Consider the following 121,896-nt stretch of genomic DNA (forward strand, 5'->3'; position numbering starts at 1 on the left):
ATTGGCCTTGGAAGACAACTTGTGTAGGATCTGAAGGCCCCAACACAGAGGAGGGACTCGGAAGGAGGATCTCATGTTGGCTGCCAAGCCTTATGGAGTAGAGGAAGACAAACCAAGCACGTGATACAAAGCCACAATGGATTAGACACACTGAAATTAAAAAAAAAAAAAAAAAATGTGTTCAAAAACCACATTCCCTTAAAAGTAAATGTGTGTTTCTGGTAGGTACCCAGAAGAATGGAAGTGAAGCCAGGCGTGGTGGTTCGCTCCTATAACACCAGCACTCAGCAGGCTGAGGCCGGAAGATCCAGAGTTTACAGGGCAGCCTAGATACATCCTGTTTCAATAAATAGATAAATAAATAAATAAATATTGATCAGTGAGTGTATAAAATGTAATATATAAATACAATGGAATAGTATTCAACCTTAAAAGAGAAAGATCCCAACACAGTAGAAATACACATTAGTACTCAGAAGGTTGGCATGGGAGGGCCATTTGTGTATAGACATTGACACCTAACCTGGGTACAATGAGAACTTGTCTCAGAAAGGAAGAAACAAAGAAAGAAAAAAGAAGGAGAAGGAGAAAAAAGAAGAAGAAAAGAGGCTGGAGAGGTGGCTCAGCAGGTGGTTAAGAGCACTGACTGCTCTTCCAGAGGTCCTGAGTTCAATTCCCAGCAACCACACAGTGGCTCACAACCATCTGTAATGGGATCTGATGTCCTCTTCCGGTGTGTCTTAAGACAGATAAAGTGTGCACATATAATAAAATAAATAAGTCTTTTTTTTTTAAGAAGGAGAAAGAAAGAAGAAAGAGAGAGAGAAAGAGAGAGAAAGAGAGAGAGAGAGAGAGAGAGAGAGAGAGAATACAGATGCATGCTAAGATGAGTTTAAAACATGTGAGTTACCAGCCAGCTGGTGATGGCTCACACTTTTAATACCAGAACTCAGAGTCAGATGCAGGCAAATCTCTGAGTTTGAGTCCAGCCTGGTCTATAGAGTGAGTTCCAGGATAGCCAGGACTACATGGAGAAACCGTCTTGGGGAAGGAAAAAAAAAAAAAAAAAAGATGTGAGTTACCTTGATTGATACAATCAGCTTCAGACACATCTCATAAAATGAACCTTAAAAGCATGTGATGCTAAGCAAAAAATGCCCATCACAGGAGGACAGCCCTTACCAGGTCACCTGGATTTCCTAGAACAGGCAAATTCAGAGACTGAAAGTAAAACAGAGGTAACCGGGGACTGAAGTGTTGGGGGTGGGGCGGTTAGTTCAATTGGTTCAGAGTTTCAGTTCCAGGACAATGAGAAAGGTCTAGGCTACAGACACTAGTGTTGACTGTGGCACAACACTGACTCTGCTCTTGGAACCATCAGACTGAGCTGAGTGTGGTGAAACTCTAGTTCCAACCACTTGGGAGGCTTCAGGAAGAAAATCCCTGAGCCCCAGGACTTTGAAACCAGTCTGCCTACACAACAAATTAAAAAACAAAAGCAACAACAACAAAAACAGTCCCTGGGTGTGGCATCATGTATCTTTAATTCCAGCACTTAGGAGGCAGAAGCAGGCAAATCTCCATGAATGTGAGGCCAGCCTGGTCTACATATCGAGTTTCACGACTGCCAGGGCTACACAGAGACACACTGTCTCCGAAAACAACCCAAAGCATGAGTGCTTGTTAACAAATTCAGTTTGACTCCTGTTACCGGCATGGTGGGAGGAGAGAACTGATTTCCGCAAGGTCTTTTCTTACTACACATCAGCTGTGACAGTTGTGCAAAACACACACACACACACACACACACACACACACACACACACACACAAGTAAATGTAAATAAAGAAAAATGAGAAAAGAGGGAGAACCAGCAAGATGTCTCCTCATGGGGAAAAGCATTTGCCCAAAGTTCAACAATCTGTTTGGATCCCTGAATCCCACAGTGGAAGAGAACCAACTCCCAAAATATGTTCTCTGGCCTCCACGTGTTCATCATGGTATACAGGCACCCACACTCACACACAGGCTCATATACACATTAATAACACATACGTGTACAATAAGAATACCAAATTTAATGTTTTACAAATTTAGACAGGGTCTCACTGTGTTAGCCTGACTAACCTGGAACTCACTATGTAGACCAGGCCAGCCCGAACCTTGGGCCTCTGCCTCCTGAGTGCTGGGACAAAAGGCGTGCCCTACCACACCTGACTTTTTTTTTTTTTTTAGAAAAAAAGGGAAGAAAAAAATTTCCAGTCTCACAGGATGAAAAGTGACAGAAAATCACCAGGCAAACACTTTTTAGAAATCCCCAAGGGGTCTTCTTTTGGAAGTAAGGAAGTTTGAGCTCCGAGTAACAGCAGATGGGTCAGCAGCTGGACAAGGACAGGAATTCTGTCTCATGACAAGTGGAGAAGTCGGCTTCTTTGTGGTTCATTAGCTCAGGGGCGGCGCAGTCATCAGGATCCACAGTCCTGTTTTTCTCCCTAAAGTCTTTTTATTTTATTTTACTTTATTTTTGAGAGAGGGAGGGAGAGAGAGAGAGAGAGAGAAAGAGAGAGAGAGAGAGAGAGAGAGAGGATAGTTTCCCTATATAGCCTTGGCTTCCAACTTGGTATTATGCAGACCAGGCTAGCTTCAAAGTCAAAGGAAATCTGTCCTGTCTCTGCCTCCCGAGTACTGGGGCTAAAGGCATATGCCACCATGCCAGGCTTCTCTTGGAGTCTTACAAACAAGCCTCTGGTTTCATATCTATTGTGCTTTAGCAAATCTCTCCAAAGCTGAAGTCTTAGATGCCAGCAGTCATGTACTCTGTCCCAGGATTCATCCGGTAGGGTAGATGGTGGCCGTGAGTGGGAGTGTGTCACTGCAGTGAGGGCTCACTCACGTGACTGAAAAGTGGGTGCTGCTGTTTGTTTTCCTCTCCATAGGGACCCTGCACAGGATTGCTTACACGTCCTCCTCGTGCGGAGGCTGGCTTCCTCAGAGGCAACCAACTAGACCAAAAGCAGTTAGGATTCCAGTGATATTCCATCAGTCACAAAGACTGTCCTTAACCCACGGTGGTGGCTGGGAACCAGTGACAAGAATAGCAGGACTTGAAGCTAGTTTGAGCTGGTTACACAGCCACATCCTAAGGCTTCTCATCAAACATTGGAGAGGAGAGCACAGTGATTCTGACGTGTGTCCATGTGTATTCATCAGGGGGAAAGTGCCCAAGATCTTCGCTAGAAATCTTTCCAAGTGGCTCTCTCTCAGGTACAAGCCAATGCTCCGGCAGCAAGAGAAGCCGGGAAAGTGGACACCACAGGAGGCTACCTCTGTCCTTGAGGAAGAAAACAGTTATTGGGTAAATCAGATGTGGTGACACATGTCTATGATCCTGATCCTGGAGAGTTGGAGGTTGGACGATCAGAAATTCAAGGTCATTCTCAAACACATAGCAAGATCAAGGCTAAGACCGTGTTTCAGAAAAGGGAAGCTGAGGGGCTGGAGAGATGCTCAACTCAACAGTTACAAGTGTCTGCTGCCTTTCACAGAACAGGAGTTATATCCCCAGAATCTCCATGAGGAGATTCACATCTACCTGGTAATCCCAGACCCATGGAATCCGACACCCACTTTTGGTCTCTAGGACACTGAACTCACACAAGCCCATACTCGCAGGGAGCTGGAGAGATGGTTCAGTGGCTGAGAGCACTGGTTGCTCTTCCAGAGGACCCAAGTTCTATTTTCTGCTTGCACACAGCATCCTCAGTTCCAGGAGGATTGACGGCTTCTTCTGGCCTCTTCATATACTGCATGTATGGTACACAGACATACATGCATGCAAAATACAATACACATAAAATAAAAATACATAAATTTTAAATAAAAATAGGAATGTGGGATGTCTCGGTCAGGAAAGGCGCTTGCTGTGCAAGCCTCGTAAGTCTGAGCTCGGTGCCTGGAACACATGTAAATGTGGGAGAAGAGAGCGATTCACAGACTTATTCTACTGGCCTTCATATGCACTCTTAGCATCATAGTATTCTTGTACACATATATTATGTATACATACACAATAGCAGTAAATAATTTTTAATTAGTAATAAAAAATAAAAAATAAAATCTCTCTAGATGGTTTTGACACAAGCCCTTACTTTATCCCAGTACTCAGGAGGTAGAGGCCAACTTGGTTTACAGAGTGAGTTCCAGGATAGCCTTGTCTACAGAGTGAGTCCCAGGACAGTCAGGGCTACATAGAGAGACCCTATCTTGGGGGGAAAAAAAACAATAAAATAAAATCTCTAGGCAGATTCATATATATACATATATGGCAGATGTGGTGACACTTGTTTATAACCCCATCACTTAGCAGAAAGATCAAGAGTTCAAGGCCAGACTCAGCTACATTCAAGAGTATCCTGGGCTTCTAGAAAAAAGAGGAGGATAGAGAATAAGAATTGAATATACATCTGTGGGTAAGGAAACATCTTCCTTAGGTGGAGCCCACAGAAGCCTGAGAAAGTCCCTTGCCTATAAGGAACGAACAGCAATATTCCCAGGAAAAGGAGATGTGCTCTCAACCTTCTAACTCCTTTAACCCTAGCACTTGGAAGGCAGAGGCTAGCCTGGTCTATGTAGTAAGTTCTAGGCTAGTCAAACCATGTAATGAGATCCTATATCAGAAGGAAAAAACAAAACAAAACGTATGGTGTGGAGTCCCAGGAAAGAGATCTGAGGTGGCAGAAAACCGTTGTGGTTTTAACCAGGGGTCCCGGAGCCAGGGTCCTAACCAGGGCTCCTGGTGGCATACAGGGTGCAACAGAAGCAGCTGTTGAACGCTGAGGGTCACAGCATCCTGTGCCCGGGATCCCCCTAGCTGACTGAGGGAGTCCTGTAGACTAGTTAATTCCAGGTTTCAATAGCGAGCGACATCCTGTGGTCGTTAAAAGCAATGTCAGCCACCACCTATTCTAGGAACGGTAAAATGTGAGAAAATTTCCTGGTAAACTCAGAGCGGGTCTCAAGATGCTGGCCCTCTTGCCATGTAAGAGGAAGCTGTTAATTAGGAAAATAAGAGCAACACCATGTTGCCTACACAGTTGTGTATCTGACCATATTTCTTTTCTCCCCCCCCCCCCCGCAATATTTATTTTGAGTTTTTTTTTAATTAATCATTCCATTAGTTTACATCTCAAATGATATCCCACTTCCCGGTTACCTTCCACAAGACCCCCATTCCACATCCACCCTCTCCTCCTTCCCCTTTGCCTCTATGAGAGTGCTCCTTCACCACCCATCCTCTCCTGCTCCACTGCCCCATCATCTCCCTACACTGGGGCATCAAACCTCCACAGGTTTGACTCCCATTAACATCAAACAAGGCCGTGCTCTGCTACATATGTATCTGGAGCCACGGATCCCTTCCTGTACACTCCTTGGTTGGTGGTCTAGTCCCTGGGAGCCCTGGGTGGTCCAGCCAGCCAATGCTGTTCTTTCTGTGGGGCTGCAATCGCCCTCTGCTCCTCCAGTCCTTCTACCAGCTTTCCCTGACCATATTTCTATAATGGATGTGCGTGAGAAAAACTTGATAAGATCTGTCCCTAAGTATTCACAGAATCTAAACCAGGCACAGGTGAGCAGGGATTGCTGTTTCCTTGTTCTTTCTTTTCTTTTCTTTTTCCTTTCAACAACAAAAATAGTAAAAACAATAACAACAGGTAAGGTAGTGCTTACTCTTAATCCCAGCACTCAGAACACAGACAAGTGGATTTCTGAGTTCAAGGCCAGCCTGTCTGCATAGTTCCAGGACATCCAGGGCTACTACATCACAGAGTGACCCCATCTCAAAAAGGAAAGAAAAGGATAGGATAGGAAAGGGAAGGGAAGGGAGGGGAGGGGAAGGGAGGGAAGGGAGGGGAGGGGAAGGGAGGGGAGAGGAAGGGAGGGGAGGGGAGGGTAAGGGAAGGGAGGGGAGGGGAGAGGAGGGAAGGGAAAACCTTTAAAATCTAGCATTCTTTCCTGATAGGTGGAGAGGTGTCAGTTAGAAGTGCTCGTTGTTCTTGCACAGGACTCACACTCAGTGCCCAGAACCCCCATGATGGTTCACAACATCCACAAGTCCAGTTCTAGCAGATGCAATGCCCTCTTTTGACCTCTACAGGCACCAGGTATGCACGTGCTAAACACGCACACATGCAGATAAAACACTTACACATAAAATAAATTTTTAAAAAAGATTTATTTATTTTATGTATATGAGCACACTGTAGCTGTCTTCAGACACACCAGAAGAGGGCATCAGATTCCATTACAGATGGTTGTGAGCTACCATGTGGTTGCTGGGATTTGAACTCAGGACCTCTGGAAGAACAGTCAGTGCTCTTAACCTCTGAGCCATCTCTCCAGCCCTAAAATAAAAAAATTGAAAGTCTAAAAACAAAGAAACAGGATTGGCAGTGCGGCTCAGTAATACCCAGTGAGACCCTGTATTTAAAAAAAAAAAAAAAAAAAAAAAAAAAAAACCTAGGTGTAGTGTTTATACTTTAACCCCAGCATTTTGCAGGCAGATACTGGAAAATGTCTAGACTCAGGATCACAGAGACAAAAGTTCCCACTCACCTCTCTCCAGCACAGCGCCTCCTGAAACGTGCTAGAGGCGGAGGGATTTGAGAACTTTACCTTTTAGCTCAGAGGTATCAGCAATTTACTCCATAAATGCGTGCCGCTCTCAGCCTTGGTCAGAGGGCAGTGGCTAACTCGAAGACTCATAATTGTTCCAAGTGCTGAGAAACAACTGAACTCAGCCCTAAATGGTTGTATCGACCCCTACCCCATTTCCAAGGCTCGGGGGAAACTCCAGAAGAGAGGTTGTGAAGAATGTAAGAGCAGAGGGATGGGAGCAAGGCCGTGCAATGCTGTCTTTTGGACACAACACGCTGCTGTAATCATAGATTCACAGAAACAAGATTTAGCCCATCAAATTCTAACACAGATGGGGCAGGGCTCACAAGGCCCCACCCCTGGTTGGAGAGCTGTTGGAAGTTGATGGTTACTAGGAGAGAGTCATTTTTCTTTCAGAGTATGGCTGCTGATAGATTACAAGTGTCCCAGTGAATGTCCCAAAGCCAAGAACGCAACAGGCACTCCGTGACTTATTAAAAAGAGGAGACGTGGGATTGGGAGGCAGTTCGGGAGAATCGGGGGCAGGGAGCAAGGAATGAATATGATCGGTAAAAATATGTGAAGTTTTCAAAGAAATTTTAAAATTATATTAGTTAAATACATCCCTCTGTAATTTCTATGATATTCACAGCAACCCACTCAGCCATACAGTTTTCCTCTCTGGATCCCTTGTCATGATCTCTGTGAGTTTCCTAGTCATCCCTAATTCTCCTGGGACTTGGATATTAGTCTCTTTCTGTCTTCCCTGTTTCTGTCACCATTCAGATGATATCACCAGTCACAGAGATGGCTCTTCCACCATCTGGACCTCTGGGCCCTCTTGTAATTAATCAAATCATGTTACCCTAACAATCTCATGAGTATCACCCACATCAGCACCACCTTTAGACTCATGACTTAAAGAACATCCCCCCTTGGATCAAAACTGCCCCCATTCTCCTCCCTACGCTGTGACATTCTCCTTAACCCCACTACAGTCCATGGGAACCTCGAACCCCCTAGTCATCAGGACCTGTGTTCTCACCCCCTCCTTTGCCAATTCATGAGCCTTCCCTATCATCACCCAGAGCTCCTCCCTCACATTTCTCCTCCTTTGACTGATCTGCAAAAGCCCCCACCCCAGCCCTCCATTTCACACCTGCACCCACACAGTTAGATGGAACGGAAGAGGAAGAACATCCCGTGCTTGCAGGGAACTCATTGTGAACTCATCCCACGAAGCTCCAGCAGGTGTAAGGCAGTGCCCAGAAAACTCCCTCCCTCCCCTGGGAGGCTTGCCTTCCCATCCTCCAGAAGGACTGCTGCAAGTTACCAGCCCTGTCCTCAAAGCCCCTCCACTGTTGTCCTGCATTCTGTGGGGGAAGGAAGTAGGAAAAGCACAGACAGATGTCTTCACCTTCCACCACCTCATTTTAGCTCCCTCTGGGATCCACCTCAACTCCCACTCTTCTCTCCACAGCTACTTCCCACATCACTGCTCCATTGCTCCACTCTGTTGGTCTCCCTCTTCCCACGTGTCAACCTTCCTTCAAGTTTCCAAATCACCAGGCTTTGGCAGTCACTCCTCTGCATCACCTTAAAATCCCCTTCTGTGGGGCCAGAGACTCAGCTGAGTTGGTAGAATGCTCTCCTGGAGTACGCTAAGCCTTGGATCCAATGGAGAGTCCCACGGACAAATATTAGGCAGAGCTCTAAGAGGTTCTGCAGAAGAAGGGGAGGAAGAAAGGGACAAGGACACCACAAGAGCACGGCCAACAGAACTAACTGACTGGGGCAAGTAGGCTCAGAGAGATCAGGGAGCCTGTATGGGTCTGAACATATCCTCTGCATATATGTTATTGGTTGTGTGGCTTTGTGTTCTTGTGGGCTTTCTAACCATGGGAGTGGAAGCTGTCTTTGACTCTTTTGCCTGCCTCTGGGACCCTTTTCCTCCTACTGGGTTTCCTCTTCCAGCCTTGACGTGAGAGTATGTGTCTGGTCTTATTGTGATGTGCTTGGTTGATGCCCCTGGGAGACCTGTTCTATTCTGAGGGGAGGGGAGGTGGAGGTAGGGTGGCTGTAGGGGAAAGGGGGAGGAGAAGGAGAGGAAACTGCAGTTGGGATTTAATATGCAAGAGATAAACAAACACACAAACACTCGATGTTCATCCAAAGGCCCAGCACCCACGTAGTAGATCACAATTGGCTAATTCTAGTTCCAAAATATCCATGGCCTCCGTGGGTACCACACGCATGTGGTGCAAAAGGCCCATAGAAAAAAATTAAAAGTTAAATGTCATTCTTGGCTACATGGAAAGTTCAAAGCCAGCCTGGGTTATATGAGACCTTGTCTCAAAATACAAAAATTAGGGCTGGGGAGATGGTTCAGCGGTTAAGAATGCTGACTGCTCTTCCAAAGGTCCTGAGTTCAATTCCCAGGAACCACATGGTGACTCACAACCATCTGTAATGGGATCTGATGCATTCTTCTGGCCTGCAGGTGTACATGTAGATAGAGTTACTCATGCATAAAATAAATAGCAAAAAAAAAAAAAATTGTGAGCTGATACTACTCCCTTAGAGTTCCTTACATACTCAGGAACTCATTTTCATAGCTAAATACATGTTCTTCTCTCTGATTAAATCAGCTTTGTTAGTTTTCATTCTTAGTCCATGTTCTGTGGCTGTGAAGAGACACCATGACCATAGCAACTCTTACGAAGGAAAGTGTTTAACTGGGGATCGCTTACACTTTCCGAGGTTTCGTCTGTTATCAGCATGGCGGGAGGCACGGCGGCAGAGAGCTCTACATCTGACAATGCAGGCAGCGGGAAGGAGAGACACTAGTTCTGGCTTGAGGATTTGAAACCCGAAAGTCCATTCCAGGGAAACATTTCCTCCAACAAGGCCACACGTCCTAAACCTTTCAAATATTCCTGCTTCCTGATATATGAGCCTATGGCTGAGCCACCTTTCCAGCCCCCAGTCCCTTTTTCCACCCACTTCAGATCCTGCCTTTAAGCACACTTTGAGTCTATTCTTCTCCTCCTCCATCCCCACTAGCCTAGTCCAGACCACCATCATCCCTCACCTGGACCACTACCACAGGATGCCAATAGGCCCCTCCGCTTTCCCTGTCCTTGTAGAGGGACCCGTACAAAGGGGTGTTGGGTGGTCGCTTGCCTGTTTCACACACTTGCAAGAGGGCTTTCTATCAGAAAGAGAGTAACATTGAAATCCTTCCCCTAACTTCAGGACCTAGAAATTGACCCCACATCCCAGCCCTGCTGCAACTCTGACCCCTCCCACCACTACGCCAGATTGCTCTGCTTCCAACCGTGAAGCTCATCCTTGCTTAAAGGATTTCTGCCCTGGAACACCACCTCCAAGAAGTCCTCCCTGACCATCTGGTTAAGAGAGGTGACTCTGTCCCAGGTTTAGAGTTCCCATCACTCTTTGGTATTTTCATATTTGCCTGCTTTTCTATTTTCCTTCTTCCCTGTTCAACTGTCTTGATACCTCACTGTGTTACCAGCACCACGGTGTCTCTCACTCAGCCTGTCACTCATGTTTTCGAGAATGAAGGGAACAGGGGAGGGAAAGTGGGTGGACAGATGGCTCTGCAGCGGAGAGCACCAGCTTCTCTTTCAGAGGAGCCAGGTTCAAGTCCCAGCACCCCCATGACAGCTCTCAACTGTCTATAACTCCAGTTCCGAGTGATTCATCACCCTCTTCTAGTCTCAGCAGGCAAAAGGCATGTAGGTGGTTCACAGGCACACATGCAGGCAAAATATCCACACACACACACACACGAAATAAATGTTGTGTTTGTTTTTAGATGTAACTCATTTTTATACATATGAGTGATTTGCTTGACTGGATTATGGCACCTCCCATGTGCCTGGTGCCCACAGAGATTGAAAAAAAAAAAAACGTTAGATACCCTGAAACTGGAGTTGTAGATGGTTGTCAGCTGCCACGTGGGTGTAAGAGCAACAAGTAGGCTTTACTGATGAGCCATGTCTTCAGCCCCACCCGTTTGGGCTGATGCTAAAGAAATAGCACACTGGCTGCTCCTTCAAATGGTAGAGGTTCTCAGCACCTATGGTGGCCCACAATTTCCTGTAACTCCAACATTACAAACGATCTGACACCCTCTTTTTGGCCTCTGCAGGCCTCAAGCACCAGGTGAACACATATGGCTCACAGACATATAAGCCGGCCAAACACTCATACACATAAAAATAATTATTTTCAAAGAATAAAGGACCAGGCATGGTTGTGCATACTTCTGACTCCAGCATTCAAGAGGCAGAAGACAGAAATATCAGAAACTCAAAGGCATTCCCTTCAACAAAGAGAGCACAAGGTCAGTCTGGGCTACAGGACTCGGTCCTTTTTTCATGAAAAAATGTTTATTTTGAAATTATTTTAATTTAGAAATAGAAAACCTCATAGGAAGGTGGAAAGAAACGGAAAACACAAAGCATCCAGGCAACGTTTTACTTCCTGAGCTTGTCAGCCCCTCTTTGGTTCACTAGTCCCAGGATGTAAAAGGACTCAGCCATCCTCAGTAATGTTATTAACAGGAATGTGGATCAGTTTCATAAAGAAGCCAGTGAATCCCATGACAGCAAATCCTATAACTGTGGCCATGGCGATCTTCAGGAATTCTTTTCTATTGGGTTTGGTACATCTTTTAACCAGCCGAATTGAGTCCTTTATAAACTGCTGACTTGACTCAACAACTACAACTGCATTACCTGATCCGTGTTTGTGGGATGGCGGTTTGAGAGGCTAGAGACACATAGCTTAAGCGGGACTCAGTCTCTTTGATTAATTAATTAATTTATTTATTTAATGTCTATGAGTACACTGTGGCTGTCTTTAGACACACCAGAAGAGGGCATCGGATCTCATTACAGTTGTGAGTCACTATGTGGTTGCTGGGATTTGAACTCAGGACCTCTGGAAGAGCAGTCAGTGCTCTTAACCATGGAGCCATCTCTCCAGCCCCAGGACTCAGTCTTTTAAAAACTGAAAAAAAAAAAAAAGAAAGAAAGAAAAGAAAAGAAAAGGAATAGCTGGGCATGGTAGCAAATGGTCTTTAATCCCAGGAGGCAGAGGCAAGAGGATCTCTGTGAGTTTGAGGCCAGCCTTGTCCATATCGTGATTTCTAAGACATCCAGGATTATGAAGAGAGATCTTGAAAAACAAAAACAGACAAAACAAAAGAACAAGGGCTAGTGAGGAAGGTAGAAGCCTCTGCTGCCAAGCCTTACAACCCTTGGTCCTGGCCTCAGCTGCCAAGCCTTACAACCCCAGGTACCAATAGAGAATCCACTCCTAAAAGAATGTGACCTCCATGTGACCACCATGTCACACTCCACCACCACCACCTCTCACCAAATAAACAAAAGGATGAAAGAGAGAAAGCCTGGACCAGAAAGACAGCACAGGTTAAAGCACCTCTCATACAAACCTAACAACCAGGTCCCATCCCCAAATTCACATAAAGATGGAAAGCAGAAGCCCAGAGAGATGGCTCAGAGGTTGTTCTTGCATAGTACTGAAGAATCCAACTTGGACAGCTCACAACTGGTTATAACTTCAGCTCAGGAGATCCAATGGCCTTTGCTGACCTCTGTGGGCATCTTCATACATGTCTGCATGCACATACTCTCTCTCTCTCTCTCTCTCTCTCTCTCTCTCACACACACACACACACACACACACACACACACACACTTTTAAAAGAAGAAATGGTTTTCTTTGTTGCTTTGTTTTGTATAGTTGGGTTTTTGTTTGGGAAAGGGTCTCTATGTGGTCCTGGAGGGATGTCTTGGAATTCAATATATCGACCAGGCTAGCCTTGAACTCCCAGAAATTCTCCAGCTCCTGAGTGCTGGAGTTAAGGTGAGTTCTCTGACTCCTTAAAGACTTTGGGGTGGGGGGAAGAGGGAGAGGGATGGGAGGGGGAGAGAAGGGGAAGGGGAGGAAGATCCTATCTCAGAAACAAAAAAGAAAGAAAAAGAAAACAAGGCTGAAGTTGTAGACTATGGGCTTAGCCCATCTCAGCGCTACATCCCTCAGACCATAAGGAGGGGGGTGTGGCTTCAGGAAGGCTAGTAACGCCTTCTGAGTCTCCCAAACAAAATGAGAAGATGACAAATGAAAAGACTGCTTAGATGCATTGTTTGACAGAAGCCTTTGAAACAAAACAGGGTGCTATAATGAACCATGGCCACCAGGTGGCACCAAAATCTAAGCAGAAAACACAAGCCTGCTAAGTCAGGACATACTCCAGCAATTGGAAGGCCCAGTGCTTGCAATGACCACTCTCCCCAGGTGCTGAAATAGAACTTGGACCCAGGCTAGACGCTGTACCCCAGTCTTTCCATCTATCCATTGGGCCCATGTAGCCTTGGTACCAAAGCTCAGAACCCTCCTTTATATCAGGATGAATTTGGAACTAAGGATGCTGGAAAAGGGGAAGAGACCCTTTCCTCAACCCCCGCTTCCAGCTGTGCGGCATGTATCTGTTCCTAGATCGGCTGCTGATGCTCACACACATGAGCCTTGTGAAACAGGACCCAGCATCAATACTGTGAAGTCAATGATGAGGAAGAAGCAATCCTCCTATGATTCACCTAGAAGAGGGAATGTGTTTTTCTTAAACCAAAAAGCTACTATCAACTCAGATGCCAAGAGGCCATGGGCCAGGCTGCAAACCAGCAGAGTTCACATGCTCAACCATGAAGGGAAAACCATATGATCAACCACTTGGGGGGGGGGGTTGCCTCAAGTTTGAGGTTTTTCTTTAGTGTGTTGTTGTTGTTTTTTTTGTTATTTTAAATGTAAATTTTTTTCATGTGTGCGCACACGAACTCATGAGTGTGTATGTGTGTGTGTGTGTGAGAGAGTGCATGTGTGTTCCACGTTCCACAGTGTATGCATGCAAGGAGTTGGTTCTGTGGTCCCTAAGCAGTTTGCTACAAAAGCAGTCAAATCAGTAGCCACTTCCTCCTTCTGCTCCAGCCTACAGCCACCATAGTTGTTCCCACAGGAGCTGTCAAGATGGCAGCTCCTGTCAAAATGGTGACACCTTGTTCCCTCCTCAGTCTGCAGCCATCACAGGAGCTGTCCACAGTGTCAACGCCTTCTCTCCATCCTCCCCAAGAAGCTCCACAGAGTTGGTGCCTCAGCCAAAGCCTCTGGAGGCTGGGAAGAACTTCCCATCCTAACCCATGGGCCCAAGTAAAGAAAAGGGTGGAGGATGAAAAAAAAAGCTACCAATCCCTGAGCTTCCTTCCTACAAAAACCCACCAGTCCCTAATCTTCCCACAAAAAACAAAAAAAAAAAAAAAAAAAAAAAAAAAAAAAAAACCACCAATCCCTGAACATGAAAATACACCCTATCCCAGAGCTCCCAAGCTCAGGACTTGAAATCCCATTAATCCTCAGTCTGGAACTCTCTGCCCTGAAAAGCTCCACCCACTAAAAAATCCTATATACACCCTGCCCCATTGTCCAACTCCCGGCTGTCCTAAGAGCAGAGGACCCTGGACCCTCCAATAAATCTGTTTTATGAGATTTGCTGCCTGGTGTAACTCTCTGGTTGGGAGAAGCCAAGAAGCAATGAAGAGAAGAGAGAAGAAGCAAAGAGAAGGAGAGGGTCTGAGGCTCCTGAGCTCCTCAGCTCAGCTGGGGAGACCCTCCCCCTGGGAGCTGCAATGCCTCTGCTGACAAGGCTTTCTCTCAGGGACGTGTGGTTCCTGGGCTCCCATGTCTCAGGATGCCCATCCCTTAGGACAATGTCCCACTTCAGAGCTGTGTGGTTGATGGCCTTCCGAGCTTCAGGATAGCCTTACATCTGAACAGAAACACAAGTTCTCTCCTTCCTCCACAAGATCAAACTCAGTCCTGAGGTATATAGGCAGCAACAACTTCTTCCCACAAGTCATCTTCCCAGGCCTTAAGTTTTATTTCAGAAAGAAGACCTGGGGCAGTGTGTGGTGACACACCTCTTTAACCTCTGCACTCAGGAAGCAGAGGCAGGTGGATCTCTGAGTTCAAGGTCACCTTGGTCTACACAGCAGAGTTTCAAGACAACTAGGGCTATAGAGAGAGACTGTCTCAAAAAACAACAAACAAAAACAAAGAAAGGAGATTCAAGGAAGCCACTGAGCTGCTAAAATTAGTCTCTTCCTTCAGACATGACACCATACACTTGTGAATGTGCATGCACACACACACTTAGGGGGCCATCAGTCAAGATGCTATTAGTCAGTGTTAGGGAAACTAAGGCTGAAAGTGAGTGTTTGCCCAGAAAGCTTCTAGGGCCAACTGACACAGAGCTTATGGATTTTGGTTTTTGTTCTTAATTTTGCTAGTATATATTAATTATAAAACAATGGTATGGTTATGATACTATGACATTTTATGTGTATATAATGCATTTTATCATATTTATGGTCTGTTACCATCTCTTATCTCTAGTTCCCTTCTTCCCATCTAATCTTGGGACTACTCTTGAGTTTGAGCAAGAAGATGGGCTTTTGTTTTGTTTTGTTTGAGACGGGGTTTCTCTGTGTATCCCTGAATGTCCCAGGGATACTCACTCTGTAGATCAAGCTGGCTTGTTTTCAATCACAAAGATCCACCTGCCTCTGTCTCCAGAGTGCTGGGGTTATAGGTGTGTTCCAGAAGATAGACTTTTAAGTGGTGAATTTTATAAATTTGATGCTCTAATAAAAGTATGTATATAGTAATTATGCACACAGTTTTGCCCAAAGATGTTGGTCATAAATTGCTTTTTCTCTGACTTCAGTCTTCTAAACACCTTCCCAACAACCTCCAGCCCCATAGGCACAGGGAGTTCTGTTGGTAGCCTAAGTGTCCCTGTTCCTTATGTTTGCCATAAAGTCAAAGACAAACCTAGTTACCCATTCCTAGTGGTGGGCTAGGCCAGGTAGTTCAAAGAATGCAACCACCCAAGGAGAGACTCATATTGATGGTCAACAGCTCATGCAGTAAATACAGAGCCCTAGATGCAGAGGGGGTGGGGACAGTTAAGGCCACTAGAAGGCCTAGCTCCACTCAACCTATACCCTGTGTCCTGGTTGGTATTTTTATCACTTGACACAAGCTCACATCATCTGGGAAGAGTGAAAAGGCTTTAAAACATTTGCTTCCGGCTGGTAGGCAAGCCTGTGGGACAGTTTCTTGATTGATGTGGGAGGGCCCAATCCGATGTGGACAGTGCCACCCCTGGGTAGCTGGTCTAGGGCTGTTCACTAAAGCAGGCTGATAAAGCCAGGAAGGGAAGGCCATGAGCAGAGTTCCTCCACCGCCTCTGCTCTGCTCCAATTCCTGCCTCCAGGTTCATGCTTTCTGTTTCTGCCACCATTTCCTCTAAAGATGGACTATATGCAAACCAAATAAACCCTTTCTTCCCATGGTGTTTCATCACAACAACAGAAACCCTAACAAACACAGCCAGCTCTAAAACCAAAGGAACAGGAACTCACTAAGGCAGAGTCTCTTGACAGAAACATTCACTGGGCCCCACCTTCCAGCACTGTTGCTCTGTACTAAATTTTAAACACATAAGTTTTGGTTGTCAAGGCTAAGGATTCAGTTTAGTTGGTAAAGCGTGTTAGGTACTTCCTGGGTTCAATCCCTAACACCACATAAATGGGGCATAATGGCACAAACCTGTGATACCAGCACAAGGAGAGATGGTCAGGAGGGTTAGCAGGTCCTGCTGTGTAGCCTCAGCTACCCAGAAAAGTCAAGGCCAACTTGTGCTGCATGATACCCTGACACACACACACACACACACACGATTGCATCCCCAAAATTAAACTAAAATTAAATAGCGGGTATTAAAATAGTTTAGTGAATAAGACATATCAAATATGAGTCATTTTTATTAAATACTAGAGAACTTGTGTTCAGAACAAGAAAGTCAAAGCATTATATCTCCCCCACTTTGTAAGACTCTCAAGCAGAGGTTATATATCCCTCCCCACCTCCCCTCTTCTATCCCTCACCCCTGCTAGTAAAACCTTTGTTAACAGAGAGGGCTTCTGTTGTGTTTCCGGAATGTGATGGCCTGGAGAAATGACCCATTTCTTCAAAGAGCAGTGACCTTTTTCCTGTTCCTCCTTCATTTCCTGCATGTGCGCCAATTCTTCTCAAACTACCCAAATGAATAAGGCTGTGAGGTCTGCACAGACCAAGTCACAACCTGCGTTAGAATAGAAACCAAGGGCACGTCCTGCCTCTGTGTGTTCACTCTTCCCAGCACACCCTCTTGACCGCTGGAGTGGTGGTCTCTTTCTTTGCAACCATGAGCTTACTTCCACCAACAGATAAAGGCATTTGCCTCCAAGTCTGATGACCTGAGACCCGCACAGCAGAGAACTGACTCTCCTAAGTTGTCTTCTGATCTCTACACACATGCACATGCTTGAGCGTGCACATACAATACACTCAATACATAAACGTGATTTGAAAATGGTAAGTAATGATAAGTTGTGTTGGGTCTCAACTCAGGTTAAATGGCAGCCGGAAGTGTCTATTAACATACTAGAGCTGCTGGCCGGCCTTCCCAGCATCACTAGGTATCCGTGGCTCGACCCAGCACTTCTTGCCCACCTGTCCCCTACCTTAAACCTCTCCCTAGGGGGGAAGCAGTGGGGGGGCATAGCTTCTGCTTCCCTTTCCCTAGCCTGATCCTTTATAACAGCCTTTTGGCTACTCCAATCTGTTAGCAGCTCCTCTCTCGCTCACCCCTTCCTCTCTCCTCTCATGGTCTAGTTTAGTTGGCTAACCACATTCAGTCTGGTCTCTTCCCTCTGCCTGCTTTTCCCCTTATATCTACAATGAAAAATCTTCTTGGGCTGGAGAAATGGCTCAGTGGTTAAGAGCACTGACTGCTCTTCCAGAGGTCCCGAGTCCAAATCCCAGTGACCACATGGTGGCTAATGACCATCTATCTATAAGAAGACCTGAATGCCCTCTTCTGGTGTGTCTGAAGACAGCTACAGTATACTCATATATAATAAAAAAAAAATCTTCTCTATACTTTAGTAGTCGTAGTGTTCTCTGTTTTTTTTTTTTTTTTCATGCAGTTAGGTAACATATTTAAAGAATACAGTTTATTTATTCTCCTAGTTCCAGTTTGAAGGCACTAAATAAAACTGCTGTGTTCATTCTTGCCTTGCTCATCCTCTCATTCTCTCTCCCCCTCTCCATCCTTCTCTGTCTCTGTCTCTCTGTCTCCCTCCCTCCCTCCCTCTCGTTCTCTCAAATCTTCCTGTACAGCCCAGGCTGGCCCAGAACTTTCCATCATCCTGCCTCTGCCCCCTCACTACTGTGTATCAGACACGGTGCCATCATGCAAAGCTATGGAAGGATTTTCTTTCTTTTTTTTTTTTTTTTTGTTTTTTTTTTTTGTTTTTTGTTTTGTTTTTCAAGACATGGTTTCTCTGTGTAGCCCTGGCTGCCCTAGAACTTGCTCTGTAGACCAGGCTGGCACATTGAAAATAGATAGGACAGCTGGGTGGTGACGGCTCATGCCTTTAATCCGAGAGGTAGGTGGATCTGTGTTTAAGCCAGAGAGAGTTCCAGGGCGGCCAGGGCTACATGGAGAAAACTCCATCTCTCAAATGGAAAGAAAGAAGGGGGGAGTAAGGAAAGAAAGAGGAATAAGGAAGGAAAGAAAGAAAGAAAGAAAGAAAGAAAGAAAGAAAGAAAGAAAGAAATCAGGTAGAACGAGGCAGAAACAAATGTGTAGTCCATCTTTAGCAGAATAGGAGAGAAGCACCAATACCCTAAAAGCCACCACATGCAGGCAAACACTCATACACATAAAATAAAAATAACTACATTGAGAAAAATAGCAATGCACCTCTTGCAAGCTGATGAGGCTACAGCAGTCTTAGAGTAAGGGCAAGGTAGTGCTGGGTAAAGTCCGTGTGGCACAAGGTAGTCATCTGAGAGGAAGGAATGGCAACGAAGAGAATGCCTCCACTAGGTGGGGCTGTAGGCCAGCCAATAGTGCATTTTCTTAGGGACTGATGGGGGGTGGGGGGTGTACAGACCATTGTGGGTGGTGCCATCTCCAGGCCAGTGGTTCTGGGTTCTATAAGAAAGTGGGCTGAGAAACGAGTGTCCTGCCCATAGCTTTAATCCCAGCACATGAAAGACAAAGATAGGCAGATTCCTGAGTTTTAGTGAGTTCTAGGACAGCTGGGGCTACATAGAGAAACCACGGCACAAAAACCAGAAAGGCAAAGAAGGAAGTACAAACAGCTGACTGGGCTAGCCAGTAAGCAGCACCCCTCCATGGCCTCTGCCTCAGCTCCTGCCTCCAAGTTCCTGCCCTGTTTGAGTTCCTGTCCTGACTTCCTTCAATGGTGAACAGTGATATGAAGTATGAGCCAAACAAACCCTTTCCTCCCCAGGTTGCTTTTTTGGTCAAGTGGATTTTGGTTTATCAAAGCAATAACAGGACAGTTTAATACTGTCCTAACTAGGACAGTGGAGAGGTCAGCATTGTGTGTGGGATATGGTATTGTAACAGATCCGACAGAAATGAGGATATTCTAAAGAGATGTTGATGTCCTTCCATCTATCAGAATATTGAAACAACAGTTCCCCGAGAAATAGGACTTCCCCAGGAATCTCACTCTGGCAGAAGAAGGTGCCAGCCGGAGCATTCGGGGAGCTTGTCATACCCCATTCGGTGGTGTGGCTGAGGTCCTGACAATGATGGGTGGTGGGTACTGCACAGCTTTGGTTCTGAATTTTAACTTGGGGCTGGAGAGACGAGTCATGGTGAAGAGCACTTGCCTTACAGAGGACCCAGGTTCTGTCCCCAACCACCACACGGTGGCTGACAAGCACCCGTTATTCCAATTTCAGGGGAATCCATGCTCTTTTCTGGCCTCTGCAGGCATCAGGTACACATGCAGTGCACAGACTTACATGCAGGAAAAACAATCATGAAACACATAAAAGGAAAAATAAAATCTGTAACAGCAACAACCATAGTAGCAATAATAAATAAACTTTAATTTCATCTCAGAACCCAAAGATAGATGGGGGGGGGGGCGGGTCCTTGGATCTCTTTGCTTTTCCCCCAGTTTACCTATATTGAATAAGTCTCCTTTGGCTACTTTTTACTGTGACGTTGGCTCTTGGCTTGACTTCTTAGGGAAGGGTAGCCAGACTTGACTTCAAGGCCTGTGACCTCAAGTTTGATTACAGGAGTGAAAGCTAAGAGAAAATGCCCACTGCTCCCCATTCCCCCAGTGGGCATTTAGGCTAGGGTATCCCTGCCTTGGCTGTTGTCCTGTGGCGTGAGGACATGGAGTGCAAGGGAGAAGCAGAGAACAGCCTGCCACAGACTGCCTTCCAGTCATCCCCCATCCCTACAGGCTTCCCGTTGCTCCTGCCCTCCAGACTGCCTTAGAGATCAGGTCTCAGGGTTGGAACCCACCTGAAGGGACCACGCTATGTGAAAGCTCACGTGCACCATCAGGGGGACTTTTTGCCACTATAATCCCTTAATCTTCCAATAAGTGACATCCTCATAAAATATGTGGGTAGTCTTGAGTAAATTTTTTTTTTGTTTTGAGATAGAGTTTTATACATGATACAACAACAAAAAAGAAAAGTCTAGTCTGATAATGATGTTCCTTTTGCTTTTTTTTTTTTTTCAAGATATGGTTTTGAGATCTGCCTGCCTCTGCCTCTTGAGTGCTGTGATTAAAAGCATGTATCACCACTTCCTGCTGATGTTCTCATATTTTATGTACATGCATGTGTGTACATGCATGCGGTGTGTGTATGTGTGCGTTTGTGCAACATTTCTAACAAAAAGATTTGAGGGGCATTTGGGAGCCTTGTTTTCTACTGGGCTAGAGACGGGCCTCATGTATGCTTGCTACCAGTACACTCTATTACTGAAATTACAAACAAAGGAAATGCTTGTCAGGTCACATCTGTTTGTCTTCTCACACCCTTTCTCCTCCTCATCTTTTTCTTTTGCTGTTGTTATTTGGGAGAGTTTGTTTTTTTTTTTTTTTTTTTTGTCATGGCTGTCCTTGAACTCCCTGTGTAGACTAGACAGACTGAGAACTCACAGAGATCCACCTGCCTCTGCCTCCTGAGTGCTGGGAAGAAAGGCAAGTGCCACCACACCTGGCTAGGTTTTGTTCATTTGTTTGTTTGGTTTTTTGTTTTATTTATTAGATACTCTGTATTTACATTTGAGATGTTATACCTTTACCCCACCCGCCCGCCCCCTCCCCCTCCATTTGTCTTCACAAAGGTGCACTCCCTCCTGATCCCCCTCTCCACCCCATTGCCTTGGCGTTCCCCTACATTGGGAAAACATACCCTCTCTGGAACAAAAGCCTCTTCTCACATTGATGCCAGACACTGCCATCTTCAGCTACATGTGCAACTGGATCAATAGGTCTCTCAAAGTGTGCACAAAGGTTGGTGATTTAGTCCATGGGAGTTTTGGAGGGTTTGGTTGGTTGATAATGTTGTTATCTTCCCATGAGGCTGCAACCCCTTTCAGCTCCTTAGGTCCTTTCTTTAGCAACCTCATTGGGAGTCTGTTTTTTGAAGCAAGATCTCTCTTCTATCCATGATGACAAGAACATAATCCTCTTCCCTCAGCCTTTCTCCCAAGTACCTTGATTACATGCATGAGCCAATATGCCTGGCTTTTCTCATCATCTTTTAGAAAGATTACCAGAGGATTTGTTGGCTCACAACTACTTATAACTCCATTGCCTGGATATTCTTGGCACACACACACACACACACAAATAAATAAAATTAAAGAAAAAATATTTGATAATTATATATATATATATATATATATATATATATATATATATATATATATATATATAGCCTGCAGGTAGGTCTCTACACTCAAGAGAGGCCTTCTAGTCCCTAGAACTGGAGTTACTGATGGCTGTGAGTTGCCATGTGGGTGAGAGTACTGGACCCTGGTTTTCTAGAAGAGCAGCCAGTGTTCTTAAATGCTGTCTCTTCATTCCCTAGGGGAAAATATTTTTAAAGTAAATTAAACACACACACACACACACACACACACACACACACACAAACCCCACAATTTAACTAAAGTATCATTCTAAGGCCTGACCTAGTGACCCACATCTGTGATCCCAGCACTCAGGACACTAAGACTGATAAATTGTGTGTTTTGGGCCAACTTGGGCTACTTATCGAGACCCTGATTTTTTAGTTCTTGTTTTGTTTAAAATAATAAATAAAATGTATTTTTGCATGTTTGAGGGGGAGGGGTTCATACCTACTATGGTACCTGGAGGTCAAAAGACAGTTTGCATTCATCCTTGTCGTCTTTCACCATTTGAGTCCTGGGGATGGAATTCAAGGGGCCCGGTTTGGCAGCAAGTGCCTTTATCTGGTGAGCCACTTCACCAGTTAGAACTAATTATCATTATGTAAACCACTACCCACCCCTCCCCCCAGTACAGAGGCCCGAACCTATGGCGTCATGTGCAGGAGGAAAAGCACTCTAGCCAGAGCTCCAGCTCAAAGTTCTCCAAGACCCTGATGTTAAGAGGAGTGGGGTCAAGGGAATATTCAAATTCTCACCACTGCTGTTTTGTTACTTTAGATTTTTTTCTAAAAGATTCCCTAAAGTTCCTTTTAGAGAGCTTCGGCTTCGTGGCTGGCGCTCCTTAAATTCTGAAGGCACAAGGACCACCCAGCTCCCGACACCACCGTACCCCCAGTACAAAAAGAGGAAGGAAAACTCTCAACCCACGTACGGGGGGCGGGGCTTTTGCTGACTGACATGAGAACCTGAGGAGTGGGGCCTGAAATGGAACATCTGGTGAAAATGATTCATTTTGATCGCATTCTCTCCAACGTCTGGGTCCCTGGCAGGTATCCCGAGCCCCACCCCTCCAGCTGTCCCCAAACCACCTTACGGGCTCTGGGTATTTCCCTTTTACCAAACTCTAATTCCTCACCATTCAGGCCCTGGCCGAATTCAAACCGGTCCCACCACGGGGAATTCCGTCCGGCAGCAAGTATGGGGACTGTAAACCAGTCGCACCTGCTGACCCACTAGGGTACATTCCAGGCGGAGGTGGAACCACGCTGCGTGCTCAGCGTAGATTCGGCGCCCAGCCAGTAGGTCGAGCTCTCCACCTATAGGTTCCTGGAAGTTGGCCCGTGCACAGTCAGTCCAATATCCACTTATGAAATGAGAAAGCCCCGGAAGCTTCCCAGGACTACTAGAAGGCTTCAGGGGCGGCCATCTGCTTTCTTTATCATTCTAATTAACTGCCTGGGACACCCTTTGTCCAGATTGTGACGTTATGCAAATGACTGAGGTTGGTTTTATTATTACTAAGAGTCTCTTGTTTGCAAAATTGTTTTGACTATTCTAGTATCATATCCTGTCCACTCTGCACAGAGAGGGGAGCCTCTCTGCTTCCCCCCGCCCCCATCCCACCCCATTTGAAAAATCTATTGTGGGGAGGCCCAGTAGTCCTAGTGTGCAGAGAGGGAACTCAATTAGCTAAGGCTGAGATTCTTCCCTGTGCCTTGTTTTAGGCCTAACCTTCCAGAAATCACTTGCTTCTAGGCAACTCAGTTTATCTAGCCTGGAAGAGGTGAAGAGAGCACCAAACCTGGAGCCAATATAGTTTTAAGAAAAACCCTTAGTGCCATAAAAAATAAAGTCTAAGGCAGGCCCATCACCAGGAGAGAAATGACAAAAGGGAGGGAGGGAGAGAAGGAAGAAGATGGAGGAGAGGGGGAGAGGAGGAGGAAGAGGAAGAAGAAGCAAAAGCATTATGAATGGTTAACTTGAACTTTGCAGTGAGCAACTTTTTCTTTCAGTGTTGTTGACTGTGGGACTTCATGTGTGCTAAGCATGAGCTCTGTGGTTGATTGTACCCTCAACCCCAACAACTAAACTATTTTAGCATATATATATATATATATATATATATATATATATATATATATATATATATATATATCACAAGTGGATAGTGTAAAAGTTTATTATTCAACATTCAAAGTCACAGAACTCTAATAAGTCTTTAATGTCTTGAGCATTTTTAAAATGTTTATTCTGCACGGTGCTGGGGCAAATACAGGTTTTTATGTATGCTAGTCAGATGCTTTCATCTAGGTACGCCCTTGCTCCAGTTTAGTAACCGGTGCTTTTGTGGGGAGGGGAGACAGAATCTCACTTTGTAGTCCTGGCATCCAGCCCTGGCCTGCAACTCAAGAAAGAGATCTGCCTGCCACTGCCTCCAGACTGCCGGATCAAAGGTGTGTGCCGCAAGGATTGGCTACATGATCGCTCGTTGTATCTGGGCTTGCACAAGGCTTTGCCCGAGCGCGGGAGCCTGAGTGTGAACAGGAGGTCAAGTTGTCAGCTTCATCATCCATTGTCTTCTACCTTGTTTTCTTAAAACAGAGCCTCTCGCTGTACCTGGTGCTAGAGATTAGAACTCAAGTCTGGATGCTAGCCACTAAGTCCTACAACGGGTGTTCCTGCTGCCACTTGAAACACAAATCTTTGGAGACTGGAAACTCTGGAAAAGACAAGGCAATAGAGAAAAAATGGGTAGGAAGAAAGGGATTTAGAGCTCAGAAGCCTTACGGGCCCCCGGGCCTGGTCTTCCGGGTCCCCAGGCTCTGTATGCACCAGGCCAGCAGCCAGTTTTCACCCACTTGTCCTGCATAGAGAACAAAACATCAGGGTATAGAAGGAGACCAACGTGGTAAGTCCTGTTAAGTCAGAGAGCTCTGAATTAACTTTCCAATGAGGCAGGTTGTTGTCACTGTGAAAGCCAGGGGCAGGACACACCCCAAAGGTGGTTTAACCTGATGTGGCCAGACTAGCAATATTTACAACCCTCCTTTGGACTCGTGGCCACTCCAATCCAATGGCCGCTGGGAGAAGAATAATCTAAAACCATTTCTCGGTGATCCATCCTGAAGGCAAGTTCCAACTCAATTCCCGTCTTTCCTCTGAGGAACCCTAAGGGCTTTTACAGTCCCGCGCCCTCCTTACAGCTTCCCCCTCCCACTGAGGGTCTGACAGCTCTCCTCTCCCACTAAGGGCTTTTTTGGTCCCACACCCTTCAGGAAGGAGTGCTTCAACCTTATCTGGGCAGCCCCGTGGAAGGTAGAGGAAAGCCGAGGCAGACGCTGAGCAGTGCTGCTTCCTGGGGAGCAGTGTCTTATCTGGGCAGCCCCGGAATGCAGGGCATAGGTCCCAAGATGCAAACCACTCTGGTTGGCAGCAGCCAATCGACTTAAAAGTCAACTAAACGCACCACTGCTTGCATGCCTAGTCACCATTGCTATAGCCCACCCGTTACTAAGTGTATTAAAAACTATAGTGACAGAGGGCTCGGGGTCTCCTCTCCTCTAGATGTAGGCCACCCCAGTGCACTGGACTAATACACCTCTTGCTTTTGCATCGATCCCCGATCTCTCGTCTCATTCATGGGAGCCTCAAATAGATAAGACTCAATTTGGGTCTTATACCTCCTAACCTCCCCTTGTCGCAGGGTCACTCCCTGGCCTGCCGGTCTTCAAGCTAACCATTCATCCCCAGGGGCCATTTCTGATGTAGCCCGCAGTCTCCTCTCTACCTCGAATTTCCCAGCTCTCCTTCTAATAAAAGCAGGTCTCATCTTGCCACTCCCCAGATGCAGATCCTCCCATTATTGCATCTGAGGCTTAGCTTCAGCCCTGAGAAGCAGAAAAGCAGGACAAACCAGGGCAGCCAAGTAAGACAAACCTCTTCCAGTCAGGAGAAACTGTTACTCACCCCATGAGTAGATGAGAGCTGAGGACCGGGGCTCCTGAGTAGGGGGCTCTGTGACTCACCCTAGGGCAACAGCCAAGCTTTACTCAGTTACAAACAGATCTTGGGGTTTTATTTTAAGTTTTATTTATTAATTTTTATGAATACACTGTAGCTGTCTTCAAACACACCAGAAGAAAGCATCAAATCCTATTACAGATGGTTGTGAGCCACCATGTGGTTGCTGGGAATTGAACTCAGGACCTCTGGAAGAGCAGCCATTTCTCCAGCCCTGGAGATTATATATATAATGTATATGTATATAAAGTGAATCAAATCTATGAGACTAGCCAGGCAGTGGTGGCACACACCTTTAATCCCAACACTCAGGAAGCAGAGACAAGTGGATCTTTGAGTTTGAGGCCAGCCTTGTCTACAAGCGAGTTCCAGGTCAGTCATGGCTACACAGAGAAACCCTGTCTCAAAATCAAACCAAACCAAAGCACCTATGAGAGGCCATTTTCACCTGTCATCAAAGGGTACAACAAATAATAAAAATGACCCAAGTAGGTCCCTGAACAGACTCTGCCTTACACTGTTGGGCAGACTGGTTATTAGGGACATCTACCAGAACTCTGAATAGACAAAGAGCAGGTCTGAGAGAGATGGACGAATTGTGTACATGTGAGTATCTTCTGCAGCCTTGTCTTCATAGCTAAATGTAGAATCTAAGGGAGGCGGAGTTTTTGCCACAAATGTCTCATGAAATGGTTTTCTTGTTTGTTATTGTACTCCTTCCTGTTTTGTAGCTCTGGGGATTATGCCCAGAGATTTGAGCGTGTTAAGCACATTTTCTATCATTGGGCTGTGCTCCCAGCCCAAGGATATATCACATTTTATCAAAAAGAATAAGAGGCTGGAAAGAGGACTTAGTAAAGTGCATATTAGGTAAGAATGAGGTCCTGAGTTCAAACCCCCAGTACCCAGTGCTAAGATTAAAGGCATGTACCATCATGCTTGGCTTTTTGGTACTTAAAATATACATATACATATATGTATATGTATATGTATAAAACAAAAGCAGCTTTTCAGCCCTATCTGGGCCAAGCCCTATCCCCTGCTCAGTTTTCCATCTATATAATAGGAGTTTGGAAGGAGAATACACTTTTAAGTCTTCCAGCTAACCAACCAACCTGTACTTTAGCAGTGGCCATGAGTTAGCATTTGATGGCATTGAGGGGTGGGGCAAAAAGGAAATGTCAAAGGTGAAATCAGAATGTAGTTGGAGTCACTTGTCACCTAAGAGGCAGAATCTCTTCTCTGGCTCTGAACAAATAACTGGGGGGTTAAGTTGTTTCAAAATATAAACAAACAAGACCCCTTTTTAAAAATGTCTGAAGAGATGACTCAGTAGTTAAGAGTGCTATGCACTCACTCATAAGAGGATACTAGCCCCCAAACCTCGGAATTCCCAAGAAACAATTCACAGACCGTATGAAGCCCCTGAAGAGGTTCTGCCAGAGTCTTACAGATACAGTTGAGGATGCCTGCAGCTAACATGGAGACACCAATGAAGGAGGTAGAGAAAGGTCTGAAGGAGCTGAAAGGGTTGCAACCCCATGGGAAGAACATCATTATCAACCAACCAAACCCTCCAGAGCTCCCAGGAGCTAAAATACTAACCAATGAGCACACATGGAGAGACTCATGGCTCCAGTTGCATGTGTAGCAGAGGACAGCATTGTCTGGCATCAAAGGGAGAAGAGGTCTTTTGGTCCAGTGAAGGTGCATCCCCCCCCTCCCGTTTTTTTTCCCCCAAGTAGGAGAACGAAGCGCTGAGGTAGGGAGGGTGGCTGGGAGAGGGAGTGCCTTCATGGAAGCAAGGGGGGGGGGAGGGGATAACATTTGAAATGTAAATACAGAATATATCCAATTAAAAAAAGAATTCATGTTTTCCCATACCTCCAAAAGCAGTTGGTGCCTTCAGCACCCACAGTGCTTTCCAGGCTCCGCCCCCAATCAAGCTGCTGATTTGCCCCCCTCCCTCTCCCCCCCTGCTGTCAGTTAGGATCAGGCTCTTTTAAGATGGCTAAGTCAGTTGATGACCTCCTGATTTTTTTGATTATTTTGATTTTTCTCAATTTATTAACTTTATGAATGGTTTTCTCAGTCTTCTTTATTATACATTTCCTTTCATATTTTTGTATTGTTGTTTATAAAAGGTTTTTCTAAGGAGTGGAGATGTGTTGTCTTCAAGCCGCCATACTCGGTGCCTTTAGCTGAGACAGCAAATATACTGATGGATGACTGACTTAGGATCCTTCTCTCTTTATTGGCCACCTGACTTTGGAAAGACATGAACAGAGAAAGAAAGCTTTTCAGATCACACATTCTACTCTCTAAGGAACTGAATACTAACTGCTTTTTCTCAGTAGGCAATTCTAACACAGGTTCCACAGACAGTTGGGAAGGACTGATACAGAGGCTGGGAAGATGGCTCCGGAGGTAAAAGTACCCGACAATAAGCCCAAATACCAAGTTCCATCTCCAGGTCCATGTGGTGGAAGGGGGAGAACCCACCCCCTCCAGCAATCCTCTGGCCTCCCCGAACATACAACACAATGAAACAAAAATTAAAAGTCCCATCCAATATTAAAAAAAAAAAAAGAGTATGTACTGCTCTATTTTCCAGAGGACCCAAGTGAGTTCTTCCAGTATCACATCAAGCCCATTTCCGCTTCCTGCAACTGTAGTTCCAGGGCATTCAAGGCCTCTGGGCAATATGGGCACCTATACTCGTGGGCACAAACCCACCCACACATATATACATAATTTTAAAATGAAAGTAAATCACTAAAAATAAACAAATGAAAATGTGACTAGAACCATGAGTCCCTGACTTCCTTGGGTGGGGGAGGGGTGGGGGTTGTAGGAGAAGAGAGGGGTAAGCCTTCTGGCCTCACTTTGGCTTCCTCTCTCTTCTCTGCTAGGCTCTAACATACGTGCCTGCTGTACCACTGTGCATTCAAAGGAGGTAGCTCCCATGCCATGCGAGAGCCATGATCCTACCCATCAACTTTTCTGAGTCAGGTCTCCTTTTAGAGGATGTCTATGTGGCCATGTGGCTGGCAGTCTTGAGATACCAGCTCCCAAGTCTCACTGGGAAGTAAGGGACAGTAATGGACACTCTCAGAGAGGCCTGACCTCAGCTGGAGGCTGCCTCCTTACAAAGGTTTCAGTAATAGGCACCTCGTTCCCTCAGCTTCTTACGTCTTAGAAGCAGAGGACTTAATTGATTTTATTTCATTTTTCATGCCATGCTAAGAAACTCTAGTGATACAGGAGCCTTGGCTACCTGACCAAGTCACTCCCCTGCCCCCGGCCTCATTGGCAGGAACAGAGGCTTGGCTCACAAGGCTGCCTGTGATCAGGTGTCCCCCAGGTGGCTCTTGTGCAAGAGGCCAGGCAGGCAGACAGGCTTTAAGAGGTGGCCTACTGCCACATCTGCGGGGGGGGGGGGAGGGGGGGGGGACACGACTTGTTTTCCATGCTCCTTGAGAATTCCAGGAGCTGAGGGCTGAACCAAGCAAGCTGGAACTTCTGGGAGCAGTGCTCTTCTGGGTGGACTTTCACTCTTAAAGCTGACACTGTTCCGTCTCTGTCTGAAGCTGAGAGAGAAGCCAACAACAGAACAGGGCCAACAGGGACCAGAACTGCCAAGGCCAGGGACATCAGGAGCCTGGATAAAGTTAGCCATGCCTGCCTTAGCCTGAGGTCAGGAAACCTAATACTTCTCCTTGCTGTAGGAAAGGTGAAATTCGGTGTGATTTAACCAAAGAAGTAATGGACACGTGGTTCTATCCACATCTTAAAATAAGTTTTTAAAATAACATTTATTTATGTAGATTTTCTGTTGTTATTTGTTTGGTCAAGCTTTCTCACTTCCCTTTCCTTTTGTTTTTGTTTTGTTTTGTTTTGTTTTGTTTTTTGAGACGGGGGTCTCACTGTGTACCCTGACTGGCCTAGAAAGCCTAGAGATCCACTTGCCTCCGTCTCCCGAGTGAGTGCTGGGATTAAAGACATGGGCCACCATTCCAACTGTTTATTTATCTTGATGGGGTGGTACCCATGAGCTAAGGTGCACATGTGGAGGTCAGAGGGCAACCTGTAGGAACTGATTCTCTCTACTCTGTGGGTCCTAGAGATCAAATGCAGGTTGTCAGGCTTGGTAGGAAGTACCTTTACTCACTGAGCCATCTTGCCAGCCCCATTCATATTTTACTAAGAGGGTGACAGTGCAGAGTAATATCAGAGTAGAGAGAGTTCATAAATTCCCATCAGAATAACTCAGGCAGGGGCTGGAGAGATGGCTCAGTGGCTGGGGTATTGACTGCTCTTCCAGCACAGTTCAGTCGCATGCAAACACATGAAACTGCAGCTCCGGGGAATCCAATGCCATCTTCTGACCTCTGGGCCACCCAAATGCTATTCAGGTGTATACACACTCTTTAAAATAGATCTTGAGCAAACAACAACAACAACCCTCAAAAGAGCAATTTGCCCAAGCCTGAGCTTAGCTGCTAGAAGAGGTAGGAGGGTGAAAGATCCAAGGTCAGCACCGGCCATGATTGAACTCAAGGTGAACTAGGAAAACCATCTGAGACCTGGTCTCAGACTAAAAAACAGGCCTCGAGCGCCAGTCCCTCGGGCTCAGTCTGTGAGCTCTGGTTCTGTTGTTTGTTTGTTTTAAAGTAAAGTGTAAAGCTGGTGGTGGTGACACATGCCTTTAATCCTAGCACTCCCCAGGTGATCCCTAAGAATTAGAGGCCAGCCTGGTCTAGAGTGAGCTTCAGGACAGCCAGGGCTACACAGGGAAACCCTGTCTCAGGAAAAAAAGAGAGAGAGGGAGAGAGGGACCAATGAATTAGTAATGTATAGAGGGGCTGAAGAGATGGTTCAAGGGTTTAGAGCACTTGTTCTTGCAGAGGATCTGGGTTTAACTCTCAGAACCCATAATGAGACTCACAACCATTCATAATTCCAGCTCCATGGAATCTGACACCGTCTTATGACCTCCATGGGTATCAGGCACACACGTGGTGCACAGACATACATGTAACAAAACACCCACACACTAAAATAAATTGAAATAAATGACTAAGGTGTAGGGCTGGAGAGCTGAGTCAGTGGTTAAAAGCACTCGATGTTCTTAGAGGAGACCCATGTTCAGTCCCAGAACTCATGTCAAGACACCACTGCCTGTAACTCATCTCAGAGTTTGACACCCCTTTCTAACCTCCACAGACACCCACACAGATATGGCATATAAGCACACAAATACACAAACAATAATAGTGAATCTATTATAAAAACTTTTAAACATAAAGCAACAAAAACTGTTGTCCTAGCTCCCGTACTCACATGTGCACGTGCCCCTCCTGTATGTGAACACACACACAAAGAATGTATATACTGCACGTTTCCACTAACAAACACTAAAATAAGTAAATACAAAGTGATTAGACTGGGCATAGTGGCACATAGTGTAAGCACAGCCCCAAGGAAACTGAGGCAGAATGATGAGTTCTAGGCCAGCATGGGCTTCATCGTGAGACCAGATCTAAAAATGGAGCAAATGCCTCAAGGAAAATATATTAATACCAAATATGTATTTGGAAAATATATTTGAAATTAATCAAAGTAAGGGGCATTACTATAAAGTCAAATTTAAATGCCTATCATTAGAATGGCTAAAAATGTCTACATTTCTTTATGGGGTGTCTTCTGGTGCTACTACCCCCAGAGTGTTGGGATTATAGGTATATACCATTATAGGTATATTCCTAAAGTTACTATTTATAGCATGAACTTATCATTCTTTTGTATTTTACACAAGGAAAATAGGGGTGTATATTAACACAAGGACGGTATGTGAGTGCTCACAGAAAGCTTATTATTAATAAGCCCCAACCAGAAACAACAGCAGAAACAGCTGCTGATGACAGGGTTTTAATCCTGTCATACAATGAAGCAGCCATCAGCCATCAGAAGAACAGACACTTCACAGAACAAACGCTTTAATATTCTAATTATTTTAAGTGAAAGACCAAATCCTACATTCTTTTTTTTTCCCCCTGCCTTTTTGAGACAGAGTCTCAAAAGCCCTGGCTGTGTAGCCCTGGCTGTCCTGGAACTCACTGAGATCCCACTGCCTCTGCCTCCTCTGGAATTAAGGGTGTTGCACCACCGTCCCCCAAAGCCTATATTCTATTTCATTTCATTTATTAAAAAAATACAGAAAGGATTAGTGATTTTCTGGTGCTGGTATGGAAGAAAAGAGGGAGAGATTATAAGACACACAAAAATATCTGAAGATAATGGAGGAATTCATGGTCTTAATTTGAGTGACATACATTTATGTCAAAATTCATAACATTAAACTTATACTTTAAATATATGTGCTTTATTATATATCAATTATATTATACCAACTGTAGGTGTGATGTATTAAGCACATCTTTGGTGTTTGCAGGCACTGAAAGTATATAAAGAAACTGAGGGCTAGAGAGGCGGCTCAGTGGTTAAGAGCACTGACTGCTCTTTCAAATCCCAGCAACCACATGGTGGCTCACAACCATCTGTAATGAGATCTGATGCCCTCTTCTGGTGTGTCTGAAGACAGCGACAGTGTACTTACATATAATAAATAAATACATCTTTAAACAAAAAAGAAACCAGTTCTCATGCATTTAAGCACAGGGAGTTGGAAGTTTCAGCAGGAATGCCAGAAACAATAAGGAACTGTATTATCTCATCTACTTGGAAGGCCAGAGGCAACAGGTACAGTCTGATTGACTGTATTTATCTACAATTATGGAAACTCTCAAGGAATTTAACTCCAAATAACAGAATCTACTTTTACTGGTTTTTAAAGGCATAGGTGACTCCTGTAGTCTCTGACCCGGGGTGGGGGTGTTGGAAAACTGGATTTGGAAGTCATATAGCCAGAAACAATATATAAATTGTATCAACAGAAAGCCTGAATTTATTTTGTTTATTTACACTGACTAAGTAACTAATTTAGTGCTGTGCTTGGGATCAAAGCCAGGGTTCTGAATGTGTGGGGCGAATACTCTACAGAAAGCTTGTGCTTTGCTCCCATGCACACTGCAGCTCACACTGGAAAGGAGAGTCTGCCCTCAGGACACAGTCAAGACCATTGTTTCCCCAAATGCTTCTTGCCACCCTGTTCTTTACAGCATCCCCTTTCTCCTGTAGCTGCCCTCTAAGTCAAAGACAGCCACGTGTGACTGAAGAGCCTCCACCACCTGTGCTGGGCTCTCAGCAGAGGGGAAGGTGGAGGAAAACTCCCCTGTCCTGGAAAAGCAGAATTGCCATAGAGTTTCCGAGCTGGGTGATCACACCCCAGTGAAGACTCACACTCTGGGAGAGAAGATTGTTTATTGCCACTTTGCAGTTAAGGAAACTGACACTCAAACCTGAAACTACTTATATGTTATTAAACAGTGGAGCCTTCATAAAAGGCAAGCCACCATTCTAATTGTCCCCAAACAGGGTAAAACCCACAGCTCAAGATAAAAACCAGAATACCAAGCCTGGTGACATACACCATTAATCCAGCACTTGGAAAACAGGAACAAGTGATCTCTGAGTCTGAGGCCAGCCTGTTCTACAGATCAAGTTCCAGGTCAGCCAGTGCAGTGCAAAGGAACCCTGTCTCAAAAAAAAAAAAAAAAAAAAAAAAAAACAAAAAAAAAAAACCAAAAAAAACAAAAAAACAAAAGCAAAGACAAACAGAAACCTAGAATGCAAAGAAACATAAATAATTTATTTTTCCTGGTAACAATTTTTCTTTATTTTTAATGCATGTAAGTATTCTTTAATTTTTTAAGGATTTAGTTTATTATTTTACATATACAAGTGTTTTGCCTGCATGTATGTATCACATGTGCCTAGCATGTGGGTATCAGATCCCCTGCAACTGGAGTTATAGACAGTTATGAGCCACCATACAGGTCTTCTGCAGGAGCAGTGAGTGGTCTTAACCTAAGCAGGCAGCACACCTCCGCGTGCAGAGAATGGCATGTCCAGCAGGCTAGGCCTTCTCCTCACTCCCTCTTACAAGTCTGTCTCTGCCTCAAAGAGTTAAGAGTCAGTAGAAGTGGTAGAGATAGCAAGCATCCAAGTTGGTTGAATGGTCTCGGTGATCTGTCTGTCTGTTTGCTTGGGTTTTTTTTTTTTTTTTTTTTTTTTTTTTTTTTTGTTATTCTGTTTCTTTTTAAACAGAGTCTCACTGGGTCTGACTGACCTGGAACTCACTCCCTGGACAAGGCTGGCCAGGAACTTGCAGAGATCGGCTTCTCTGCTGACAGCTTTGTCAGTTTGCCACAACCTAGGATCATCCTGGATCTCGGAGATTGTGGTGTGGGCACACGTGTGGGGAGATTCTCTTCTCGTGTTAATCCCGGTGGGAAGACCGTTCCCTAGGCAGGGGTTCCCAGCCTGTAGAATAGGGAGAAAGCACCTCGTGCGAGTACACAAGGATTTCTTCACTCTTCTCTGCCCTTGACAGTACACTGCTGCTTCGGGCTCCAGCTCGCTTCCCCACCGTGATGGACTGTGGCCGGGGATCGTGAGTCAAACTTTCTGTCAGGATGTCCTGTACAGCAATCAGAGGCTGACAGAGTCTCCTTGCCTCTGAGAGGTAGGGGATGAGTGAGCAGAAACCTCCTGAGTCAACCACAAAGCTAAAATGTGAGGCGAGAACACGGCTTGGGATAGAATGAAGATCGGGAGAGACCTTTGCTTTCCCCTGCACTCCCGCTTTACCTTGGGTTGTCACAGATACAGTTCCTGAAGATGCGGACCTGAAGATGAATGCGAGAGGCTTCTTCGGAAGGTGGGGCCTGGTACACCCGTGGAGGGATGGAAACCTTCCCTCCTTAAGTACAATGAGCCCAGGTAAGTGGTAAGCACACAGAACATCTGGGGGCCAGAAGGACAAGTTCATTCCGCTTTGCTGGCAGAGTTCACTCCAGCCTGGGAAAATTCTTTGTAAAGACACAGTGTGGCAGTAGCTGTGCTACTGATATGCCCAGGGATCTTACAGTACTTCCTGCAGTTCTCTTAGAAAAGTTACTGTGAAAAAACTTAAAAAAAAAAAAAAAAGTCGCTAGGAGGGTATGGGGGTGTGGGTGGGTTTTATCAGAGTCTCACCCTATTTGTCAGACTGGCCTAGAATTTACAAATGTAGCCCAGGCTGGCCTCAATAGCATGGCAAACCTGTTTCAGCCTCCCGAGTGCCGGGATTACAAACATGAGCTACTGTACCTGGTTCTGTGTGTGTGTTTGTTTGTTTGTTTGAGACAAAGTCTCCTTATAGATCACTGGCTGGCCTGGTACTCACTATGTAGCCCAGGATAGCTTCAAACTTCCAGCAATGCACTCCTTAGCCTGGAATTATAAGCACGACAACACATCAGGCTGAAGTGCTTATTTGGACAACAGGGTTATAGTAGCTCTATCAGCTAACAGGAAAACAGGTGCGGCTGTAATGGTGGTAGTGGTGGGGGTTACACGGAGTGTTTTGGAGGGACCTTGTTAAATGGAGAAGAGAGAGGGCCTACTCTTTTGAGCAATTCTACATGTACTTTCCAGACTATGGTGCTATGCCGGGGAACACCACTCTTCCAGGGGAGTCCTGCTAAAGAGCAGAGGTGCAAATTCTCTGTCATTCAGAACCTCTATGGCACTGGATTCAATGCCCTTGATTTTCTTCAGCAATAAAATCCACCGATAGCAAGTTTTATCTCTGAATGTCGAAGCAGAAACTAGGTCCTGAATGTTCCAAGATTGCTGTTTACTCCCCACCTGGTCTCATCTGCACACACCTGCTGAACGCGTCTGTGAAGTATGCACGTACTGAAGGAATAAGGAAATGACTGAAGTTTCAGCCTTCAGGAACGAAACAGTCATCAGTTCTGAGCTGTCTTTGATCTCCCTGAAGGAAATGGGTCAAAGGAAATAGGATCTGTTGTTGAGAAATATTAGCTTCCACAGCCACTGCTCTCAGGATTTGAGCCTCTAAGGAATCACATACTTTTTTTAGAGTTAGCTGGTAATGAGTGTCTCCCATCGGTGTGTTTGCATAGGCAGGTGCTATGGTTAAAAAGAAAACAGGTAGAGTAGGGTATGGTGCTGCGAATCTGTAGTCCCAGCATTTGAGAGGTAGGACCTGGAGGCCTAGAGGTATCAACTTTGAAGCCAACCTGGTCTATATATTGAGTTCTGAGTCAGTGAAGACCCAGGCATTAAAACAAAACAAAGCAAACAAAAAACAAAAAAGCTGGCATGTCCCTGTAATCTCAGCATGCAAGAGGTTAAGGCAAAAGGATCAGGAGTTTAAGGTCAGCCTTGTCTACAGGAGACTCAAAAAATAAAATGAAGAATGGGGCCTGGGGAGGTGGCTCATAAATGTTTGCTGTGTAGACATATGAACTCAGGTTCAGATCCCTAGCAACCCCATAAAAAGGATGCTTGAAGATTTGTATCTGTAACCCTAGAATCCGGGACTATGGTAACAAAACAGGTGGATTCTAGAACTAGCCTAAATAGCAAGCTTCAGGCTCAGTGAGACCCTGTGTCAAAAAATAAAAAAAAAATAAAATAAAATAAAGGTGGAAAACAAAGCAATTGAGGAAAACATCCAACATCCCTCCTGGACCTTGACATAAGCCCATGGGAACACTGGAGCACAACACACACACACACACACACACACACATGAAAACACAGACTCCAAGTCACACCACACCCTAGCACTGACTTACATAAAATTAGCAGCAACTCCTTTTTTTTTTGCTAAGACTGGCAAATATCTGTAAAGGAGTGAAGTGACCAGACCTTAGAGATGAGGAGCACCTGGGATAAAACAAAACAAACCCCAAAACCTAAAACTAAAAGAAATAAAATGTGTTTAGATGGCAGAAACAAGATCTCAAGGGTCAGAGCTGCAAGTGAGCATTTAAGGTGACCACAGGCATCTATGTACATATTACTTCCCACGTTCCTAAGAGGATCCAGGCTTGGTGCTGTAGGCCTGTGGTCCCAGCTACTAGGAGGCAGAAATAGAAGCAGAGAGTTCAAGACTAGCATGGGCAACTTACAAAGATCCTCCCTACCTGGAAAAACAGATAGGAGGAGAAGGAGGAAGAAGAGGAAGAGGAGAGGGATGGCAAAAAGGAAAGACTAGTTTGCTTAGACATGTGCTAAGGCCCTCTTTATAGTCAAAGTTACCCAAAGAGAGGAGAAACTCTTCCCTAGTCTCTACATGACTTCATATACAACTAGTCTGGAATCTACTCTTCACCACAGTGTAGAACGCCTATTAGGTTCACCGCGGTCTGGAAACGGTACTGGCCATAATCTACTAATGCAGGAATTTGATTCTCTAGAGATAAACTAATCTTAGATTCTGGGACATATCCAATTCAGATACAATGCTTTCTTTTTTTTTTTTTTTTTTGCATACTTTTGGATTCAGTCACTTGTCTTTTTCTTTAGGCTAGGGGAACTGGGGGATGGGGAATAGGCTGATATAGGGATGTTGAATGAATGAATGAACGAAAAAGAAAAGGATTATGGGAACCAGAGATATAGCTCAGTAGTTAAGAGCACTTTCTGTTCTTACTGAAGACCTGATTTCAGTTTTCAATCATGTGGTTCACAACCACCTGTAATTCCAGCTCTTGGGGTACACTATGCTTCTGGCCTCTGTAGACATCTGCACTTCTGTACCATGTATATACTCACATACACACTCTCTCTCTTTAAACTATAAAAATTAAAACATAACTCACTAGTTTTTAGAAACTAATTCATTTTTTATTCCTTAATTGTATTGACTTGAGATAGTGTCTCACTCTGTAGCCAAGGCTAGCCTGGCTTGGAACTTGTTATATAGCCCAGCTCATTTGTTATTTTTGTTGCTGTGACAAAATACCTGAAGTAAGCAACTTAGGAAGGCTTTAATCAGACTCACAGTTTGAGGATTCAGGGTATCCTGGTGGAAGAGTGCTAAGGGGTCATTGGAGGCAGCTCTGTACAAATCATCTACCGTCAGGAAGCAGGGAGAGACAAAAGCTGTATTTGATTTCTCCTTTTATTTATTAATTTTTAAGGAAATTTAGCTGGTCGTGGTGCACTCGTCTGTTTGTTTATTTAGTTGTATGAGTATTTTGCCTCACTCTGTGTCTGTGCACCAGGTGTCTGCGTGGTGCCTATGGAGGCCAGTAGAGGCGGATGGATCACCTGACATTGGAGTTACAGGTGGCTGTGGACTATAATGAGGATGCTGGGAACTGGTCCCTCTTAATCACCATCCCATCTCTTCAACAGCACACACACTTTACCCAGCACTTTTTTTTTTTTTTTTTTTTTTTTTTACTCAGCCCAGGAACCCAGGCTTTGGGACAGTACTGCCCACTTAAGGTGTGTCTTCCCACCTCAGTGAACTCAATGTAAAAACTCCTTCTTGAACATGACCTGAGATTTGTCACCTAGATTATTCCAGATCTTGTCAAGTTGACAACATCAACCATCACATCTAGGCAGGCTTCAAACCTTCGATCTTGATGTCTCTGACTCTCAAGGGCTAGAGCTATGTAGACATCACATTTATTTAAAGTTAAAAAAAATTCTTTTGGTGTGTGTATGTATGTGGCATGCTAACTGTGTGGAAGTTTCTATGTTCTTCCAAAGCACCAAAAAGGAGAAGATACTGAATACTTCACAAATTAAACCTTTATTATAAAGTTAGGAAACCGCTAGCAGATGAGCCTTAGTGCACAGCGCTGGCATGTCTAGATGCTCACATACTAAACAGTAAAGCTAGACCCACTTCATAGTATATATGAACAGTAACTCAAAAGGGATTGGGCACAGATGTAAGTGCCAAATAACAACTACATCCCTAAAAACAGCTTTTCTTCTTTTGCAATATAAGATTGAAATTTATATATCTTCAGACATTTTTCACTTCAAAATTATTTGAGATGAGGGTCTCACTCTGTGTAGCTTAGGCTGATCTGTCTGGAATACATAATACAGCCCTGATTGGCCTTGGCTTGAATTCATGACAATTCTCCTTTCTTGGTCTCCTAAATGCCAGGATTACAGGTGTGATGATGGTTCACCTGCATATATTCTACCTTTTGATTTTTAAAATATTAAAATTAAGCATGGGAGATATGGCTTCAAGAGCTCACTGCCAGGTATATCTACTGCCCTCCATCACACCTACAAACCTGAATTTACCACAAGTCTATAGTGATCTTATGACTTATAAATTCATAATCAGATTATCCTGCTATTAACTTTATAAGACTGGCATGGCAGGCAGAGGCAGGAAGATCTCTGTGATTCCAGGACAGCCTGTCTATCTACATAGTGAGTTTCTGGGTAGCCAGAGAGAGCTACATGGTGAAATTCTGTCTCAAAAAAAAACTTTATAAAATTGACTTATTAATATTAGAGATATTTGGGGTTTTATGCTGGTCTGTTTGTTTGTTTTTGAGACTGGGTATCAGTCTGACACCCAGACTGGCTCTGTAACCCTGGCTGGCCTCAAATTTTCTTTTTTCTGTCTCAGTCCCCTGAATGTTAGCATCTCAGGTATAAGTCACCAAATATGGTTTAATGGATATTTATTGACTATCTAGTCTGTAACATTATATTAAGAGCTGAGAACAGAGAAATGTTATAAAATTTTGCCAGCACATACTTATAAACTGTTTCAAAGGAAAAGAACACAAAACAAACAACCACAACTGCAACACTGATTAAAATGTAGAAACAGAAGGCATCGGGAATCAGGTAAGTTTTGCAACTAAGAAAAGCATTCAAGGGGATGGAGAGATGGCTCAGCGGTTAAGAGTATGCACTGCAGCTGCAGAGGACCTGAGTTTTCAGCACCAAGTTAGGTGCCTCACAACTTCCTATAAGTAATTCCAGCTCCAGGAAGATCCTGTGCTTTGACTTCCAAGGTGGTCTGGAAGTCCAGTGAGTGTGAGCCTGCACCACAGACACACACACACAGACACACACACACAGACACACACACACACACACACACACACACACACACACACACACACACTTCTTATTCAGGGGCACTCGGGAGGCAGAGGCAGGTCGATCTTTGAGTTTGAGGCCAACCTGGTCTACAGAGGGAGTTCCAGGGCAGCCAGGGCTACATAGTTTGTCTCAAAAACCAAAACCAAAACCACCAAAAATCTTATTCAGAAATTAAAAAACAAATGAGGCTGAGGCGGTAGTAACTCATTCTTTTAATCCCAGCACTTGGGAGAAGTTCCAGCACATGCTGGGCTATACAGAGAGAAATCCTATCTTGGGAAAACCAACCAACCAAAAAACAAACAAACAAACAAACCAAAAACCCCAAATAAACAATAAAACCAAGAAGAGGGGCTGGAGAGACGGATCAGAGGTTAAGGCTGCTCTTTCGGAGAACCAGGGTTCAATTTCCAGCACATGGCAGCTCACAACTGTCTGTAATTCCAGCTCCAGGAGTTCCAAGAGCTTCACAGGAGATACACACAAGGCAAAACACCAATGCACATAGATAAAAATAATTAACAAACCAAAACAAAAAGAATAAGGGCATTCTAGAGGAAGTTGTTTCCTTACAGATGAGTAAGCTAGGACACTGGAGCAGCACAGGGACATACTCCCAGGGAAGGGAAGATGTGTATCAGGAGGGAGTAGAGTGTGAGGACAAGGTCCTTAGCAAGTCAGGATGGAGATGGAAGTTTGGAATACCTGATGGTGAAAATGCTATTGAACTATAATGGGGAACTTGCATTTTGACGCAAAATGGGGGTTAGAGGAAAAGGGAAGATATGGGTGTGGTGAGGAAGGGATACCCTGTTTTAAGCTGGAGAGAGACCATATTAGATTTGCATTTGAATAGGTATGCTGTGTCTATAGAGGCTAGAGAGAGGGAGCCCTGGGCAAAGCCCAAGCCAGCGACCAGCATACTCTTCCTAAGGTTGTGGAGGCCATTCAGGTTCGGATTAAGGAGCATCCTTGGACATTTAGGTTTTGGTGGTGGAATGGATGTGGTTGGGAGGGAGAAAAGTCGAGGACAGTGTTCCTGCTTGTGACCTGGTGAGGGGTGCAGTTTTAGAGGTTCACAGGCCTCTCTCCACCTGGCCTCATCTAGTGCCTCCTGAAGGCAGCTTCCTCACACCTCCTGGGGAAGGCCGTCTTTCCTTCATGGACTATGGATCTCAGCACCAGCGCATTTCAATATTCTTCATCTCCACGATTCCCATCTTCTCCCTCTTTCTTCTTCTCCTTCTAACTCTAGCTCTTTTATCTGTACCCAATGTAGCCCAGGCTAGCTTTGAACTCCCTATGTATCCCAAGCTGACCTTGAAGTCTCTGTGAGCCAAGGATAACCTCGAGCTTCTGATTTCCTGAGAAGTGGCCTCCATGCCCAGTTTTATGAGGTGCCAGGACTCTGTGCATGCTAGGCAAGCACTGTACCAACGGAACCACATTCCCAGCCCTAACTACTGTTTCTTTGTGCTGTAATCTGAAAACACATTTTTCAATGACACTGCCTCTTGGTTCCTGGCACTTATCTTTATTCTACTTAAACCCTGATCCTTTAGGGGACTTAATGACCCATGGGGATGACCCAGCCAGTACTCTGCTAACACCAGCCCGACTTCCTCTCTTCCTCATGCAACCAATCAGCTTCCTCACAAGAGCAGCTCATTAGCCATAACCATAGCACACCCTAACTCTTGGTTTCAAGTCACCCACTCTAAGTACCATTTTCCATCCTTCCAGCTCACTTGTGTGTCACCCATAGGTCCTCCACCTCAAGTCCCTGCTATCTGCGCCAGCTTTCACTGCCCACACGCTTCCTCTTCTTTTGCTTTCTTCTCTCTCTAGCTTAGTTCACTACTATAATCACTCTGTCCCCCAAATCCACAACACATTTGCTCCATCCCCCATTTTACTTGTCTGGCTGACCCTCAGTCTGGAATGAACCTGTCATCTGTGACTGTCCTGTGCAGTCAGGTACGGAGCATTGCTTGTAAAAACTTGTACCCTAGAAACTTGCACTAGTTCTATTGTTTGCATTTTCAGTTCAGGACACAAGCCCCAAATAAGCAGCCATCACTGAGATCTATCTCCACTTCCTGTCTTGTCTTCAGCCTAGACCACTCTTCTCAACTTTAGATGCTTAGGGGCTATTCAGACTCTTCTATTACGGCAAATGACAGTAACTTCTCCGTTTCTAAACTCAGTACAGACTTTGAAAGCTCCTTTCCCCCACATCTCAGTGGCATGTGCAGATCACCATTCTTTCTTCCTGGGAGCACTTTCCTATCTTGACTTTTGTGAAATCTACTACACACTGGGCTTTCTTCTATCTTACTGAGTTTTCTTAGGCACCACTCTGGCTCCTTCTCAACTGTCTGATCTTTGGATGTCTGCTTGTTTCATAGCTTCAGCTTGGTTTTCCTTCCTTCCTCTTCCTTTTTTAATAAACAAAACCAGGGTATTGCGTATATACCTTTAAACCTAGCACTCAATAGGCAGAGGCAGCAATGTCTTTTGAGTTTGAGGCCACTCTGGTCTATATAGTGAGCTCAAGACCAGCCAGAGTTACACCAGTAGGACTTGTCTCAAAAAACAAAAGCCAAAATTATATATATATATATATATATATATATATATATAGTATATATTATATAGGTTGGTGTGGCTCTGGCTAATGAGACTGTCTTGTGGGGACGCTGGTTGGTGGCATGAGGAAGTCAAGCAGGTGTTAGGCTGGGTACTGGATGTGTCATTACCATGGCTGATCAGGTCCCCTAAAGGACCAGAAGTGAAGTAGAATATATAATATATACCATTATATTATATATTTCATCACATATATTATATACTACATACTGTATATTATATATAAATGCACTACATGTATACATACTTTATATAATTTACATAATCTATGTAAAAATGTGTGTGTGTATATATTATATATATATATGTATATATATATGTATATATATATATATATGTATATATATATATACATATATATATATATATACATATATATATATACATACCATGGAATGTCATCACTAAACTCTTCCAGTGTTACTTCTTGTTTATAATTTAAGCCCAGGTATAATGTCGTCAGAGTGCCCAGAAAGACCCCTTTTCTTTCTTTCCTTTTTTCTTTGTTTTTCAGAGAAAGGGTTTCTCTGTGTAGCCCTGGCTGTCCTGAAACTTGCGCAATAGACCAGGCTGGCCCTGAACTCACAGAGATCTATCTGCTTCTGCCTTATGAGTACTGGGATTAAAGTTGTGTACCACCACCTCCTGGCAAAGAGACCCCTTTCTGATGGGCACTTGTCCTATTCTTGTCCATTGTATCAGTTCAGATAATTTAAAGGGATACATTAATCGTTTGTTTTGTTTTCTTTGAGACAGGGTCTTGCTATGTATCCCTGGCTGGCCTGGAACTTGCTATGTAGACCAGGCTAGCTTTCCACTCAGAGATCTGCCTGCCTCTGTTGGCCAAATGCTGGAACTAAAGGTATGTGCCATCACCACTGGCGCTGCCACTGCCATCTAACACTTACTGCTGTGCTGAGTAATCCCTCCCCTGCCATCTGTCTAGTTCATACCTGGGCCTCAGATTCTGGGAGTCATTTCCAGCTGAAAGGAGGCATGTATTCAGTGTTTCTGAAGCAAAAGAATACAGGGTTACATAGCTGCACATGCAGAGAAGCCTGTGGCAGGACATCGGGGATAGAAGTATGGATTTAGAAATACTATAAAAACATATTTGAAGTCCAGGTGTGCTGGCACACATCTGTAACCCCAGTGTTGGGGAGTAAGGGGCAAAAGGATCCACCAGAATGTAGTGAACTTTTACCTTAAAACCAAACCCAAAACAGTAAGATGTCAGTTGATTCCAATGATTATATGACTATATGATTATATGACTCACATGGTAGAAAGAGAGAACAGATTTCCATTAGTTTCTATCTGATCTCCACACCCAAATAAATAAATAATGTAATGGGAAGAAATAATTCTTCCCAAGATATGTGAACTGAATAGCCACTGGGGTGACTTATAGGAACATGGGTGATTTGTGGGTGGCTAGACCACTGAAAACTTTCCTTAAAGAGGGAGGGGCTTTATGGGCCACCCCATGTATCTTGATGTATCTTGGAAGCTCTCACCAGATTCCATGAGAAAATCAATCCTCTGAGGGTCTCATGCAGTGAATTCACAGTTGGTCTGATTTGAAAATGGTGACCAGCCATGTTTTCCCTATAGGACAAACTTCCACACAGTGTATTTGAGTCCAGGAATGGGGAAAGACAAGGATGTCCATGGTTACCTCCTTCATGCAATTCTGACCCAAATCCTAGTTTGTAGTGAGGCCAAGTGGGAAAACTTCAGAAGTATATATGCTATTAACATGTCATATTAATAATGATATATTATGTATGAAACAAATATATTTTTAAAATAAGTAGTTTAATGAGCTTGTATGATTAATATATAAAGATATATTGATTTTTATTATATTTTAAAACAGTTTTACTATGCAACATTAACAGCCAAATCTAGCTATGTAGACTAGGTGACTGTGGGGGACTCAGTCACCCCCCTGCCTATGTGTCCCAAGGGCTGGTATTTAAAGGCATATATGACCATGATGTTTTTAAAATTATTTATTACTTTGTGTGTGAATGTGTGTGTGTGTGTGTATGTGAGAGAGAGAGAGAGAGAGAGAGAGAGAGAGAGAGAGAGAGAGAGAGAGAAGAGAGAGAGAGAGAGAGAGAGAGAGAGAGAGAGAGAGAGAGAGAGAGAGAGAGAGAGGTGTATCTGTGCCATGGCATGGGTCACAGGATAACTGTGGAATTGTTCTTATACCTTTACATGAGATCCAGGGATTTAAGTCACTCTGCCAGGTGTTTGTAGCAAGCATCTTTACCCTAGCTATCTTGCCAGTCCCTCTAGCTTCTTTCCTTTTCTTAACATTTATTTATTTATTTGACACAAGATCTCTGTAGTTCTGGCTACCCTGGAGCTATGTACATCAAGCTAGCTTTGAACTCAGAGATACATGTGCCTCTGCATCCCTGCCTCCCAGGAGCTCAGACTACAGGCATGAACTCATAGTTGACTCAAATGTCAGTTTTCCACTGGGTGTTGGGAGAGTAAATCCAGGGCTTTGCTATGCTAAACATTTGCTATAACACGGAACCCTGTTCCCAGGGGGCACACAATTCATGCTGAGCACAAGCACATGAATGTAAAAACAAAAAAGTATACACCAAGGTATATTACTAATTTTAAAATATCAAAAATAAATATTTTTGACTGGTTGTGGTGGCACACATGTTGAATTTCCAGCATCCAAGAGACAGAAGCAGTCAGATTGCTATTTAAAATAAATGGTTTAGTGAGTTTGTAGGACCAATAAGCTTGAGGCCAGCCAAGTCTACATAGAGAGTTCTAGGTCAGCCAAGGCTATATAGTGAGACAATGTCTCAAAATAAAGAATAAAGATGGCTAAGTGCACTTGTTGTGGTTGCAGATGACTGAGATCCAGTTCCCAGCACCCACAGGACAGCTCAGAATTGTTCATAACTTCAGTTCTAGGGGATCTGATGTCTTCATCTGACGCCCATGGGCTCTCACACTCACGTGGTGCACATAAGTGCAAGTACTCACCTGTACACAAAGTCACTAGTTGAAAAAGACGTGTGTGTGAGTGCCTACAGTACGTATGTGCCTTCCAAATGTTGGGCTAAAAGTGTGTGCCAGTACACCTGCCTTATTTTCAAATTTTTAATATTTATTTATATTTTATGTATATGGATGTTTGTTCTTTATGTGTCTGTGCACCCGGTGCTCTTGGAGACCAGAAGGTGTCATATCCCTTGGAATTGGAGTTACAGGCAGTTGTGAGCCTTCATGTGGGCTGGGACTTGAACTTAGGTCCTTTGGAAGAACAGCTAGTGCTTTTAACTGCTGAGCCATCTCTCCAGCTCTAAACTTAAACTCTTATTCATAGTTAAGTAGGTATAAGGTGCTTAAAGACAGGAACCTGGGTATAGTCCTGAGTTAGAATACTTGTCTATCATAGGTAAGGCCCTGGATTCAAATTATACTACAAATAAAAAAAATCATAAAAACATTTCCACATTTAAATACTTAAAATTTGCCTGTACACTCTCATCAGAATTTATATGCTAATGTGCTCCAGCAAAATAAAGGCATAACAAAAAGATTTAAACTTCATATACAGGATGTAGTAGTTTCTGGAAGTGAGAAGCAGCCAAGGAAAATCCTAGGCCCTGACCATGTAGTAAGCATGGCCCTATCAATCAGCCCAGACCAGAGAGATAATGTAGTGGGTTCCAGGAGGAAGATTTCCAAGAAAAAGGTAGCTTAATAGGATCAAGCAGTACTCTGAGCAGCATAGGGAGGTGAAAGAGATCAGTTTTACTTACGGTCCTGCCAGAAAAAAAATATAATTAGAAACTCTAAGCCAAAGACAAATTCGTATAAGGAATAAATGTAATTACAGTACATTACAGAATTTGGCTCTCCTACTCCACATTTATAAAGTCAAAATAGTATAGAAAGAATTTAGTGAAATAATTAAATACCATAATTGAATGTAGGGAAATAAAGGATGGAAGGTAGTATAAGACATTTAAATCACTACTGGTTGCAGCAAAAATAAACATATAAGGTCTAAAATGAATACACAAGAAAATCATCATAGGACTATGTTCTATCTATCTATCTATCTATCTATCTATCTATCTATCCATCCATCCATCCATCCATCCATCCATCCATCCATCCATCCACCCACCCACCCATCCATCCATCCACCCATCTATCTATGTGTATGTGGGAGGGAGATATGAATTCAGGTGCTTATCAGAGGACAACCTGCAAATATTGTTTCATTCCTTGTATAATATAGTTCCTAGGGATCAAACTCAGGTCACCTGACTTGGTGGCAGAGCCCCTTGACCTACTGAGCAATTCAATGGCAGTCAGGCATATGCTCTGCAGAAATGAGGTAATCACCACAAGAATTAAATCCATGGGATTGGGAAAGGGCTGTCTTTTGGCAAAGACCTAGGAATGGGAATGGGTTACTACACAGCATTTTTTTCTCACTATAAGCCACCACACCTTATTTGATTATGAATTATGACTATACGCTGCTTCAGTAAAATGTAAAATAGGATTGGGGATATAGCTCAATTGTTAGAACACTTGTCTAGCAGACAGGAAATCCTGGGTTAAATCCTCAATGTTGCATTAAAAAGAAAAAGAGAATTAAATACTTTTGTTTTTGTTTTGTTTTTGTTTTTGGAGGTAGGGTTTCTGTGTAGCCCTGGCTGTCAAGGGACTTGTTCTGTAGACCAGGCTGGCTTCAAACTCACAGAGATCCATCTGCTCCTGCCTTCCAAGTACTGGGATTAAAGATGTGTATCATCGTCGTCTGGCAAGATACTCAAAATTTAAAAAAAGGTTTATTTTTTTTTTCCTTTTTGAGACAGGATTTCTCTGTGTAGCCCTAAAAAAGGTTTATTAGCCAGGTGGTGTTGGCCACACAGGCTTTTAATTCCAACACTTGGGAGGCTTAGGCAGGTGGATTTCTTGAGTTCAAGGACAGTCTGGGCTACATAGAGCAGCTCTGTCTTAAAAAAAAAAAAAAAGATTTACTTAGGTACATGAGTGTTTTGCCTGCCTGTATGTATGTGTACCATGTGTTTGCCTGGCATAGAAGTCAGCAGAAGTCAGATCCCAATGAACTGGAGCTACAATTCTGAGCTGTCATTTGGGTAATGGGAATGAAACTTGGGTTCACTGAAAGAGCAACAAGAGTTCTTAACCACTGAGTCATCTTTCCAGCTCTGCCTTGGCAAACAAAAGGTATTTTAAAGGGAATATTTTAATCCAGGAAGAATTTTTATTAGAAAAAAATTTTTTTGAGATAGGCTTTCAGATAGTCCAGTCTGGCCTCTAACTCACTTTTTATGTTACTGAGGATGACTTTGGGCTAACTGATACCCCTGCCTCCACCTCCTAAGTGCTGGGATCACAGGTATGTACCACTATACTCAATTGAGGAGGAGTGCCTTCTGGAATAAACTTATGAAAAACTAGTAGGTCTCCTAGGACCTCTTGCCTCTTTCTGTACGCAAACTTGTTTTCAGTGAGAGAAGACAATTGCAACAGGCATTCCTGATGAGTCTAGAGAATTCTCAGAGAAAGAGGTCTATTTTCCAAGCCTACCGTTATTTGTACTGATTTTCTCATTCTCAATAAATACTGACCTTTAGAAAATTATTTATTGCCAGAAGGTGGTAATGTATTCCTCTCATCCTGCACTCAGGAGGCAGAGGTAGGTGGATCTCTTAAATCCAAGGCCAGTCTGATCTACATAGTGAGTTCCAGAGCAGCCAGAGTTACACAAAAAGCCCTGTTTCGAAAAACCAGTAATAAGTAAAATTGTTATGTGTATCAATATTCTGCCTATACGTCTGTATGTCTGTATGTATATCACATGTGTCACACGTGTGCCTTGTACCCAAAGAGGCCAGAAAAGAGTGTTAGATTGATTCCCTGGAACTGGAGTTACAGTTGTGAGCCTGTATGTGGGTACTGGGACTCAAATATGGGTCTTTTGGAAAACAGCCAGTGATCTTAACAACTGAACCATCTTTTCAGTCCTAAAACATAAAATTTTACATCCAGCTAAGTTGGTATTATTTCTGGGTGCTTTAAAATAGGAACTGGGATAGAGTCCTGAGGTAAAGTACTTCCTAGGAGTGAGGCCCTGGGCTCAGAGTTCATATGCTAATGTGCTTTAGCAAAATAAAGGAGGAAGAATGTGTAAACAAAAAATAGAAATGCAGAGGGTGGAATAGAATAGAGGACCTAGAAATCAATCCACACAGATATAGATACCCAACTTTAGACAAAAGTATCAAAATTAACATTAGAGAAAAGACAGGCTCTGGGAAAACAGTGTTGTTGGGAAAACGGGCTATCCATAGGTAGACCAACGGAACCAGAACTCTTTCACTTTGTACTAAAGTATATTCAAAATAGATTAAAGACTTTGATTTAAAAATCATTATTTCTTTCTGAAAGAGGTTCTCACTAGTCCTGGCTGACCTGTAACTCACAGAGATGCATCCAGCTTTACCTTCTGAATGCTGGAAGTAAGGGCATGTACTACTATGCCGGGCCCTTTACTTTATTTATGTATTTTCAAAGACCTAAATGTAAGGCCCGAGACTCTGAAAATATTTTGAGATACAGGGATAGGCAATGGCTTTCTGAAAGGATTCCAACACACCAGGAAATAGCACAAATTGACAAATGGTGTTACGTGAAATTAAAACAGCAGAGGAAACAACTACCAAGGGAAGACACAACCTGTGGAGTCTGAAAATCATTTCAGGAGCTACATCTCATAGATAATTAATAGCTAGAATCTATAACACAGAAGAAGAGGAAGAGGAGGAAGAATAAGAGAAAGTGGAAGAAGAGGAGGAGGAGGAGGAGGAAGAAGAAGAACAACAATAATAATAACAACAACAACTGAAACCCAAAACCAAGAAAATACATCTAATCAATAAATGGGCAAAATAAGACAATTTTCAAAAGGAGTACAAATGGCCAAATACAAATGGCCAAGAAATATATGAAAAGTTGTTTAAATATCTTTAGCTGTCAGGGAGATACAAATCTAAACTTGAGAGTCCATCTTTCCCTAGTAAAGTAACTATTATTAAGGAAGCAACAAATGGGGTAAGATGGCTCAGTGGGTAAAGGGACTTGTCAATGCATCTGATTATTTGAGTTTCATCTCTGAAAGCTATAAGGTGGAAAGAATTGACTCCTCCCAGTTGTTCTCTGACCTTTACAAATCCATGGTGGCGTACATGCAAGAGCATGATACACAAAGAGAAAACAAATGCTAAAGATGGGTAGATGGTTAGAAACCCTTATCCTGTTAGAATATAAATTAGTGTAGTCACCGTGGAAGTCAGCCGGAAAGTTTCTAAAACAAAAACAAACCTAGAGCACATGCCTTTTAACACCAGCACTCAGGAGGCAGAGGCTGGTGGGTCTCGGAAAATTTAAGGCCAGTCTGGTCTACACAGTGAGTACAAAAACAGCCAAGGTTAAAGACCTTGTCTCAAAACAAACAAATACACAAACCAAAAATAAACCTAAAAATAAAGAGGAGAAAGACAGCTCAGTGGTCAAGAACACTTGTAGTTCTAGCAAAGGACCTGGGTTGTGGTTAACAGAATCTATAAGGCAGCTCACAATTGTCTGTACCTCTATTTCTAAGGGTTCTTTTTTTCTGACCTCCAGAGACAGAGCACATACATAGTGTACACATATCCATAATTTAAAAGTAAACAAACCATTAGAAAAGTAAGTTATTTGAAAGGAAATGGATGGACCTTGACAGCCTCATACTAAGTGAAATAAGCCAGACGCAATCAGACAAATGAGTGTTTTCTTTCTCAATGTTTCAATAAAATTAAGAACTGAAAGTAGAATGGAATTATTTTGGAAAAGGAAGGGAACCAGTGGGAAAGGGATGTGGGACAAGAAGGTAATCAAGAATATGTCTGAACATTAGCAAAGTACATGTACCAAAATGTTACAATGAAGCTCATTGCTCTGCATTATGAATATATTTGCAAACAGAAATATAGTTGCTGGAGAAATGGCCAAGGATTAAGAATTTTTACTGCTCTTTCAGAGGACACAGAGGACAGGATGGTTTTCAGCAATTGCATAGTAGCATGAGACCCTCGGCAAGTTCAATTCCAGGGCATCGGATGCCTTTTTCTGGATTTTGGGTACCAGGCATACACATGGTACACATAAATTCACCCAAGTTCATACACATACCCATTAAAACTAGTAAACAAAATCCTTAAAAAAACAAACCCACAGAGGGATATGGTAGTGCATGCCTTTAGTCCTAATCTACGCAGAGGCAGGCAGATCTCTTGAGTTCGAGGCAACTTGGTCTGCAGAGGGGTTCCTATAGCCCTGTCTCAAAAAAACCAAAAACCAACCAACCAAAACAAACAAAACAACCACAAAAAACCAACCCCCCCCCCAACCACAAAACTGGCTTACTTAGTCCCTAGGTGGGTGGTATTTCAAAATGGCAGTATTTGTTTCTTTGGTCTGTTGGGACAGTGTTAGGGAGGTAACCCAGGGCCTTGTGTCTGCGTGTGTAGTAATTTTTATTACATGGCAGCTGGAATCTGCTTCTCTTGTTCACTTGGAGCTCACAGAAGCTTCAGGCTTTTGTGGGTACCTGATTTCCTATGCAGTTTTCGTTTTCAGTCCAGGTACAGGGAACTAAGGATTGAATAAACAAAACTGACAGTCATTGTTACTTTTTTTCTTCCCCTTTCTGTTTCTTTATTGTTACAGTGTTGACAAAGCATAAAATTGGGAAATGGGCAAGAAGGTTTGATAGACTGACTTTTCCTAATCTTGGATTTCACACTTGGACTTTACATAGTAGGTGCCTTTCTGGATCAGGAGTCTGATCTATTGTGGATCCCTACTCACAGACAGAGATTGGTATCATTATGCAGCGAAGGAGGTCTGGGGTCTTTTTCCAGTCCTCCTGCCTTAGCCTTAGTGTTGGGATTACAGGCGAATACCACCTGAAACTGAACCATGTATTAGGTTGTGCTAATCACAACTCTGCACTTTACTCAGTTTTACTATTTTTTTAAACGTTTTCTGCTATGAGATTCATAACATTTTATTTCAAGGACCATTCTGTGCACTCTTTATGAATTATCACCATGCACTCTATTTTGCGGCTCCTTAAAATGGGGCACACTAGTACTAAATTCGGCTTTGTAACAATGACTAATTCGCACACCTCGGATGTAGTGTTGGACGGCTGCTGTGTTCTCGCCAGCATCTACCACTTCTGGCCCCATCACGCTCAGACCTCCTGCTTATATCGGGAGGCAGCGTCCTGACCCTCCGCGACCTCTTTGTCACGGCGTCCGCGGGGCGTCTACCAGCCGACGCTTTCGCAGCTGGGCGGGCGTGGACCTTCCCAAGATGGCCGGGCTGAGCCCACTGCGCGCGGTGGGCGGGGTTCTGCCGCCGGAGGCGGGGCAGCAGGGCTGAGGGGCCGGGCTAGCAGGCGAGCCGCTTCTGAAGTAGGCAGGCTCAGCGCGCTTGCGCGGAGCGGCCCTGCGCGCAGTGAGGCAGTGGCGGGGGAAGGCACCGGTGGGGCCGACGGGCGGGCTAAGGAGGGAAGCGGGCGAGCGAAGTCCCAGTGCGCGCCGCGGCAGCCCCGGTACCCTCCCCTTCCGGGCGTGAGGCGCTGAGAGGAGAGCCGAGCGGAGCGGGCTCACAAAGGCTGCGAGGTGCTTCTCCGGTCTCCCAAGAACGGCCTCCCGCAGCTTCGGCGCTCCAGTCGCGGGGCCCGGGTTCCTCAACACACCTAGCTCCAGCCACCGTCAGAGCTTGTCCCCAGTCCGTCGAAGTCCCGGCGGCAGCCCGGGCTCTTGGTGGGGAGGATGACGGAGCTGCAGTCGGCGCTGCTACTGCGAAGACAGCTGGCAGGTGAGCGGCGGGGCGCCGGGCCGCGATCGCGGACTGACGAGCCACTCGCCTCCTCTCGCCCGCTCCGAGGCTGGGTGGTGGCGGGCCGCGAGGGTGGGAAGCCCGCGGGTCACGGCCGGCCGGCGACACTGCTGGCCCGGCTGTGGACCGGGTTGGGGGCGGGGACGCGCCCCAGCCTCGCCCTCGGACGGGCCGGACGCCCAGGGCGGCTGCCCCCTCCCCCACGGCACTGGGGCGTTGCGGGGGAGGGGCGTGGGTCCCGGCCGGGCCGACCCTCCCTGAGGGGCGGATCCCGAGCTCAGGTGCGGCGGATGCCGGGGGACCTCGGGGACCCCGGGAGCTTGCGGGCCCGGCGCGGCTGCGAGTCCGAGCCGTGTCGGGGGCCGGCTAGGGGAGGCGCGCCAAACTTCTGGCTCGGCAGTGCGGGGTCCGCGGAGTTAGGGCAGACAACAAAAGCGACGGCGGGGCCGGCCTGGGTGCTGGCGCGGGGCACCGAGGGCTCGGCCGGGAGCGCGACTCTGCTTCGCCTGCCTCCGCCTGGCACGAGCTCGGGCTGCGCCGCCAGTCTGGGGGAGGGTGGGCGCGGGCGCTGAGGAGAGCCTCTCGCTGGCCGGCCCGGGCTTTGTGCTCGGCGCGGCTCCGGCTCCTTCGCGCAGGCCCGCAGTCACCGGGCTGTGGGCTGCTTTAGGCTCTGCCAGGGGCGGCGGCTAAGTGCCTCCCCCGTGGAGTCTGTGTCCCCCTCCCCCATTGTCCCGGCCTCCGGCCGTTTGCGGCTTCCAGGTTGACTTTTTAGGGGGTTGGCTCCTACTCTGCTAGGACTGTGTGAGCTGAGCATGCGTGCTGGAGGCGTACGTGTGCGGAGTGGAGGGGGGGGAGGGAGGAGGCGGGTTGGTGCCTTCACAATGCCGCCCCACGTGCTGCCAGATTTAAAGAGAAATGAACCGGTAGTTACCCCTGCTGTCTTACGCCAAGCGTGTGCCTTGCTTGGTTCAGGCGATTTTACCCCTCCTCAACCTGTAGCCCAGCCACGCCACCACCCCCCCATCCCCGCTCTCTTTTAAACTTGGTGCTGAAAGCTAGACTGTTGATAAACGAAATAGGTTTCTATGAGTTTGGGTGTCAGTTAAGTCACTTTTATGGCTTCTGAAGGAAAAGGTCGACAAGGGTGTTACAGATTGTATAATTAGGTTTATTATTAGACCATGAGCTAGCAGGTTTGGACAAGTATTAAAATTCTAGGTGGGGCAGCGATTTGAAGTGGAAAAGTTAGGATACCCATCAGAAATACTTTCGGAAGAAGTGAAATAATTTATTGCATCTTATTTTAAAACATCCTTTTTTTTTATTGTAGTCATTTTCTCCTTTTATCTTGTTTTGGAGGGAGGAATTAAGATTTTTGTCTTCATAGTATTCTTTATCGAAGCCTGCCTGGTCTACAGTTATGGATTCTGGGACTGCCAGGGCTATGTAGAGAAACCCTGACTCAGAAAATAAAAATAAAAACCAACAATAAAACTGAGTTTATCTGAATTAGTTTTTATTATGTGGCAAATTATTAACATAGACGGTAAGCACTGAATATTAAAACAATAACCTTACATAATGGATATGACATTTTAAAAGGTGCAAAAGATTTTACACTTTAACAGTACCACTATGTTAGAACAAGACCCATCGTGAGCATGCTTTTTTGGGGGGCTGGGGGGCAGTTCTTCTTTGGAGTCCTTGGCTGTCGCCTGTGGAAGCTTGCCTTTCTCTGTCTCTCTCCTCCCTCCTCCTCCCTCCTCCCTCCTCCCCCCTCCCTCTTTCTTTTAAAGGTTCTCTCTTGTTGTATAACCCTGACTGTTCTGGAACTGGAGATGTAGACCAGGTTGGCCTTGAATTTGCACAGATCTGTCTTCTGCCTTCCAAGTGTCTGCCTCCACCTTCTTGTCCTCTGAATGCTTGGGTTTGAATCCTGTACCACCACACTAGACTTGCTTATTTTTTGTTTTTTTTCCCACAGAAATAATAGTTCAAGCCATTTTTTTAAGGATACTTAACTTGCTCAAAATGTATGGAACAAAGTTTGTTAATTGAAATAGGAAAATATTAAATTTATTTGGGAAGACTGGATAAGCACCTAAAAATAAAGGCTTTTTTTTTCACTTTAGCATTTTTTTTAAAAATGAATGTTCTTATCACTTGAAAATAGTAAAGAATGGTAAACTGTAGTTTTAATTAAATTAGTTTGAAATTAGTTTGTATAAATGCCTTAAAAATACTAAGATGAGCTGAGTATGTAATATAATCTGGTAAAGTGTTCTCACTGCTAGAGTTTCAGAAATGTACAGCAGTGGCTGCATTTATTGAGCTAGTAGTGTGCCAGTGATATAAGGTTTGATCATTACCTAGGAGAATTTATCCTGCAGTGAAGAGCTTTGTTACTTCAGTTTGAGCAGAATGGTGCCATGCCATTTAGGGCAGTTATTGCTGTGGAGGGTTTACTTGGGCAGTACAGGTTACAGTATTCCTCTCTGTACCCACTAGATACCAGTACATCCCCTCATTTGTGACAGTGAAAATAAATTTATTGCCAAAGTCCCCTGAGATGAAGTCATTGGATTATGATGTGTCACCATTGTGGCTATTGGGAAGCCAGTAAGAACACCTTACACACACACATGAAATCAGATAGCTTGTGTATTTCTCTGTGATATTATTAGGTTATGATTTACTCCTTTACAGGCTTAGTGGTAGTTTTGTTGTTTTGTGATGCATTACATTAAACACCAAGAGGTCCCTTGGTACAATAGATCAGTTAAAAAACATTTTAAAGGTATTATAAACACAGGTTAAAATAGAATACATATCTGGACATGGTGGCACATGGCTTTGATCTCATCATTTGGGAGTGTATTTGAGGCCAGCCTGGTCTACATAGATCTAGGACAGCCAGGGCTACATAGACACTATCTCAAAAGGAAGATTATTTTCCTCCTGACCAAAAGTCCTCTTTGAGGGACCTTGTCTTTACAGAGATTATTTTTTATATTTTATTTTAATTGTAACATTATCTTGCTTTGTAGTTCAAGGTGGGTTTATTTGGACTGCCTACCTCTACCCCCCTTGTCTGGGTTACAGGCCCCTACTCCAGCTGAAGAGGTGATGCACTTAATAGCTTCTTGGCTGAAGACTGACATGTACCAGCCACTGTTATTTTACACACTATCTCATTTAATCCTCATGAAAGAAAACAGAGGCTTAATGAGGTCAAATAAATGCTGAAGGTCAAATGAATGCTGCTAATGGAGTTGTTAGAGCCAGGACCTTCTTATTTTATACACTTCTTGTATACAAGTGGGTAAATTGCTCCTTAGGGAGCAGTACTTGACACAGTCAATTTGCTTGTATGTATGTCTGTAGCACATGGGTGCCTGGTGCATGTTTGGTACTAGAAGAGGGCACCAGACCTGCTAGAACTGGAGTTGCAGATGGTTGTGAGATGCCATGTGGGTACTGAGTATCTGTCTGGGTTCTCTGGAAGAGCAGTCAGTGTTCTTAACTGTTGAGCCATCTATCAGTTCCCATGAAGTAGAATTTAAAAATCAAATACCATATGTGATAGTATACTCCTTTGGTCCCAGCACTTGTAAGGCAGATGCAGATGAATCTCCTGAGTTCAAGGAACTCTTTAGCTACATAGTAAGACCCTGTCTGGGTCAATAGGGGTGAGGGTGGAGAGTCTCAAATACTCAAAATTAGTTTACTCATTAAATACTATTTTAGTATTTTTTTCATCTTAGTAAAACTTACTGTATAAAATAAAGTCTTAGGTAAGGGCTGGAGAAATGGCTCAGGGTTTAAGAATATTGATCTAAGGGATATAATATTCTCTTTTGGCTTCTGTGGGCACTATACACATGTACACAAACATTCATGAAGGCAAAATGTTCATACGCATAAAATAAAAATAAATCTTAAAAAATGATCTTAAATAAGTAAGCTAGGTAGTGGTTCAAGCCTGTAAATCCCAGATAAGGGAGAGAGGTTGAGGCGGACAATCAGAGTTTGTTGGCAGCCTGCCTCAAAACAAACAAACAACAAAATAAGTAAAAATAAAATACAAAACCAATATTTATTTTGAATTAATATCCAATGATGACCTAAACTTTTGATCCTATAGCCTTCATCATCATGTGAATGCTTGAATTAAGATATGTGTCACCATGCCTGGTTTTATGTTGTCCTAGGTATTGAATACAGAACTGCATGCTAGGCAAGTACTCCACCAACTGAGCTAGCTACATCTTTTTTTTTTTTTTTTTTTTTTAGATTTATTTATTCCATGTATGTGGATACACTGTCACTGTCTTTAGACACATGAGAAGAGGGCATCAGTCAGATCCCATTACAGATGGTTGTGAACCACCAAATGGGTTGTTGGTAATTGAACTCAGTACCTTTGGAAGAGCATTCAGTGCTGTTAACCACTGAGCCATCTCTCCAGCCCTGAGCTACATCTTTACATTCTACTTTTTCTTTCCTTTATTCCCTCTCATTATTTTATAGTCATTCTAAAATAGGAGAATACCTTTATGCAATAACAAAGTATTTGGGCTTTTATAGTAGAAACTTTGATTGTGTATATTAGAAGTAAATTTAAAAATTTAACTTGTATTTCTTGGCTACCTGTCTTAAGTAGACTGTTAAGATGTACGTGTCAGACTGTAAAAATAGAGATTTCTGGCCTCCTTCAAAGAGGATTAGTTTGTTATTCGTTGATATGGCTAGGAATCCAATGGATTTAGGAATCCAGTGGACTTCTTTACTTTTTTTCTTTATTTTGTGGTGTTAGAGATTGAAGTTGGGTGAATGCTAAGTGTAAGCATTCTACTACTGAGTTACTCTCAGTTTAACAATTTAATAGTGCTTAGTGTCCTTTTAGAATATATTGGCCTTCTGATAATCCCAGTAGAAATCACAGAGGAGAAAAAATAGAGTAAGTGATAATTCTTCTAGTATGTGAATGAAAAATTCAGAGTTATAAACAATTATTAAGAATTGTTGAGGGACTGGAGAGATGGCACAATGGTTAATGCTCTTGCAGAGGCCCAGGGTTTGATTCTTAGTGTCCACGTGGTGACTTAACAGCTATCTAATTTCTTTTTCCAGCGATCTTACACTCAATTCTGGCTTTTATAGGCACTAGACATGCAGGTAGGTGGTAAAGATATAAATACCTATATACCTTATAAAACAAAACAACAAAAATTAAATTTTAAGTGAAAAAAATTGTTGAAATGAGAAGTGTGGCTCAGTGATACACTTCGCATAGGATGTGTAAGTCTAAGTTTGATCCCCAATCATTGCTCAAACCAAAAGGAAACACCCTACATGTTTAGAAATTAAAGAAAAACTTACAAGTAAATTTATATAAAATACTAATTATTCAAGTGCTAGGGGAATTTGCTTTTATATTGTTTTTTGGGGGGAGGGTAGTTCTAAGTGTACTTACTGTCTTAACTTTCTAACTGCCAGGTTTACAGATAATTGGTTTTATTCAGTGTGAGGGATCCTACTCAGGATTTTGTATATGTTAGACAAACACTGCCAAATGAGCTATATTCCACCGAAACTTGGGAGTTTCATTTTGTTTGTTTGTTTTTGAGAAAGGTTTTTTATATGTAGTCCTAGTTCTCCTAGAGTTCACTATGCAGCTTCAAGACAAGGCTGGCCTTGTCTCTGCCTCTCAAGCAGTTAAGTTAAATATGTGCTTAACTACACCTGGGAATTTTTAATATCCAGAAACCATGTATTATTAAAGAAATAATATGACAAGTGTTTATTGTATTGAATGTTTTGCTATACACATACCTCTGCTAGGGCTGGTATGGGCTGGTAATTTTTAAAGATTGACTTTGTTTGTGTGTATGTGTGTGTGTGTGTGTGTGTGCGCGCGCGTGCCTAGTAAGTCATACGTGTTCATGCCTAAAGAGGCCAGAAGAGGGCATTCCATATTCTGCAGCTCAAGTTACAGGCAGCTATAAAAAGCCTGACATCTGTGCTAGGAATTGAACTTGACTCTTATAGAAAAGCAGCAAACACTTTGCTGAGCCATCTCTACACTCCCTATTAAAAATACCAAATTAACATTAATGAAGCAACCATGGTTTGGAGAGGTATTGTAAGGCTTAGGAAACATCCAAGAATTATTTTACTTGATGTAATATGGAATCTGAAGAAAGTCTTAACTTTTGGTGAATAAGCAAACTTTTAAAAAAAAGATTTATTTATTTATTATATATAAGTACACTGTAGCTGTCTTCAGACACACCAGAATGGGGCATCAGATTTCATTACAAATGGTTGTGAACCACCATGTGGTTGCTGGGATTTGAACTCAGGACCTCTGGATGAGCAGTCAGTGAGTGCTCTTAACCACTGAGCCATCTCCAGCCCGTGAACTCTCTTAATGTTAAGGACTAAAACAGTTTTAAAGCAATAGTTATTTAGTGAATAGTTTCAATAATAAGAAATTTAGGTATATAACTTAGAAATTTTATGCTAATTTGATTTTTAAAAATATAAATAAAATACTTCAGAATGAAATATACTTTCTGCGTTATATTTGGATACCTCACTTCTACTCCTATTTGGTTCTTGAGGACAGGGTCTCATTATGTAGCTTTGGCTAGCTTGATACTTGTTGTATATAGACCAGGTTAGCCTCAGACTTACAGAGGAACACTTGCCTTTGTCTCTAGAGTGCTGGATTTAAAGGCATATGCCACCATACTTATATAACCTGTTTTAAATCTAAAATACTGGTTGATATGTTTAAGTATTGAACTAAACTGTGGCTTTTAGATATTTATCAGCACATTAATAAATTTTTATAAAACAGTACCAGTAGTTCTATGTATAGATTATTTAAAATAAGACATACTATATTTTGTAATATTTTCACATGCTTATGAATTAAGAATCCCTTGATTATTGCTAGAATAAAAGCATAATCCATAAAAGAAAATATTGATACATTAGACATTATCAAAACTAAAACCTTTGGGTGTATGAAAACTTTTAGGGAGATGAGAAGATAGACTACAGGGTTGAAAAAGATGGCTCTCAGTAAGAATGAGTTTAAGTTCCTAGCACCCATGCAAGAGCCTATGGCTGCAGATGTCTGTAACACCAGCATAGATGAGGTTGGAGACAGGCTTATATCTGTTTCCCTGGAGTTCGTTGGCTAGCCCCCTTTAGCCAAATAAAAACAGAGAGCATTAGTTCAGGTTCAGTGAGAGAGACCCTGTCTCAAGAGAATAGAGAAAGGTTCTTGGCATCCTTTTGTCCTAAGCATGTAAAGGTATGAATCCACAAACCCTATATGTTTGATTCATATAACCACCACCTACAGATACTTTACACATACATGCTACATACACAAACACTAGTTATGAATTGGAATGACAGTTTTTGAATTATGTATGATGTGTGTTTGTGGGTTTGTGCATGCCACATCATGCATATACGGGTTCAAGGTTGGATTCAGATATCACACTTAGGTCATCAGGTTTGTATGGGAAATGCTTTTACCTAGTGATCCTCTCTAGTCCTAGAGTATCAGTTCTCAACCTTTGGGGCTTGGGTGGCTTAAGCTACCCTTTCACAGGGTCACTGAAGATCATTAGAAAACATAGATATTTATGATTTATTACAGTAGCAAAATTACAGTTATGAAGTGGCAATGAAAATAAATTTATGGTTGGAGGTTACAAAAGGAGGAACTGTATGTATTCAAGGGTCACAGCATTAAGAAGGTTAAGAACCACTGTTTTAGCAAGATATAATTGGCAAAAGCCCATGTGTAAGAAACTGAACTATACAATAAAAACCATCACTTAGGAAACAAGCAAAAAACAGACATTTCACTAAAGAAGGATGGATACACAGATGGCAAATAAGCAAGTGAAAAGATGTTTGGTATCAGACATTAGGGAAATGCAAATTGAGAGCACAGTAAGATATTACTGCATAACTATTAGAATAGTTAAGATTAAGATGTGTGTAGACATAGTCACCAAATGTTGGCAAAGATATTAAGAAAATCTTTTAAATATTACTGGTGGGAATATAGAGTGGTGCAATCATAGACTCCCCTCCCCCTCCTTTCTAGCCTATGGTAGCCAAGGATGACCTTGAACCTCTGATTCTCCTGTCTCCATTTCCCATGTGCTGGGGTTATAGTTTTGTGCCACTTCACAAGATATTTTTGTTTCTTTGATTGGCAGAACATTCTTGTAGCCATTTTAGATTTATTTTATGTTTACAACTACACTGTCCCTGTCTTCAGAAACACCAGAAGAGGGCAGGCATGGGATACCATTTACAGATGGTTGTGAGCCATCATGTGGTTGCTGGGAATTGAACTCAGGATCTCTGGAAGAGCAGGTCAGGTCTTTTAACCTTTAAAAAATTTCTCCAGTCCCCTCTTGTAGCCATTTCAAACCTTTAATTTGAAATTACATTTGTATTTGGGCACATGTGCCATGGAGTTTCTTCTCCTACTGTGCAGATCTCTAGCATCAAACTGATGACCATTATCTTGCTGGCTTCTAGTTTACTTTTTCTCTTAGTTTTTGATCTTTTCCAAACTGGGTTTCTCTGTGTAGCCTTGGCTGTTTTGGAACTCACTCTGAAATCAGGCTGGCCTTGAACTTAGAGTCACCTGCCTCTGCTTCCTGAGTGCTGGGATTAAAGATGTATACCACATCAATGAGTCCTGTCTTAATTTTTATTAACTTTATTTATTTTTTGAAGAATTTAAGTTTTTAGTTAAGCTGAGCAGTAGATACTATTTTCAGCATGCTTCCTTTCTTAGGAATAAACAGGTTCTTCCATGATCTATTATCATCTAGTAGAATGTAGTTAAACATTTGTTATTAAGAATAGCTTACAGTGAGATATGGCGGCAAGATGGCAGACTAAGAGAAAAAGAAGAAGAAAGAAAGCATCTTGGAAAGGCCATTTGAGTAAAGTTCCAGGGTGGCCTGGAAGCCAGTGGTATCCTAAAAGGGTTTGACTCACTGCTCAACCTGGTGCTGGATGGAACCATTGAGTACATTCGAGACCCCGATGACTAGTACAATCTGACGGAGGACACTCAACAGCTGGGGCTTGTAGGGTGTCATGGCACCTCGGTGGTGCTCAACTGCCCGCAGGATGGCATGGAGGCCATCCCTAAACTCTTCAGAATACCTAGGATTGTAGAGATCATGGAAAGAAATTGATGCTTCACACTGTGTGTCAAGGTTAGAGTTCTGAATAAAAACCCTAGAAGAGGGTATTGGTGAAGGTGCATCACAGTTGCAGTAGATGTGCCAGCATTTTGGAGATGCCTGTACTGTGAGATGAGCAGGATAGCAGCAGCTATGGAGTGGAGCCTGTCTGAGCCTACAAGAAAGGCTGCATGTGCTGTGGATGACAGAGCTGGATAAATGCTGCTGCCTGGGACCTTTGAAGCTCAGTGGATCCTGAGTGGGTCCCAGACGGTAAGCAGTGATTCTTTACACTGTTGGACTTTGATTTGATTTGTAACTGCCCTGATTCTGACCTCTTAAAGTATGTAAGTTATTTTTTATTTTTATGTGAATCTACAGTTGAGATATTTTGAAGTTTTAGAGGGACTTTGGATTTTGGATATTTTAAAGAGGCCGAATTTAAAGATTGAATGTTTGTTTTGTTTTTGTGATCAAGTGTCTGTGTAGCCCTGGCTTTTCTGGAACTTGCCCTATAGATCAGGCTGGCCTTGAGCTTAGAGATCAGCTTGCCTCTGCCTCCTAAGTGCTGCTATTAAAGGTGTGTGTGCCACCACCATGTTCCCTTATTTGATTTTTGAAATGGATCTGTCTATTTAGGCTATCCTGATCTGGGACTTGTTTATATTTCATGTTGCTTTCAAATTTGTGCTCTATCTGCCTCAGCCATCCAACTGCTGGGTCTACAGATATGTATTACCTTGCCTCACTCAGTTTTCTCTGTATTCGCATACTATAAATAAGATGAAACCCCACCTGGGAAGAGGGATATCTGCTAACTCCCAGCTATAAGGAAGATTTTTATCTTTTCTTTCACTTAGTTGTTTATGTACTTATATATATATATTTTTTTTCCATGACAGGGTTTGTTTGTGTAGACTTGACTGTCCAGGAGCTAGCTCTGTACACCAGACTGGCTTGGAAATCACAGAACTCCACCTGACTCTGCAGTGCTACCACCCCCTGGCTCAGCTATTATTTTTATTTATTTTTATGTGTTAATGTATTTATGTATTTTCATGTATATGTGCCAGAAGAGGGTGTCTGATCTTCTTTAGGTGGAATTACCACCTTACAAGGTTTCTGGGAACTAAACACAGGTTCTGGAAGAGTAGCATGTGATCTTAATCATTGAACCTTACTTAACCAGCCTACTTTTAGGTAAAATTTAACTCCATTGAGAGTTTTCTAAATTAGTTATCTTAACAATGCTACAGTGATCTTCTACTTGCCTATCTGTCCTTTATTACTAGAATGACAATTAGAAAATTGTCCTAAGAATTAGTTATTTATTGAAGTAGTTTCCTTTTTTGAATTGTCTTTAAATATTGGGTTTATGAGACACTGGTAAAAATGCTTTTGCTTAGTACAGAAGACAGTCAGCCTTTGTAATTGTTATAAAATAGTATAGTAGAGAGAGTTGAGTAAAACATTGCTATCAAATCAGAGGTGGGACAAAACTGTAAAAGTTGAAATGGCTCATAGCACTTGAGTGTTGCAGGACATTTGATCACACTGTGAACCCCCAAGACTGTGTTAAAGTCTTACTGAAAAGACCTTGTGGTGTCTCAGCCCTAGCACACACCTTTACTCCAAGAGCTAAATAAAGTCAAACCTAGGTCAAGAGGCAGGGAGCAAGTAATCAGCCCACAGTGAGTGAACGTAAGTAAGCTGGAAGGGAGGGTCTTTGAATTAAAGAGTCTTTATGACAGCCTGGAGAAGAAGAAAGTTTTTTCTAATGGGATGCTGGTTGAAGAGGAACATTAGCTGGGTGTTTCCTCTGCTTCTCTGAGCTACACACAGACACACACACACACACACACACACACACACACACACACACACACACACACACACACACACACACACACACAGGTTGGGCAGGGTTTTCTTTTTATCCTTCCAGGAGAATAAAAAAAGCAAAACCCTATATGGTCCAGTACACTTGGGTGATAGAGACAGAGCACGAATTCTTGAAAGTATCCATTTTAATTCTAAGATTTCATTAGGGCTTTCAAGAAGATGTTTACCATACCTTTACTTTAAGTAGGTCACTTAGATTATATATAACTGCTTTATAGATCCTTGGCAGTGAATACAATTTGAGCTTTCTTGCTGTCATATTCAGCTTTGCCAAGATAAATTTAGTTTTTTTTTCCTTTTTATCCCTCCATCTCTTCTTCCTTTTTTTCTCTTTTTTCTTAAAAGGATTGGCTAAAGGCTTTAACTAATAAATATTTTTGTAAATCAAGATTTTTTTTGTAGTCTAGAGATCTGTGGATATGTTTGGAAAGAGATTACAGACTGAAAATCATTTAATTATTTTCATCAGTATTGTCCATGTGTTTAAGAAAGTATTACTTAAAAAGGATGGGAGAAATGGCTCAATAGTTAAGGGTACTTATATTACATAGAGGACCCCACATTTACAGTACCCATGTCGGGAGGGAGGCTCACAACTGTCTGTAACTCCAGTTCAAGGAGACCTGATGCTCTCTTCTGGCCTCCACTGGCACCAATATAATCTGTGACATACTATTTTAAAAGTATTAATTAAAAAATTAGCTTTTGTGCTGGAGAGGTGGATCAGAGGTTAAGAGCACTGATTGCTCTTCCAGAGGTCCTGAGTTCAATTCCCAGCAACCACATGGTGGCTCACAACCATCTGTAATGAGATCTAATGCCCTCTTCTGGTGTGTCTGATGATAGCTACAATGTACTTTAAAAAAAAAAGATTTTAAAAAATTAACTCTCAAAGTAATAGGTTTCCTTACAGTATTTTTAATACACACTTAGTTCTGGCTGATTTTCCCCCATATCTCTACTAACCTGTCTTAACTCCTATCAGTTCGTCTGCTTTGATATCTTACGTGTCCTATTGCCTTTTATCTTGCTTTCATTTAAATACATATATTTAACAATTAGAAACTAAGATCTTCATATGGGAGAAAATGCACTATTTGTCTTTCTGTGTCTGGGTTAACTCAATATACTTTCATTTTCTCTATTTTTCTGTGAAATCTATAATTTCATTTTTCTTTACAGCTGAATATAAAAATATGGAAAGCTTTGTGAATTTCTATCATTCTAACATAAATATCTGTTCGAAACAATCATAGTCTACATGCTTTTGGTGGAGAGACAAAAGGATAGTTTTTGAAAACCACTTGCTTATTGCTTTCCTGTTATTTCTCTCTTGTGGCAACAATTTAAGTATCATGTTTTGGATTCTCTTAAACCCTCCCCAGCCAACAGAAAGCTGTATACCTAACCTGCCATAGGATACCTGTATACATTGTGAGGTAGTGGCACATGCCCTTTACTTCTTTCACTCAGAAGGCAGAGTTCGAAGCCAGCTTGTTCTACAGCAAGTTTTAGGAAAGCCAGGGCTATACAGAGACAATCTGTCAAAACAAAACAAAAGGTGTTGTTAACAAAATTATGCTCTGGTATGTGGGCACCTGCATGTGTATGAACCACAGGCATGTCTGGTGCTGCTGGGGCCTGAAGAGGGCATCAGATCTTCTGGGATTGAAGGTGGTTGTGAGCTGTCAAGTGGGTGCTGGCAATCAAACCTGGATCCTCAGGAGGAACAGCCAGTACTCCTAATTGATGAACTACCTTTCCAGCCCCAAAACTCTTTAAAATATTTACTTGATGTTTACAAGTATTTTGTCTGCATGCATGCATACTACTTGCATGCTCTGGAACCTGAGGAGGTCAGAAGAGCATATTAAATAACTTGGAACTGGAATTAGAATGATTTGTGTACAACCTGTGTGGGTGGTAGGAACATAACCTAGGTCCTCTGCAAGAGCAACTGAGCCAAATTTCCCACTCATAAAAGTGACCTTTAGAAACACTATGTAGCCTAGGCTGTTCTTGAAGTCTTTCCTATCTTCCCACCTGTCTTACCCTCCCCAGTTCTAGGATTTCAGACATGAGTCACTCCCAACTTAGTATCATGTATATTTTTTATTATATGTATATGATCATGCATATATCATAGTTTATATGATTATTAGAAAGGATTATAAATGAACATTGTGATCTTGACAGAATGATTCATGATGTCCATATGGAAAAGCTGGATGGATGCTTATATATTTGAAGTTATTACCAGAGTGGTATTTGATAAGTATATGCTAACTGGGGCTAAGGTTGTATTTATAGCTTTGTATTTGTGTTTCTGAACTTGGGTTTATTTAATTTCAAAGTACTTGGAATTACTATTAAGACATTGAGACATTGCTGTATATATATAAGGTTGTACCAAGAACAGGAAGGGAATAATCAATCATTAAGTTATTGAGCAGAATTTAAGAAGTTTTCTGTGGGTTTGAATGATTATTTTCTAAAAATTAATAAAATGATGTATTAGGGTAATGTCTTACTAGCCCAGAGTCAGATACCTAGTCATAGGTAGCCTAGTAACTTACAAATAGCTTTGTATTGAATCCTTTTAAAATTAATTAATTAATTGACACTAGGTGTATCCCTGGCTGTCCTGAAACTTGCTCTGTAGACCAGGCTGTCTGCAAACTAAAGAGATCTACCTGCATTGAGTTTTTCCTGCATATATGTCTGTATGGGGGTTTTGGGTGCCCTGGAACTGAAGTTACATACAGTTGTGAGGTGCCACAGGAGTTCTAGGTATTGAACCTTGATCCTCAGGAAGAGCAGCCAGCATTCTTAACTGCTGAGTCAGCTCTTCGGCACCCTTTATTGATTGTATGTACGTGTGTGTGTGTGTGTGTGTGTGTGTGTGTGTGTGTGTATAAATACCAATGAGCTTTGCGTTACAGGAGCATAGGCCTCTTACCAGTGGCTACACCACTGAAGAAAAGAAAATAGATCTCCATTTTCCATTTTCCAGCAACCTATGAATCCTCAGAGAGAGGTGGAGCTTCATGAAGCCCTCCTAGCAATGGTAACTGCTTATAAATGCTCAAGAAAGGGTGAGGGAGAACTCACAGTCTTAATAAAAAGGCTGAAAAACCTGAAGTAACCTTAAGATCTTAATTGCTTAAAACACAGGAGATTATTTCTTATTTGTTAAGGTTGGCAAGCATTCTAATCCATGATATTACTTAGTAATAATAGAGCAACCACCATCTGAAATGTTAGTAGAACCTTCTGGGAGCTCCTGCCCAAGTAATTTAAATAATCTTGCTACAAATGATTTGGATGCATTGTGAGTTTTAAGGTATTGATTGCATCTAGCCACAGTGTTAATTTAGCCACATACTAGTCACAACCATGTTGAGCCCAGTAAGATAACCATAGCTGTTAACAGCAGCATTAATAACTACTGTATTATATTACAACATATTTGTAGAACTTGGCATATAGTAGGTACTAAGTAAATATTTGCTAAATGAATTGTAGTGATAAGAATCTGCTTAATTTTAATCCCCATTGGGGATTTTAGAAAAGGAATACCTGGATTACTGGCACATTATATTGGAAATCAGTTGTTTTATCAGTTCTTGGAGGCCATCCTCAGATTTATATAGCTGGTTATGGGTACTGGGAATTGAATTGTGTCTATTTGGAAGGACAGCCAGTTCTATTAACACTGAGCCATCTCTCCAGCGCCTAAGGAATCTTTAATAATAGAATTTCTACAGTCACATTTGCATTCTCAGTGTCTCCCCCCCCAAACATTTTTATTCCTCCTCCTTCACCTCTGCTTCCTTATCCTCCTCACTGAATTCAATTTGGTTCTTGTTAAAACTGTAAGCTTACATATGGAAACTTAATGTAGCAACTCATCTATGATAATGAACAGTGGGACTTGAGCATGGTTGGCTGTCTAATGCATGTATTTAGTATATATACTTACTATGAACTAGCATTATTAATATTTAGTGTTTATTGAATTAGTATAAAAACATTCCTGTAGAGCCTTTGAGAAAGTAGAAAGCATCCATGAGAGTTAAAATCAGTCTTCAGATTAATGGTATAAAATCAGTTTATAAAAAAATAAGTTGTGTTGGGCTAATGAGATGGTTTAGCTGGTAAAGGCACTTGAAACCAAGTCTGATAATTTGAGTTTGATCTTCGAACCCACTTGGTGATAGGAGAAGAGACTGTATTCCTGCAAGTTGACTTCTGACTATGGTATGCTGCACATGCACAAGCACACATAAAAATAATGTAATTAAAAATAAAATAAAAGGTTGTATTGACAAGCAATTCTGAATAATTTATTGTTGTAATATCAGTAACAGGTGTTAGAACTCTTCTAGTTAAACTTGTCCAAAAAGTACAGTTAGAGTTATTTAGCAAATTTTAATGCAAATTATATAAAGAATCATCTCCATTTTGTGGTTTTGTTATATTTTTTCTCTGACTTTTTTCATTTTGAGTCTCTGAAATCTGTTCTATTTTTACTTGTGTGTCTACATACTGAAACCATCTCTCATTTCATGCTTTGAAGATCAGCTAGTGATACTCCCCTGTAAGATGAGAGTTAAACAATAGGTGACTATTAGAGGCATAAACAAGTCTTAGTAAATCATGTTTAATAGTAAATGATGTTAGTAACACCATTCCCCCTCTCCCAGGAATAGCAGTGTAATTCCAAGTGCTTGTTGGTGCTATGACTGAAGAAACTTTTACTTACTGTTTTTTTTTTTTTTAATTGTGCATTGTTGTAGATTAAGTAAGACTTTGTGCTTCCTAGGCAAGTGCTCTGTCACTGACCTATATTCCCAGGCCTGCCTACTTAATTCTTTAATTCATTTTTTTAAGAGTTAAAGAGAGGGCCAGGTATGGCGGCACATGCCTTTCTTTAATTGTGGCACTTTACAGGCAGAAGGATCTCTGTGAGTTTGAGGCCAGCCTAATTCACATAGGGAGTACCACAACAGCTGGGGCTACATAAAGAGACCCTATCTAAAAACCAAAAAAAAAAAAAAAAAAAAAAAAAAAAGAACCCTACAATATCTCCATTTTTATTATAAAATGACAGTTGAATAGAATTAAAATCTAAGTTAAGCAACCCTTAAACTTATTAGGCCACTGATCAAGGTTTAGATTGAAAAATGTTCATAGAGTGAAAACATTCTCTGTTTAAATCTCATCTTTACTAAATATTATGGAGTATATCTAATGATATTCCCAATTAGATTTTAGTTTTATGATTTTGTTATATGATTTTATCATAAAAATGCTGCAAAAATTTTAAAACAATATTAACCAGACACAACATTTGCATAATTCAGTGAACTGTACAGTTTAATTTAAAAGAAAATAAATAAAGGAATGGACATACTTCCATAGCAGGCCTGTATGCTGCCACTTGTGCCGCTGCCATGTCCCTAGGGATCCCTGAGAATTTCCAGCACATCTTGCGAGTACTCAACACCAACATTGATGGGTGGTGAAAAATAGCCTTTGCCATCACTGCCATTAAGGCTGTGGGGCAGAGATATGCTCATGTGGTTTGGGAAAAGCAGACATTGACCTCACGGAGAGGGCTGGAGAACTCGGGGAGGATGAGGTGGAGCGTGTGATCACCATCATGCAGAACCCATGACAGTGCAAGATCCCAGGCTGGTTCTGAACAGACAGAAGAATGGGAAGGATGGGAAATACAGCCAGGTTCTGGCCAATGGTCTGGACAATAAGCTGTGTGAGGACCTGGAGTGCCTGAAGAAAATTCGAGCCTATAGGGGGCTGGCCACTTCTGGGACCTTTGTGTCTGCGGTCACCACACCAAAACCACTGGCCACAGGGGCTGTACTGTGGGGTGTATCTGAAAGACTTAAAATTTTAAGCTAGCCCCACTAACCCTTCCTTGAGGACAAGTATGTCTCAAGGCTGAGAACAAAAACCGCAGACCACCTGGTTTCAATAAGGTCTGGCTCTGCAGTCCTGAGAAAAACTAGTATGAAGGTCAGTGTGCCCCAAAACAGAGTGGGCTAGAGTTGAATCATATCCAAAAGCAGACAGAGAATGCCAATTTGGATAAACCAATGAAATTGCTACGTGCCTGTTGCTAACTGCTTATGTAATTTTCTCTATAAATATGTCCCCTTAATTGAGTTCGGGGTCGACTCCTCTATCTTCTGCGTGAGATATGTGTCATCCTCAGAGCTCTGCCCCCCCCCCCCCCAATAAACCTCTTGCCTGATTGCAGCAAGATAGGCTCTCTGTGAGTACTTGGGTTCGAGTTCTCCTGGTACTACAGTGAAGGGCTTCCCCAATTCAGGGGTCTGTCATATCCAAGAAGAAATGAATTTCTGAGCCGTTGCTGTTAAAAAATAGTTTATATACCTTAAACAAAAAAGAATGGACACTCTTGGGGGCCAGGACTTAATTTTTTTCCTTTTTTTTTTTTTTTTAAATTTAAGACAGGGTCTAGCTATATATGCATATAACAAAGCATATCTGAGCTTTCAATTGTGGTAATTTTTGGCTCTTTCTTAGTCTGAGTGGCATGATGGCTGCAGAAAGAAAAGAAGTTTTACCATGTTTTTCCAGATTAAAGTATTTTCCTCTGAGTTTTGCCTGGTTTCTACCCCCTTAATCTGGGATAGTCATATTAGAATGGGGTAGATTAGCTTTATGCAAACCGGTCTTATTAATTAGCTGGATGTTTTATGTTGACTGGAATAAAGAGGAAAACTTGCTGGAGAAATGGCTTAGTAGTTAAGAACACTTGTTACTCACGCAGAGCACCCGGTTTTGGTTCCCAGCATCCACACAGGAGAAAACAATTGTGTAACTCCAGTTTCAGAGGATCTGATGTTCTCTTCTGGCCTCTGTGGACAATGTAGGCATTTGGTGAACAGACATAAAAGCAGGCCATACACCAACATATCCCTCCTCCCTCTCTCTTTCTCCCCAATCCCCTCAAAAAACAAAGACAAAACAAAACAATTCCAAGAGAATGGGTTACAAGGTACAAGAATACATTGTTTTTGTTTTATTTTCCACCGAAAGAAACAGTACTACTTGTAGCAATGATGCTAAGTCCAAGACTGCAAATATTTAGAACACCTTGCAATAATAAAAGCAAGCAAATTAACGATCACTGTACTGGCAGTTTGAAAGACTTCATATGGACAGATTATACAGAGACAGTATGGGCAAGTAAAAGAATAATTTCTAAGGTTTGAAGCACAGTGATCTTTAGAATTATTAACATAATAACAATAAAGTTAATACCAGTACAATACCCTTAAACATTTTAAGATGTTTTAGAATCAAGTTATTTGAGGGCATAGGAAAAAAACCAAAGGTTTTAGTGTATGTAGGTTCATGTGTTATGTAGCAGAATTCAGCGTCAGGTTAGTTATCTTCATCTGTCACTTAACATTTTATTTAGCACACATATTTAGCACACACCCCACCCCACTTTAAACAAAAAAGACAACATCTCACTTAGTAGTCCTAGCTGTCCTGAACTCAGTATGTTCAAGTACAGTTTGGCTTTGAAATCATGAAGGTTGGCATTAAAGGTGTGATCCACTATGCCTAGTTCATTTACTTTTTAATTAATTACTTTTATTCTGTATGTGTGAGTGTTTTGCCTGCTTGCATGCCTCTATGAACCACTCCTGTGCCTTGTGCCTAGGAGTCCAGAAAAAAGGTGTTGTATTGCTTCATGATTATGATTAGCTAGAAAAGTTGGCTAGCAACTACAGGGATTCTACTGTTTCCATTTGTGCAGGGATTACAGGATTCCACTGCCAATCCGAGGTTTAACATTAAGTGCTGGGATTCTGAACTAAGAGAATCATTTAATAATAGTCTGAAACATCACATTAAATCAGCTCACAAGCATTCTATTTTTCCAAGACTTGGATAACCAGGTACAGTAGCCTCTCATCAGAAGCTTTGCTTTCAGATGTTAGCATTTATCTGAAATAAATCTCAATGTGTGAAAGTTAATGGAAAATTCCAAAGTAGATTATTTTTGAGTTTTAAATTGTACACCATTCTGAATATTAGGATAAACTCCCAACTTGACCTGTTCTATTTCTGCTGATAATACAAACCATCCTTTTATTTGATGTATTCATACTGTAACCTGGAGTGCTTCCCTTTCCCTGTGTTTAAATAACTCTTAACCTAATAATGATAGAAAACAAGAGCTGTGATGCTGGCAACTCATAAAGATGGTCTGCCAAGTACTTCATTTGAGCAAAGTTTGTATGTTTGTTTTTATTTATGAGTACACTGTAGCTATCTTTAGACATACTAGAAGAGGGCATTGGATCCCATTACAAGTGATTGTGAGCCACAATAGTTGCTTGGAATTGAACTTAGGGTCTTTGAAAGAGCAGTCAGTGGGTCTTAACCTCCGGGCCATCCCTCCAGCCCTGTTTTTTTTTTTTTTTTTTTTTTTCTTTTTCTTTTTTGGGTGGTGGTGGCAGCAGCACAGGACTAATCCCAGCACTTAAGGCAGAAACAGGCAGATTTCTAGTTCAAGGACAGCCTGGGATAAACAGAGTAGCCCTATCTTGAAAACCCAAACCCAAACTAACAAAAAGCTTTTGCCTTAATTAGGAAAGGAAAATAAAATGCTTGGGTTATTTAGATGTATGGTTAGGAACTAACAATTACTCGATTTGTGAGATTGTGAAAAAGGAAAAGAACTCATGTTGATTTGTACTTTCCACTGCAAAAATTCCTTTCCTAGTGGCATTCACATGCATCACAAATACACACTAATTTTCATTTAAGGAATTAAGAAAACATTTCTTATATTACTCCTTGATTGGGTTTCTTGTTATACTTGTTATTTCTTATTAATTCCTCACATTAACAAATCTACTTTACTTTTGAATAGTAAATTGTCATTGTCTTAAAGCATTAGTGTTGTTTTAGAAACCCACTGGAGTTCTAACATTTATTTTCTTTAGTTTTGTTTTAATCCTAATAATCATTGCTATTTTTTTTTCAGGACCATTGTTAACAACACACACACACACACACACACACACACACACACACACACGCACGCGCGCATGCAAACCACACTTTACACTATTCTCTCTCCTTGAGGTTGTATGGTTCAATAAGGAAATAAGTAGTTAATACAAAGAACATAAATCTTTGTGCACTAGCTTTTTAAGAGTCACAGAAACTGATGGGGGATAGGAAATAGTGAGGAAAACAGAAAGCAAAATTAAATTTGGTTGGTCTGTAAGTCAAGCAAAGAAAGTTTCACGTAAAGATCAGGTAAAGTAGGGATGAAGTTGCCACTGGAGATAAATGTTACTTTGAGGGAGGCAGTTTCAGTGAAGTGGGCCAAAGCTTGGTCTGAGCTTAAAGGAATGAGAAGAAAGTTAAGTATAGGAAATGAAAACAACTCTTTAAATTTTATCTCAAAGAGAAAATGGAAGCACCTGAGGTTAGGTTGCTTCATTTTCATTTTGGTAAAATTGTAGAATTATTAGTATATTTAATATTGAGATTGAATTTAGTGGAGAAGGAATGATTGACACAGGAAGGAGCTAGAAGTTTTGAAGCAGTATCTTTGAGAAAATAAGACAGGAATCTAATCACTGCCTGCGTTGGAAGCTTTATTTAGTTTGAAGTATGATCAGTTCATCTGAAGCAACAAGAAAGATGGTGGTATAGTTAGTATATGAGAGTCAGGAAGATTAAATATATAGAATATGGAAACAGTTTAGGACATGAATAGAGACTGTTCATGAGTATTAGTCAATATTTGTTTTTATGGGGATAGAGAGATGGCTTAGTAGTTAAGAGGACTTGCTTCTTTTGCACTCCAGCACCAGGGCCAGGCAGTTTAGAACTGCCTGTTACTCAGTCCCAAGAGATCTGGTACCCCTCTTCTCCTTGGATACCTGTATACACACGATGAAGTCATGCACATTAATACAAATGATACAAATACATTTTAAAATATTTATATTATTTTGTGTGTGTGTGCCCTCCCACAGGGGTCAGAATAAGGCACTTGCTGCTCTTTACTGCTGAGCCATTCTTCTTTGTTAATCAATATTTGTAAAGTCATTATTATTGAACACAAGAATTAATTACTTAGAGAATTCTTCAGTTACTACAGCTATCATTTGGAGAGATAACTGTAAGAATTGATGTTTGAAATTGTGAAAGTTTCTATATATTGCTTATGAAATTACAATGTGATTACTATAGCTAGTTTATTTTATTCACCTTCTGGAAATACTGGGTATTCATTCAAGTCTGGTGAATGAGTTCAGAACTTCTGGGTAAGTCAACTTTTCCAATGTGTTAGCCTCCCTAGGTGCTACCTACCTAGACTATTAAAGTATATCCCAGAAAGACAATAGTTTTAATCTGAAACAAGATGATTTTTAAGACCTTGAAGGTTGCTTAGTTCTCTTCAGTATCTAGATAAAGGTTCTATAGTGAAATTGTAACTGTAATAGAGAGTTGAATTCCTTATCAGTATTGGATAGAAGTAGCAGAGAAATTACATATAAGTTGAGGTAATTATAGTTGTAGGACTGATTGTAAAGCTGGAGTAGATCACATAAGTTTTGTAGAGTTGAAAACAGGAAATACTTGGGAAGTCTATCTAGAGTCTCACTGACTTTGAAAATGTACATTCATTCCTATTTTAAAATAAGATACAGAAAATTAGGGACTGGAGACTTGGCTCAGCAATTATGAGTTCTTACTATTCTTTCAGAGGACTGGAATTCAGTTTGCCAACACCCACATAAGATGGCTTAAAACTGCCTGTAAGTTTAGGTCAAGGGGATTTGATACTTTCTTCTAGACTCTCCAGGGATTTGCACTTAAACCCCTCACCTCCATTTCCACAATTTAACATCATACAAATAAGTTTTTAGGAGACTGGAAAGATGGCTCATTTGTTCAGAGCACTGGCTGTTCTTCCAGATCACCCAGCCTCATCCCCAGTACCACCTACAGAACAGCTCATAACTGTAAGTCTAGTCCCAGGGTAATCCGATATCCTCTTTTGGTCTTTTCTGGCACCAGACGTGCATACAGTATTTCGACATACATACAGTATTTCAACATACATGTAGGCAAAACACTCTTACACATAAAATAAATATTTTAAATGTCTTTTAAAGTAGAAAATTAAACTCAGTATCAGTTTAGCGCATGAGCTCAGAAAATATTTTAGAGAGATAGTGGTTAATGGAGAATCAGATCTTAGTGAGCTTTCTGTTGGTTATTGGGAAAGAAGTGACAGATCTAAGGTAAATTTGTAAAGAATATCTAGGGTCAAAAACTCTTAGTTTAGGAAGTTGGAAACTAAAAGAGGATGATTAGAGAAGAATTGGATTTGAATCAAAGGCCAATAACTTAAAAGTATTTAAATATGTTTGAAATGCTATTTGAATGACAGTGAATGGATCAGTAGATACTGGTACTTGTCACCAAGCCTTGTGGGGATGGGGGTGGGGTTGAATCATAGCTTGGAACTCTCGTGGTGGAAGGAGGAAATTAACTTCCTCAAATTGTCCTCTGACCTCCATACTCTCCAAGTGGCATGTTCACAGGTGGACAGGTGTAGGTGTGTGTGTGTTTGTATGTGTGTGTGTGTGTGTGTGTGTGTGTGTGTGTAATTTAAACAAACAATCCTTAATAAAATACAGTATTTTAAGTATACCCATGGAATTGAACTATTTTAATGAATTATGCTTTCCAAAAATACCTCATTTGCTAATGAAATAGCCAGCATTTGAAAAACAGTAATTATTATAAATGAGTTAAATGGATCCTGTAGTCTACAAAAACATTAATATACAAGAAAGGCTATAAGGAAGATAAAAAATTACAATGCCAATATTAATGAGAAGACTACATCTGTAGAAGATATTTCAGGTAACAGTGTACTCTTTTGGGTGGGAAAGAGTAGTATCTAACTGTACAGGATATAAATAGTTCAAGTTAAAATTAAATACAAATAAAAGAAAAAATTCAAAGCAGGTTATATACCTCAATCCCCCAGTGAGCTCTTAGAAGTTTGTAGGTTAGCCAGCACTTGAGAGGCAGAAGGAAATAGATCTCTTAGTTTGAGGCTAGCCTGGTCTACATTTCAAGTTTCAAGCTAGCCAGGAATGTGTAGTAACTTTGTCTCAAAAATTTTTATGGTTTATATAAAGGAAAAAGGTGAGGGTGAAACACAAACGTATAAAACGTACTTTAATAAAATTATGGAAGAGAACATGCTTGAAAAGCTCAGGAACATAGAAATGTAAGAAGTTTCAAGTATAGAAGAAAATATTGTGAATGAAATTTTATGTCTCTGTTTTATTTCCTGACTGTGGTAGATACTATATCGCCAGCTGCCTCAGATTCTTGCCACCGTATCTTCCTCACCTTAGATTCTTGCAACTAATTTCTTTTTAATGGATGCTATTTCCTTAAACTGTGGGAATCAAAGCAAATATTTTCTCAAAAAATTTTTTTTTACTGCTACAAGGGTAGCCAAACTTTAAGACAGTCCTTAAAATAGTTTTAAAATAATAAAAAAACAAAAAACAAAAAAACCTAAATGAGCCAAAGGACCATATAGCAAAGTGAAAATGGAACATAGGCATTAAGAGTTGCTTTTTTTGTTTGTTTGTTTTTGTTTATTTGTTTTTAAAGAGGGGACGGGAGGGGACAGGTTCTTATCATGTAGCCCTTGTTTAACTGAAACTTTCTGTGCAGACCAGGTTGGTCTAGAATTTATAAATAGCTAGCTGCCTGCTTTTGCTGTGTTGCAGTTAAATATATGTGCTACCCTGCCCAACAAACTTGTAGTTTTGCCTAGGCTATCTGGCCAGCTTGCTTCTTGGACCCATCTGTCTCCATTTCACACTCAGGTTTCAGGTACACTTGGGGCCCTTGCCTGGCTTTTTTGTTGGTGCTGGGGACTTAAACACAGGTTCTCATGTTTGTACACCAGATGTTCTTGCACACTGAACTGTTTCCCCATTCTACTCACAGAATTTTTAAAGAGGAGTGTGTGTGTGTGTGTGTGTGTGTCTGTCTGTCTGTCTGTCTGTCTGTCTGTCTGTCTCTGTCAGTTTTATGTTGCTGTGAAGAAATATTACGACCATAGCAATTCTTTATAAAGAAAATCATTTAATTAGAGCTTGTCTAGTATATTGTTGTCATGGTGGGAAGCATGTCTGCAGGCAGGCAGGTAGACATAGTGTTGGAAAAGTTGTTGAAAGTTCTATATGTGGATTGACAGGCAGCAGAAAGACCTGGTTTGGTGTGAGCATTTGAAACTTCAAAGCCCACTCCCCAGTGGCACACTTCCTCTAACAAGACCACACTTATTCTTATGCTATGAACTTAGGGTTCATGTTTTCTTAGCCAGGGTGGAAGTTAGCAAACTCCAATGATTCTTTTGAAGCGGCGGGGTGGGGGGGGCTAAGTTACATGTGTGTGCAGATACCTGGCTTGTTATGTATGTGGCTGTGATCTGAACTGGCTCTTATGATTCAGTAAACAGCCTCAAACACTCCACCCTTATCAAATGGTTAGAACAATAAGTTGATATTTGTATTTTCTACTTATTAATTTATGAACCAGGGTCTCATTTGGCTCAGATTGGCTTTTAACTCACAATGTAGCTAATGATGAAATTTAACTTTAAAAATAAAACAAAAACACTTATTGTTTTGAGACAGGGTTTCTCTGAGTTGCTCTGGGTGTCCTGTAATTCACTCTGTAGACCAGGCTGGCCTCTAACTTAAGAGTGGTGGAATCAAAGGTGTGCCCCACCCCACCTAGATTTTTTTTTTCCCTTTCATGTTTTGGTGTTTGCTTGTATATCTGTGTGAGGGTGTTAGATTCTCTGGAAACTGGAGCTATAGACAGCCATGTGTGTGCTGGGAACAAACCTGAGTCCTCTGGGAAAGTAACCAGTGCTCTAGAATATTGAACCATCTCTCCAGTCCCTTTATTGTTTTTAAACACTGGGTCTTACTATGTAGACTTGTCTGGCCTGGGACTCTTGTTAGATCAAGATGGCCTCAAAGAGATCAGCCTACTTATATGTCTCCTGAGCACTGTAATTAAAGGTGTGTGCCATGACACTTTGCTTTTAATTACATACTTATTTTGTGCAGGTTTGTGTGTTTGTGAGTTATGTGTACCATGGGCACATATTGTGGAAATCAGTTCTTCTACCATGTGGGTTCTTTGATTTTGAACTCAGGTTCCAAGGTTTAGTAACAAAACACCTTTACATTTACTTGAATGCTCAATACTTAATTTTAATTCACCATCAGTTGAAAGTACTTAAGATTTTTGGCTTTTAAGAATGTTGCTAGAAGTTTTGCCATGTTGTATACTCGGCTGGCCTTGAACTATGGATCTACTTGGTTCTACCTATAGAAGTCTGGGATAAGAGTAGTGTAGGCCACCAGCCATGTCTGGCTAGAGTTTGATCACTAGAAAAAGTGACTCTGTCTTTTGGCTCTTAATGTTGTTTCATATTTAATTTAATGAGTTTTGAAAGTGTTTATATCTCCCTGATACATTTTTTTCTAGCTTTTAACTTCTCAAAGTCCCCTTTTTAGGTTTGTCTCATAGTTGAATCAAGGTTAGTTTTTTTGGACCCAATTTAAGATGCTTTTACTTGTTCACATAATGTGAATGTGGGTTTACTTCTGTAACATTAGTCATTTGTTGTTGTTGCCTGTGTTTCTGCTTGGTTTTCATCATCTTTTTTTTTTTTTTTTGTAAGATTTAATTATTTTATGTATGTGAGTACACCGTAGCTGTCTTCAGACACTCCAGAAGAGGGCATGGGATCCCATTACAGATGGTTGTGAGCCACCATGTGGTTGCTGGGATTTGAACTCAGGACCTCTGGAAGAGCAGTCAGTGCTCTTAACCACTGAGCCATCTCTCCATCCCCTCATCATCTTTTAAAATTACTTTTTAATTTGCTCTCATCATTCTCATCTTACAAAAATACTTTATTCTATTTTGTTTAGATACCATCGATTTTTAAATGTTTTATCTTGTAATAAAGCCAACATATAATAAACTGCTAACATGGATAGGTGCTGTCAAACCATGACATCATCGGTTGTAGTATGGAGGCTGATTTCAAATAAGCTAAAATGTGGAGTGCATTTTAGAATTGATGAATCTTGGTAGCTTGTAGTTGACCCGTGGTTGTTCTTGTAAAGCCAAAGCCTTAATACACTTCAGTCTATTATATTTTATCAAGTGTCTTTTCTGAGAATGGTTGTTTGAAGGTAGTATTCTCAGCATTCTTATGTTTGAAAATACTATTTATGGCTTTCAAAGTGAAAGGATGTTTTGTCTGGTTACAGAATTTGGAGCTACATTTCCTTTCCCTTAATACCCAACAGAATGTTCCCCTATCTTTTGGCATATAGGGTTACTGTAGAGACGTCTGGGGCCAGCCTGACACTTTTTCCCTTTGTAGGTGACCTACTTCTGCTTGGGTATTGGCAGATTTCTTTCTTTATCCTTGAAGTTCAGTAACTTCATCAGAATGTATCTCGGTCCTGGTGTGATTCTCTATTACATTTCCTGTTAATGGTAAGCCATTTCAATCTGTGGGTTCAGGAAAGTTTCTTAGATTATCTTTTAATATACTTTACTTTTTGGATTTCTTTCTTAAGCAATAGTGATATAATTGTTCATATTCATTTCTTGTTTCATTTCATTATTTACTAAATGCTTCCTTTGTTCTGTTCTGATATGTTATTTTTTTGATAATCTTTCCTAAGTTCTCTTCAGTATCAGGACTGCTACTTACTTAAAATGTGGGTTTGTTTGTTTCAGTTTGTCAGTGGCTTCACTACTTCTTTTTTTGTTATATGTGTCTGTGAGCAGGCTTTTCAACTTTTTGTTTTCAAATGCTTTTACTACTTGTAAAGACAAAAGGTGAAGCTATATTGGTTTTGAGAAGATGGATTCAAAACAGTTGCAGAATCACCACATTAAAATCTGTTCTCTATGAACACAAAAAATAAATGATTTTGATCAAGTCTTTGTGTCAGATATTGTGTTTTGTTAATAATGTGAGATTTGGAAAAAGCTTAATCACAATTCTTTCTGAAGACGTATAAACTGCTTGCACATAGTAGAATTCTGTTTACTGTGTATGTTTCTGTATATCAGTAAAGGATGATTAATTCCTTTTACTTATGATTAATTACTTTTTACTTATAGTCAGTGAAAGTCAATAAAGGTTATTTTTTATTTAGTAAGTTACCATGTAGCATAGATGAAATTCTTTGAAGTTATGATTGATGTATTCTCTGACATTCGTGTGTACTACAATGAAAAGTTCTTTTGTAAGAATTTCTCCACAGTACCAATTTGTTCTGTGTGTTTATTCTGGGGGTAGAGGGTGGATGAAGATGGTGAACAATGTGCTCCTGATCTTCAATTTGAAGGCAATAGTGGACATTGGGACTGTGATTAGTTGTTGGTGTGTTAGATTATTGTTCTGACCTTGAATAAAAAAGGTCATCTCACTTGTCAATGGAACAGGTCCTCCCATGCCAGTTTGCATTAATTTTCTCTGTTTCTGTCTTCTCTCTGAGGTGCAAATATGCTTAGAATTTCTTAAGGATTCTAAACTATTTTACTTAATTATCAATATTGTGGCTGCTTCCTGTGATGTTACTATTTTCTTTTTTAACCAACTCTTAGTTTGTCAAACACTTATTGTCATAGATAATAGATCCGGGAGCTTTAGTAAATAAAAATTCATGATCCTTTAGAACTAACATTCTAGGGCTGGAGAGGTTAAGAGCACTGACTGCTCTTCCAGAGGTCCTGAGTTCAATTCCCAGCAACCACATGGTGGCTCACAACCATCTGTAATGGGATTTGATGCCCTCTTCTGGTGTGTCTGAAGAACTAGCATTCTAGGTGAAGTAAAGGAGTTAAACATAATTAATAAAATGTAGTAGAATACTTAGTGGAAAGTAAGTTTATATTTCCCAAGAACATGGGAGTTATAATTAAAATTAGGGTTATACTTGATTTAAGAATACTCAGAGAGGGAGTGACTGTATGAAGGGTACCACAAGTGCAGCATATGCAAAGTGGATATAGATGTGAGCATTGCAGGAAAATGAGAGAGTGAGTAGCTGAATCCAGGGCAGAAGGTTGGAGTGAGATCCTGATAAATTCTGAAGGACTTTTTTTAGGCCCTCACCCAGTTAGTTTATGCCACCATACGAGTAGCAACATGATTTAGATTTAGGGGTTTCTCTGGCTGCCAGATTGATCATAGAAACAGTAAGGCAGGCTAGGTGGTTGTGGAAGTCTTTAATCCCAGCACTTGGGAAAGCAGAGGTTGGCAGATCTCTGTGAGTTTAAGGCTAGCATGGTCTACAGAACAAGTTCTAGAACAGCCAGAGTTACACTCAGAAACCCTGTCTCAAAAAATAAACAAAACAAGACAAAATAACAGGAAGGTATTTTCACTAGCATCTTGATTTAAGCAAATGTTTTATGACAAAAATGATACTTTTGTTAACAATGTTCCTATTTTTTTCTGTTAGGAGAAATGAATTCTGGTCAGCTTATGGTAGATTTGTTTGATGATTCCAACTTTATAGGTGGCTAATACTGCCAAAATAAGTTATAGCCCTGACTTAGGATGTACAATTATGGTTGCATATTCAAACAAAATGAACAAAATGTAAAATTACTAAGAATAAAAGCTTAAAAATTAAATACCTAAAGTTCTACTAATAAACTGTTACTAAAGAGTTGTTGCTGCTCCCTAGGAACAACTGCTTTCATAAAACATTTTTGATACAGATTTCCTGGGGGTTTAACTCCATGCTTCTAAATAATATGTTTATAGTGTCTATTTTTTGGTTTATCAACTTTAGACATTCTTTCTTGACTTCTTACTATGACAGATGTTTTCAGTCCCACTTCTCACTACTGACCTTCCTCGTTCATCGGTCACTGACTTGACGCCTCTCTGGGGTTCTGCCCAGAAGATTTAGCCTTCCTCCTTCGCCTCAGCCCCTCTGTGAGTATTTTGCTCCCTCCACTTTGCTGACCAGTTCATGTTCTTCCATCTGTCTTCATCCTTCAGAACCATGGGCAAGCTGTGTAGTTTTTGAAAAAAATTTAAGAATTTTTATTGGCTTAGGTTCATATTGGCACTTTGGAACTTTTGAATAATAGACTAGAATATTAAGCCAAAGTTTTTATTGTTGTTTTATAATGTACACTTTTAAAATTTTAATTTTTGTTTTGCTATTAAAATGTTTTGAAGATTTATTATTTTATGTACATGAGTGTTTTGTCTGGATGTATGTCTGTGTACCTTCTATGTGCTTGGAGTTCAAGGAAATCAGAAGAGGCTGTCAGATGACTTGGAATTGAAGTTACATACAGATGATTGTTAGCCACTGTGTCAATGCTGGGAACTGAACCCAAGTTCTCTGCAAGAGTGACAAGTGATCTTGGCAACTGAGCCATCTCTGTAACCCTACTTTGTTTTTTAAAAAGAGATAGATATATTTGCAGTATATTATCTTTCAAACAACTAAAGTTTCTGATGTTATTATCATCTACTCTTTCAAAGTATACTAAATGGCTATGTAAGGTTTATATCATGTCATGGTACTATGATATTTCTTTCATTTTGAGTTTTTAAGTTGTAATTAAAATTACTTGAATTATTACTGAATTTTTCCAGTAAAAATATTTTTATGTTATTTGGTTATTTCTCTTCTAGAAATAGCCATTGTTAAGTCAAGAAGATAGCCTTTAAATGTTTTGATTGCTTTTTAGAGAAGTTTTTACAGAACAGCTTCCTTTACTTCTGTTTTCTCATCCGGTATCTTTTATGATCAGGGAACAAGACAATGAATTTAGAAAAAGATCTTAGACCTTGCTGTATCTTTTTGTTAGTTAATATTTGTTAATTTACTGGACACTTAATATTAATGAAAACTCAGTTCAGAGAAGGCTTTTAAAAAGAACACAAAGTATTAAAGTGCTTTTTATAGATAGCCCATTATCTTTAGAGATTATTCTATAATTTACTTGTTTACTTAAAATATATTTATTTACCTTTACTTAAAAATTAATTTATAAAATGTGTTTTTAAGTTTGCTTAGCGTTGGTATGCTCTAGCTTTGTTTCTTATCAGGGCAGCCAGAGTAGCAACCATTATTCTAAAGGAGGCCTGGAGTTCCTCACTCTATAAAAGAATGGCTTACAAGTTAGGGGAATTTAATGTTTGGATCCATGTGAAGTTATTTTTGCTTTCAATGTCTTTAACAATGAGATTAAAATGAACCTTTCATGTAGGGAGAAATTCCTCAGAAGCCACAGGAAGAATTTACATAGACATATCCACATTAATAAAAAGAAAGTCTTTGCTCAGGCTGGCTCAAAAATAACTTTGTAGCTCAGCTTTGTCTAGAGATCAGCCTCCTGAGTGCTGAGATTACAGGCATGAACCACCAACCTAGCTTTTAAAAATCATTTTATGGGGGTTGGAGAGATGTAAGAGCACTGGCTGCTCTTCCAGTTTGCAGAAAACTAGAGGCAGAGACAGGTAGATCTCTGTGAGTTCAAGGCCAGCTTGGTCTATATAGGTAGTTCCTCGTTAGTGATTGCTCTTAACCACTGAGGTATCTCTCTAGCCCTGCATTTTAATTTATTATTTGTGTATGTGTGTACATATGAAGAGGCCAGAGGACAATTTGGAGTAAGATCTCTCTTGCCATGTGGGTTCCAGGGATTTAACTTAAATAATAAGGGTTGGCAGTAAAAACACCTTTACTTGAGCCTTTTAACATCCATTAGTGTGAAGTGAGAAAACTCAGGAATGACGAGTGAGTCTTCAAGTTCTGAGTGAGGAGGTGTGGTTTGGGTGAAACCCCAGTACATACTCAGGTGTTACATGACACTTATTACTAGACAGGCATTAACACATGTCTGCATATTCCAGATAGAGATGGAACTGATGATAGATCAAAGGACAGATACCAACCAATAAAGTCTAACTTGAAGTTACCTACAGGAAATGTGGGTGAGGAATTATTTACAGGAGCAAAAATGACTCTGAAGACTCTATATCAGCAAAGCCTACCCAGAAGTGTGACAGCTTGTGAAAACTGTAAACCTGGGTTTTACTGTACAACCTAATAGCAGTTCAGCATTTTGGAGAGTCCTTTCTATCTCCCCCCCCCCCCCCCCCCCCGCAGTTTAGCTGGTTTCTGCCTCTTCTAGGTAACTCAGAATGTGAGTGTAACTCTCAGCAGTTTTTACTTTACTTCATATATATGCTTGGGAAAAGAGGGGCCTGGTGAATCTAATCAGTTTCAGGGACTTCTTGAAGGTGTGTTGAGTAGTTTACTCCCAGAATTTAAGGAGCTTCTCTGCTGAATACATGTAAATGTTCTGTGTTTTACTTTCTTTTTTTTCTCATTCCATGTCTTGAAGAGTTTCCCTCCAATTTGGAAGGTTTTAATGTAGGAGGAAACTTGACAATGTGAGAATGTCAGGAGTCCAGATCAGTAGAGGATGAATAGGATTGAGATACAGTAAAATCTTAGAGAATGGGTTTTGTCAAAGAAATTTGGTTACACCCCATGAGAGAATAGAGACTCAGAAAGGCCTTTTTTTTTTTTTTTTTTTTTTTTTTAAATGAAGTTGTAGTCAAAGTTTTTCCTTTCTTATTCTAACTTATATGGTGGCCTGTTCAAAATTTTGAACTATGTTTATTTCCCACTAGAAGACTTTGTAAACTTCTTGTTGAGATTGTAAATTCATTTTTAAGTTTTTTGCTATATTCATCTATGCATTAGTTTTCTTTTGCCTTGATAAAATATCTTGGCCAAAAGCAACTTAGAGAAAGAAGAATTTATTTTGACTATGGTTCCAGAAAGAGTATATGTCAAAAGTATATGGCAGCACATGGCCAAAACAGGAATCACCACCCCTTAGTGATGTGCTTCAAGGTCAAATCTCATAAAGTTTTCATAACATCTTCAAAACAGCAACATTAGCTGGTGACCAAGTGTTCAAATACACGAATCTGTGGGTGACTTTTTAGTTTAAAACACTCCAAATGTGTTTATTGTGTATCTGTATGTGCAAATTGGTACTCTGCTTCTGCCATGTAATGGTTTGAGGGCCTGAATTCAGATCATTAGGTTTGGTGGCAGCCCACTGAGCTATCTCACCACACCAAATTCACTGTTTAAAAAAAAAGATGAGATTTATTTATGTATAGGAGCACATTGTAGCTGTCTTCAGACACATCAGAAGAAGGCATCAGATTCCATTACAGATGGTTGTGAACCACCATGTGGTTGCTGAGAATTGAACTCAGGACCTCTGGAAGAGCAGTCAGTTCTCTTAATCACTGAGCCATCTCTCTAGCCTCCCCATTCACTTTTTAATATTTTCATGTTTAATATGCTTTCTGTAGTTAACTGAGGGAAATCTATTGCAGTCTTGCTAGCTGTATAAACTGCTTTATCACTGACTTTTAACTTATATATTCTTGTAGGTTTGCTTGCTTTTTGGTACCAGGGATTGAACCTTGAACATGCTAGACAAGTTTGGAAGAGATAGAGTGGTACTGTCTTTCCCCTTTGGTTTATTTTTCTTTTTTTTCCTCTTTTTTACTTATTATTTTATTTTATTTTTGTTTTTCAACTTTATTTTAAAAAAAGATACATGTACAGATTTTTAAAAGCATTTTTTGCATAAAACTATATGAATATATTTTTGTCAGTACTTGATTTTTTTTCTCTTTTCTTATTTTCATCTTATTTTTCTTTTAAGGCAAGGTCTCAATAAAATTACCAAGGCTGGCTTTGAATTCATTCTAGATAGGATTTGAACCTAGGTAGTCTAGATAGGATTTGAACCTAGGTATTCTCCTTCGGCCCTTGCTAGTTGCTGGAATTATAGGTCTTCTTATGCTACAATGTTTACCTATAGGTTCTAAAAGTTAATAATATGTTAAGAATTATTTATTATTAATAATGAGGATTTGCCTCCACAGATTATGCATGTAAATGTATACCATGTGTAGGCCTAGTGTCTAAGGAAGCCAGAAAAGAGCACTGGGTTCCTTGGGATTAGAGTTACAGATGATTGTGAGCTTCCATGTGTGTTTTGTGTACTGTGCAGGAGTGGCAAGAACCAATGTGCCACCTGTACAGTCCCCCTTATGTATTATTTTTAAAATATCTTAAGTAAGGCTGGGGGATGATGTTATAATCCCTTAATCCCAGCATTTCAGAGGCAGGGGCTGATAGATCTCCTGAGGTCAAGGCCAGTCAGGGACCTTGTCTCAAAAAAAATCTTTAAAAAATGTGTATACGTGTATGTATACATATACATACCAGTGCATATGTGTGCATGTGAAAGCAGAGAACAACCTCATGTGTTGTCTTCAGGATCTATTTTCTTTGAGATAGGTGACCAGAGAGGCACAGGGATCCTCTAGTTTTGGCCACTTCAAGGCTGGGATTACAACCCTGTGCCATTTTTTTTAACCCTGGGGATCAAATTTAGGCTATGGTGCTTATAAGTCAAGTGTGGAACCATCCTTTTAGCCTTCAGGTATAGTTTTTAATTTTATCAAATAATTCATGGCTTGCTTTGCAACTTATCTTTTATTTTATCTTCTATAATTATCAATATACTGGACAACTATTCTTCACCCAGAGCTCAGCAATGTCTGTGTTGATTGTGGCTGTAAATCTGTGGGACAAAATACCACTTGTTTTCAGAAAATATGCCCTGTGTAAATCATTTTCTCCTTCACCTTTTTCTTGCACAGGAACAATCTTCTTTTCCCTACCCGAAAGACAGTTTCTTTGTGTAGACCTGGTTGTCCTGGAGCTCCCTCTGTAGACCAGGCTGACCTTGAACTCTAGAGATAGGTCTGTTTTTGCCTCCCAAGTACTGCAAATAAAGGTATGCATTAATTACTGCCTTCCAACTGAGTTTTTTTTTTTTTTTTTTAACTTAAATTTATGTGTATGGGTATTTTGCTTTTATGTATGTCTGTGCACCATGTGTATGTTAGCATGGGCCTAGGAAGCTAACATAGTAACAATCTTAATGTGTGTTTATTTAGGACATTGTTGATTGTTAAGCTGTTTTGGTTTTCGCACTTGTATGTCATAGTGCACTATGATCTCTTCTATTGTCCTCTTTCCTCTCCCCTACTGCTTGTTCCCTTCCATTTCTCAAATAGTGTCCCTTCTATAGTCACAGCACACAAACACATAACACATGCAAATGTGTTTGTGCACATATACATAAATGACAAATCATTAAACATTTATTTTATTTTAGTTTATTTCACTCAACATGAGTTCTGTTTCTATTTATTTTCTTGCAATCTACATATCTCACTCCTTTTTAAAAATGCTAAAATTATTACTTTTTTGAAAATGTTAAATTATTATGAATGAATGTTTGCACATATGTATTACAGAGTTTCTGTGGAAGTCAGAGAACAACTTTGTTAAGTTGGCTTTCTTTCCCCACATTCATATTGATTCTGCTTATTAAAGGCTTGTATGACAAATATTTTACTCCTTAAGCCATTTTCTCCTTTATAGCTGAATAAAATTCCATTTTGTAAACATAATTATATTTTATTTGTCTTCATCTATTGATGGACATTTAATCTGACTTGCAACTTTCATAGTGAATAGAACTACAGTAAGTATTGTGTATGTGGGTACTTTTGTGGTGTGCTGTTTTGGATTTCATTGTGTATATGCATAGGCTTGATGTAGCTGGGTTGTATATAGGGTAGTCCTATTTTTGAGCTTATGAAGAACCTCCATATTTCATCCATAATGGCCACATTAATTTTTATTCCCACATTCCCTTGTCTTAAACTTTATTTTTGCTCTTTTACTTTGTTTCATGTGCTTTCCTAGGCCTTCTGCCTGTACTCATTCTTTTTACAAGATGTCTTATTTTCTTCCAAGTTTCTTAATGGTGAGAGGGCCCAAAATACCTTTCAGTAAAGATTATATTGATTGCATGTGTAACATTTCTGAACAGGCAGAATTCTCCTTTTATTACTAGAAACTAAATGAGGGATAAAGTAAGTCATGATTAGAATCACAGAAGTATATTACTACCATTACCTTAGGTCAAGATTTGAAAATGACTTTAAAACATGATAGAAGGATATACCAGAAAGTGAATCAGTATTACTTTCCTTGTAGCTGTGACCAATAACCTAACAGAAGGAGCTTAGGGAAAAGTTCACTTTGTTTGGATCATGGTTCTTTTTCTTTTTTTCCCCTTTCCCTGAAGATTATACCCCCAAACCCTACCACCCACCCAATTGCTCAAGGTTTTAGAGAGTACAGTTCTTTATGGTCAAGAAGGTATAGTGTTAATGGCTGGAAGAGAGATCACACTTCTGAAGCTTCTCATAGCCTAATGGATCAGGCAGGATTCAGAGCATTTATTTGGTCCAGAACCAGAAATTACTATCACCTTTAAAGCCCCGTCTCACCAGCCCACTTCTGCTAGTTAGACCTCAGTCCTCAGGTTTCCTCAACTTCTCAAAACAGCAGCTGGTGGCCAAATGCTCAGACACATGAGCATATATGACATTTCATAATTTTAAACCATAATAGATTGTATCATAGCTGGTTCCATACTGTCTTGCTTGGTATGCCTTGTATTGGAGCTGGTATTGCCCCATGCTTAGCTTATATTATTTTCTCCCATATGCCTAGGTCTAAGAAGTAGTGGACAATTTGTTTTATTTTGTTTTATTTGGTGGAGGGGGGTTGAAACAGTGTTTCTCTCTGTAGCCCTGTCTATCTTGGAACTTGTTCTGTAGAACAGCTAGCTTTGAACTCAGAGATCTGCCTGCCTCTGCCTTAAAGGCTTGTACCACCACACTCAGCTTGATTTTTTTTTTTTAAATAGCTTTATTTTATGTGTATGATTGTATTGCCTGAATATATGTATGATTACCACCTTTGGCCAGAAAAGTTTGTTGGATCCCTTAGAGCTTTAGTTATAGATGACTGTGAGCTGCCACATGGATGCTAGAACTGAACCCGGGGCCTTTGCAGGAATAGCAAGTGTACATCTTATGTGTTAAACCATCTCTCCAGCTCCCAATGCTGTTTCTTGCTCTCTTTTTTAAAAGAATAATTTTACATCATATGTATGAGTGTTTAGCTTACTAAATCATTGCTCCAACTCCCTCAAGAGTGCATTAAAATATGTATATTTATATTTTTTGTTTGCTCTGTATACTGTCTTTTTGTATTTTTATGAATATCCTATAGTTACATGGAAACAGGTTACTACTTTACCATAAATATTTTTACTTTATTATTTAAGGTGATATATTTCTGTATAGGTGACTGTTATTCTGACCTATATGACTTAAGTTTTTATGTCATGCTTATCCCAACCAAAAAATCCAGCCAAATTAATTTGGTACTCATTGATTTAATTTTTAGATAATAGAAATATTTTGCTACTTTACCAATCATCAGTCCATGCAGTTATGAAGATTGAACCAATCCATATGCACACATACATATACATATATATATAAATACACACACATACACATACAAATACATATATATGAATTTATCTCTCAAATTTTTTATTTGTATGAATTGTTTGCTTGCATATATTTTTGTACATTGTGTGCTTGCCTGATGCCCAGAGTCTTGAAGAGGGCATCAGATCTCTGAAATTTGCAGTTACAGTGGCTGTGAGCCACGAATTTGCTTTCTAGAACCAAACCTAGGTACCTTCATAAGCAATAAATATTTTTAACTGCTGAGCAATCATGTATATTTTCAGGCTTGTGATAATATATTTAGTTTTGGGTGTTTGTGTGGACTCAATAATTATCAGTTGTGTTTCCTATTACAAGATTCATTTTCAGCAGTACAAGAAACAGGCCAGAGAGATGGCTCACTGGGTGAGGGTTCCTGTCCCCAAGCCTGACCACCTGAATTCAATCCATATGGTAAAAAGAGAGAACCAAATCCTGCAAGCTGTCCTGTAACTTTCACATGTACAGTGTGGTGCAGTGTACACGCACACACTATAAGTACAAGTCTTAAGGTTCATTCACAATTCTTGTTCCACTCTACTTTGATTTCTTTGGCTTCCTCATTCTTTGTTTTGTCACTATCTGAATTGTTATGGAGAAATCAGAAGCTAACTTGATTCTTTTTTCCACATATTTTTTTTAACTTGATTTCCTTTTCTTTCCTGGATGCCCATGTTATGCTTTAAGTCTAATACTTCTTATTTATTTTATATTTTTATTCTCTTGTGGATTCGTTTAGACATTATTATGGGAAACTTGTATATGACTTTTAGCCACCGAAACATCTCTCTAGCTTCAACTTTTATAATTATATGCTTTTCTTTTTAAAGCTGCATTTTAAAAGTAACCTTACACAAAGTTGTATTGTCAGCATTTTGAGATACAGGTAAAGGAGGCAGTTTCACACTGTCAGCCTCAGCACCTAACATGTTTCTAAAGAGTTGAAGGAAAATTGACTCAGGTCAGACCAGAACTTATGGATTTGACATTGAAAAGAATCAGGACTGGACAGCTTATTGTGAAGCAGAGTTTAGTAAGCATTTTAATACAGGTTTACGCATCTTTAATAGCTGCCTTTGTAGGTTCACAAATGGTAAGGAAAGGAGTCTTCCCTCAGGAATATTGAAGTTACGATATTTTTACTGTAAACAGGGAGTGGGAAGTTGGATGATGTTTGGAGCTGGCTAGTATTTTTCTTGAAAGGTGGTAGAGAAGGCATAGGCTTGTTGTTGAGATTCTAAAGAACATTGTATTCCTTAGACTGTAGGAAGACAATGGATAATTAACATTTTCTGTATCCTAAGATGGGACAGTATTTTGTGTCTTCTTTCAGTGATGAGGAAACAGCTAAGTCAGTAAATTGCCTGTTACAAAGCATGGGAGGACCCCAGTTTGGATTTTCTGCAGGAACTTAAAGACTGGATGCATGTCTTTAAGTCTATACTGGAAGGGCCAGGTTGAGCCCTAGAGCTCATTGGTTAGCCAGCTTAGCCAAATTAGTGAGCTCAGTGTTCAGTGAGAGACCCTTTTTCAAAGCTGAAACCACCAGCTGTTGGCCTCTATCTTCCATATTCAAGTACTTTTACACACATCTTATTTTTTCTGTTTCACAATACTACAATGGGGTTTATCCTACTTTATGGAAAATGAAAACTTGGGAAAAATGAGCTAACTTAATTTGACAAGGCTAAGGATAATTGAAATGCAAACCCAGTCCTGACAGACAGACAGACACCCCCCTCCCCCACATACAACCCATATACTGCAAATGTCTTATCCAAAAGATACTGGGGTGGGATTGGGGGTGGGGGGATTGTTGCTGGAGAGATGGCACAGCAGTTAAGATCGCTGGCTGTTCTTCCAGATATTCTGAGTTTGATTCCCAGCAACCACATGGTAGCTCACAACAACCGTTTATACTGAGATCTGATCTCCTCTTCTGGTATGCAGGTGAACATGCAGATAAAGCACTCATATACATAATCTAAATAAAGAAATCTTTAAATCAGTGGGCTCATCTTTATGTAAGATTATAGTGTTAGCAGTTTTCAGTTCCCAGGAATTCCTACTGCATCAAATCTCAGCAGAGAAGTGTGCTGATGCTGTTGCATTTAAGCATAAGCTACAACATACAAAGGGTATCAGGATATGTCCAGACAAACTCATTGGTATATATTTAAAGTATAAGAGTCATTTAAATTTGTAGGGAGAGACAAAGAATGAGAATTTAGATGACTTCAACAACAGAACAGCTTTATTTAACCTGAGAATGATATATCAGAGTCTGGTACACTATGGTCAGATGTAATATTATACATGGTAGAATGTCATTGTTAATTTTAAGGAAGAAAATACATCTGGCAGATATGGCATAACTGTTTTTTGCCTGTCCACAACATGTTCCAAATATTTTTTGGTTAGAAAGTCAGTTTGCTGTAGCCTGTGACTCAGTGTAAAGAAAAATAGTCTAATTATAAGCAGTTTTAATGTTGATTAGAAATCTATAAAGATAATTAGATTGGTGGATCTTTAAAAAACTATAGTAGAAATGTAATAAAATCTTTACTGTTGTTTATTGGTATATCACTTTATTAGCCTCTTTCCTATTGCTGTGTTAAAACACCATGACTAAGGCAATTTATAAAAGAAAGTGTTTAATTGGGCTTACAGTTCCAGCGGATTAGAATTCATGATGGTTGAGTAAAGGCATGGTGCCAGAAACACCTGAGAATTTAAATCTTAAAACAGCAAACAGGAGACACAATGCTCATGTCCTCCATTAAGGTCACATCTCCCAGTCCTTTTGAAACAGTCACAAACTGGGAACCAAGTATTCAAACATGAGCCTATGAGGGCCATTCTCATTCAAACCACCACTGGTATTTTTTCCAATATTGATTTATTAGTGAAGGTTGAGGAAATGATTGCTTTTGAAGTTACAGTAATTACAAAACATACCTTTTTTCTCAACACCACTATAGTAGATGTGTAACAGTTCTTGTGTTAGAGTGGTGAAATTATTTTGATAAATCATATTTTACTTAAGAGAATCTATAATATTTAGATAAAATATTTTTACCTCTTACCTTAACAGTTTAAAGAATAAGGCATGATGGTACACTTCTGTAATTTCAACTCTAAGTTGAGGCAGGATCATAAAATCAAGGCTGACCTGGACTACATAGTGAGACTCTCCCTTAGAAAAGTAGAAACATGCAAAAATGGAAAGAAAAGAGATTTAAAGAGGAACTGCTATAAAGATTGGACTCTGACTTTGGGGTCATAATGCATGCCTTTAACCCTAGTGTTCTGGGACACTAGGGAGGCAGAGGCAGACTAGCCAGGGACATACAGTGAGACCTTATCTTAAAAAAATAAGATGTTTATTTCTATTATTATTATTACCATCATCATTGTTATTTTGTTTGTTTACTTGTTTATGGAGACAGGGTTTTTCTGCCTTGGTCTCAGAGATTCGCTCCCTTACCTCTGCTTCCTGAGCTCTGAGATTAAAGGCATATTCCACAGTTGCCTGGCAAATATTTATTTCTTATTTGTTATCTAGTCAGATTTTATATATTCACTTGAGTCATAAATATCTTTCACCTCTTTAAGTTTTAGATTTTACTTCTTTCTATTGTCTATAGAAAATTGGCTTACAATTCCAGGTCTTGTAATTTCTTATAATTTCCTTATAATTCCTCACATGTAGCTTCTGCCAAGTACATTTATTACAGAGATTCTCTTAACATGTTTCTCTATGTGTTTTATATTTGACTATTACTATGAGCTTCAACAGGTTCAGTTTTGCTAGGTGAGATTATCTCAAAAGTAGTGACTTTTAAAAACTTTTAAAGAATTGTTTGGCTTATTCATTTCTCATGGAGACTTTTAAGAATGTAGGTAAAGTGACATTTCTGAAAAATTTATATATATAGATATATAAAATCAGAAGACAATCTTACTTAAAAAGAAAATAAAAACAAAACAAAACCCAGAGAAAGCAACCTTTAAATTTTTGCAGCTTCATAAAGTAGGAAGAGAGAGAAAAAGCCATGCCTTTTGAGTTAGGAAAAGTTAAATTTGTTTGAGTAATTCAGAAAATTGGGCTCCCTCAACCTAGCCACATGGGCTCCATAAACAATTGCCTAACTGGGATTTTTTAAGAAAGAGATGTTATTTGATAACATAATTATTATTTCAGTATTGGTAATAATGCAAGGAAAATCAAATATTGGTTCTTTTACCTTTTTTTTTTCCAAAATAATGTATTGCTTATACAGAGTGGGCAAAGAATGGGGTTATAAGATGGCTCTGCAGAAAAGAGTTGTTACCAAGCCTGCTGACCTGAGATTGATACTTTTCACAGTGGAAGAAGTATATTTTACCCCACCCCATACTCCCCAACCCCATTTCTCTGTAGCTTTGGCTGTTCTGGAACTCACTCCATTGACCAGGCTAACCTTGATCTCACAGATATCTGTCTGCCTGAGCCTCTTAAGTGCTAGGATTAAAGGCTGTGGAGTAAAACTCAAATCAAAATGACAAAATGGTTTACTAGTATCTAATAATAACAACTAGGTTTGGCTGTTTTTTGTTTGTTTGTTTGTTTTCCTTAATATTACTCATGTATTCAAACACATTTGCCTAACCTTTATGGTTATGATTTATACTAATATTTAACTCCTAACATTTTTAGCCAATGGGGCCTCTGTTAAGTTGGCTGTTGAGTTCTTTAAACAAGACCACAGTACCATCTCATACCTTTTGCTTTATTGAGAAAAGCTTAACACATTTTTTTTTTATGCCTTAGACTTAGAATTTGTCGTTTCTTCACAAAGCCCTGCTTCCCTATTAGCTGTAAATTTCTATTAGAAAACTATGTTTGGATACTAGAAATGCTTATCATACTTAGTGAGGTGGCTGTTTCTCTGAACCTTTTCAGTATACAAGCCTAGTTTTTAAAAAGTATTTTATGAATTTATATTGATCCTAATAATTGATGTTTGTTCACTTTTCCTATGTTCTCATTTTTTGGGTCAGTCTTACAGGTTTGCCTGGAACTCTTGGATCTTCTTGTTACACCCTCCAAATGCAGGCATCAGGGTGTATATACTATTTTACTCTCTTTTAGTTTTTGTGGGTTCATGCCTCTGTTCCTGCCCCAAATTAAGTGATTATTTCTCAGAAGGAGTTCTGACTCTATAGCCTGGAATACAAGAGAAGATCCTATTTAAAATAACAGCAGCAGTAGCCACAACCATTAATTATAGTGCCATATGTCTATAGTCTTAGCAAAGAGTCTAGAGGGTAAGATCAGGCAGTCTACATACAAGTTTCAGGCCAACTAAGACAAGATCATGTCTTAAAAAACTGAAGAATCAACCAAATAAAACTACTTGCTTGCATTTCATTTGTCTGTGGCTATGGCTACTGTATCTACTGCAACTTTAGAGAAACAATTTCCACTTGTACTTTTCCACCTTATTTTTCTCTTAACTCATTTAGCGTTGTTCATGTAGACTTATCTTTACTGTTATGCTGAGGACAATTTTGGCTTTCTTTTTTTGAACTTAATGGCCTTAATTTAGATAGCTTTTCCATTCTGTAGAAGTGGGAACTTACCATCATTGGCTCTCTTTACTCTGTTACAAATATTTGCTTGTTTTTCTGCTTTCCTCCTTGGCAAAAACCCTGATCTATTCTCTCAGCGGTAGAATACTGACTAGCATATGCAAGGTCCAGAGTACAGTTTATAATCTGCAAAGACAGCCCCTTTCCCAACATATATGTGCTACAGCACAACATATATGTGCTGTAGAAATTTAAAATTAAATAATTTTCCTCTTGCCTTTCAAACAGGTATCTCTTCTTGTGTTTCCTATTTTATGACATTTGTGTCATTTTTAGAACTAAGATGAGATATGCTAAGTTCAAATGTAATAAACAATTTATATATACATGATAGTATATAAACATATCTATGTTCACATCTTTATACAACCACTAACCTTTTCTAGTTTCAGAACCATTTTACCACCTCATCAAATATCTTATATACCCACTAAATCTTCATACCTACTTTAGATATAGCAGGGTCTTGATATTATAGCCAAGAGCTGGTCTCATACTTACTTGTCTTGCTATGGCCTATTGAGTGCTAGTGTTATTATAATTATGCACCAACATGTATAACATGGTTTTAAAGCGTGATTTTTTTATTTTTTTTTAACTGTATACATTTGTGTGTCTTTGTATGGGTTTGTGTACTTGAGGCCAGAAGATGGCATTGACTCCCCAGAGCTGGAGTTAACACCTGATGTGGGTGTTGGAAATCGACCTCAAGTCTTCTGCAACTGTTATATCATCTTTTAAAAAAAGATTTATTTATTTTATGTGAATACACTGTTGCTGTCTTCAGACACACCAGAAGAGGCATCAGATGGTTGTGAGCCACCATGTGGTTGCTGGGAATTGAACTCAGGACCTCTGGAAGAGCAGTCCGTTTTCTTAATCGCTGAGTCATCTCTCCAGCCCCCCTGCTATATCATCTTTTAAGTACTGAGCCATCTATCCAACTTCTGGTTTCTGAACATTTAAATCTCCCAAGCGCACCCTATTTTCTTGAAAATGTATTAAGAACAAACACTTTTCAGTTCTTCCAAGGGTTATTACTGCCCCATGTATGAAGGTGATACTTAATATGGCTAACAAGGAGCCTTTACTGTATAGTTTTTGCCATATGTCTTGTTTCATTTGTGCCTCTTTGTTCAGTCATAGGCCCAGTTCTTAATTGTAGATATTCTATAAGACTTTTCTTTCTTCCCCATTTTCTTTCCTCCCTCCAAGGCAGGGTCTCACTATTAGCCATGGTCATTTTGCAACTCCAATACCCACCTCTGCTTCACATGTTCTGGGATAAAATGTGTATGCCCCTTTGTGCTGCCTCCCCACACCCCTTAAACTTTTGAGACTAGGTGTCATAATATAGACTTGGCTGGTGGCAGAGTGGTGCCCTTCCTGCATCTTTAAAGTCTTAATGATTGTTATATGCCATTCTTTCGTACTTACCCCCATTCTTGTACTACTTTTAGAATAACCATTACACATTGTACTTACCTATGTATTTTTCTGGAGCAAGAACCCACGAGAACTAAACGCTAAGTAATACAATATAGCCTTGCAACTATAATGAATAGTATTTTTAATGAAATCAAGGATTATTTAGTAAATCATTTAAGAAAGGTCTCAGAGACGGGAAGGTAGTTTTTGAGGTAGACCTCAAAGGAATCATTTATGAAAATATGATGATCTTAAAACTGCTGTACGTATTCATGCATGTAGCCCTAACAATCCACACACCAAGGGCAAATCCTGTGAAACGTGAGATGGTGGTCATTTTTCCAACTTGCTTTTACATCATTTACATGAAATAAGCAATAGACACAATGCAATATTATGCTAGCTGAAGAAAAGCATGAAAGCATGTGCAGATGTTTCAGAACTTAGGGTACATTTTAAAAAGTCAGAAGCAGTGCTATACTTTTAAGGATCATTTTGTACCTATATGTTAATTTCTGAGTTTACCTACTTATCAAAATTTAGCTCAACTTCTACTGAAAAATGCAACAATGAAATAATTCGGATGGCTCAGTAAAGTGCTCAAGGTGGAAGCTTAAGACCTAAGTATAGAGCCTTACACTCATAAAAATTGGGTACAGAAGCACATTTATAGCCCCCAGGATTGGAGGGCACAGGTTGATACTAGTGGTCTACTACTCATACAGTGTAACTGAAGAGGTTAAAAATGAGATAACTCTTGTAATTACCTATTATCCATAATTTTGCCTTCATTAGACCAAATTTCCATACACACTAAAGTGTATATGTTTATTCTTTTCCAGTAGTCAGCAACATAGTTGGAAATCAGTGAAAGACGTGTATAAACATAATAAGATTCAAATACAAATCATATTTTAATGGTATCTTGAAAATCCATTCTAAAGAAAAACAAGCCTGATATTTTAAAATGTAGTACTGATTTTATGTTTGCTTTGCCTATTATATTTATATAATCTGTGTTCAAGATCCAATTTAATTCTTTATTTTTACATTTTTACATTTTTTGTTCTTGGCATGTTGGGGTGTACAGTAATTATTTTTGTTACTTTGACAAAATAGTTGATCAAAAAAAACTTAAGTGTTTATTTTAGTTTATGATTCATCAACTATGTAGTTCATCATGCCTGAAAAGGCATGACAGCCATAAAACGATGGGAGGAGATGTGAATCCTGGTATTCTGCTTCACAATTCTCATAGAATGGTTCCAACCACATTCCAAATTAAACTGTTTTGGAAATACCCTCAGAGGTGCACAGGAAGTGTGTCTCCCAAGTAATTTCAAATCAAGTGGGTTGACAAATGAAGATGTATCTGATAGCAATATGAAGTTGTAGTGGTTGAACTAAAACTACCATTGATTGCTTAGAGTTAATGCTTCCACAGTTACCAGCACACTTCATTCAGCATTTTATAGTACTCTGTGTTGAATTTCATTTGTTTTCATGATTAGATGGTCTCTCTTGAGGATAATGGCAAGTACAGTATGAGAATCATGTACTCATTTAGATTTCTGGCAAGTACTTTCTGAACTGCTCTTAAATATGTTTTATCCTCACTAACTGACCAATTTGAACTGGTCAGTCATCAGCTCTCTTGACAAATAAAATAATTGATAGTTTTTCTGGTGACTGTTTTGTATACTCACTATCATGATTCTTATGCTGACTTCAAAGGTGATAGTATATTAAAATTATCAAATTATATAGTATACATAGACACCTCTAATGTCAGTTATATTTCCTTAAAGCTATTTGAAAAACTCTGTCCATTAGAAAACATCTGTTTTTAATTAAGCCCATCTCTGTAAACTCTTTTATATGTAATTTATTTATTTTATGTTCATTGGTGTTTTGCATGTGTGAGGGTGTCAAAAGCCCTGGAACTGGAGTTATAGACAGTTGTGAGCTGCTATATGGGTGCTGGGAATCAAACCTGGGTACTCTGGAAGAGCAGCCAGTGCTCTTAACTGCTGAGCCATCTCTACAGTCTCCCTGTAAACTCTTAAGGCTATATACTCTTCCTAACCTGTTGTTTGATGATCCTGTGTTGGCCTTTGTTTCCCTACCTTACTGGTTCCCTGTCTCTATTCTTATTTTCTGCCCTTATCATCCATTTTTCATGGCAGAACACTGTTTAGAAGAAAAAAAATGTATGATACCGTAACTATTTCTGTAGCCGCCAGCTATTTTTAGAAAGCTATTCCTGTTGAAAACAAGGGTCAACACACATAGGAAAAAGAGATGGAGCCTCTTCTCTCTTCCTTCTCAGAGACTTATGGTCCACACACAACTGTACCTGGATATGTTTATATCTCAAGGCATCATGGCAAATAGACAGATGTTAGTGCAAGTAAGAGTTGATAAAACTTAGCAATTCCAATTTAAAAGTGTTTTTGATTGTTTATAAAAGAATGTCCTAAAAAAAAGACTTACCGTTTCTGATATGATTTGGCTTTTGGTTTTCTTTCAGCTAAAATCTCTTGTGAAAATCGGCCTTATTTGCATTTTGATAGCCTCTCATAAAACCTACCCAGAATGCTAAGAGCTTGGTTGGATCCCAGGGTAGATAGTGGAAGACAGGAAAATTCCATCTGGATAGGTTGTGTACTATAGCTTCCTTGTTGTATGGAAATTTTGTTGTAATGAGATATTAATAGTTTTCATACTTTATGACTTATATATAGTCATTCTGTAATTTACCTATTGGAGAAAAACTTAAATTTTTAATTTAAATTTCTTTTTCCACAGAACTCAACAAAAATCCAGTGGAAGGCTTTTCAGCAGGTTTAATAGACGACAATGATCTCTATCGTTGGGAAGTTCTTATTATTGGTCCTCCAGATACACTTTAGTAAGTATATTGGAATTGACATCTTCAAATAGTTACTCCTTCAACTAAAGTTAAAACTTTTTAAAAAACTTTTTTAAAAATTTTGAAAATTAAAAAAACATTTAAAGGAGCAAGCAAATTATTATTTATTTCAATTTGATCATGTGTAGATTCTTTGTGTTATGCTTGAAGCTCTAATGTCTAAAACCTGTTCTTAAAAAGATAGCTTCAGAAATTTAGACAATCTTGCTACTGGAAAAAATCTGGTATCAAAAAGATAATTCTAGTGAGGTTATATGTAAATAACTCCCCTGTCAGGGTTTTCCTGTGTAGCCCTGGCTGTCCTGGAACTCTCTCTATAGTCCAGGCAGGCCTCAAACTCAGATCTGCCTGCTTTTGCCCCGAGACCTGGGATTAAAGATATTTGCTACTACTGCCTGGCTTTAAATAATTTACACATACACACACACACATACACACACACACACACACACACACACACACACACACACACACACACACACACACACACACACACGGAATTAGGATGTTAATGCTTGCAAGCTTGTCGGAGATCGTCTCTGATTATATATGTCTTATGTGTGCTTTTGTGGGATTATGTTCATATGAATGAAGGTGCTCTAGGAAGCCATAGGTGTTGGATTCCTTAGAGCTGGAGTAACACCTGATTAGAAGCCATTTGATAGGAACACTAACAACCAAATTCAAGACCTTTAGAGGCTCTTAACCGGTGAGCCATTACTCCAGCCAAAAAGGAAAAAAAAATCCTATGAAATTTAGAGAGTGACCTCACTTGTTAAAGAGTACTGGCTGTCTTCCAGAGGCCCTAGGTTCAATTTCCTATAGAAATAATTTTTCTTCTTATGTTTACCATGCCTTGATCCCAAAGGAAACATCATAATGAAGGAAGAAAGTTTTACTTTTTTTAACACTCATTTTTAAAAAGTAATTTATTTTTATTTTATGTTTATTAGTGTTTCAACCTCATGTAGGTCTATTCAAGGGAGTTTGAGCTCCTGAAACTAGAGTTACAGACAGGTGTGAGCTGCATTCTGGGAATTGAACCTAGGTCCCCTGGAAGAGCAGCCAGTGCTTAGCCACTTCTCCAGCCCCAGTTTTACTGTTCTTAATGCCTTATTATTTATTAAAGAACAAGACTGCAAGTTTTTTCTTTTTTAAAAGTTCTTGTTTATTTAATTAGACCTATTAATGTCTCTGTGTGGGTGATTTGCATATATGCAGATACACTGTGTTTGCCTGGTACCTGAGGAAGTGGATAGCATGAAACCACTAGAACTAGAGTTACAGATGGCTGTGACCCATCCATCATGTGGCTGCTAGGAATTGAACCTAGGGCCTCTGAAAGAACAGCCAGTACTCTTAACTGCTGAGAGATCTCTCTAGCCCTGAGATTTTTTTTTACATAGAACGTATTCTGTATATCTGTGTCTTAAGACTTAAGGGAACTTTCAAGGTCTATATTAATGATTTTATAACCTGGTCTCCACAAAATACAGTTTATAATAGTTTATAAGACTTAGTGTTAGGACATAAAATAATTTATTAACTGACTGCTAGTTGTTGAAAATGAAGCAAATGAGTCTTGAGAGTGATAAGGACAAGCCTAGATCTGCAGTTTTTTGGGATTGCACTTCTTGATGTAAGTTCCCCAACCTCCCAGTAGTAGTTGTTTTTCACCTACCTCAAACAGCTGTAAAAGGTCTATTTAAAAAAGGAAGGGCTGGTGAAAGTGACACAATTGGTAAATGTTTGCTATAGAAATGCGATGACAATGACAATGTTCAGAGCCCATGGTAAAAAAGTTAATGTAGTAGCCTGTTTGTAATTCTACCATTTCTATTTCAAGATGGGAGATAGAGACAGGAGAATTAACCCACTTAGCTTGAAGCAGTAGTAGGCCTCAAAAACACGGTGGAAAAAGATGAAAAAGTTAAAACAAAGCAGTGTTGGAGTTGATGTTATACATAGTGGGAAAAAGGTGGTTTGTGTTTTATTATAGTTTTTAGCAATCTTAATTGTTGCTCAGATGTTTCTTTGAAGTATATTTGCATTCATCAGTTTTGCTAGTTGACTCAGGTGAATTTGGTCATGTCATGGAATCAGGATTCTTTGGTAGCTGCTGATAGCCACTGGAAACCAGTTTAGAATACTCCCTCACTCTCATGTTATTTGAGATAAATTTCTTAAATTTTGCAAACTGTACTATGTATTTACCTTTAGTGTAGCTATAAAATAATGAGATTTATTCTCCTAAACCAAGTTCTTACGGAGTATTGTTTAGGAATCCAGGCTTAAGCTTCAACTCACCGAATTTTTTATTCTTGCATGCATTTGTGTCAAGTTGATCAATGAACAACACATCACAAAACTTCCAGGTTTTTTTTTTTTTTTTTTTTTTTTTTTAAAGCAGCATGTGGTGAAAACTTTTAATCCCAGTACCAGGCAGCAGTGCTACATAATGAGACCCTGTCTTAAAATTAAGTCCATTTTGTAAGACCATTTTAGTTAACAGGTCAATTCTTTTTACTAACCGAATTTTACTGTTGGGTCACCCCCACCCCCCACCCCCCACCCCCTGGCACCTCATGTCCTAACCTCAGCTGTTCTGTTGTTTCTTTTTTAAGGATATTTATTTGTTTGATTATCTATTTAGGTTTTTGAGTGTATGTGTGTTTGTGTGTGTGCGCGTGTGCGCACATGTTGCTTCGGCTGTCCTGGGCTCACTCTGTAGACCAGGCTGGCCTCAAACTCAGAAATTTGCCTGCTTCTGCCTCCTGAGTGCTGGAATTAGAGGCATGTGTCACCACTGCCCAGCTTGTTTTTATTATCTTTAATTATGTATACATGTTGTAGAAATTTTAAATATTTATCTTTTCTATTTCCCAGCTAATAGTCCCATTATATAATTTGCATTATTTTGTCTGGGTTGCTCTTAACTCCAGCTGGCCAACCAACATGGCCATTATTTCATGACTCATCTAGTCTATAGAACCTTCTCTTTCATTTGTGTCCTCTTCCTTTCTTGGGGTTCTCCTTTGACCTCCAGCCCAGGAATCCTAATCCCTGCCTATGTCTCTTTGCTGTGGACATCTTTATTTAGCAATCAGAAATAACTTGGGGGCAAGGTCACATAGCATCAGTTGAGTCCACTTTAGGACTCTATGGTCTTTGGGGCAACCAGATCTTGAGGAACCAGTATTAGCATTAGAATACAAGCAACATCAGGTCAACCCACTACACATACAGGCCTGTGTGTAGGTATGTGTATGTGAATGTGAATGGAGTGGCTTCTCATAGGCTGTCGGCTGGGGATGAGGGGAGGGGTTAGGAGGGAAGCTTAGTTAAAAAAAGTAAGAAAACACAAAATGATGGTAGAAGGGGCCAATATGTTAAGGCAGTGGTGCTCAACCTTTGGTGTACAACCCCTTGGGGTTGTTGAATTACCCTTTCATAAAAGTCATTTATAAGATATTCTGAATATCATATTTACAATTATGATTAATAACAGTAGTGAAATTACAGTTATGAAGTAGCAGCAAAAAATAATTTTATGGTTGGAGATCTCCACAACATGAAGATTGCAACATTAGGAAGGTTGAGAACTACTGTGTAAAGGAAAGCATGCTTAGAAAAGAAAGATAAGACAAGGAAAAGCAGACAGACTTAAATGACGTTTACAAGGCTGATAATTCTGATTAAGTGCTTTATAGAATGTTTTATTTGGTTCTTGAGAAACACTGATTTAAGTGCAAGGAAGTGATCTTGTAGCTGTTTCAACAGTGTCAAAAGGATAGGGGGATTGAGAATAAGTTAGCATGGATTTGAGTGATATTTAAATCTCAGTGATCAGTTCATTACCATATAATGGCTGAGGTGTTAGCTCAGAGAAAGTATTATGCCAGAATTCTGTAAAAATATGGTATACTGTTTTCTGATAGTATCACTAACCTTCACTTACTACTAAAGGACATGTCACACTATTTACAGTCTATGTAACCCGTGCCTAATACATTTAAGTGTTACTTTAAGACTGATATTTGCCAGGGCTATTGTTACACAGAAACATTTTGAAAAACAAAATAAAAAGACTGATAGTTACTGAGTATTTATGTAGTTATTTTACCCATCTTCACCTAGCATCATTTTTTAAAATATTAATCCTGTATCCAATATTGGATTTTTCTAGTGCTGCTAAGAATAGATTTTCTTAGCCAGGTATGGTGGTGCATGGTTTTAATCTCAGCATTTGGGAGGCAGAGACAAGCTGATCTCTGAATTTGAGGTCAGCCTGGTCTGTAGAGAGAATTCTAGGACAGCAGTACTACATAGAGAAACCTCATCTTGACCCAAACTCCTTCCTCCAAGTAACTTTTCTTGTGCATTTAATGTTTGAAAAGAAAACAGGACCAAAATCTCTAGGCAAGTGCTAGACCACTGACAGACTCCCACAATAGAGGTTTTTGGTTTGTTTGTTTGTTTTTAAATTGAAAGGGGGTCTTGATACGTAATTTGGGGTACATTAAATTCAATAGGCCTCCTGCCTCACACTTTCCAGTGCTAGATAATAGGTGTGTGTCATACCCAGTTTTGTGATTTAATTTAAAAAATAGTAAAAGGAGGTTTTGTGGCAAAAATATGACCTTGGTTTTTTCAAATGTTCAGCACTTGCTTATATAACTATTAAACATCATGTTAATTGTTCTAATACTTTCTGTATCTAGAACTATTTTTGTTTCACTGCTACTTTAATGGTTTTTACTCCCCATAGCCACACCTTTTTATGTTTGAACAATTGATACATTTTATCTACTTTATTTTTACCCTATGAGTTTTTTTACTTCCTCTGTGCTAACTTGACTCCCAAAGTATGTATACTCACAGATTGGCTGTCACTAAGCAAAGTTGTTTGTTTGTTTGTTTCTTTAGGGTGTGTGTGTGTGTAAAATGGGGTGGGAGAGGAACAGGTAGACAATCCTTATAAGTGAATCCATTAAAAAAAATTGAGAACTACCATAGTTGTTTTGGGAACTTTTAGAAAAATAGAAAAAACATTGCTTTAAGATTTTAGGGTAACACTACTAAGTAAATTTGGCAATTACTTACAAATAATTTAGAGAGGTAGTGGCAACTTTTTAACATGAGAATTCCAGTTAGATATTGTGAAGCTTTTGAATGAATTAATCATAATGAAGTGACCTGGAAGAAATAAGGTGCAGGGATTTTGTGGAGGCTGTTCTGATGCCCCTTTACATGTATTCTTGGCTCTTCCTGTTCTGGATTTGTAGCTTTCGCAGATTTTCTGTCTGTCTGTCCGTCCACTTATTTTCTACTCTAATTATAAAATGCTTATCTTAATACTTTCTTTTTAATCTTTGATATTTGTGCTACATTTTATGTTTATTCCTCCATTGGAAAGAAAAGACAGCTTTAAAAAAGACTTTTAAAAAATTGTGTTCATGTGTCTGAATGAGTTATATGAACATCATATGGGTGCAGGTGCCCCTGGAGGCTAGAAGAAGGCATTGGATCCCCTGAAATTGGAGGAACAGGCAGCTGTGAGCTGCCACATGCGGATGCTGAGAACTGAACCTTTGCAAGAGCAGTAAGTGCTCTTAACCTCTGTGTCATTTCTTCAGCCTTACATCATTCTTTTTTCATGGTTATGCTTTCTACCAGCTTTATTTTTTCACTTCTAGATAATTTCTGATGACTTATTATTTGGAGGCAGGGTCTCATGTATCCCAGGCTAGCCTTCAATACCATACTACTATGGATTAGAGGAGGACCTCTATTCCTAGTTATTTTTCTGTTAGTATCCTCTCATTGCCGCAAAAACTAGTTTTCTTACCCTTTTAAAGCCCTTAATTTGTATTATGTACGACCCTCCTTTAATCTCTCAAACCCCTAAAAACAAGAGAAAAGATCTATTTGTCACTGGCTGATATGGTCTTTATTATGTGGCTTAGGCTGGCCTTGAACTTGAATCACCTTGACCTGACAGGCATGCATAGCCACACAGACTTCATATTTAAACGTTAATTTTCTTATACAAATTTTGTTCATTGTGAGCTTTCGTTACCATTTTTCTACTTATGGACTTATTCCTTACTGTTTTTATCAAGCATGGTTTTCTTTTTGCACTATGATCCTATTTACTATTTGAAAATATTTGATATTAATATTTGATATTAATAGCATGCCCTGATAATAGCCTCCCCTCCCTTAATGTATTTATAGACCCTGTGCATGCAGTACCTATAGAGTCCAGAAGAGGGTGTCTGATAGCTGGGAACTAGAGTTACAAATGCTTGTTAGTCTCCATGTGGGTGCTGGGAATTGAAGCCTGGTCTTCTGGAATATCAGCCAGTCCTCCTCAACTGCTGAGTAATCTCAAACATTTTTAAACAGGAAAAAAAAAAGCAATGAAAAACAATACTAAATTTTCAACTTGTACTGAAATGTGCAAAGCACAAATTTAAAAGGGCCGTATGTCTTATATCTTACAGTTAATCATTGTTATATGTAATGTGTTGTTCCTGTTGTTGTTATTGTTATCATCATCATCATTTGATTTTCTTTTTTTAGAGACAGGGTTTCAATATGTAGCTCTGGCTGTCCTGGAACTCATTCTGGAAACCAGGTTGGCCTCCAACTCACAACCTGGCTTTTTTTCTTTTGAGATAGGGTCTCTGTCATTATAAATATATATACTTTTTAAAGATTTATTTTCTTTTATGTTTATGAGTACACTGTAGCAGTCTTCATACATATCAGAGGGCATTGGATACTATTACAAATGATTATGAACCACCACCATGTGGTTTCTGGGAATTAAACTCAGAACCTCTGGAAGAACAGTCAGTGTTCTTAACCTTTGAGCCATCTCTCCAGTCCCTTTTTTTTTTTTTTTAATACCTCCACTCATAATACAACGTCTAAGCTTATAATCACAGTGACTAGAGACTTCCCAGACTTGAGGAATGAAGAGCAGCATTCTGTTGTGAGTGTTAACATTATGCATAGGCTTAAACAGACAGCACCTAGTTGGCAGGATTCAAACCTGTGCATGGAGAAAAGGATTTTTAGTCCATTGCCTTAACCACCTGACTGTGACCACAGCTGTATTTCTGTTTTTATGTCAGTGCACCAACATCTGTCCCCATCCTTTAAAAATTACTTGTTAGTGTGAATGTGCATAAGTGTATGTGGGTATATGCTCCACAGCATAAATAAAGATGTCAGAAGACAAAGTTGTACAATTCGTTCTTTCATTCAACTTTATAAGTGGGTTTTGGTGCTAGAGCTCAGGTGTCAGGCTTGTGTCTCAAGTGCCTTTATTTCCTGAACCATCTTGTCAGTCTTAGCACACACCTTTTTGAGATTGGGTCTTGCTGTGTATTCCAGGATGACCTTGAGCTAGATAGATATCAAGTGCTAGAATTCCTCATGAATATCACCATTTAACCATTTTTGCTTCCTCAGGCTAACTTGGTGTCGTCTTTTAGCTGTATGGACAATTGTAAGCTGCCATTTGGGTGCTGGGAATCAAACCTACATCCTCTGCAAGAATAAGTGCTCTTAACAACTGAACATTCTCTGTAGTCTTCAGCTAGCATTTGTATATTCATCTGCTTAGAGATTGTGATCCTCAGTGGACTAGGTCCTCCCATGTCAATTGTCAGTTACAACAATCTTTTACAGACATTATCACAGGCAAATATGATCCAGAAAATTGTTTAATTGAAGTGTTCTTCTTTTAGGTGGTTCTAGGATCAAGTAGATAATAAAAACTAGCCAGGACACAAGCCATTTTCAGAATGTTACTGGGTAGTATATTTAGTATATTAGACAGTACAGACAGAACATCAATGTTGCAATATTTCTACTCTGAAAAGTCAGTAGTATAAAACCTCTTTGGGAGACCTTTTTATTTACTGCTGCCCTTCTAATGCAGTTTTAATATATGATGAAATGAACAAACAAGTAGATTAATGGAAGTGTGGCAGTCTATCCCAAATAGAGAAACCACAAAATAGATGCCTAAATTTTAAGATGAAGAAGAGGTTGGTGGGTATGGCCTGAGCAGAGAAGAATGATTATTTGAAACCAATATAGAAAATTTAGCAACTTGAATCATGTAGACAAGATTAAACTTCCTGAATTTCATTTGCAGACATATACTGAAAAGACTTGTAGCATATCACCAGTGATCTGACCTGGACACCTCTGTTTACAAGTGTTCCTTTATTTTTACTAACTACCTAAGAGTTTAACAAAGCAGCAGTATTTGTAGTTTATTAAACTGTGTATTTGTATTCAGAAAACTAATTTTTTTTGGTCTAGCTCTTTGTTTTATCTTCTGTACCCTTTTATTTGACTGATTGACATGAGTATTTATAAAGAATAACTTAAATGCATGAACTTGGTTTTTCTTATTTTTTTCAGTGAAGGCGGTGTTTTTAAGGCTCATCTCACTTTCCCTAAAGATTATCCCCTCCGGCCTCCTAAGATGAAATTCATTACAGAGATTTGGCACCCAAATGGTAAGTTTTCTAATTTTATATTTTTGCATTTGCAAATATAATGATTTGTCACAACTACCTAAGTAAAAATGCTCAATGATTTTATGGTTTTTGTTTCTTGTTTTTGGAGCATATGGTCTCATAATTGACTCCAAATACAAAGGTTTCTCTCCCTCCCTCCCTCCCTCCCTCCCTTCCATAGTTTTCTGCTTTTTTGGAGATAAGGAATAGCAGGGTTGAGTTCCAGGTCAGCCTGGACCTAACTCTAGCTAATGCTGGCCTTGAACTTTCTTTATATTTTAGGTTGCTGATTGGTCAGCTTTCAGTCAAGAGCCACTACCACACTGTTTGTTGTTGTTGTTGTTGTTTTTTAAATACCTTTTTAAGACATGGTCTCTGGGTTGGGAATGTAGTTCAGTTGGTCGAGTGCTTATCTAGCATGCACAAAACCTTGGATTTGGTCTCCAACATTGCATAAAATGTGTTTGATGATGCAAACATGTAATCTAGCTACATAGCAAAGGAAATTGTAAAGGTGTATCCCAAAATCTTACAGGTAGCAGCATTATTCATGTTATTTAAAAAGTAGCAAAAATAGTGCCTATCAGTTGATGAATGTAAAAGCAAAATATTACATACATGTATAATGAGACGTGATTTGATTAGAAAAGTATTTGGTATGATTTAGTAACAAAAGTGAAACCTGCTGTCAGTGTCTGTCCTTGCATGCCTAGTCACACACAGGCGTATATTCATACATGGGAAAGAGATAATTTTTTTCAAAGAAACAAACAGATGGAGGCAATCATTTAATAATTCCACTTATGAAATGTCTTAAATATGCAACTCTGAAGACTAAAAGTATATTTGTGGTGTCTTAGTTTGAAGGGGAGACCAGTCAATACAGATTTTACAAAAATATTTTTGGGGGATGGTGATGAAAGTTTCTAAAAATGTCTATGCTTTGGTTGTACAACTGAGAAGTGTACTATATAGAAACAGTTGGATCATAGCTTCAAATAGTTGAATAATGTGGGTGTTAAAGTTATTATGGGGAAATCTGGTAAAATTGTTTGGTAAGTAAAATTTCTTGCCATGTAAACATAGCAATCTGAGTTTGATTCCTGGAACCCATAGAGAGGTCGAGATCATATTCCACTAAGTTATGCTTTGGCTTTTACACATGGGCTGTGGCATATATGTTCATAGATTAAGATTAAAATAATTTCAAAAGATACTACACAACAAATAATGTGTCACTTAGATGTATTTTATAATACTTTTCCATTTTTTTATTGTAGGCTTTCTTGAGACAGGTTGTCACTATGTAGCCTTAGCTGGCCTGAAATTATGTATGTAGATCAGGCTGGCATTAAACTCAGAAATTATTCTGCCTTTGCCTTTCATATGCTGGAATTAAAGATGTGTACTACCATGCCTAGCCTTCATACAGGGCTTTCAAGTGGTTTTAGTATTAGGAATAAAGCCATTTGTAAAGAACATTGAAATGAAAGGGGAAAAAAATAGACAAAACATCATATGGGGAAATAGAGCATTTTGGCCAAATAAGTGTAAATATTAAGTATATAGTTAGCTATAGAGTTAACAGTAAATGTCTCACAGAGAGCATAGTTGTCATCCAACATACTTTTGGAAAACTTACTTAAGTCAGAGATTACTAGAATTTAAACAGTATCAGTATAAAAGAACTTTAGTCTTTAGTAAGACAGCCATGATGGCATCCATGCGTATTTCTGATAGCTATATAAATGACATATTTCTTTAAAAGTGTGATTTGGCATGATTCTAATTTTGGTCATTCAACCTGGAATGTATTCTGTCAACTTTAATGATGAACCTTTAAGACAGGTTAATTGAAATATGACAAATTCAAAAGAACAAAGCTGTGATTATGTTAGTCTGCTTCTATGAAATACTTCAGTAATTAAAACAGTGAAAACAGGGTATTTTTAGATACTCAAGAGTTAGGGAAAGTGAAGTTTGTATATACAATGTGATTTGAGGAAGAAAAGTAAAGGTTATAATTGTATATCATAGTGATTAGTTTTAATTCTTAACTGAGAAATGGTAGAAATTGTAATTTTATTTTATACGTATATCACAAAAAATGAAATCCATGTCAACAAATACAAATCTTAAGAGATGTTCTCATTTTTTTTAAGTACTGTGAGAAATTAAAATATTTAAGATTCTATAGCTTTAAATATAAATCTAAAATGATTTAAACCCAAAATGATTAGTGATTGTTTTGGTTTCTTGAAACAGGGTTTCTCTGTGTAGCCCCAGCTGTTCTGGAACTCACTCTGTAGACCAGACTGGCCTTGAACTCTTAAGAGTTCTGCCTGCCTTTGCCTCTTGAGTGCTGAGATTAAAAGCATGCACCATCACTGCTCTGCCAAATTTATTGTTTTTTAAAGGCCATTTTCTTTTATAATTGACAATATTATTGTGGTGTTTGCTCATTTATGTATGTGCCTGCCTGCCTGCCCTCCCTCCCTCCCTCCCTCCCTCCCTCCTTCCACCCGCCCGCCTGCCCGCCCATCCATCCATCCATCCAACTATCTATCTGGTTTCACCATGTACCATTGGCTGGCATTGACCTCTTACATTCTAGGATTACACCTAGAATAACAATAACATCACACTTTATTGTTATTAATTTGTTCTATGTGTATGGATGCTTTGCTTGCATATAGGTTGGTCCTTGTAGTATATGTCTACCTGGTGCCTCAAGAGCCCAAAAGCAGGTGTTATATACCCTAGGAATAATTACAGAAGGTTGTGCTGTCACATAGGTGCTGGGAATTAAACTCAAGTCCTCTGGAAGAACAGCCAATACTTTTTAACAATGGAGTAATCTTACCAGCCCAAGTAACGATTTGGGGACTTGGGGGGGGGGGTGATACCAGGTCTCATGTATTCCAGGCTGGCCTCAGTCTTGTAGCTAAGGATGTCCTTGAAGTACTGATCTTTCTACTTTCACCTCTTGAGTGCTGGGCTTATAAATATGTGCTGTCACGACTGGTTTATAGGATGCTGAATGTGCAGCCAAGACTATGCATTCTGGGCAAGTCCTCTTCTCTCTGAACTACACATACTCTTCAGTTCCTATCCTCCAAATCTTTATCTTAAATAGATTCCTACTGATGGAATTATATACAATTATTCAATCTCATCTTTTCAAAGAAAGTTCCTTATTTTGTAATAAGTAGGGAAAAAGAAAAAAATTTGTGCTGAATATCACAATGTTTAATACTGTTCTTCCTTTTTTTAATCTGTTAATTCTATTTTGTTGGATTTCACAAGTTGTGGAGTGAGTTAGGAAGAGAAAACTCAGTTATAGGAAAGTTTTTGTATAAATCATCAAAAACATGGGTTTTTGATTACATGTCAGTAATAACTCTGCTTTACAGTAGGGCTTTCAAAAGTAGTTGTTGGATTGAGTGATTTTTATACCACTTTACATACAAACATGCATCCTCCCTTTTTTCTTCCCTTTCTCCCTCCCTCTTTCTGTTCTCTGTCTCTCCATTTCCCTCACTCCCACTATGTTCTTTGTCCATGAGTTGGGGGAGGAAGATTGCTAACAGGGACAGTTAAAACTCTTTCAAAACTGCAACTAACCAAACAAGCATACATGTTATTACTGATTGAAAACTTTTTTTAAAGATTTATTTTGGCTGGAGAGATGGCTCAGCGGTTAAGAGCACTGACTGTTCTTCCAGAGGTCCTGAGTTCAATTCCCAGCAACCACATGGTGGCTCACAACCATCTGTAATGAGATCTGATGCCCTCTTCTGGTGTGTCTGACAATGACAATGTACTCACATACATAAAATAAATAAAAAATCTTTAATAATAAAAAAAAAGATTTATTTATGTATTTTATGTGAGTACACTGTCTTCAGACACACCAGAAAAGGACATCAGATTCCATTACAGGTGGTTATGAGCCACCATGTGGTGGCTGGGATTTGAACACAGGACCTCTGGAAGAGCAGTCAGTATTCTTAACCGCTGAACCATCTCTCCAGCCTGAAAACTTTTTATACTAAGAAAATTTATTTACTTTTACTTGTTTTTTAAACTTTTTCAAGAAATAGTATCTTTTGACAGAAGAAATTCACTGTGAAAGGTTACTTTTATTAATAGCTGTTAAAATTGTTTGAACATGTTTATAGATTAATGCTGTAGGATTTTTCGAGAACATTTACTTTTGGATAAAATAGTGCTAAGTGTTGTGTCTTTATTTATCCCCTATAAAATTAAGAATATTTTTGTATTTCCACTCCAATGACTGTTACTATATGGAACTTGCATTTAAAATGAATTTATGAAGTAGACTATGAGTATTTATTTATTTTAAAGCTTTTGTATTATTTTAATTTTAAAAGATTTATATATTTTATGTTTATGAGTGTTCTGCCTGTATGTATATATGTATGTGTACCATGTACCCATGGATTTCAGAAGAAGGTGTTGGCTCCCCTGGAACCAGAGTTACAGATGGTTGTGAATTGCCTTGTGGGTGTTGGGAATTGATTAGGTCCTCTGCAAGAGCCCCAATGTTATTAACTACTACAACATTTCTCTAGCCCCTATTTCATTATTTTTAGTATATGGATGTTTTGCTTACATGTATATCTGTATACCACATGCTCGCCTGGTGCTCATAGAGGCCAGAGAGGGTGTCAGATTCTATGGGACTGTAGTTTGTGAACTGCCCTGTGAGTACTTGGAACCAAACCCTGGTTCTCTGTAAGGGCAGCCAGTGCTTCTAATCACTGAGATGTGTCTCCAATGTGTGTCTTTCTGTGATTAAATTTCATTGTTAAATAAATGTCTCCCATCCCCATTTTAAATGTTTATTTACTGAACCATGAGGACCATCTTACTAGAATCTGAGAGGAAAATAATAGACAGGACCGTTGTAAATACTGGGAATTAAGAATTGGAGAAGTAGGGGCTGGAGAGATGGCTCAGTGGTTAAGAGCAATGGCTGGTTTTCCAGAGGTCCTGAGTTTAATTCCCAGCAACCACAGTGGCTCACAACCATCTGTAATGGGATCTGATGCATTCTCTGAAGTTAACAACCATGTATTCAAATATATAAAAATAAATAAATAAAAAAAAGCAACAAGAGTTGGCAAAGTAGAAGAGAGAAGGCATGTTCTTTGATTTAGGTGACAGGAGTTGAGAACTCCAGTCAGTTTTAACTTTAGAGAATGTAAAATACAGCTAAATATAACATATATTCCTACTTGGTTTTTGAGGCTGCTCTTTGCATTTGGTAAAATCTGTAAAATTCTCAAAAGTTAGTAGATTATACTTAGGAAATGCCATGTAAGTAATGTCTTATATACATAGTATCACATTTGTAATAGATTACGTGTAACCAAATTTAAACAGTTCTTATTCTATAATTTTACAGTTGATAAAAATGGTGATGTTTGCATTTCTATTCTTCATGAACCTGGGGAGGATAAATATGGTTATGAGAAGCCAGAGGAACGCTGGCTGCCTATCCATACTGTGGAAACCATCATGATTAGTGTCATTTCTATGCTGGCAGATCCTAATGGAGACTCACCTGCAAATGTTGATGCTGCGGTAAGGTATTTGGCTGATAGCTGCTGCTTCCATCCTTTACCCTTTCATTCTCTCTCTCTCAAAACTCAACTTAAATTTAATACATACATGTATCTCTTTGTGTCCATGTTTTCATACAAATAAAAATTTATAATGTATGATGTATTATTTTGTATAATTCATGTATAATGGATTACTTTGAAATACGTAGTACAAATATGGTTATGAGAAGCCAGATATTGTACAATAGGTAGATACTGTGCAATAGCAAATTTGAACTAGTTGGTATGCATTAATTCCCTCTTTAATTTTTGTAGTGAGAACAATTAAAGTCTACCTTTTTTCATTAGTATTCAAAATAATGGATTTTATTATGACATCATATGTTTATAAAATTGTAATTGTATCTTGTAGTTGTCTTGATTTGAGGACTTTTTTTAGCTTTGAAAAAATAATTAAAAAGTGCTATTTTCTCTGCATTCTTTGAATGGCAATTATAGTAAAGAGAAATACAGGCTAAGTATTTTTGTGAACATTTCCTGGTATCTCCTTGTTTGTTAAAATTTGGTTTTGTTGTAATTGAACTATGTTGTTGCTTATGCTTGTACTGGTGCCATCCAAGGAGAGTGATAAGACAACTATTGCTCCTACTTTTGCCTTGTGTGTGTGTGTGTGTGTGTGTGTGTGTGTGTGTGTGTGAGAGAGAGAGAGAGAGAGAGAGAGAGAGAGAGAGAGAGAGAGAGGGAGGGAGAGAGAGAGAGAGAGAGAGAGGGAGAGAGAGAGAGATTGCAAGTGAGTTATTTTTGATTGATTTTTGCTTATTTAGGGATATGTGCATTGCTTGTCCGGCTCTTCAAGAGCCGAAGACAACCTTGGGAAATAGATTCTCTCCTAGCCTGTGCATCTTCAGTCCCTAACTCAGGTCATCAAGCCCTTTAGCTACTTAGCCATTTCACTACCCACCCTTTTTCTATTTTAGGATTTTTTCCAGTAGCTGCCATTAGCATAAGAGCTTTTTATTTGTAGTTTCCAGACTATTGCTTTACAAAAACTTGCTTTTGTACCTCATCAACTTTTTGGCAGGGATGGTATTGGGCTTTGAACCTAGGTCCTCATAAGTCTTTAGGTAAATATCTCAGCTGTAAGTTGTATTGAAAATACTATGCCTTGAAAAAAATTTTGTAGTGTTTAGGACTGATTTAAAACCAGATTTAAAACAAGCTAGGCAAACATGCTACTACTGAGTTACAACCCTACAATAGCATTTTAAGCTGTATTACAATTTAATTAGGTATTTTTGATTAAAATAGGTTTACATAAAATAATTTGGTTTTATTTTTATATCCTCAGAAAGAATGGAGGGAAGACAGAAACGGAGAATTTAAAAGGAAAGTTGCTCGCTGTGTAAGAAAAAGCCAAGAAACTGCTTTTGAGTGATGTTTATTCAATAGCTAGTAACTTCACTTATTTCAGGGTAAGTTTATTTTAAAACTCTGCAAATCTTTAATCCTTTTTGCTCAACTGTTATGCTAAGTTTTGCAGATCCCTTGATTTTGCTATTTGGCTTATATATGTTGGCTTCATTTTATTCCTCTAGTTCCATATACTATAGTTTGCTGCTTCTCAGAGCCATAGCATAACTACTTATTTTGGGAAAGGGCACCTTATCCCTGAGCTAAAAAAAACTCTAGCCTGTATTGGTGGCAAAATTTCTGATAATGAAGATGTCAGTTGATGAAGATCTTCCTACACTGAATATATTATATATGTGCTGTCTCTGTCTGTCTGTCTGTCTGTCTGTCTGTTTCTCTCTCTCTCTCTCTCTCTCTCTCTCTCTCTCTCTCTCTCTCTCTCTCTCTCTCTCTCTCTCTCTCTCTCTCTCTCTCACATACATATTTAAAAAAATAAAGATCTGAAAGCTAGGAATAAGCCCACTTGTTAAGAGTCCTTGCCTCGTGTTTGGGAAGTCCTGAGTTTAGTCCTGTTCTACTTAGCTTTTTTTTTTTTTTTTTTTTTTTTGTTGCTTTGATTTAAAAAAAAAACAAAAAACTTGGAATGGAAAAGTCATAATTGATTCTAACAACTCCAAGGTCACAACCCATCACTGAGGGAAGTCATTACAGGAATTCAAGGTAGGGAACTTTGTAGCAGAAATTGAAGTAGTTGCCATGGGAAAATTGCTCACTGATTTGCTCCCCACAGTCTGTTCAGTCTGCTTTCTTATTTATACAATTTGAAACCACATGTCCAGGGGTGGTACCACCTCCATCAGTTATTAATTAAAAAAATACCCTACAGACTTGTCTACATGCAATCTATTGGATGCATTTTTTCCAATTGAGGTTTCTCTTACCAAATAACTCTAGCTTCTGTTGACAAAACAACAAAACTACCAGAACAGCTATAAGAGGGTTTATTTCAATTTACAGATTATAATCCATAGAAGGAAGCCAGGTACTCAGATCAGGGATCAGGAGGCAGGAATTTGAAGCAGAAACAATTAGGAATGCCAGCTCTGGATTGTTTATGATAATTAGCTCATCCTGCTTTCTAATATAACCTAGAACCACATGCCAAGAAGTAACACCCTCTACATTGGGCTGGGCCCTCCCTTATCAATCATTAATCAAGAAATGTCTCACAGATCAATATATTTAAAGACAGTTCCTTAATTCTCAGGTGACTCTAGCACAGTGGTTTTTAACTTTCTTAATGCTGCCACACTTTAAATACAGTTCCTCATGTTACGGTGACCCCACTATGAAATTAATTTTGTTGCTACTTCATAACTGTAATTTGCTATTGTTATGAATTGTATCTGATATGTGACCCCTGTGAAAGGGTCCTTTGACCCCCAGGTGGAGAACTGCTGTTCTTGTTTCTGATAAGTTGATAAAAACCATCACAAAAAATCCCCAGCCCCACATAAAACCAGGTATTGTGGCAAATGTTTGCATTTCCATCATGGCAAGAGAACCAGAAGTTACCTTTGGCTATGTAGCAGATTCAAGACCACTGAAGAATTTATAAGACACTATCAGAAACATTAAAGGAAGACTTTCATATTATATTGCTAATACCATTGAAAATCTTTTTTTCTTTAACTGGTCTTTAATATCTTGGTAGGGCCAGTGGGTTAAAGTTTCTCTTTTATCATATAATCTGTAGCTACCAGTATCTTATATCTAGTAAGGAGTCAAAGATGATGGACTCCTGACATGGAAAAGGACATAGTATAGATGAGTTGATCACATTTTTTTATTTGAATTGAATGTTGAGGTGATTTAAAACTGAAATGTGTGCTAGTTGTGGTGATGTATACTTGTAACCCTAGCCCCTAGATGCTAAGGCTGGAAGATCAGGGATAAGATTGAACTCAGAGTCTTTTGTGTGACATTTGTACTGGTGAGCTACATCCCCATCCCATAACTTTCTCCTTCCTTGATTCTTTCTGTCTCTCTTCTTCTGCCTTTGCAGTTCTTTGCTTCTCTTCTTTTTGTGTGGTCCGTACTGAGCTAAGGTTTCTTCTACTTTAGGCTCCCAAGTGTTAGTATTACAGGTGTATACCACTTTACCTAGGTTCTTAACTGCATTTTTGGTCAGAATTCCAAAGTTAATCAAAATGAGAGAATTTGAAAAAATAGTATACTAGAAATACTGAAAATTTTATCCAAATTGGAATGAAGTTAGGGGGAAAAAAACCCAAAAAAATTGAAAACACATGTCCTATGGTGTGGTTGTAGAAGCTTGGAAAACTATAGCTGAGCTATAGAGAGACAGATAAGCTTGTAGCACCACATGCAAGTTTAAAGACACCTCAGTAGAATTTGTAAATTATAACTGATAACAATGAAATATGTCATCCAGCAGCTAGAATATATAGTATAGTTAGCTGCATGGTTATGTCTCAGAAGCATAATTTCCTCTACTCAACTAGCCACTTGTACATGTCACATGCATGAGTGCTTGCATGTGTGGGGATGTTTTAAAAGAAAAGTGGGGCCAGACATGGTGTTATAGTTCACTTTCAGCATTTGGGAGGCAGAGACAGACAGATCTCTTGAATCTGAGGCTAGCCTGTTCTACAAAGCGAGTTGCAGGACAGCCAGGACATACATAGAGCAGAATAGGAATAATGAAGTGGTTGTTTGAGGTAAACAAGTGCATTTGATATCATCATAGTTTTGGGAAAGTGTGGACTATTTAACAATAGAGAAGTTATAATGGTTACATGGCTTTCAGGTCAGCTCTATTACTTGAAATTATTAAGTTTCTACATTTATCTTTTTTAGGAAAAAAGACTTTTGGAGTGAAGTTATTCTTTGGACCAAAAGGAGTTTGGCTAGATTATCCTAATTGAGCAACATAATGCTCTTGATAGCTGTTTCTCATAGTAAAAGGCCAAGTTTCATGATTGTAGTTGTTCAGTGTCAGGCATTTTTTTTTTTCTTCTTTTGCAAACAATCTCCAAACAACTGCTTCTTGGCCCTAAAATTTCTTATTGTTTATATCATAGGAGAATGATTATAGAATGTCTTACTCTGTACCTAGTTCTCTTTCAGACCTGGGTGATTGTTAGCCAAGCATTAATTCTGGGAAAACATTAGGTAACATTATCTCAAAGTTATACTTGTGTAACATTGTCCTTTGTGTATTAGTATGTGTCTTTATATTTTCTACTAAGATACATTTGCACATTCACACACACATACATACATACAGGGTAGAAATAGTGGAATGTGACTCTGAGGAAGACTAAATTTATGTCTGTTGCATCTCATCTCATTCTTTGCAGGAGTAGGGTAGCTATTGCCATAAAACTTAGATGTAGTTCTGTTTTAGACTTTTTCCTAGGAACTCTTTAATTTATGAATCAGGTATGTGTAAGATAGTCTCACACATTTCTTCCTCCAGTAGAGCTTTCAGTATGGTTGAATTTTGAGATGATTATAGGGTAAATTTTAGTTTTGGCTTTATAAGACTTACCAATCTTCATATCTTCTGTGACTTGGCTTTTCTATTTAAATTTTGTGACTTGAATCCCTAGAGAAAAATTTCTGATTCCTTTTACCCAAAATTGTGCTTAACATTAGATGTAGGTTTCTGGGAATGTTTCTTGTGGTAGTTTCAATGAGAATGACCCCCCTCACTCCACAACTTCCTTTGGGATTGAATGCTTGGTCCCTATTTAGTCAGCCTATTTGGGAAGGATTGGGAGTTGTGGCCTTGGAAGAGGTATGTCACTGAAGGAGAGTTCTGAAATTTCAAAAGCCCACACAGTCCCAGTTTTTTTTTTTCCTACCTCCTACTTATAGATCATGATGTATATACAATATCTCAGCTACTGCCTCAGCACCATGCCTGCCTGCCTGCCTGCCTGCCTGCTGCTATGTTTCCCTCAATGACAGTCTTGGACTTACCCTCTGAAACAGCAAGCCACAAATAAACTCTTTCATCTATCTATAAGTTGTTTTGGTCATGGTGTCTTATTATGTAGAAAAAAGTAGCTAAGATATGTAGAGTGGTAATAGAAATTCTATTTGTGTTCCTTCGCTGTAATATGTACTCTAAAAGTACACATTTTAGAATAAATGTTCTGCAAAGGTTCACTCATAAATGTTATTTTAAAAATACTTAAATTTTTTGTTTTTTTTTTTTTTTTTTTTTTAAACTAGGAATTTATTGTTAGCTGCAAAGGGGGAAAACTTCGTGTGATGATTTCATTTACCCAAATTTGTAAAACACTTAACACTACTTAGCACAGCATAAGCATTTAATAAGATGGTAGGGTTTTTGTTTGTTTGTTTTAAACGTTTTTAAAAACCTTTTTTATTAGTAATGTAAATAATAGTTCTATTCAGTTATTTGTCATTTATAACTTTGTTACATAATGCTGTTTGTTTTGTTGTAGGTCTCCAATTGAGAAACATGGCACTGTTTTTCCTGCACTCTACCCACCTATTGCTGGACTTCTGTTGTAACAAGTTGGCAAACTCTGGCTGGAACTGGGCTGCAATAAAACATGCCAGTCATTAATGCTGACAAGAGCCTAACAAGTGCCAACTTACAGATGATTACGCATTTTGAATTCTAATGAACTATTTTAACCTTCAGGAAGAATTGTAAAGACCTGTACATAGCACAACATGATCCGGATAATATATATACTGTTCATGTACATCCACAAACACACCTTGTACCAAATAATGCTTTCTTGTAGTAGAATAAGAATCGTGTAAATTCCAAAAGACTTTAGCAGGTTTTCTTTTCCCATTCATTGTTTTTTTTTTTTTTTTTTTATTTTTTTTTTTTTATCAGTTCAAAAGATTCCTTAAAGCATGTCAGGTGAAAACCAATAAGGATTAAAGGTTTCCATAAAATTTCCTTTAAACCATTGAGTCTTTCATTACACTCTTTCCATTTACTAATTTTTTTATATTTTCTTTGTTTTGGCACACTCCCCTTTCCCTTTATCTCTTCTATCTGCCAGAAAGTTCTCAAATCATTTAGTTAAAATATTGAAATACTAGTAAATTACTTGATTTTTTCATGATGACTTCAGAGGGGTCATCACTAGGTGCTTTGTCCTTTTTGTACTCTGGTTCACCTATCTCTTGGATTGGATGTAGCAATAACATTTTCTGGCTGTTGAGAGCTCTTGATCCTAGTCATTATCTCCTGAGAACTTTAAAAGGAAAAAAACAATGTAAAGTCTGTTCTAAGTTCATCTTAGTGAATTTTATTCCAAACAATACAGAAATCCAGATTTGGTTTTATTTTAGCCCTTAAGTTGTCTAATATTAAGGTTGGATGAATATAGCATGCGCAGCTACAGGCTTTCTACATCTGGGATGCTATTAAAAATGCTGTTTGTCCCATTACCCTCTCCTTAGTCCATATTTGTTTCTCTTACAGCAGATTTTCCTCACCTATTGTACAAAGAAATTGCGATGTATATTTTCATGTAATTTGATTTTGGAATTTTGTCACCTTATGTAGTGAGTTCTTCCAAAATATAATTTTTTTCCAATAATTGTCAAGTTGTTGGCTTTTATTGTATTAAATGAAGGTTATAGTACTGAATACCAGAGAAGTGCAGTTTACAAAAATCTCAGGTTGATTCCTTATGCAAACAAACTTTAATACTTGAAAATCTCATGGCCATGGCAGTATACTATTGGGTTCTGTTCAGATTCTTTATCTGAATCTGAAAGTATTACAGGGCAAAGTCCTTTGCTAACTGACATATTTTGTCACTGACATAGTGCACTTAGATTTGCTTTTTGTTTGAGTGTAAGTACATTTCCCAACCAGTTTTATAAAATTTGGTGATGGGTAAAATTAGTACATTAAATGTTAAACACAGGCAGGCCTGAGCTCCTGTTTGGTTTTGGCTGAATGGGAAGTCATGTTTGGTATATAAGAACTAGATTGTAGCAGTACCTGCTACTTGATGCTGTTTTTGTGTGAGAATAGCTGTGGTTCTGTCCTTGGGGTTTGGATAAACGTTTTGGCAGAAGAGGGAATGAAAGGATTCCTGTTGGTGTCATAACTTTGGATAAACGTTTTGGCAGAAGAGGGAATGAAAGGATTCCTGTTGGTGTCATAACTTTCAACTTAATGTCTTTTTAAGGCAGAAGGGAAATGGGTCAAGTTGTGGCTATGATACAACAACATTTTCAAATCAGTTTTCTCAGAAGCATTGTAACATCTATAAACATGAAAACCCATAAATATGTAGCAGCTGTTAACACCTTGGCTTCATTGAAGCTCAATAATCTTCAAGAACTTTTAGACACCTGCTCCCCAGCCCAGACTGGAAGAATTATTCTACAGTGCTAATGTCCTATTAGGGACAATCAGAAATTGTTCCCACAATTTTAAACGTGGAATTGGATTTTTGGTCTCCTATTGCTGTGATTCTAGCAATCTGTTGAATTAAAATCTAGGGTTTGGCTGCTTAGCAAGTACTAAATTACCTTGTAACTCAGGGACAACTATTTCTGAACTTAAAAGTGGCACTGTAGTATATTACCTTTGGATAACCATGTGCTTCTTTGGGCTAGATCAAGAACTACTGGAAAGGTAGGAGTGATTGGCTTTCTCTTGAAACAGAAGCCTAAGTGTTAGGGCTTGCTTTTCTGTCAGAGGTGTCACCTGTGCCTTCCTAGTGTTTGTTTGACATGGATTTCAGTGACTCTACATTTGGCTTAAACTTACACTCAGGTGGCACTAACCCAAGTGGCATTCGTCCCATTAATGCATCATTATTAGTGTGAGACAGTTCTGTTTTAGAAAAAGTCCCATCACTACCCCAAAATCCTGCCACCAGTGCCACCTATCAGCTACTTCCACAGAATCCTTTAGATAATCGAATTGTTGGCTCTTAACTAATTTGTTCAGAGTTCTTAAAGAGGATTGCAAATTTTAGTCTGTTTTAGTAATGAGATGATATTGATGGCTTTATGGCCTCATTATTTAAAATTTACATGGAATTGATTTTCTTGTCACTAGAAGGTAATGCTTGAACATTTGATTTTTCTATTCTGTGATACCTGGGTGTCATACTATCTTGTAATGGCCTTTGGTCCCAGTTGTGAAATTTTATTTATATATTCAGTCATTCTCTACTATTCTGCCTC

General features: G+C 39.9%; 1 protein-coding gene and 1 pseudogene across 3 annotated transcripts; both read left to right on the forward strand.

Moving 5' to 3' along the window:
* The first annotated feature begins 33,971 nt into the window (after positions 1-33,971).
* Positions 33,972-120,287, forward strand: UBE2G1 (ubiquitin conjugating enzyme E2 G1). Of its 2 annotated transcripts, none has more exons than XM_080923580.1 (6): positions 33,972-34,495; positions 98,999-99,101; positions 107,568-107,665; positions 113,097-113,275; positions 114,605-114,728; positions 119,166-120,287. In XM_080923580.1, exons 1-5 carry the CDS (start codon positions 34,408-34,410, stop codon positions 114,689-114,691), a joined length of 555 nt encoding a protein of 184 aa, XP_080779706.1. In that variant the 5' UTR covers positions 33,972-34,407; the 3' UTR covers positions 114,692-114,728; positions 119,166-120,287. The 2 variants fall into 2 exon arrangements, with proteins under 2 accessions (XP_080779706.1, XP_080779707.1); XM_080923581.1 differs by lacking the exon at positions 33,972-34,495 and adding an exon at positions 51,088-52,273.
* On the forward strand, positions 68,892-69,338 carry LOC308426240 (small ribosomal subunit protein uS13-like; annotated as a pseudogene). The gene has a single exon. The product of its transcript is annotated as a small ribosomal subunit protein uS13-like (transcript).
* Positions 120,288-121,896: the final 1,609 nt, after the last annotated feature.

Source organism: Micromys minutus (assembly GCF_963924665.1).
Source record: "Micromys minutus genome assembly, chromosome: 10".
Classification (NCBI taxonomy): Eukaryota; Metazoa; Chordata; class Mammalia; order Rodentia; family Muridae; genus Micromys; species Micromys minutus.

What these genes read in the sequence shown, in the direction of transcription:
- UBE2G1 (XM_080923580.1), top strand. Translation starts at nt 34,408, where the DNA reads ATGAATGCGAGAGGCTTCTTCGGAAGGTGGGGCCTGGTACACCCGTGG. An exon ending in AGAGATTTGGCACCCAAATG is followed by an intron (nt 107,666 to 113,096) that starts GTAAGTTTTCTA and finishes ATAATTTTACAG; the next exon opens with TTGATAAAAATGGTGATGTT. An exon ending in CTGCAAATGTTGATGCTGCG is followed by an intron (nt 113,276 to 114,604) that starts GTAAGGTATTTG and finishes TTATATCCTCAG; the next exon opens with AAAGAATGGAGGGAAGACAG.